We start from the raw sequence: 144,179 nt of genomic DNA, 5'->3' as shown, positions 1-144,179 counted from the left end.
GGGAGAACATTTTTCAAATAAGTTAAAAAGAAATAGGTGCTCGCAAAAAATAATACAACTGGTAGAATTACAAAGTAGGGTGTATAAGATGATAATCAATTGATTTTAGGTGACCAAACAATGTGGCTTATGAAGTACAACATCAAGAAGCTGTTTCGTAAAGATCTAAAATGGTCCTCGGAAATTTCCATCCGTCATATGGTCATATAAATTTTAAAATATGTTGATCGTTGTAATTAACAATTCAAATTATAATGCAACGTGATAAAAAAGAAACCATTCTGGTATTATATACAATAAAAATATTGATTGTATGAAAAAAACATTGTTTTAGCGGGCTTCATAATAGACAACGATATATCGTCGTTGGCACTTCTGGCGCATTCTGCAAACGACGATATATCGTTGAGTGGCACTCAATGGGTTTAAGCCAAGCGCTACCTGCTGGCAGCCTGCACTGTATCAGAGCTCAAAGCTTTGCCCCAAGGTCACCTCACACAGTGACAGCAGGAACCAGAATGACGTCACACGGGGTTTTCCCAGCATTCATATTTAGCCATCGCATTTTCGTGTCCTTGAAAATTTTCACTTTTCGTTAAATCGCGAAAAATAGATATCGCCATTAAAAAATCTAAAAGCGTGAAATACATACTTCAGGAGTAATAATCTTTCGATTTAGGCAATAAAAAATAATAGGAAACAAACCTATTCAGAGCTTCCCTCCATCTACCGCTTATCCTAGCGGGCATAACACACACCTCAGGTCTAGTTGCACCTAAAACCCCTATAGCCTTAATTCCTAGCTGCGCCCCTGGAGAGCACCACGAGACGGACGTGACACGGGGGGCAGCTTCTTGGAGGGCAAATGCAAGGGGAGTCTTGCGCTGTATGTAAGAGGGAGAGAATGTACCTGTGTGCTCTGTGAATTAAAGGTGTGAAACCAGAGGTCCGCCTTGTCACCTCAGTCTGCCTTCTACGAACCTGGCCCTTTCTCTCGAGCTAGTGCTTGCATCGTATTTGATATTCAAATTCGAGAAAAATGCTATTCAACCCATCCCTAGACTTTTATCACGTCCCCATAAATGTACAGCACAATCTTTGCAATCAGCCGTCGCAATAATCCGGCACGCGGGGCTTCCTTCCTTTCCTTGTGCAACTATATTATCATCAGTTTTAAATAAAAGATAATTAGGTAAGTATTTGTTTTATTAGTATGTGCGTAGGAGCTCATAATTTGCATGAAGTTCCTCACAAGTCACAGTGGTGCTCAGGGTTTATTCTGCCTTTTATGACCATAATTGTTATTAGGGTCAATATATGAGTAATTTGGCAGTCTACCTTGACTCTTGCCCAAAGCAGTAAGGGAGAGTCAGTGCCACTAATTTTATCATCAAATCTAGTCATCTATTTAACGGCAAAATCATGCCTCAACAAGCTTTTTGTGCATAAAGGCCGTTTTACATGGTACACGGAATTGCGCAGTCTGACGTACGTGTGAAGGCGCAATCAAAATTGCGTCGTGTAAAGTGGAGAATTGCTAGAACACATGCGAGAATGCGTGGATGCGAGACGGCAAAATAGCCCCTGTTCTAATTTCGTTCATGCATTCGTGCAATTCCACGCCACTTTAGAAATTAATGCAGCTCTAACCTGCGCAATTCCGTGTACCGTGTAAATGCCTTTACACTCGTTACCTGTACGCTTCCAATAATCCGCCTATGCCATGACTGCATGTGTGTTACATTACCGAGATCGCACTGTACTTCAATCAAAGCCAGGCATAAATGTTTTAGTATTCTTGCACAAGTTAATGCCTCGAGCCCTAACATCTTCCATCAAACATCTAAAGAAGAATCTTGCTATTACGAAGTTCGCGAGACCAAAAACTGATGGTTCGTAATAAAAAAATTCGTAAGAGCGTTTAATTAAGAAATTATCGAAAAAAAACTTTGTCAAAATTTCTTGTCTCTTCAATATACGGTAAATATAGGCACACTGCGGAATAGCTTCAGTGATGTGTATAACATACACGATTAAATTACGCGCAAGTTTTAAAAAAAAGAACATCTGTTTGGTTTTATCAATAGAAAAATGCCATAATCGAGGATTAATATCTTCCAGAAAGCAGTAGGTCCTCATTATACGAAGGAGATGCATTCCAATACCTTCTCCGCAAGTTGCAAGGAATTTGCCTCCAGATAATTGGCTAAAAATGGTGAGTTTTATGGCTTCCTGAGGGATATTTTTATTAATCCTTACACTTTTCTATAAATATATTAAGAACTTTGCAAGGAATCGAAACCTGCTGCCATCCTGGAGAATGCAACACAGCACCACCACACAGTTCGTTAACTCAAGATAGTGACGAGCTGATCTAGATGCTCTTGCGATGCAGCTGGGGCCAAAAAAAATCGCTATCCGCGGGAAGGAAGAACGGGCTAAAACGCTGAACGGTGCCTGACTTCACAACTGCTCGAATAATACTTTGTTCGGATCATGCCCAGAGTAGGAGTTCCTTTGCACCATACCGCATCGCATCGGCCAACTCGAAAGAAGCCACATTTGAAATAGGGTGGTTTCCTATTATTTTTTTATTCCCTAAATCGAAAGATTATTACTCCTGGAATACGTATTTCAAGCTTTTAGATTTTTCAAATGACGATATCTATTTTTTGCGATCATTAAATGAAAAGCGAAAAATTTCAAGCGCGTGTAAACACGACGGCTAAGTATGAATGCCAGGAAAAAGTCCGTATGACGTTGTTCTGGTTCCCACTGCCTCAAGTGAAGTGACCTTGGGGCGAGGCTTTGAACGCTGATACAACGCAGTCAGTTTTTGAAATAAATATTTGTTCTTTTCTCAATAAATATAAACTAAGAATTGAATTCTTTGTCTTTTGAGCTGCGTTTACAATTTTTAAACGAAATTCTACAATCAATATTAACTTATATCTCGAGTTCTATATAAACATCTATATATAAAGCAAGAACTTCGTAATAATAATCGTTGTCCTTATTAACGAGAGTCTACTGCACTGCGCTTACTCGCAAATGAAAATTAGGCCTAAAATTTAGCATTACAATTTCCTGAAGGAAAGTAAACAAACCTCGGACAATCACACCGTGCAGGGAGAGAAAATATAAATATTTTGCACAGGTTGTCAACCTGATGATAGTAATAAGCCGCAAACAAATGAATATCCCATTTATAGACTATAATATAAATCCCGAAAATCCATACTAACAATTACGTGGACTTAAACCTGGCAACAAATAAGTTGCAGTAAGTACAGAGCTAAAAAAAATAACCTGAATGTTATACGAGCAGGTTTGAACTCAATATCGAAGGTGTTGGCAGCAAGACATCGAACGAGTATTTATACATTATATACAATATCGTCTCGCTTTGACTTATACGTCCATATGAGATCTAGATGTAACTAACTCAAGTCCTCGTGTCCTGTCGTGCTGTCCCTTCAAGTGGACTTATTTTCTGGTGCGTGCCATACCGAAAAGAGTCTTATAATCTGTAAAACGGCCTTAATAATTACTTTTATAAAAATGGAAAGGAGAGCTAGTAGAAAAAGAAATCCGAGACAGTCGATAAACAACACGCCTCAATTTCAACACAGTGTGGGCTGGAGTTCTCCAGACGAATGACATATGACTAGAGGTTCGTGAATTTCGTGAGATGCGATATCGCGAAATAACACAAAATGACGCAAAATCGGTAAATTAAAAAGAAATTTCTCATTCTTTGCAATGTTAAGTGGATTGGCAAAAAAAATCACATCTAATGAGTCAAAATCTATTTAAGCCTAAGCCTTAATTGTTTAACGCTGCCTACGTTCATTTGCTCTATTTCATAACGATTCCAAGGTCAATTGGCTTATTTAGTCTTGCGCATAACGCATCTGCGTAATATCGTGCACTGTAGTGATTTCTCTGCCAGAATTTGCTGTTAAATTTATCGCAGCCTCTCTCTTCGATTCCCATATATCAATCCTGAAATGTTTAGAAAGAGGCACTTTCTCACCTGAAGAATTAGATATTATGAATTAAAAATGTGTGGAAAGAAATTTAACCCGGCTGCGGAAGAGCGGAAATACAAGCTCATGTGCCCGGTACGCGTCAATGCCGAGCAGTAATTCCTGTGACTCACCGCGACATATTAGACAGCGTTATTGGATAACTTGTTGCAGGTAAACTTTGAGTGTGGATCTAATGTAACAATTTTGTTGACTTAAACATGGCCGCTGGTTAGAACCAGACCGCCGTCAACGGCACATCCCACAGCGTGGCAGAGAGTCGTCTCATCTGAAAGGGGCCTGAATTTCACGGTGTATTACGTGAACGGCGCCCAGCGAAAATTCGTTTCGTCAGAAAGCGGCCTCAATGTAGCACTGCCTGTACTTCACGCCATGGACGGCGCACCGCCGGGCCGGATTGAAATGGGTTTCGTGGTGACCATCAACGGTGCCATGCCATCAACTGCGCGATTCGATTAGTTTAAAGACATCCAAAGACACAAATGGTTATTTGAAAGCACAAAGTGCTAGTAGTGGAGGAAGGGAAGGAAGGAACAGAAAGGATAGAAAGAGAGAGGGTTCTCCTTACTAGCGGACGGATCGTCAAATACTCAGTTCTCCATTGAGCTACAATGCAAAAAAAAATCATTTCGGCATTGGCCAAATCTAATATGTAATTCTTCGGGTGAGATAGCGTCTCATTCTAGATGTTTCAGGATCGATAAATGGGAAGTAATTTTTCAAGTTTCATGGAATCCGATTATGTTTTGTTAAGTGTGCTTCTTTCACTGCCTTACCGGACTGATTGGCAACAGCTGCAATAAAAACTAAGCGATTTTGTAATTACATCGGAACAAAAGACTCACGGAAAAAATCATCATGGTATGGCAGTATTTTGACAATAAGATCATGCATTGTTAAATAGTATGTAGCGTTCTGCGCGTCCACCGTGAACCAATTCCTGTCCCTGAGCGTGTTGTTGAACTAAATTAAAATTCGGCTCCGAAGCGCGTATCACACATACAAAAGCAACACTCACGCAGCAAAAGCAATACCATGACATTCTACTCGTGGTATTAGCTCTTAGAATTTAAGAGCATTTAGAGTCAATCTCCCTAAACATTTGACTTTCTACAAATCACTGATTAGAACAAGTGACTTTGCGAGCAGTGGCGCGAAGAGGTGGAAAGTTATACATGACAAGAATATGATTCATGAAAAAGTCATTTGGCTTAGCCGGGATCCGAACCCGGATCTCCCGATTGCCGGTCAGTTACGCTACCAGTTACACCACCATCCCATTTAAGGTAAACCATCTCCATTCAAGGCGAATCACAGACTAGGCTAAGCGAACAAGGTGCTGACGTCTTAAGTCCACAGTGTGGTGCAGGAGACGGAGGTCGTGATTACTAAGCCACACTCGCAGAATTTATCCCTTTCAGTTGCTATTATTATTGTCATTTTAGGTGGCGTAGGTACTACTCCCTTCAAATTATAGCTGTCTAACTATGGCTAAAAATGATCAAGTCCGTCTCGGAGTAGCCCTCCGACCTTTTCTGGTCACTCTGCCAATTCTTACAATTTTAGTTTAACCTCATGACGCAACAAAGTATCCTCCGGTTATAACCATATGACGCCAAACCGTTACTCCCTCCTTTGTTCCCACAATAATTCACGAAATAGTGAAATTGCACGATTCGGCCAAAATAAAAATAGCTCCAGTCGGCTTGATAATTGGTTTCTCAACGCATTACGTGTCCTAGATTCGAAAAAATATTTTTAAAATAGATTTTTTGCACCCCCAATAAGTAAAGGCATAGAAACAGTTGGCAAAACTAAATAGATAAAAAATTTAGTGTTTCGACAGTATTTCCTAGAGTTTCAGACGATTTCAGAAGGGGTCGATTTTATGAATTTTTTTCGTACCTCGTCTCGTTCACCCCAGACGTTTTTTTATGAATCAGTCAGTCTGTGATCGGAAGTGGATTTTATAAAACAATTTTCATGGTTGACTTTTAGCTTGGTAATCTGTTTGATTTATAAAGACTTTAGTAAAGCTGTTTCGAACGCGTCGGGCAGTGCGGTTAGAACGCATACAGCGGCTTTTATCCGCTGGAAGCCACACCACATACTTACCGCACCCACTCCACGCCCTAAAAGAGACAGCCCTTTTCCCCCAACGGCCTTCGGGACACCAAAGCCACCAGCAGGGCGCGCAGTTGGAGAGGGGTGGTTCGCAGGGAAGGCACTGGCCGTAAAAAGGGGGAGACACTCGGATGCGGAGCGGTAAATGGGGACTCAGCGGCAATTAGGGAGGGGTCCACAGTCTGCCTCCCCCACCCACGCCCTCCCCTTGCGCCAACCCCCTGGGCGTTCTCTACCCTCTTGCTCGCCTGCCTGCCGCTGGGATGGGAGCTACAGAGAGAGCGGAAATCGCTAAGGCCACGGCGAGTTGACTGAGGGTGAGAGGTTGTTGACTGAGGCTGAGAGAAGATGTTGTCCTGGGGACGTCGTTGGATGATGTTAGAGGTATTTTTTGCTGAATCGGAATCTGGGCTTAAATTATTTCCATCACGTCTAGTTTCATTGGGACAGCTGAATGTATGTTTTTTCTTTTGCAAAAGTAGGTATTAATCTATTTCATTTATATATAATAGAGCATGAATTGGTAAAAATAATAATTTAATGGTAATGGTAAAAAAAATAATAATAATAATAACATGTTGTCCTACGATGGCATGCCTTCCCATCCCAACAAAATATGTAATTAAACTTGCTGTAACCTATCTTTTTTTTTCGATGCAATGCATAATCAGGTTCCACTCCAAATAAGTATGTGGCTGTAAGCACGTAAAGACGTGTGTTTTTCATCTGCTGGTGGTTTGAGAATTTTGTTGCTCGCAGGAAATGTCAGCTCATTACATTGTAATCGTTGTGAAGTGTCTTAGCTTCCATCATGGGGGTAAATCCATTTCAAATCACCGAGGTAATGTTGCTCAGTAATTTTAATTATCCAGAATTTTTTATCATTGGTTCCCTACAAGTAGACAATCAGAAAACACCATTTGAAAAAAATTTTAAGACATCCTTTTTTTGGCAGACGTTTTTAAAAGGGCGAATGGGCCTAAACAGAGCGTGAACTACCACGATGACTTCTGTCACGTGTGCGATGAAATTACTTTCAAGGCTAAGAGGAGGAATATTACCTTTTTGAGACAGTGTTTTAGACTTTATTTTGACTGTCCGTTGGGTGACCTGGATATAGGATCGAAGTCTTCTGTGAATGGCTTCTCACTGGTTGGACTGATGGAAAACGTCTTATCAATTTTTCCGTCCTCATGATTTGGCGGGAAGCTAAGGATCATATTTCTGACTACTATTTTTGTAAAACAGGGATTAAAGAAATAACACCGAAGTCAAAACACACAGTAAAAGATCCAAACAGCCTAGAATCAGCCCCACACGTGAAAAATTTACCATTAGTGGAACCACACAAAATGTTAATCTTAGCGAATATTCAGAACGTATCTGGGAATGATGGATTCAAAAACTCGAAAGACCCAATTTTCGGACCAAAAATATCTGATAGACCTCATTTTAGGAGATTTAAGAGGATTAAAGTGATATATTGCGCAATTTAAATTTGTCTAAAAAGCAGAGTGAAGTCTTAGAATCACAGTTGAAGGGTTGGATTTTGCTAAATCGAAATACAAAAAATCACAACTGTACATTTTCATGAAAACATTCTTAATTTTTGCAATGATGTTCTCTCTGTTATGGATACTCTTAGTTTTCAATACATCACAAATGACTAGGTTCATTGATTCCTTTTACGTCAGTTTAAAGGCTGTTTTCTAACATAATGGAATTGAACTCCCCTCGAAAGCATTAACCCATGGAACTGACATGAAAGAATCTTACCAGAATATGCAGTAAATTTTTCTCTACGCAAAATTTGTGGAAAATTAAAAGTAGCTGCATTTATACTAGGCATACAGTTGGTCAACACGAAATATTACTGCTTTTTCTGCGATTGGGATAGGATAGACAGAAAAAATCATTACTTGAAAAAAGATTGGCTATAACGTAAGCACTCGTTCCTGGATACCAAAATGTCCCTTTCAACTTTATTACGATCCGAACTTAAAATACGATACGATCTAAAAATATTATTTTGCCACCTCTAAGTATTAAATTAGGGGTTTTTAAAATTGTGTAAAATATATGTGCAAAAATGGTGCAGATTTTACTTATTTGAAACAAATGTCCTAAAAATCAGTGAAAACAGATAATAGAAGCATTTTTTATTGGATCACAGATTTTTTTAGGAAGCGCTTAAGAATTCGGAATTCTGAGAGCAAGATTTCAACAAAAAAAGCGCAAGGAAGGCATTAAAAAATGCATTTGAATGTTTTCTAGGAAAGAGAATGGATCATCACGATCTGGTGGTTAGTGTAATTAAATTGCACAAAAAATTGGCTGCTCTACGTATTCAAAACAAATAACTTCATCGGCTCACACCTGGACTTTATTCCTACAAACCTTGGCGACGTTAGTGATCAACACGATAGGTGTTTCCACCAGAATATTTTACTAATGCACGAACGGCAGCAAGAAAAGTTCAGCAACATGTTATCAGATTAGTGGTGGTCACAGAAAAGGGATTCGTCAGAAGCTAAATATACGAGAAAATTCCGAGTGAGTACCATTTTTTCCCATTACTTTAACTAACAATTTATTTAGTTGAACTCCCTTGAATCCGATTGTACTAAAAAAACATTAACGTGATAGAAAACATCTGGGCCCAGATTCGGAATCAGCCCGAAAAATACCAGAGGATCACTCAAAAACATGGCTAGAACAGAAATAATTATTTTTTGGTTGATCAGTGTTATCGATTGAGTTGCAAACATTATGATCTACGGCTATCATTTTGATTTCAACAACGAGTGTATCTGGCTATTTATTGAGTATTGTCCATAATATGAGTAGAGATTTTTATCAACGGAAATTTGAAAGCAGCAAGGATAATATACAACCTCTGCCACTTTCCCTGCTTATATCCACTCTTTGAATAAACTTGCTTTGAAATAAATGTGTTAAGGCAGATTGAGTCATTTATGTTAAAAAATTAGTCGCTGAAAAAATTCGGTGTTAACTTTTTTATCAAGTTAACTGTATCTATTCTGTTGATGTTATCAATTGACCTTTAAAAAAAATTCAATTGGACCAGTTTCGAATCCCCCCCATAACTTCAGTGCATCAAATGCGCGTGAATTATACCTACTCAGCTACGGGACCACATACACATTCCGTATTCACGGTGAGTCCAAATATGAATCTGAAGAGAGGAAATCCTCGCCACGGAGCTCGCAAGAAAACACACCGAAAGCCCAACACGAGCGTGGACGTGAGTTTCCTATCTACTAGGGCATTTGAGCCTATATTTTGACTCCTGTCTCGCTAGCCCGGTCGCCCCCGCGTTCGTCCTCGTCGGCTCTTGCGGCGTACTGGTGAGGGATGCAGGCTACCTCATGTGCCAACCTCCCAAGTTTTTACCGACCCTACCACATCAGTTAAGTGGGGCTCGTGGGTGTCTACATACTTTTGAAAACGATAGTTCATCAAATAACGTGATTGCGTTGCCTCAATAACTAAGGAGTTGCGACCACATATTTTTGGACCAAAAAATTCTTAAAATTGTCTCCCCACCACCTCTTGAAGTATTGTCGATTCCTCCTAAAGCAATCTAAATGGTATGTAAAACACCTCGGAACTTTCCGAAGAAAGAAATAGCGAGCATGACATTACCTCCGTGCCGATTCGCCTTATTTTTTCATGCTATTGCGCATTAATAGGCGAATAAAAGTGGTGATGAATTAATGGGTTCATAAAAATTGGATCTAAAATTTTCAGTAAAGCCACAAATTGTCAGCACTCTTCACTGAAACCTAAAATGTGACCACGACATTACCTTCATGATGCATGGCGCGTATATTAACATGGCTATTAATTCACAGCTTTGCCGGTTCCTTTCACGAGAGACAAGGAAGTAACAGAAAAAGGCAAGAGATCTAGCCACTACCAAGAGTTTTTGCGGCTGAGGGCGTCGAGCTTGGAGGGGAGAGTATGAGAACCTTGTCCCGAGGGGTGAATTCATTTGTTTTCGCTCGAGAGCGAAGGTGTAATGGGAGGATATTGTCGTTACCCAAGTAACTTCCCTCCCACCAACCCTCCACCCCTTCCCTTTCCACTTTTTGTTTACCGTACACAGGAGCGTGTTCTCCCCCTGCGACCCCCTATTTTCCCCGAGCAGCACCACTGTCCTCGTGTTTTTCTCAATCGCCGAGCTAATTGCTTCGGACGCTCAAACAAAGACACCGCGGACGTCCCTCACGCTGAAAAATCCTCGCCTTTTCTTCAGGTATTATTTTCTCCGCGTCCATTCTTGCCGCCATTTCCGCTGTTTGTTGACACTTGGGCGTGTTTTTATTTCCAGCCCGCGTCGAAAGCCTCGCGGCCCTCTTGTTTATGAATCGAACACATATCAAATTGATTCGGATTCTCAAAACAACCTCCCGACACTCCCCTCCGCCCCCAAACTCCAAGGCTCATGTCTTAATTAAGAGTCACCATACAGTTTAATTTTCCCTTTTCGTGATTTTTGGGAACCAACCCTAGCTTCCCCACCAATTACACTCGGAGCTGTTTTGTTTCTTCTCGAGTTTCATTTTTTTTGTCACATCGCTCCTTGAATTCCGGCCGATACGTCCGATTGCGAAACTTGGCAGGCAAAACTCAAAAAAAAAGCACCGGACTATTAGACTAGATAGAATGGTCTCTTTTGTAATCATGAGGGACGTTAGGACAAGCAAACACTTGGACAGTGAAAAGGTCTTTTTGGAACTGAATGCTCCCCTTCCGAGTTACCTGTTCTAAATAATTACCATTATTTAAAGCATTAAACGGTTAATTTATTATCGAAGTACTCACAACTAGTCAATCAGCCTATCTCTAAATCCCAACGCTGCCATCATAGTCTGCAATCGATTGCGCAAAAAATGACATTCTAAATCTATCTGTTCTACAGTCTATAACTATTTTATTTTTATGATCTGATCTTCCATAGCATACTTCGTATTGTATTTATTCTAATATCTAAGGTGGATTTAAGGAGCGTTTGGATGGTCACCTCAGCCAGCCCCCTCCCACGTTGAAGTTCCGCCTATAATTGATAGTAAGGCCTATTCCCATTCTTTCTATTTATAAAAAAAACTTTTCTCCTCCGCTCACCCAGCATCTCTCAGTCGTGGTACCCTTCCCACCCCGTATTGGACCCAACCAAACCCTGTATCCTCATCTCCAAGGTAGGTTTACAGACAAACGCACCATTCCCACAATTCCTGATACTCCTCACAGAATTTGAACTATAGCTTTTCACGCGATCACATCCTTCCACTCTGCGAATTCCAAGCCTCCTTCCATCCCATCCAAATATTTCATTCTCTTTGTCTCCTATATGGCCAGAGTCCTTCCTTCTGAAGTTAGAACTAATGCTTTCCCGGCGAATATGGTCAAAAAAGGCCATACGGGCTTCCATTCGGGTTATCTCTTTCACCATGCCGCCACGACGCGACGTTTCGGAACCCGAGTCGCGTTCCATCAGACGAGGTAAGCCCTGATGATGGAACGCGACTCGGGTTCCGAAACGTCGCCGACGAAACCGACGCGTCGGTCGAATGGAGACTGATAACCCGGCTAGAGGCCCGAATAGGCTTTTTTTACCTCCTACTGTTAGTTATTCCCGCATACCCTCCATCCAACCTCCACGCCCTCGACAGTTTGGTATTGTATTTGGAGGAGACGACCGACAGCTTAGGTCATTTGGGCCATGAGGGAAGGGTAGGTAAGGAAGGGTGGAGAGAAACCCGGCGTCGGCATCAGCCTACTCTTAAAGAAAGGCACCAAGGGGACCACGGCTTTACGACCCATCCGACGGACGGAGTGTTGTGCTTTACCCTCTTCATCTTTTTTCCAAATGTTTCCTTTCATTTCCTATCACTTCCGATACCTTTGTAATTGCCTCCTTCCCACTCACGTTTTGTCTCCAAAACTAAACCTATCACCTCCATCTTCCCCAATCGAAAGCGAAACATTTCCAATTAAACGGTAGGACTCGTAAAAATGTTTATTTCGCGTAAATAAAAGTACATACATGTAAACGTAGCAGGAGTGATTCTCCGGAAATCCTTTACCGTGGGAGCGTTTGGAATAATTTCAAAATAGCTTTTTCACAACGATCTGCATTCAGATATTGCAATTTTTATATTCATCAGCCCGCGAACAGCACTATTTGGCCTTCATGTCGGAGAGCTAGAATGAATAACGGCGGACGGCCGAAAATTTCCACGTCCTGGTAAGAGGGAACCTACCAAGGTGGGACACGAGCCAGAACTTATCGTTATTTTGACAGACGAGGACAGTACCCCGCCGCCTATGTAGAAAAAACAACGTTTAAATTATTTTAAAGGCTCCAGCGTCAGAATTTTCACGCTAGTGGTTGGTTTTATACTGCAACTTTTCGTTTATTTTTTAAAATCTCTTATTCGGTAATCTTGTCATTTATGTTTTGTAGCTATACTTTAAACTTCCCTTTTATACCCTTTGTTATCATGAAACAGTTTCACTATAAATTGACATAAATGCTGTGTGTGATCAACTTAGATAAATAAATACCTTTCTAAAGGACAAATGAAAATAATATTGACATAAAATGGCGGAGAAGAGTCTCTTCACGCTTGAATAATTTCTTCATAGAATGAACAACGCAAAAAACATCCAGATGGAGAGGACGCCGCTGTCATATCAATAAAATATAATTCTCCCACATCAAGCTTAAATCCATTAGCGCTTATCGATCGAATGGCAGAGCGCTTGCTCGGTTTAACTCGCCCAACTAAGGCTTCCTTTTTCATTCCGTAAATGGCCGCAAGGTGAAAAGGTGGCACTTAATTAAATTTACATAGAGGCTTATGGCCAGATAGAATTCATACTTTATAGGTATTGTTGGAATGTTTCCATTTTTATTCCAGTTGGCCTAGAATCGCAAAATCTCTATCCTACTAGTAATGAACATTAAGAGACTAAATTAAATGAAACCTCGGGAGTTGTAAAGTAGGGTATCGACAGGGATAGAGAAGAAAATGTCGTTAGTACGTACAGACATGTAAAGCTCTGGCGAACGTTACATATGGTTGATATCCAGTGTGTTCAAGGCAAGTTCCATACAGCACAAATATAATCAATACTTACTAATCGTACAAGGCCAGAAAAACTATATCCTTTACAGAAATGCCAACACTGGAGCTCGACTATTGAAACGCCAGCGATGAAAACTGCACCAATACAAATGTTATAGCCAAAAGGCCATCAGTACATTACCAGATAAACTATTTCATATATACGCAGTTATTTCCATATTAACCGAGGGAACAGATTTGTTATCGAGTTGCAATAAACAAAGCTGTCATCTCACCACAACGGTACTTATCGACTCCCTTGAAATGAGGAGGGGCAAATAATTCATGCATCATTCTAGCCTGAGTAGACTCGTAACGAATAAAATGTAAGTCGTGCGTCACAAGTAATGTTTTGACAGCTTACTACAAAGAAATCACATACATATTTAAAAACAAACAGGGAAACAAGTATCTTATTGAATTCAAGGAATTAAAACGATTCAAACGCAAAAATTACACCTTAAACACGAATTAATCTTTTCTCATCGCCATTCCGCGAATAATACATTCAGATACAAGAAGCAGGATGCGGTAAGCAACGCCAGCGGCGAGGGCGAAAGGATATCCCCGCGGACCCGCCCCGGTGACGTCCGCTGGGATAACAAACGGATGCTTAAAATATACATAGTTCTTTCTAAAGCTTCCACATTCTTCTATCGACAGCCTACTTGGAAACCGCACTTACCGATTAAATAAAAGCAAAGTCTACATTGACATGCTACTAAATAACTCTATACTCACCTGCCACACTTTCCTTCATACACATACTACTTAACTTCCGTATCCAACAATCAAATAAATGAGTAATCTATAACGGCATGTTTCATTATGAAAAAGCCAAATAAATACCCGCCATTTTGATAAGCCTTGCCATTTGGCGTATGATGATTGCCATTAACACGGAAAATGGACAAACTATGATGGAAAAACTAAACGAAACGATCGAAATTAATTTAATTCGTTCAATCCAGAAAAAGGTAATAATAGGAATCGTATTCCATGCTTGCATCACTGATTTATTTGCCTTAAACCAGGGTTTATATTGTAATGGTACTTACTCAGCGCTTTAAATTTTCCTTGCGAACAAATCTTGAAAGCAATATTTTGTTTCAAATAACTTTTCTCAGTACTATACTTTTTGTCGGCCACGGTGGCGGCGGGGTTAAGTACTTGCCTGCCAGATCGAATGTCGCGGGTTCGAGTTCCGCCTTGGTAGATTGCCCCTACCCATGGAATGAACCCAGTGTGTGTAAATCGTCGTTTCATTTTATTTCCTCCGATGGAAAAGGCCTTAAATGAGCTGTTTTCGGGGCGATGAAAATAAATAAATATACCAATATCTCTTTTCCACTCTGAACATAAAATTTAAGAACATTCCGACATTCTTCACACACAAGAAAAATGAAAAAACCTATTTCGTCATTCAATTGCCAAATTGGTCAATAATGATGTCATTAATGTTGGTTCACAGAGCAACAATATCTTTATTCAAATATTTTTTTAACGTTTAACCCTTGAACGGCTAGCGTGCCCATATGGGCACAGCTGCAGTGGTCTAAATAATTTCATATACATTCCGACCCAAACATTATAGAGCATGCTGTTTTCGCCAAAAATGATAACAATGTATCACTTTATTTGGTTCGTGTGCTTAGAAAAATAATTGAAAAGTCCTCAGAGGAAGGCCAAGGGACAAGCACCAAAGCCAGATAAAGAAGGATATCGATGGCTAAGTTCTAACAACATGTATCTCAAAATTTTAGCCGGTTTGACACAGGTATCCTAAACAAAGTGCGATAACATAAAAAATAAAATTCACGCAAAAAACAACTCTTTGTTGGCAAGTATATGCTTCTTTTTTCCGTTTTGTGAATTTTTTGTTTTTAATTTTAGGGTGCAAGTAGAAAAAATTAACCGTTCATTTACTATCCCGAAAAGTTGCAATTTTTTAGATACGTGTTGTAAGAACTTATCCATAGATATAGGAAAGAAAAGCTCCAGGGAGGTAAAAAAAAACTAGCTACAAGAACCAGTGAGGAATGGAGGGCTGCACTATATCAATCTCGGGATTGCAAGCATTACTTTAGGTTTAGGTATGCATGAGGTATATTATTCCAGATATTGTCTCTCGTATGGAGTATGTTGCAATAGATTCCCTGCAACTTCATTCCAACCAGTAAAATCCGAACGATGGCATTGGCTATATGATGGACTGATTGGGGGTACCTGAGGGGGAAGGAGAGGGTGGAGCGATAGTCCTGAGATCAGACACGGGAGGGCGACACCGGTCACCTGGGTTTGTCGAGTCCGTTGGCGCATGAGACACACAGTGGAGACCTCGCGGACGAAAGAAAGAAAGGGTCACCAACACACGCGGAGGGAACAGGGGAGGGGCAAACAAGCAGCACGGGAAATGTTTCCCTCCGCCGCTGGAATCAGTTCCGTTTCCCCAAGCGGGCCCGCGCGTATTTGTTCCGCGACCGACCGCCATCGGGGAGCCGTCCCAGAGGTGTTCGCCGGCCGACGCCGCCGCCGCATCCGATGACGACAAACCCCCAAGCGGGAGCGGCATATCGCGGGAAAATCAGCCGCTGGGCGTCCCCAGACCGCACCACTGTGTGCGTGCGGTGCGGCTCCAGCGTTTGCTTTATTTGCACGCTTTGCGATTGTCTCTTTTTTCTTTCCTTTCCACCACCTCTCTTTCTCTACTCACAATACGCGAGCCTCGTAATGTCTACACACACGCGAGGGCAAAACGTGCGACTACGGTGAGCGCGATAAAAATAAAAAGATATACATTTCACATCAGATCCCAGCCTGCTTCCTCTCGCCCCAGCGACATCATCGGCGTCGATGAAACGGGTGCAATGCACATAACATACGCACGCAAATGAGTTATTCTTTTCTTTTTCGGAGGCCGGGAATAATAAAAAAATAACCGTATCCTTCCTCATAGTAACACAATGGAGCAACACTCAAACAAATGACTTACAGATGCCGGCCCGTGCGTTTCTCCTCATCGCCGTATGCATGGGAGGGGATTGCTGCCTCACCAAGACAATCGACATGCGCCATGCATTATAGAATAGGCCCTGCTTTGGGGAAACAACGGTACATTTTTCCGGCACAAATATGTATGCATATACTGTCGGAGAATGATTTGTTCGGTTCCGCACTTTTTTTCCCCGCATGTGCGTGGCCTGCAGACTCGCGGAGCGATAGCCTATAGCCAGCCTCCGTTTCACTCAGCTCAAAAAATTTCGCCCGAAAAGCGTCCGCCAAATGCGAAAGGGTGAAGTCGGCAGGGTCCGCGAACCCAGGGATCACGTCGGGCTTGAGAAAATGTTTATCGTATGGAATGTATAACGACTCTACAATTGAAATGCCAATTAAGGACTTTGAATTACCACTCCACTTAAACGTTGATTAATGCCAAACAAAAGGACCCAACGGCCTGTGACCAGAGCTCAACGCCTCCCCGATCGCTGCACCCCCCCCCCCTCCTAATCCCCCTAAAACTATTCCACCTCCCCCGTTGCCCGAACACCCCAACAGATTGATTGTATCGGAGCAAAAATGGGGGGGGGTGAAGGGCGGCGGTAATGACGATTCGTCTCATCACGAGTTTACTTCGCTCTCTCGAAATCGGACGCGAGAAAAGAAGAGTTTTAATTAGACGTGGAAATTCGCGTCCTGCCCCGAGGGAGGGGGAGGTAAACGTGTGTAAGCGCTAATCGAGCGGCGACGCAAAAATATGTGACGCGATGGACGGAATCGAAGCTTTATTATGGCGGAAAAACAAAGAAAGGTCCTTTGCTGAGCGAGTGTGGATTTATGCGAAGAAGGAGCTCGCGAAATAATTGGCGTTTCTCACGCGCCGATGAGCTCACAGGGCGAGAGAGAGAGAAATGCAGCGGGTTCGATCCCTACGGCACAGGATGGTTCACGGCCGAAATTTTTGGGCGCCGCGTGCACGTCAAATATCGAGAAGAGGTCATTAGGAGCAAGCAAATAAAGACGAATGCAATGGAAATGATGGAATATATCTCCAAGCTTGACCGCACCTCAACCAATAGAACTATTCTCATCAGGAAACAAAACGAAATACACGCATCCTTCCAAGTGTGCATTCCCACCGCAATAGTTTAGGCGGCAGCGCAGCTGAAGTAAGAGTGAGTAAACGCTACCGAAATGTGGAACAGAAACTAACATGAAGGAGAGCGCATGGGCCACATAACGAAAAATGCAGTATGTAAGCTTCATCACAGTTGAAACAGTTTTAGATCTAATTCTCTGGTTTACTTTTGAAGACTAATAAGGACCAAAAGATTGATACCTACGAAAATTTGATTCTCTCTTCCTGAGGTAAAAAAAATCTCAGAGTTGTAAACCAAACAGTTGTGTATGCCCCGAAAATGTCAACGCAAAAATGTTTAATAGGCATAATTCAGCGAATATTTACAAGAACACGATTTCTCCTTCCCACCATGCAAAGATTTTGACTTATCTATGCTATTACTGGTTAGGATTGCACCCGAAATAAACAGTAAACTTCCTGCAAAGTAACCCTCATCCTGGCATCTTCCTCTTTCACCAGAGCATTTTTCTGATCCGATATATTATATCTCACTGTTAGGTAAAGTCACAGAGTGACTAAGAGGGTACACCGCCCAATACCCCAGTCTCTGTTTAGACACCAACATTATATTTTCCTGTTTTGACTTTATTACTACCATTATTATTATATCAATGGTAGGTGCGTTGCTAATATAGTCAACAATCATGTTCTTGCTCCAAATCGTCCCAACAAATAAGACATGGCAAGGTGAAAGCAATGGTAACGCCACACTGTGACCACACGGTTACACTTCCCATGACTCCGGTCATAGCTTACACCAATTTTTTTCTAACCTTTCCTACATGAATACCATAAATAATAAGGTAGGTGCCATATCGAGTTGCTACCATATTCCACAATCATGCTCCTACCTAAAATGCATCACAACAAATAAATATGGCATAATTACAGCCAATCATCGGATATATATTCGAAGAAAAAAAATATCTATGACATATGGAAAACAAAGCAGTCCGCAGCAGAAAACCATGATAAGCGTTCGCGATCTTCCTTCCACCTCACCCCACCTTCGGTCCCAACAAACCCTCCCATTTTTTTCTGCCTTCCCTACATCGTCAAACATGAAAACTAAAGATGCGCGTTTATGAAACAGCTCGGGCACATGCGAAAGGATGGGATTACGGCGAAAAAAAATTAAGAGAAAGAGAGTACAGAGATTCGAACAGGGAAAATACAAAAAAAGAAGAACGGAAAGTACACACAGATGCCTACCACGTACGTAGGTAACATCCCTCAAACTTTTCCCATCCACCACTGACGACCACATAACCAACTCGCATCGCATCGCATCGCATTTTTGGTTAACTAATCGTTAATTCCTCGATATTCAGCATCACCTGGTAATCGGCGTGTTGGTTGTTATTGTATTCTGGCTTTTTTGTGTTAAGTGGTTAATTATTCAATTTTGTTCAGCGGTTCGGGTGTGTTATGGCTCTTTTGGGTCTGTTGTATTTAAAGTGTGGGTTTTCTTCGTAGTTCCAAATTGGTGTGAGTAGTGAGTTGTTTGTTCTTTGCAAAGAGTGTTCGAAAGATTTGGCTATGTCGTGTAGGCATTGTGTAAGTGTTTTAATTTTGAGATTGTCGTGTAAGTATTGGTTGCGGACGAACCAGGGGGCGCCCGTGATTGTCCTTAGGGCCTTGTTTTGTAGAACTGTCAGTTTGTGTAGGTGTGTGTGTGCTATTGATCCCCAAGCCGGGTAGCCATAGGTTAGATACGGTCGGATCATTGCCGTGAACAGCAATTTCTTGGTGTCCAGCGCCAGGTGCTGGCTTTTTAATAGCGGGTAAATTGCCGCTGTTGCGCCTCTTGCTTTCCGGATGGCTTCGGATGTGTTGGCGCTCCAGGTGAGTTTCTCGTCTAGAGTGATGCCCAGGAATTTGGTGGTGGTACTTCGGACGATTCTTTTGTTCCCGTAATAGATGGGAGTGGACAGGGATTTTTTCCTCTTGCGAGCAAATTGTATGACCTGGCTTTTGGATGGATTCAACTGGAGTTTCCATGTGGTCATCCAGTCCTCCACGTCATCAAGGTGATCTTGGATGTGGTCGGCGGCCGTGTCTGGATCGAAGGACTTGGAGAGAATGGCGAGGTCGTCTGCATATAGGTAGGTATCGGTGTTTGGATGGGATGGCAAATCGTTGATGTACAAGTTGAAAAGGGTAGGAGAGAGTAGGGATCCTTGGGGAACGCCGGAGTTAATAGGGTATAATTTGGATTTTGAACTGGAAAAGGATGAAAAGAAGGTTCGGTCTGATAAGTAGGATAAAATAATTTTGGTGAGGTATGAGGAGACAGGAGAGGTGTGGAGTTTGTGTATAAGTCCCTGATGCCAGACACGGTCAAATGCCTTCGACTGATCGAGGAATACGCCAACGATGTATTTTTTCATGTTATATCCTAGTTGGATGTATTCCACGAGCCTGGTAATCTGGTGGGAAGTGGAGTGACCAGTGCGGAAACCAGCTTGTTCGTCACGGATGATGGCGTTGTCGATGAGCTCAGGTAGCAGGCGATTTAGGATAGTCTTCTCCAGGATTTTGCCAAATGCCGATAGAAGACTAATTGGTCGGAAGTTATTCGGGTCCCGTGGAGACTTTCCCGGCTTTGGGATGTGAATGACCTTGGCGGTCTTCCAAGGTTTGGGGAAGTAGGATAGCTTGAGGCAGGAGTTTAAGAGGTGTCTGAGGAACATGGTATAGTTTGGAGGCAGTTGCTTGATCAGGTGGTTGGAGAAGAGGTCCGGGCCTGGGGCTTTCTTTTTCGGCATCTGCTTGACGATGGATTGGAGCTCTGATGGAGAGACCGGCGGAAAAGGCGTCGTAGGACATTGGAGAACGGTGGAGTAGGAAATTTGGCAATCTTCCGCCATGTCTGAATCTGCTGAGTCCCGGAAAGTTTCTGCAAGCAGTTCCGCAAACTTGTCGGCTTTCTGTTGATCGGTGGCCGCTTGTGAGGTACCGAAATCGACAGGAGGAGAAGGGGTTTTTCTATTTTTTAAGGAACGCGCTAGTTGCCAGACGGAATGGTCCTTATGGCTTAGAGAGGCGATTTTATTATCCCAAGACTTTTGACGGTGGTCCCTGATGAGACTGGTAACTCGGTTGCGTCGCGCTTTGTAGAGATTCCGCATAGCTGTATCATGAGTTCTTCTCCAGCGTAGAAGTGCGTTGTTTCGGCGCTGCATCAGCGGAAGAACTGACGGCGGCAGAGAGTCGTCAATGAGGGGAGAAGGTTTGGGCGTGAAAGAAGCTTCAGCAATGCAGTGGTTTAAACTGTTGTTTAGGAGGGTTACATGGTCTTCAAGATCCTCGGTGGTGCTGCAGGTGCGTGGGTCGGGCAGAATGACCTTCGAGGCACAGAATGTATATTTGTCCCAGTTCACTATAGGGGAAGGAAGAGTCAACGGGTATGAGAGAGGTAATGAAATTGAAATCGGGATATGATCAGATGAAAGTTGCGGAAGAGTTGTAGGCAAGAGGAATGGAGAAAGGTTTTTGGTAAGGAAGAGATCTAGTATGTCAGCTGAACGGTTGGGATCGGCAGAGATGTGGGTGGGGTTTGGTGGTGGGAGAATAGTGAACGGGACTGTTAGCTCTGCATGATGCAGATCTCGTCCTCTTGAGTTTGTGATGCGGCATCCCCAGGCAACGTGTTTACAGTTGAGGTCACCGCCGATGATTGCGGTGTTAGTTAGTACAGATGCAATGGCTTCAAGATCGGTGCGGCTGATGCCATGCTGTCGGGGGGGGAGGTAGGCACTCCAAACATCGATACTGCCGTTGCAAGTGGAGAATTTAGAGCCGACAATTTCCAGTCTATCGGTGGTTGGTGACTGTAGTGGCGTTTCTGATAAGGACTTCTTGTAGCCAAGCATCACACCGCCTCCACTTGTCCCTTCAGCGCGGTCCTGTCTTCTGATGTTGTAGTTTGGGACTGAAAAAGCATCTCTCTGTTTGAGCCACGTTTCTTGCACGAGGAAAATGTCCGGTTGGTTGCTGTGGACTAGGTGTTTGACTTCCTGGGTCTTTGGCCGAAGGCTGCCCGCGTTCCAGGACAGTATTCGGAGATTGTGGACTGTTCTGTTTTTATAATCCATTGAGGAGGATCATGGCGCCTGCGATGACTTCTTCTATTAAGATGTCCATTCTGGATTTGCCCTGTTCCGGGGCAATGATTTTTTTAATGAGCCCGGAGAGCCAACCTTTCAGTTGACTCTTCCAGGAATCATTATGAACATTTGGGGCCGATGGCGGCTGGCTGTTTTGCGGCGGTTGTGGGTTGCGGCGGGGGAGATTGGTAGTAGCGGAAGATGTCGAGGGTGCTGAGGGCATTGTTGTGGTTGAGGGTGCAGTCTGGGTCTGAGGAACTGTGGGCGGAGTTGTGGCTGGACGGTTTGTCGTCCGTCGCTGCGTCCAGGCGTTCGTAGGAGGGGGTGGAGGAAAATTTGTTTCGTTGTTGACCGGAGCTGCGGGGGCTTCTTCGGTTGGAGCGTGTTTCAAGCGCAGCGCGTGAGCGAGCTCTTTATATTTTGGGCAGCCTCTGTATGTCGAGATGTGCGCTCCTTCACAGTTTGCACATTTCCCCGGCTGTTCCTTAGGCTTAGTGCAAGCTGAGTGGTGATGCGGGCCTGCGCACTTGAAGCATTTGATTGCCAGGGCACATGCTTTGTGTGAATGCCCAAACGCTTGGCATCGTCGGCACTGTATGGGACCGGGAGTTGCTTTATAGACTTCGACCTTGGCAGTAAGGCCAAGCATGTGGTTGATTTTGGTAAGATTAACTCGTTGCTCCGGGTTGTCAAGGCGTACCTGAAACATGGGCAGCGGTTTCAATTGGATCGGTGGCAGTTTAGCGTTAGGATCATCACGACGCATTTGAGTGCGTTCGCGATTCTCAGCTGGCGTTAGGCGCGACGTGTGCAATTGATGCACGTGTTCTGTGCGTACTCCTTTAGATTGGAGTTCGTGAGCGATTAGTTCAGGCGGTGAGTCGGCTGGAAGGCCACGTATCACAAAATGTTGCTTTTTATCCTGTTTGAGTTGATAAGAGTAATGCGGAATCTTATGTTCCGCAAGAATTTTTGTTGTGGCTCTAAAATCGTCCACTCGCTGGCATTTCACCATGATGTCGTTTTTCCGGAGGGAAGCGACGGGCAGAAACTGGCAGGCCGATTTAATCAGCCGCCATTTTTGTGACCATTTCGTCGTCTCGGTAATAAAGATTGGAGGGATATTGGAATGGCCTTCCCTAGCGTTTTCGGCTTCTTCATCTTCCTCGGCGTCGCCTTCCTCCATGTCTGTCGGGGCGATGGCTGCAAACTGGTTGGCTGTTTCTATAGATGGCTGCTGCGGCTGGTCTGCTGGCGGAGTGTTTGGGCGAGTCCGTTTGGTGCCCACAACGGGCGTAAAATCAGGTGGAGGCGCGGGTAGAGATTGGGCTGCCTCTGCCTGGCTGGCAAAGAAAGCACGCAAATCGGCACTACGTTCGCTCAGGAGCGCCAGAAAGCGCGGATCTTGGTCGATGGGTAGATTGGCTACCGCGGCGGGAGAGAGTGGAGAGTCGAGGGACTCCATATTGGCGTGTATATGTGGGTTTGACATATGTAACCTATTGCATGTGTATGTAGTCCTAGCGAGGGGACCCGGCGGGTCCCCCAAGACGTGCAGTGAGGTTTCCCTCTGCCTTGGGGTTGCCGACCGAGAACGACCAGGGTGTAGGAACGGTCAAAGCGCCACCTGGGGATTGCACCCGCCTCCCCCCAGATGCCTTTGCCGAGTGAGTGTACCTAACGTGTGAGTATATGTGTGTAAATAGGCCTCGGAAGGCCAATGTTGGTTGTGAACAAGTGGTGAGTAAATCTACGTGTAAATTGTGAAAAGGCCCTTAAGAGGGCCGATGAGCTTAAAAATTGGGTCTTTATACGAACCAGAAGCCACGGAGGGCTTAGTCCTTGAGGGCGCTGTGCCCGTCTAGATGTCAGGGTGCCGATGCGATGCCTTCCAAGAAATTTTCGATTTATGGCGAAAAGGTCCTCTTAATGGCCTCTGCGGCCAAAACCCGTGAGGGCGCTCGACTTCTCTTGGAGTCCGGATGCCGGCGCGATGTTTAGTAGACTCTGACCAAGAGTCACCAAAATGGTCCTCTTCAGGTCCTTGAAGGCCTTTTCAGGCAGGCGGAGTTAGTCGTCGGGTGGTGGCAGGAGACCTTCTCGACTGCCGGGGGGTTGGCCGGAGTACGTTGTTAGACGTCCTCAACGGCCGGGGAGTTGGCGCCGGTTGGCGTCGATGCCGCGCTCACTGCCGCAGCAGAGTTGGCTGACGCGGAGCGTCGATGGCGTGTCTGATGGTGACCAAGATCAATGACCAAGTGAACCAGGTAGCTACCCAAGCTCTTAAGGTTGTAAGCAGTGGAGTCATTCCAGAGCAGATCACATAACCAACTCGGATGGGTTGAAACGGTACGAGGATCGCAATGGACAGGGTTTTTCCGGGGAGGGAGGGTAAAAGATGGGTGGGGGTGTGGGGAGGGAGGGGGTGGAGAAGGAGGGGAAAACCTAATTGTAAGCCGTCTCTGGTAAGGATTAAAGAGTGATTATAATGATAAAAGGATGGGGGAATGGGCCCATCGCAGCGCGGGATGACGGGCGACCGCCTTTCCGGGAGAACAAGGGAAGAACGGGTCTCGAGGGGCGATAGGTCGTAGATCGTAGTCAGCTCGGTAATGAAACATCTAGACGCGCAAAACTTATTAATGGGAAATCAACATGGATTCAGGAAAAGCAGGTCGTGCGAAACTCAGTTAGCGCTTTTCGCCCACGATATTTTAGTCTCCGGGGAAGACAACATTCCAGTAGACGCAATTTTTCTTGATTTCAAAAAGGCATTTGTTAAGTACCCCAAGGAAAGTTAATAATAAAACTGAAATCTTATGGTCTAGACGAAGATGTCATTTCCTGGATAAGTGAATTTTTGAGCGACCGCGTCCAAAGAGTAGTATTAGACGGTGCCGTCTCCAATGAGGTTAGAGTCACTTCTGGCGTTCCTCAGGGTAGTGTCATAGGCCCACTCCTATTCCTTCTTTATATAAACGACATAGGCGAAGTAGTACACAGTAAGTTACGATTATTTGCAGACGACGCTGTAGTTTACAGAGAAATCCGTTCCAGCAAAGATATAGATGAACTAACGAATGACCTTGCTGCTATCCAAGCTTGGTGCGATGCTAGGCAGTTAGAATTAAATTTGGAAAAATTCGTCGTAAAGAATTTCTGGAAGAAGAATAACTCCCGACAACGTAACTATATCATTCGGGGCACCCAGTTAAAGGCAGTTGAATCCGTGAAATATCTAGGGGTTAGACTCAATAATGATCTATCGTGGAATAAACATATTCGAGAAATAACCGGTCAAGCTAATAGTACAATGGGTTTTGTTAAAAGAATATTAGGAAAGTGCGACGACAAAGTGAGAGAAATTAGCTACTTTTCCCTCGTTAGACCACATTTGGAATATGCTGCCAGTGTTTGGGACCCTCATGAAAAAGGCTTAATAACAGAGTTAGAACGCGTGCAAAGAAGAGCTGCCAGGTATGTGAAAGGTCGTTACGATAGTCTTGTTAGTGTAACTGACCTCTTAGATAAACTCGGATGGGAATCTCTGTCGGACCGTAGATTGAAAAATAGACTAAACCTTTAAGATAAATTCAAGAGCAGTGTCTTTTCCGACGAAGTTAACCATATCTTGCGGACGCCAACGTACTACGGAAGATCAGATCATATAAATTAAATAAGAGAGATAGATTGCAGAACGGACAGATTCCGAATGTCATTTTTTCCACGATCGATAAGAGATTATAACGGCAGCAATGGACCTCGTAAATAGATTGCATGACTTGTAGTGTAGCCTACTAACCTATGTAAAACTTAATGCATGTTTCTGAATTTCTATTCTATATTCTATTTCTAACAGCATATAGTAGTATAGTTTGTTATTATACGGGACGTTTTTTGGATGGTGTGGTGTCCATGTGGGAGTCCAAATGCATGCTGCATGCTGGTGATTGATCACCCCCTGCCAAACACCCTAGAGGTGGCTCGCAGGGTATTATGTAGATGTAGATAGGATTTGCTTGGAGGAAGGAAAAGTACAAGGACCCTGGGTAAGGACCATCGCGGAGCGTCGCAGTGAATAAAACTACAATTTCCCGAAGTTTGAAATCATATTATTAAATTACACTCCTAGATTTTGACGAACGCCAGTGTTAAAAAACTTAAATGTCTGACATCAAGTGACATTATATTTTAATTAAAAATTGGTCAAAATAGTACAAGCCCTATAGTAACTTTGCCCTTTCAACTAAGCCACTGGGCATAACACTAATATTAGAAATAGGATTAAGATCTTGATAACTCCTGTAGGCAGCAATATCAATAAAATCTGAGTTGGTACCTATATCTAGCTCTGGAGGAGCAAACACCCTCAGATACATCCTCGATGAATATGATAAAAATATCAGTTCTTCTCCACATCATCCATGTTAGGAAAAGGTATACCTTCAGAGGGCGCGAAAAGCTACCCAGTCAACGCCTCCCTAATCGCATGAGTGTTACCAAATAGACGTAATTTTTATTTTCTTCGAAATATTGGTTCACTGGCGAGCGATATATGTACTACTCTTGAGACACTTTTTTGTGCAGCCAGATCTACCTTTCCGACCACCGTACGTCTACCGGGAGGGAAGGTGCAGCGGGGGAGGGAACCGCGGAAGGTTGGCCGAAGAAGAGCGATGCATGGGAGGAGATGGGTGGGTGGGGCTCCACCAAGAGGAAGAGGAGGCGGAGGAGCACCAAACGGCCTAACTTGGACTCCACTCCGGCGTACAAATAAAGGGAACTACCCAATCCCACAAAGCACGCCGTAATTGCATCTGCATTATCGCACAGTACACGATACAAAGTGCATACACAGGAAGCTTGTGCTCGGTGCAAATGGGTTCATCCGTTCGTGCGTACCAGGGGGTGGGGGGCGGGTGGGAGGGTTTGAGGGCGGAGGGATGAGTGGGGGTTTATGCCTTGTCTACACTACAGACTTAACTTAAGTGACTTCACTTAAATATAATCTTAAATGTGGTGCGGTAGCTACACTTGAGCTTTAAGTCGACTTCAGCACCGTGATTGTCTATATCGGGAAACAGTTATGTTGACAGATGAAGGTCTAGGAGAGCAATTAGTGATTCTTTGATCCAAAGCGAATATTATTTGAAATAAACTTCCAAACTCCGTGAATTAACCATTATGGATTTAGAAGGTTAAAAGGAAAGACCGATTTCAGTTCCCGAGGGAACGCTACACTGCGAGAGGTGATGGAGCCAGAGGAATTTAGAATTACTAAGCGTGACTTCGTGGAATGACATATTCATAACGTAAACAAAAACACTTATTGCTAGTCAAATTCCACTGCTTTATTAAAACCATTGATGTTAAATTTCAACCATTAATTCCTCCCACGTCCAATGAAATCGCCACATCTTATCTCCCTCGGCATCCCTAGGACTAAAATTAAAGCCCTATGCAGTTTCAATAACAGTGTGTGGGAAGTTACTGAGTGCATTCGTTTACGTTATTTTCGATTATGACACTATGGAAAATAAACTGTTTTACCGGATCCTCTGCCGTCGTCTCATTGTCAGTCTCAAAAATCCTTAAAACGTTTCTAAGTTTTATAAATCGAGTTTCACCGTGAGCAACAGGCATAGCAATTAGTTTTCACGAAAATAAAACCAACAATAAGATGAGAAACACCACAAAATAAATTCGTCGAATTAATAACCCCAACACTAGAAATTAACTAACGAAATAGAACGCTCAATAATAGAATACAGCACAACTTAGAACATAATCAACGGGATGATTCAGAAGTGAGATGGGTATTATGTGCCATTTACAACACTAGAAGAGCTTCAACCGTGCGGAAACAGTTGCCAACGCAATTTAAGTTGGGTTCTAAGATGACTTAAGTGGAGGTGTACTTAAATGAAGCTGGTGACACCTACACTACCAACTTAAGTACACAGCCAACTTAAGTAGTCACTTAAGTTACTAGTGTAGACCCGGCAATAGGGAGGCCAACGGTGTGGGAAGGTGGAGTAATGGGGAGGGCCGTGTGTTGCTGGGAAGCCGGACGTTTGGGGGCGTAAGAAACGCGGAGAGAAGGGAGGGTGGGTGGGTGGACAGGGAGTGAAATGGGAGAGAGGCCATATGGAAGGAGGCCAGAGGGTGAAGCGAAGTAATGAAGGCATGTGAGAGGCTCACGTCGGAGCAGCAGCTCAAATCTCCATTGTGAATGATGTTCTGCAGCTCAGGGCATACAGGTCATATGAGGCACACTTCCACCCTCTCGCAATCTCTACCTTGAAGCACCTCTTTCCGACGATGCATTTCAATCTACCGCATAGTACATGCACTCCCTACATACCACACTCAGTCAAACGCAGCAATTCATCCTTATTCTTCTTAGCTCGATTGATAAAATTTATCACTGACGTTATATTTCCTCTAGTATTAATAGGATGTTAATTTTTCCTTGCCTGACAAGTACAAAGTGGAAACCAAAGGGTTTTACAGTTATACGAGCATCCACTTTTTAATTTACACGTAACGCAGTCGAGTTGGAGGAAGATTCAAGCGTCATAAGGATAAAACTTAATTTTGAGGAAGAAAAGATTATTTTATCATTCGGTATTTTATCATTATTTTATCATTCGGTATCAGTTGAAGAGTTCGGGTCATCGATTGAAGCCTGCAATCCCGATATTGTGATTGGTACTGAATCGTGGCTTAGTGATCATGTTGATTCCAATGAGGTTTTCCCACATAATTTTGAACCCAAAGGAGAGATAGGGATGGGAGAAGGGGAGGAATATTTATCTGCGTAATAAACAAACTAGTGAGCACTCTAGAATGGATAAGAGATGATTGTGAGATGATGTCTTTAAGTGTTAAGGGTAAAAATGGTCAGAAAACCCTAAAAATTATTGCTATCTATAGAAGCCCAAACGAAGGGATGCGTGCGGTGGAGGTTTTAGCGGACGCATGCTCGGAAAGTCCGGAGGGTCATACAATAATAGCAGGGGATTTAAACCTTCCGGGAATTCACTGGGCTGGCGACGCTGTCGCGGTAGGGGGCGGTAAGGCCCAGGAATTTGCTAGTCGCCTTGTAAATGAAGAGGGCTTTGTGCAGGTGGTGGAAAAACCCACCCGTGGGGCAAACATACTTGACGTCATGCTGGTGAGACCAGGAGGGTTGGCGGGTGAAGTAATTATCTCTCCGGGAATAAGCGACCATTCGGCGGTGTGCGTACAACTCGACTGGGCCAAGGCTCAGTTTAAAGGACCAGATAAGGAAAAGATAATATGGCAGTTTGGGAGAGGGGATAGAGAAGGATTCCAGCTATTTTTAAGGGAGAGGTTCTCTGAATGGATAAGCAAGGGCCAGAGTGTTGAGGAAATTTGGGAGACATGAATGGGAGGCAGATAATGAATGAAGGCCTAAGTACCTTCGTCCCGAATAAGAGAATCAAAGAAAATACCGACCCAGAACACTACAACCATACAATTAGATCACTGAAGAGAAAAATAAGAGTGATTCACAAAAAACGGGATCGGAGTCCAGAGTTATCTACCATGTATAAAATGTTAATCCGCTTATTAAATAAGGAAAAGAAATTAGCCAAAGAAACGTTTTTGCGGAATGTTATCTCTAAAGACAACGGTAATAAATGTTATAAATATTTGAGAAGGAGGAAGGGGAGCAGGGACAACATCGCAGTTTTATTAAACAAAAAGGGGTCCTTAGTTACAGATGATAAAGAGAAGGCTAATGAGTTCAGCGACTGGTATTCTAATGTTTTTTGCGAGAGCAATGAATAGAATAGATAATTCAGATATTTCACTGGTTTCTTGGGAACGGTCGGGGATGACGAACACACAGAACCCTATAAATATTTCCACTACCAACTCAGAAATATATAACAAAATCAAAAAAATGAGGCCAAATAAATCAATAGGACCAGATGGAATTACAATCGATTGAAACTGGGAGGGAGTGCTGTGACGGGTTATATTCTTCATTTATTCAATGTAACTATGAACAACAATACCCTACCCAAGGACTGGAAGAAGGCTAATATAAAGCCCATATTTAAAGGTGGTGACAAAAAACTTGTTGAGAATTATAGGCCAGTAAGCTTGACTTCAGTGGTTTGTAAATTAGTTGAAAAGATAATTGCTGAGTACCTCTGGGATTTGTGGGAAAGTGAAAATTGGTTATTCGAACGACAACACGGTTTTAGAAAAGGACACTCATGTCAAACCCAACTCTTAGGGCTCTGTCATGAAATGGCCGACTCCATGGATGCGGGTTTGGAAGTGGACGCCGTTGCAGCAGACCTGTCTAAAGCCTTCGATAAAGTCGAACACAATCGACTCATACTAAAGATGAGACAATTACCCCAGCAAACAGACAAACGGGTGATCCTGTGGGTTGAGGACTTTCTGACAGGTCGAACTCAAAGATTACAAGTTGGGGATACGAGTTCCGATGAAACAATGGTTACATCGGGGGTGCCTCAAGGTAGTGTTCTTGGGCCAATCTTGTTTTTAATTTATATAAATGACCACCCAAACAAAATTAACTCGCATTTTAGACTTTTTTCCGACGATTGCATTATTTATAAACAGATAGGAGGAGAGAGCGATCATGAAACTCTGCAAGTGGACATTAATAAAATGGCAGATTGGGTGACTCAGAGCGGGACGGATATAAACGTTAGTAAATGTAAGCTTATATCCTTCGGCAACAAGATAAAGTCTACCAAAAGGGACTATCAGTTCTTAGGTAACCCTATTCCTAGGTGTGACAACTGTAAATACTTAGGTGTCCACCTCTCTAAGGACTTGAATTGGGGGCTGAACGTTCAATATACTGCCAAGAAAGCCTTCAAGAAACTGCACTGGGTAATGAGAAATCTATAGCGAAGCAAGTTTTGCACGAAGGAAATGGCGTATGAAACACTGGTTGGGCCTATCCTAGAGTATGCCTCAATAGTGTGGGATCCCTATGAGGTGGGACATATAAAGGCCTTGGAGAGAGTTCAAAGAAAAGCGGCTCGATACGTTTTGCGTAGGCATCGGAGGATAGAGAGCGTATCAGGCATGTTAAAAATACTGGGGTGGGAATCTTTGGAAAGTAGGAGAAAAAGAAACCGACTCTGCGGTATGAATAAAATATACAAAGGGGATAAAGCATGGAGGGAATTAAGCAATGAAGTGGGAAAACCTAATTTCATTGGTGGGAACGATCATCAGGTCAAAATCAAATGCCGGGCGCAGAGGACCAATGTTAAAAAATTTTCATACCTGAATAAAACAATTGAAGATTGGAACAAATTGCCTGCAGAGTTATTTGAGCCCTTTCCTAGTAATGTAAAAATATTTAAGAAAAAGCTGAAAAAATGTTTATTTTTTTAGAAATTTTAATTAAAATTTGTACAACTGTCTAGTTGATATGTGACTTTGTGGGGATGTTGTGTTTTTCTTATTTGTACATACATGTTAACACCTGGCTAGTTGCCAAATTGTAACTTATGCAATAATAATAAAGTTAGAAGTATCCCTCTTGGATATCAATGTCAAATCGCTTCATAATAGTAGCCACAAATATATTGTAAGAAATGCGAAAATCCGACCAGGATCCGAGGATCAAATACGTTGGAATGAAGATAAAATGTAAAATTACAACAGAAGAAACTAAAATGATGAAGGAAAAGATATTTCAGATAAAAAACAAGAAATTTCTCCTCAGAAAATATACGATTTGAAGTAGTATGAGAAGAAAATAACATCAGAGATTGAACACGCACAACACGAGAGCCTAAGGATATGAGACATTGGGGAAAATTAGGATATAAATGAGCATTTAACACCATTACAAAAATTACAAAAACTATTTAAATTGAATACCTTAAAAGGTACGAGATTTCCAAGTGACACTATCAGCTGTTAGCCACAATAGTGTGATTTAATTTACAGAAAAAGTCACTCTCAAGAACATGACGGATAGAGAACAATAAATGACAGACTAATCAAAAAGAGTATTTTCAATCTTCGGGCTTACATCTAGCATCTTTTAGAACCAGGAAAGCAATTCCAACAGGCCAAACTAAATTAGACGTGTCTAGCGAATGACCATTCTGGTGAGCCCTTACGCGATCAACTGGGCCAATGCATTTCATTAGGTACCCCTGCGGCGCTCACATTAACGGGTAAAACCAAAGCGGAGATGGAAAATGCATCGCATTACGAACATTCGATATCCCGGACTTGATTGGAGGTGCGGGTGGCGTGGCTGCATTGTGTAGGGATATACCTATTCGGCGGCCAAACTATGGCCATCAATAGGAAGCACAAAACCCTGGGCCCACGGATCAATGCACCAAGAGAAGCGGATTCGGAGCAATTCTGATGCCAAGCGCAAACACCACCACGCGGCGAGGCTGATATAATGAAGAGGATTGGAGCGGGGAGCTTCATGGCCGACTATCTTGACCGTGCTTCCAACGAAAAAGAAATCCTGGATATGCACTAAGCTCCTTAACTGGATGCTGCGGATTGACTATCTATACGTTTCTTTCACTTTGAAAACTCCCTCAGTCGCTTCTCAAGGCTAATAATTCCCAAAATAAGGAGAAATAGGCACGAATCTTCACGATTTTACGTTAATATATCCTCGACGCCGAAATATCTTGCCAGCTTCCACATTTCCCCACCTTATAGCACGCTCTTTTTTGCTCAAAGCTTCTCGGCGATCATTTCGCAACTGCATATAATCGAGGATGGAAAGTATAAAGCCCTCAAAAGACACATATACATAAGAACAAGGATGGCCACAAGTGTAGCTTATCTACGCAATTATCACACCATACCATGATTATCGACGCCACATCTAAATGCACCATGCAAGCTACGAGTTTAAAACAAGTCACTGACTTTGCCGATTTAAAGAATGCTTGCAGGAGCCCACTTTCTACGTTAAAATCATAGCGAGGTAATTTACAACCGCGCACTCCTTGACCTCCTGTGGATTTACAAATTCTTATTACCTTGTCTTCAAGAAAAAAACAATAGATCAGTTTTCCATCATCATAAATCTGGAGAAAAAAAGTACATTTAAGATTCATTGCCAGCAATTGACATGGTATAGTCACATCCAGACACCTATTTTGTGCCTCTCAACCAACCATAAGCAGCCACATCCTCAAGCCATCCTATCCTGATAATTGCATCATAAACTTATCTTTGCTCAAGCAGAGCAGACACACGCGAGTTTTACCTCCAGTGAACATTGTGGTGCACAGTCACCCTTGAACACATTCTGAGAGCTCTAGCAGACTCTAGCTTTTATAGCCACCTCCTCAAGGGACGAACGATCAATTTACAACCATTCTATTGTAACTAATGAGACCAATCGCAAATCAGGCATCTTAAGGACATGCATTGTGAAAACAAACCTTTGACTCACAGCCTTACTTTGGGTGTCAGGTGCGAGTTCAAAGGTGAATCGTGGCGTGCATTAAAGCTACGCGCAGTGGGGCAATATCGGAGAAAGGCACGGCCGTGCCAAGGGGTCGTGATGGGCGAACACGGGTGGGAGGGGGGGACAGAAAATGAACAGAAGAACAAACGAGAGAAAGGATCGAATAAGATCATTCGGATAGCACAATGAGAATGAGAATTAATTAATCTAAGGGGTACTGTGCCGTGCCCTCCGCATGAACATCCGCACTCGGCGATGGCGGTCGGTTGAAGAACGACGTAATCGCATCACGATGAGAGGGGTAAAATAATTAATGATTCTTTTATATTTGTCAACAAAGGGCAAATCATCATCTCGACCGAAAAGCTCAATTAAAATCCACAATGAACGCTTGCTTACGTTACTGCAAAGGGGAAAACTAATCCCGCGCGGCGGCAAAAGAGTCGGTGCATGACGTTCACAGAGTCGCACTTTCACTCGAAAGGAGGATGCCTGCGAACGTGACTTGCACGAACGAGATTTAATTAATCTAAGGGGTACTGTGCCGTGCCCTCCGCATGAACATCCACACTCGGCGATGGCTGAAGAACAACGTAATCGCATCACGATGAGAGGCGTAAAATATTAAAGCTATATTATTCTCAGCGTGGTTGCATCACTAAGACGAGACCTTGGGTATTTACTCAACTATAATGTAATACAATGAAGACAGTTTCCTGTCTCTAATTACGCTAGGACGGAAAGGTCAAGGTGACCTATGCAGAGTGAATAGACATTAATTTTGTATAAATTACGAGTGGGAAACTAACATAGCTTGAAAAGATGAGAAATTACTTCGAAGGGGAGAAGGACTTATATCATTGACCCATCATCGTTATAAAGTTGGAATAAACCTAAGAATATTTCAGCAGCAACAAAAGCCGCATTGATTCCGACAATTTTCACGATATTTTTAGGTACAAAATATCGTGAAGTAATCCCATAGCTAACTGGTTGACAAGTGCTAAATTAAAAAAAAATGCTACAAAATTTCATGTTTATTCAAGCCTGTGGATCACTGAAACGGACGAGAACTCTCGTGGTGAATCTATTTCCATTACAAAAATCCCAATTTTGATTTTCCTAGCCGATCGGAAATAATAAATTATTTGAAGTTCAATCTCAGGTAGGTTCAATGCGGAGAAATCAGGTGGATACGGATAATATTTTTGACAAGAAGTAAAAGGAAAAGGCAGCGAAAATGACATGGCTTCACCAATAGCAGATGTTCACAGAAGGTATTTGAAAGTTGAGGGACTAAGCCTTCGACGAAACGGGAGATGAAAGCCCGAAAGAATTCTTAGAGGACAATATCTGACAACAGTACTGTAATGAATTATAGTTGGAATCGATGAGAAGAAACTTGGCAGCTGCTGCTGCAGTATGTAAGTGGTATAAAAAGCCGTTCAAATGACATGCAAATAAATGGATAAAGATAATGAGATAGAAACTCTGAAGATATTGCCAAAGGTCGTGATCTGCTACAGATGAGCGGGATAGGTGCAAGACACATGGGAGATATAAAAATATAAAAACGATGGGAAGAGGAAAACAGCAGAGCAGACGGTAGAAATTTGTAAAAATGGTCACCTTGTGACGGAAATGGAATCCCCATTGATTCATCTCCCCTTTCATTGTCTACTCACCTTTGATCTCATTTATTGACAACTCACGCATTATCAAGGGATAACGAAGCTACAAGAGGGTAAAGAGGAGGAAGACGCCAGGAAGAAAGTGGAATAGAAAAGTGGAAGGAAGATGAAAATGATAGAGATAAATTTTTTGAATAGTTTTGGCAGAATTACAGCCACTATTTATTCCAGCAATGCAAGCAATATTTGGCAGAATAGATTAAGTCCAAATTTATTCATAGTTACGTTCCCTCTTGACATAACGACGCTGTAGTAAGCGAATCCTCGATCGCAGAAGATTTTTATAACAAAGAATACTTCTATTATCATAATTTCTCAAAGAAAAGGGCATTTTGCAAGTAAGAACGGGAATGAAGCCTACGGAGAAGCAGGAGATGTTAAAGCCGAAGGAATTACCAAAGGTAAGGTTAAGAGAATCAGCTCCGGGAGAGACGTGGCAGACGCCTGGGAAAAGCAGGAATAGGAAGGCGATGGGAAGAGGAAAAGGGCAAAGGAGGATGAGAGGAAAGGGAGAAGGGAGCTAAAGGATACGTGAAGAGGCTGGTGGAGAAGAAGGATATGAATGTGTAAGAGAGAGGGGGGCTTAAGGGCCGCACAGTGGATCCCGGGGGTGGTTTCCCATTGAGGCTGGATGCCGCTGCAGGGCTGAAGGCAGATTGGCGATGAATAGGCGCCCACTTCTCCGGAGGGAAGGCCCGCAATGGGAAAGATTGGGGGGGGCGGGGGAGGACTGGGGGTGGAAGGGCAAAGCGGAGTAGGAGGACCCCTATACAGGGGATTGGGGGGGGTACAAGATGGGGGCGCGGGGATTTCCACACGAAGAGGACAGCGCGGTGCACAATTCCGGCGCGGGCAGCCATCCGGGAGGGGGTAGGAGGTCCTCGGGAAAGCCGACTACGAGGGAGGGAAAAGGCGAGAAAGGGAGAGATTGGGCGTGGGGGAAAAAGAAAATGAGGGAGAGAGATGGTCTAGATGGTGGCTGCGAAACGTATAAATCCGATGAGGGAGACGGAGAGAATCCGGGGATAAATGGTTGATGAGGATGGCGGGAGAAAGACACGGAGGCTAACAACAAGGAGGAAATTACGAGACTTGAAAATGCCACGAAGATTATTTTTACGGCGAGAAAAACAATGAGCGATCACTAATGAGCAATGCAGACGGGACTGGCGAGCGGAGTGCAAGTGAAGAATGCGGGAATAAATGAGAGTGCAGATCCAGGAGCCCTTTGCGCTGGGGGACTCGGCGGTGCAAGCAATGGAGGCTGAGGGCCATCAAGATTATTTCTTTTCAAGGAAATAATCATGAATTCAACAAATACTCTCAGATAATTTAAACAGAGGAAGAGTACGATCGGTTGTTTTTCTTCATAAGTGGAGAACTTCAGTTTTTTTGGATTCTCAAAGGCATATTTCACATCACAGGGCAGGTCAATACCTCATATCGTAAATATGCTTCCTTTGGTGGAATTATAATCTAATAGGACAATTAACTTCTTTTATACATTACATTTTAAACGAGAAAATAACATTTTATCCTGGAACCTGGGGAGGTTTCAATGATTTTTGCGGAGCATAGAGTGCTGGAATAAATATAAAGACTAATGATATTACAACTGATAACAGAAATAACACAGAATAAAAATTTATTACGCTACATGTATACATAAATATCGGAAACAACGTTAACATTTGATGCAGACACATAAAGGTACACGTAGAATGAAAACCCAAATTAATAGCGTCAATCAAAAGCTAAAACTGTAGATTGTCTGGCCTACCTTGGGCCATGGACCCTATTTTAAAAACTCGAAAATGGATTCGTACTGAATGCGTGCATTCTTCTCATAAGGTAGGACAAAAAATTGGCCCTGGTTGCTGGTTTAGCAAGAGCTTCACGCAGATTGGCAATGGGAATCTCTCCCGGACGAAGTTTGACTGCACAAGTGCCAGCGAATACCTCTCATGGGGATAGAACCTGCGCGAGACTCAGAAATATTTCGGGTAGAGAGCGAGCTGCAACGAAAAAGCTACGCGCCTACCCGCAATAAAAAAATGAACTTTTTCGAGCTCTCATGCCCAAGTCGGGCCTCGCAGAGAGCGCGAGCTAGAACAAGTTTGTTCCCTTGCGCTGTTGCACCCCCCCTTGGTTTTCTTCGTGCTTATTTTCAGTTGATATCTACTCATTACCCTACCTATATTAACCAGAATATTTTTCAAATCCTTTGAAAACACGAAGTACCAGTGAATTTAAGAATTATAAGTATTATACAACGTATATGACATGTAATAACGCATTATAATTTGCCGGCCTCGGTGGCGTAGGGGTAACATTCTCGCCTGTTCGCGGGTTCGAGTCCCGCCTGGGTAGGTTTCCCCGGTCCAGGGCATGGTCGTTTGTGTACGTTTACTTGTTACATTTGTTGAATACCCCGGTGTAAAATGGCCATTAAGAGCTGTATCCGGTGATTTGAGAATAAAATAAAATAAAAAATAAAAATCAGTTTAAATGGGTCATTTTGCGAAAACCCCTGGTTCGCCCCCCAATTTCGACTTCACTTTTCAATTTACAATAAGATAATCTCTCTTTTGTTCTATCTGTAAACCTATTCACTTCTTCCCTATTCCGCTAACATACGATGAATGAGAACTATTAAAAATCATGCTAATTATTTAGTGCCTGATAACCACATGCATCGAATTTTCGCGAATAAAGATTTTAATTGCGCTTTATCCCTGAAATATTTGTTCCCATATGTGCAATTCGACAGACAAATCGTGCCTTGAGAGTATACATAACATTTTCATGAAGCATTTATTACAATCATGAAAACAAAAATCGTTTCGCTAAATTCCGAGATTTCGCAATTATACGGTTCTTCAAGGGTTACGGTATCAACAGTTCTGAAGAGGATAAAAAATTATTCAACCGGTAATAAAATACAACTTCTCTTAGCAATAATGCAGAACTACACATTTAAATTGACATGCTCGTTGGTCGGTAGAATCACACGCGCGATGCGCTCCATTGTAGGCAACTCTTGAGAGCAACTTCCTCAATCCCATTCGTCGGGACAAAGGATGAATTGTTCGCCGTGAAGAGGAGAGATCGCATCCGAGGTACGTCCGCTCGGACTGCACCGACTGCATGCAGCAACTGGGCGCGCAGAGATACCGCGGTGCCTCCTGGGCCCTAATTTATTGAAGCAACATTTTAGTCTGCACGCGCACACATCAGCGTAGCTCGTGAATTAATAAAATTGGCACGGACGCGGAGGGCGGGTAGGGATGCACCTTTGATGCGCGCCACTTGCATTTCGTATGCACGCACCGCCGAGGATCGGGCGGCCGCGGAGGCAGCGGACATATCCGCAGGTCCGTTCCATCCATCATCACGTTTACAAGGCGAGTTATCAATCAACCTCAACGACCATCGTCTTTATTTGCACCACTCGACATTTATTGAATACACCTAATGCCTCTCGCTCATAAGATCCATCATGGTGTGTGTGCACGGGGCTGGAGAGAGCCACCATCCCGAAGTATTTCTCTCTCCGCACGTCAAGTACACACATAGGCCCGCGCACACAATTCTCTCACGGTGAGGTGGTTAATCTACGCTCATGCATTTCCCAGCGGACATCACGAGTAGTGTGCTTAGGTGAGAGGATAATGGTAGAGGAAAGCGACTGGTTCTCGTTGTGACCACAACACCACGCGCATCCCAGGGAACCTTCCAATACCACGCGGCGTGCAGAGTTCCCGCACGAACACGAGTTACGGACTGGTGACTTTAGATAACTTTTTTCCACGAGGAAACAAATGCACATGAAATTGAGGCTTATTTTCACCAATACAAGCAGTATTGCAATCTCAAGGGGTTGGAAAAATATCCATTGGAAACTCACCATCGTAGTGACTACAATATGGGCAAACACGACCAGCAATAGAATCATTTACGACCAGTATTTTGTTCGTCACACCATCTAAGGTGTATAAACAATATCTGAGGTATAAATAAACTTCATTTCATGAGGAACAAGACCACAGGATTTCCGCTGAAATTATCCTCTCATAATGTCTCTCCACCAATTTTTCACACCCTCACCTTGCTCCAGCAAGTGCCTCATAACCTTCATAATTTTTCTATTTCATCGTAATGACGTTAACCCATCATTCTTCGGATTTAGTTTACCTTTAGTTTACCGTGTTTGCAAATGTGTTTTTGAGTGTGTGACCTACACTTTCGCCCTGAAGATATCACATAATTAATTATTTAGGCGTATAATTATTTTAATTTGTGATTAGTAGTGACAGCATAGATTTTATTGTGTTGGTGTGTACCTTTTAGCGAGGTTTGTTTACATCGAATGCTTTAGTGTTCGCTACGAATCTACGACTTCCGCAGAAGTTTTTATGTTGTAAGAAAACATTTCTGTGGCTTGAAATCACATGTGGAACGATTAAAAGGTCATTCGTAGAGAAAAAATGATCGATTGTGAATTCGTGTGGTACAATTCTCTGCTGATTATAATTTCAGTATTTTTAGAAACGATTATTGAAGTGAAAATGTTTGCCTTTTGATATTATTCGTATGTTACTTCAACCACCTTTGCGAGGATAAGACTATGAATTACTGAATAGACTGGATCAGGGTAAAATTGTGATATATCGCTGCAAGTATGAAGACTTTGCCTTGTTCTAGTGCAATGTACGCAGTTTCAAGATGAGTAATTCATTAAATTTCTTTTTGTCTCGGTCAATCATTCTGTTCATTGCCCCTTTATTCCGTTGGAATGGAAGGTACATATTCGGTGATCTTAAAAAGAAGAAAATCTTTTTTAAAGTCGTTTAAGGTGTTCGGTTAGTACCTTTGGTGAAAGAAATAGTACTGCTTGATACGAAATCCGTGCGCACCGATATCGGCATCAGTGAGGGTGAGAGTGTTGTATTTTCAATGGGCGATGCTGTCTGTCTAGGGGGGGTCTAGGGGGGCTAAAATGGGGGGGTAGGCGTTTCCACCCACCAAAGTACCACCACACCGCCAACACCACGAGGGTACCGCACGGATACCCACCCAAACCCCCTCCCCCCCAACACGGCCGGCCCTGGTCTTTCGCACGCCCCTGAAAACCTCCTCGGCCGCCGTCCGGAAAGAAAAACTGCCGTGCAATGCCCGGCCCGTGGTGTGCTATCCTCCCTCCCACACGCCTTCCCGACACACCACCACGACCTTTGCCCTTTCCCTATTCCTGACGGTGGCCCTCCTCCCGGCTCCCGTGCACCAACGTCAGCATCATGCCGAGAGCCAATTGAATCGGTGCAAGCGCGATGGGTGTTTACCGTGTAAAAAAGAGGAGTAGAGTGGGCCCAAAGAGGGGAAGAGGAGGAGGAAATGGAGGCGGGGAGTGGCGTGGCGGGCGAGGGCGAGTCGGAGGAAGGGCGGGAGGGGGAAGGGGTGGGATAGGACCAAGTGCAGAATGGGTGGGCCGCCGCGCATGCGCCGTGCAGATCCATATATACATTCATGGGAGGAGCTATAGGCCTCTCTAACTGGCAAAAGGGGGAGTTTTGGAAGGGGGGGAGGGAGGGAGTGTGAGAGGGGTGGGAAACGAACTCCTCCACTAACCCCCCTCCCCCACATCCCTCCCACAAGTTAGACCACACTCTAACAGACCCGCATACACATGAACACGACACACGCGGAGTATTCGGTTCAATTATTATTAAAGTATTCTACCGAATAAAGTAGGTCTCCATGGAGTGTTTACGAAGGATTCCGGGAGTATTACCTTACATCTTGCACTTCCGTCTTCAGCGCACAGTAAGACCTAATACCTTTTATTCTATCTAAAAATCCTATTCTTTTCCTTCACCTCCCTCGTTTACCTAACATTCTTCCCTCTAACACTGTTTTCAACATCCCATCCCCGCTAAGTACTCGCTCCATCCATACCTTCTGCCTTCTCCGTATCTCATCTAAAAGCTGCCTATCCTCACCCACCATGTCCAGCACTTCGTCGTTTCTCCTCCTCTCCGTCCACTTCACCCTCTCCATTCTTCGCCACACCCACATCTCGAATGCCTCGAGTCTTCTCTCATCCTCCTTCCTAAGTGTCCACGTTTCTGCACATTCGGTTCAATAAATAGCATTAATGCGAAACCACTCCGGCGCCTACCTTGATCTAAAAAAATCACCCGAGAGAGAGAGAGGCAGGATGGAGAATAGTGGGGGGAGGGGAGGTGGCTGTGGGAGAGAGAGTCGGGGGATGGTGGGTTCGAGGCAAAAAGGGGGATTTTCAGCAACGGCTCCACGACGGTAGGGGGGAAGGGTAGGAGATTAGGTCATTTAGCAATTGAACACGGCCAGATATGAAAAGAAGGCGAGGGGAGGGAGGGGGGGGATCCAAATAGTGTACGAGGCATTATCTATTCACTCAGCCAAGCTTCCTCGGCGATGGAAATGACGCAAATATTCGGATGTCCCAATTTCTCCGCGGGACAAAGAATAAGGCGGGCGAATAGCTAGCGGTAATTTGTGACGATGGCAATGGCATCCCCCCCGCGCTACATAATTAACAAAAAGGGGGCCGATATACATATATGTATACATGCACGTTCGAGTACGCGCACTGTCGGATCAATCACGCTGGAGATTTCTTCCCGCGCGTGCATTCGCAAAACCTCCACCCCTTCGCACAGACCTCTCTCTCTCCTCTCCCTTTGTTGTATCTTATTAATGAGTTTTAATTAATTGGCAAGGACCGGGCGCAATTAGAAATATCCATTTCCATTCAAAAGCGAGGCATGGTTCGTACCGGAACGCGAGGCGGGGAGGGGGTGGGCCGGGTTTAGAAGGCATAATGTGGGTACGGTACCCGAGTAACAATGGCCTGATAAGTTTGTTTTTTCAGAATAAGAAATACTACCCCTCGGGTAATGAACGCGGTTATATGCGGACTGAACACGAAATGGTCCACACTCTTTTCAAATTTAAGAATGTAATATGGAGAATGAAATACGAAGATGTATACGCGATGGAGTGGAATTATTCCTTACTGTAAGAAGAGTTTTTCTAGCAATAAGGAATAATTACAATAGTAAAAAGCAATTTTCCACGATCATGAAAGTTATTACGACCTAAGACCTAGGTTTTAATGCTACTAATCATAGGCGTAGCCAGGAATTTCATTCGGAGGAGGAGGAGTCCAAAATCAGTGGTGAAAATTTTTGAAAAATAGGGTACTAAGTAATGGCATAGAGTAAGTATATTCTAGAGGGCTCACGGCATAGGAAGAAATCGTATCGACAGTTTTAATTCTCAAGAAGCAGGAAGATGGCACGATAGTAGCTAGCCAGAGGCGAGAGGGTCTTTTTCTTCAAGGTCACCTCGCCTATCCCCTTTCCTTCCCGCTCCCCGTCTTCCAAATTCTGTCAGTCCCCCAAGCATCGAAGGAAGGGAAGACGACGATGTTTACATCGGCCTGAGAGAGAAAAAGTTTGACCAAAATCAGATTTTCGTTGGATGTCTTTGAAAATTGCTCTCTACTCGTTTTTTGGCATGCTACTTTCATTTCTGCAGTTATTTTTGCGAAAAAATATTATTTTAGGCGATACGTGGAACTTTAACTTATTATATGGCTAATTGTAACGCTGACTGCATAGACGAACGCAAATCATGATAAAACATGAAAATAAATGATAATTAGTTATGAAGTATGAGTTATGATCTTTGAAATTAGTCAATAAACAAAAAAGGCTAAAAAGAGGGTTGTTGGGTTCATTGACTTACGTTAAAGAGGTGCGATTTCCAGATTTCGTGAGGTTCTTCTGTATGGAATAAAAGTAATTTTTAAATAAATGTCAAAATAGTATTTAAGTGACTCTTCTATTCTCATATAAGCATGGTTAATGATTTATAACTTTACGGATTATGTATTATAATTATTCATCATCAGATTCTTCCCAATCCCACCCATCCCTTTCTTCACATTCGCTCGCAGAATTTTGAGACTCTAGCAAGACCAAGAGATCACGAACCTCCTGCGAAAGATCTTTAAGGCCCCGAAATTTGTTCAGTCAGTTCCTAATGTGCTAATAAAAGGGTTCGATGTCAGGATCAGTCACCGGAAAATATCCTCATTCGTATGAATTCGAGATATTTTTCTCGCGTAATGCTCGCGGTATTTTCTAATATCTTTATTGCGAGATTCCTGGGCCTCCTCCGATAGTTCTTCAATAGGAAGAAGAGCCGACTCGATTAAATCTGCACCATTTATGCACTTTGTGCTCCGTGGGTGGCATGTAAAACCATCCATAATGTCTCACAAAATTTTACGCTGTATCTAAGCAGAACTTCTTAAATTTTACCGGATCAATCAAAAATCCGCAAGACAGAGATCTCAAAATTGTTGAGAATTGAAAGATTAACTCTTCTTCAACTCCTGCAAATTACTTGACTTCAAGCAGATTCGTTTTCCTAATTTTGGAGCGCGTAGTAACGTCAGTGAATTGTTTACTTGGCCTACCCCTTTGTATATCGGATGTACCCTGTTAAAAAATGAGACTACTAGAACAATATCCCAGGGGACCCCATGTCACCATTAAAATACTAGGAAAACACGAACCCGAGGTGCTTGGAAGGTTGCGAAATACATCAGGGAAATCAACAATTTTGTCCAACCAGTTGCCATTCCTCTAAAAAAAAAGAGATTGATCGTGAACTAGCTCGCCATCTTCTCTCGTCGGAATAAAAAAATTTCATGTTCAAAAAATTAATAAGCTCAAGTTTTGCCTTTCATCTCCGTGTAATCTGAAACAACCCCCTAGATATGCATTCAAATTCCTTTTTCGAGCAACTATGGTTTTCTCTTTTTTTCTCCAGCATTTTTCCGTGCAGTTCTCGCCGCGTAAATGTCCATGAAATTTTTGACTGTCAACAATAATTACACAGGTTTGTAAAAAGCTACACAACAGTCCTCTTTCTACAAAGTTTAAATATAAAATAGAAGGGAAAATATGAAAAATAGTGCGTGCCTCGTCTCAGACCAATTTAAAAAAAACGGAAACTAGAAACGGAAATAAATGAAACATTGTATACCTGCTCAATAATCCTTATTTATGTGGTTGTCAGGAACTAATAAATTACTGAATCACATTTTTTTAGTTATCACAGCACTATAACTTCTTTGTGAGATCACTGTTAAACACAAAAACTGTGGCCAAAATAGGACTTCTCAATTAGTAATGGGTATGCGTTCAAATTGACAGAAAAGGAGAAACTGAAGGGTACCAAAATGTTTTTTTGACCGTCTTAACGGGGTATGTCCACGGGAACATCTAATATCTAATAAGAATATTTGCATAAATTTGTACTATTTCAAACTGCTCTAAAACATCAAGCCTTGTGCCGTTACTGAAGGGGTGGAGAAAATTCTGGTTGAAAATGACAAGAATGAAAAGTCTGTACCAAATGTTTGGCGATAAGTGACGTTTCATCCCAGTTTCCTGCACCTTCTATGTTCTTTCATTCTCATAATAAAACTTCTGCCTGTTCGACCAATGAAACTCAAGTGGCATGATTCACAATTAACTTTGTAAATGCCGGATTGATGGATGGGTTCTCTTTTGTCTTTGTTACGACACAGAACTTCACCGAGAGTGCAAGGGTTGTAAAATGAAACATTGAATTTATTTTTGGGGAATTTGTTTGCAAGCCTGTTGGAAAGGTCTCCCACAAAAAATGACCGGCACCAAGTTTTAGAATTCTCTGTGATGGGGGAAGGGAGCAAAGCTGTGAAATAGCTCGCGTTTTCAACTTTCTCTGAAGGATTTTAGTTTAAGTATTAAAGCTGTAGCCATTTGAAATTGCAATTGATTTCATTGTGGAAAGTTCACAGTTGAAGTTGACTGCATTTAAAGGTATATTGACCAATCTATGTAACATAGAATGGAAGGAGGATAACTTTTGGGAGGTCGGATGGCATCAGTAACTCGGAATGATTGTATCACCATAACAAGGGTTTCTGTATAAACCAAATTCATGTTTGTCATCAACTATGGATATGGAGAGATCGAGAAAGTTTAGGTGCTTTTTGGATTCTATTTCTGCTATGAAGGTAATATTAGGATGTCGAGGATTTAAAAGATTCAGAAAATTATCTAATTGTCTGACAATTCCGGTCCAGCGGCAAATGATGTAGTCAACATACTTAGCGGTACCAGAAGATTTTAGATGAGATAGAATGCCCGAATCAAATAATTGGCGTTTTGAATTGTCCGTAAATATTTCGGCTATTACAGGTGAAAGGGAATACCACATCGCAAGGCCGTCTGTTTGGTGATAAATATTCTTATTGTACAAAAAATAATTTTGGCTGGCACTCTGTTCCGTTAGACAATGAAGTTCACAAGACACACTGATTTTAATATTGTGGTCTCTCAATAAGTAACAAAGTTGTTTGTACAGGTACAGAAGTAAATAGATTTTTTAGGTCAAATGAAACTAGCTTGGAGTTGGATGGTGACGTATGAGGTGTTGAAGTTTCTGTGGCAAAATGATGGGGCTATTAATATTATATTTTGGTGAAAAACCAGGCATAGAATTAAAGCATTGCCTAAAGATGATATTTAATTTAAGGGCTAATTTATAAAATTACAGCAGGAAGATAAAGCTTTTTTAACACTTTTTTGGAATCTATCCGTTGGATCACGGGGGAGAATCACGAATGAGGTGTCCTCCAACACATCATCACATTTGGCGATGCATGAGACCTTATAACGGATTATCACACTGTTCCTTTTTTCTGCTTTGGAAATAATAAAATCTTCTTCTTTTACCTTCTAATTGATTGATCAAAATCAACTTGGTTGTGATTAACTTTCATACGGTGAGATGTACTTGGATTAGCAAAGGTAATATAATTATATATATATTGCACAATTTTATTTTCCTACATTCTCGCGCCGGAGGGCTACTTGTACGTCGACTCCGTCGAAATGTTTTTACATCAGATGGAAGTTTTTTAACCTTCTATAAACACATCACTAGTTTTTACTCGTCGGGACATAAGTCCCCAACAATGGAGGAAAATGAGGGTTACACCCCGGGAAAATCATTGATAGATGACATTTCAGCCACTCAGAGGAAGTACCTCCGGAAAGGCTCGTCAACAGTCGGTTGCAGTTCGAAGTTTTGACTTAAAACTTTATGTTGCATGAGATCTGCCTTCTCTTCGGGTTTCCACCGCGTCCGTTGCCTTTTGGCGAGAACAGTTTCGACAAAAGCCAACGGACGCGGTGGAAACCTGAAGAGAATGCAGAGATAATCTGATCAACGCCGCGAAAATCTTCGAACCTACTTTATGTTGCATGATTATAACAAATCCTGTATTAGTGTTGAAAATCTGTATTTAAATGAATAACTTGGTATCAAAGACAAAAAATAGGTTTTGGACTGTTAAAATGTGTACGAAAAGCAATCAATATCTAATATACATAGAATCAAATGTTTTATAACAATTAATGAATGGATAACTCAAGATTCTAACGCGATAACATATTTTAGCCTACGAATTAGGATTCCCCATGAGGCCTACGAAGCAAATTTTGCTTGCAGTTTCGATACGCAAAACTGCATAATAGGAGGTTTAATTCCGAAAAAGGGGAGGGCGGATAGTTTTGAATCGCCTTATTTTTGTAGTGCCGCAGCAACTTACAATTGGAATATGCCAAAAATACTCCATTCGATATTGCTATATAAATGCTCACCGCGTAAAATGTATCTTTGGATATTTAGTTTTTCGGCCCCTGGGAGAAGGGATTCATTCATATAATGAGGCAAGAATTTAAGCAATGAGTGAACCCGGGCCCAATTGCAGCCGCTATTTGTTTTACTTTTAAGAACCTCAACTAAATGCTAACGCTTAAAACAACACTTTCCTCAAACGACAATGCGTCTTGTTATTGACGAGACGACGATTATCACAACTATGATCAGAATAAGGTCTCAAGGAAAGGTCTTGCGGGTGACTCCCGTAAAAGTTATCACCGTGGCCAGTCCCGGTATACTTAAATTCGTCTCAAGGAAAGACAAAAACATGCATTAGATGATCCCCGGCCCCATACGTAAGACCTGAAGTAGAAAACTGGTACAGCCGAAAGAAACCTTTCCATTTTCGACGTGGTATCAGAATGGGCCATTACTCATCCCGCTATCGAGCAAACAAATCAAGGTCACCGACCACCCCTATTCCCAAAAATGCTACTGCTGATCCATACCTCTTTGTGTTCGTTTGAAGCTGCGCGCTTAAGAATTCATTACCAAATACTTTTAAGCTTTAGTTACCAACTGTGGTGAAGAGGCTATGACCGTTAGCGAAAGGCAAACATTGCATTGTTGTTCAGTGTAGAGATCCAATCTCGCATTCCCTTTTTATTGTAATATTCCGGCACTTGGTGTTGTAAATAGCATTTACACTTCACCAAAGTGAGGTATTTCCTATCTGAAGTTCTGAAGCTCACTACGCGAAATGTATTTCATTCGATATGTTGATCGTTCAACGATGCGATGACCATCAATAAGATTTATATTGTCTCTTGAAGCGAAAAGATCTTCCCTCACGGAAAATCTCTTCCTCGTCAAAACAAAACCCTCGCCTCGCCAACCTATCTGATGGCAAAACGAACTACTTAGGAGGCGGGAGCTTTCTGCGTAGACCCAGGCCAGTAAGGAAAGCCTGACGAGGTGCGGCCATTAAAAATGCATAACTCCCTTTGTAATTGAGATAAAGTTACAATTCTTTCACCAAAAATAAATTTATAGTTTTTTCCAAATTTCATACGCAGCATATATGGATCTATATCGTAAGATACGAAAGTTAGCAGGCGATTGATGTTTACCCTGCAAAATTCCAAATTTTTCGTCCGAAAGATATGTAAACACACTTAACAACGTTGAAACTGAGTTATGAACAAATTAAAGTTTACTAGTATGGAAAAAAATGTGCTATGAATATTTCCTGCAAGTTTCAACTTTATACTAAGAACAGTCTGCCGGAAAATGGATTAGGAATATAAACTCGGAAAAGTCAAGTAACTAGGCGAAATTCGAGAAAATATTTTTTATAACAATTGTTATAAACAAAATCGAATAATTAATGTCTCCGCTTAATGTAGCAACCATTTCTGCTTCAGAATATATTTTTAGACTTGAGGAACGAGCAAATTAAAAAAATTGCCAAAATTCTTCTAGTGACATCTGGTTAATCGCTCTAGAACTACACCAAAAACGTATACGATTTTTGTACGTGTGGTGAGCTCTCTATATATACTTACTCTATGGTAATGGGTTTTAAACTAATTTTAACACTTTTCATAATCGATAAACTTCATTTGTTAAATACATAATTCGTAAATTCATGATTTTTCAATATTGTGTTTTTTATGAAAGAAAATAATTCTTTTTTTAAATTTGGGGGGGGGGCTACTGAATCCCCGGACCCCTCCTGCACGCCACTGTTGCTAATTGAAGATGATGTAGTAACGTAGAAATATAAGTCGCAACAAATTTTATAATCGTGGAAATTGGCAATTATTTATTTCAATATTATTATAGAGAATTTATTACCAACGGTCAACACTATTCCCAAGCAACCAACGTCCATGAATCATCCATTCTCAATGCGACAAAATTACTCCATGCATTAATGTAAATAAAATTAAATAATTTCCAAATAAAAAATATTCTTTGATAGAAAACACACGAGCATCGAATTCAACGGTGACGTAAACCACCTTCTGCAACGCACGGAACCCATAACACTGTTTCCACTTCACCTCTGCCGTCAGAATAAGATGTGAAATCATTTTCTTGAAAAGTATACCTAAGCGATAAGATTAAAATAATAAAACGCAGCTTCCATTGTGCAATATACGAGTCACAAACCATATATCACGATAAAAATTAGTTGGAATCTCTCGTAAACCTATAGCAGTACTACCTAGGAGTAAAAAATTAATACAAATTTTATAAACTCAAGTTTCAATTTACAGTAATCGTAGCGCGCAACAAAAAAAATAAGTTGTAATTCAGGCATTGAATCTCCCTCAGAGAATATAAGGGCTGGAGCGGAAAATCGCGGTTTTTCGAATACCAGAAATTGTCATTAGTACAATCCAGCAATTAAGATAACAGGAAAAAATAGAGGCATTTTAAACTTTCCACGTAAGTGTAATATACCTGCCAATAAGTATAATACCCTGCCAATTATTTAAATTTATAGAAAGAAAAATGCAAATCTACTTGAAATGAAGAAGCGCCAAACTTCCTACTCAAACGAACTACGATGTAACGTAAAAAGAATAATTGCAGTAGTGATTTAATTCATAACTCATGTTAATACTGTCACTTTTGATGACGACATTGGCAAGAATTATTCCTTTGTAAAATATGATAGAGCCTTTCTATACCACTACAAAATGAATACTTACAGGAGTAGTATATTTACATAAGCAGTACTGCTTTAAATCATTATATAATTAATGGTAATAATATACTGAATGTTAAAAATGTCACTTTTGAGTACGACATTCACAATAATATAGTTCTTAAAAAATACGGTACCCAATTACGTATTTAAATTGCAGAAAATTGTAAACCGAAAAGGTATTTTACAGCGATTGCCCACAGGACTACATGCAAAAAAACATCGAAAACAGAATAAGCTTCCATAGGAAACAGAAACTATTCATCATGGCATCATACACTGGTCGAGGATTTTTTTAAATAGAGGAAAAAGACAGAGGCTTAGAATTTTTGGATAGCAATTGAAAATGGAGCATTAATATCGCCGAATAATTCTTCTTCATTGATCCCGACTGGATTCATATTGTCCAAAACCTATTTATCATCAACTGAAACGGCTTCCAACCGCGCGCGCTGCATGACGACGTAAATTTTCTAAGCATTAATGATACACAAAAAGGAAGCGTTTTCCATGACAGCGATAAACCAAAAGCGTTAAACCTGAAAAGGAAAAAAATAAACTGAACGCCGAAATAAACACTTCTGCCCCAATGTATGCAGCTGGTCCGAAAACTCATTTCTGCATTACTTGAAATTTATGCGAAAACGTCGAATCCGCTAATCAATTTTTCGCCGCTTGGCCGTGATCGATACTTACGAAAATAATGTTTCAAATGACGGTGTTTAACAGCCGGGCGGAGGGAACTCGAGGGAAAATGGATGGACAACGAGGGACGGTTATTGGCGGCGGGAGAGGCTCGTCCGGTCGCTAAGGACACCGATTTATATGGTGTCCCCCCGTCCTCCGAATCAATTACGACCAAAAACAGAGAGTTCGGCAGCATTTGATTTAATGGATTAACAGATTTAAAAAAAAGCATTAAAACTTCATGCGCGTCACATGCTTCTTCAGTTAACTAGGAAGCCTTCCCAATACTATACACAGTAGATTCAACGTATTGACTCGAAATATTCAGAGAAGGAATGGGTTTTTGAGAAAGGAAGGAGCTAACGTTTTAGGAACCAACCATTACTATTTATAGGAGCTACTTTTTTCCATATCTACGCGCAGAAGATCAAAACGTTAAGGCAAACACAAGGTGTTTTAAGAAGGAAAGGAGCTTAAGTTTTAGGAAACGAGATGAACCAACTATTATTAGTAATAATTAATAGCTGAAATAAATGCTCATGATAAATAAAAATTAAACAGCTGTATCAAGTTTGATTACAATGATTGTACAACACTCATTATTAGTATTATTATTATATTGTATCCTCTGGCAAATCAAATCCTTTTTCCTCATTAATTACTACATTTTTAGACAACTTTGCAAAAGTTTATCGGTTAAGGAATGTCACTTTATTCTCTATGGAAGATAGATTTTCGAAATCGTTATGCATCAGTCAAAACCCAAGTACACACACTAAAATTATACGAAAGAAGGCACTTACAGAGACACGGTACTCAATATCTTCTACTGCGGGAAGTTAAATAATCAGTCAGGTCACTTACCTAAAAGAAGAAAAGAAACATATATTAGCAATTATGAACACATAATTTGGATATACACAAACGTATTTATATATACCATTAAGGCAAGTGTTCAACATGCATATGGTGCAACGCTTTCACAGAGTTTTCAAAAATGATAATGCCCACATCTCTGAATTAGGGAACATGCACACAAAATAATTCAAAAGCGAACCTTAACGATAGCATCGACGCATCTACAAGGAAACATGTACCTATTATCCCAGACGAGTTGAGTCCTAAGATGGCCAAGATATTCTGGTTCGATGGAAAAATCCTGATGACTCGGCGGAAGCGTAAAGCAACATTTGGAAGTGACTCTAATGACTGAGGCGGGAGGGAGGGGGCGGCTCTTCAATTTCTACGCACGGGAAATAATTGCCCTCGCTGATGCTGGGGGGAAAACTGATAGCAGTACAAAATAGAATTTTTGAAAATTACCCCCCTTCGAAATTGAAACGTCACAAGCGATACACGTCAAGATGGAATAAGCTAATCATAACCAGATTGCAATTATAGGAGGAAAATATAAGACTCCTGGTACTTTTCACATATCGGAACTAATAATTAAGCAATTAAAGCACCGCTATTTCACCTTACGAATAATTACAAAAGAAAATGCCAACTAAAATTATGTAGGACGACTAACTATCATTGAAAATTTCAAATTCACCATTATCCATTGACGATCGACCAAGACTAAAGAAAGATCAAGAAACATTACGGCCCAGAATAGTCGTTGAAAATGAAGACTTATTGCAATTGGGTTGCGTTACGTCTGAGGTATCTAACGAAATTCGTGGAAAAATGTTATACCCAACTTAAGAAAGCCTGAGTTTTTAAGTAGGAAAGTGCTATCTGTATCATTATGGAAGGAAGGAATGATTGGATTCCGTTCGGCGACCAATCAAGGATCCTTCAACTAGACTAAAACCAAGAGCTATCTTCTGGTCGGCATAATGCAATGCCAACCAAGCTTAACTATACATATTGTCAGGGGCACGTTGAAAATTATACAATCATTCGAGAACCTTCTTCCAGCAATACAGAGAAGAAACTAACCACGAATAATTTCTTTTCCCGACTTACGGCTTATATTTAGAGGCAAAATCCAATGAATTCATCACAGCTTTGCGATCATGCTCATCGAAAACCAAGCGAGGTCACTTAATTCCAGCATTTTTCGGAACCAAGGGAAATTTAATATCATTCCACATTACCTTCGGCTCCATCAGCATGAAACAAGGAACCTCAATCCACTTCTTCGAAAGGCATAGCGAGTCAAACACGCGAGAGAACGGATGCCAAACACGGCCGAGTAAAAAAAAAATCCGTTGACCCCACGTTTCCGGGTAAACTGGAAGAAAAATCCACACGGGGAACAAAGGGGACCTGAGGGGGTTGGCGGTGGATGTCGCCCTCTAGCGAAGAGGCGGTTGCGGCAAGACGGTGTGCAGGAGGAACAGCGGACGACAGAAGGAAGGGACACATTACAGTCCAGCGGTAGGAATTGTCATACGCAGAGGTAAATACTACGGTGTCCCCAGGAGACGACGCGTCGGGGCGTGCAAACAAGGAGGCCGCCAGAGGCAACTGGATGGTCCGGGCTCGAGGACGGAAAGATAAGCGTCCAAACATCGGCAGCAGCACGATCACGAAAGGTATGACAATAATTACGCCAGCAGCCGAGGGATTTAAATGATCGCCAAGTCTCCACGGGGGATTTATGAGAAAAGTCATATCAAGCCACACAATACACCCAATTCCTTGCGGGGATCATCAGATGACGCAATAAAAATGTACAAGAGATAGAGAGACAGTCATCATAATTCATTGTAAGTCTAGACATTCATTACATATGTATTTGTAAATCCAGTAATAGCAAACAATATTTGGCTATATTCATAAAAAAATAAGCTAAAAAGCCCTGATAAAGCAACTTGAGTCCCATATTGTCCCCCACAGTAAAATAAACTGTTAGTACAATGAAAATATTCTAATCAATTTTGCATTTTCCACTAAATCAGTCCTAAATTATAAGAGTTAACTACCACTAATCCAAGATATATCGAATGAAAATATCTATTGTCATGCACCATAAGAAACCTATTTACATTCTGATGCATATTACTGTAAGATTTACGACCGCTACTGGTTCGTCAGAGGAAGTACAGGGAACAGAATTGAAAGATTTTGTGAGATAAAGACCATTCTTTTATTGATCACCAAGTTGATGTTGCTCTCTCTACATCTCGCGCTTGACTCCCCGCTGCCAAGCTGCTTACTCTCTCAAGTCCACCTTAGGCGTCCCCACGTGATCGGCATTCACCTCTCCGATTCGTTGCCATCTCCGTGGCGTGTGAGGCTCGTAGGTCGCTGATGTTGCAGTACCTATTGGTGGGAAAGGAGCGACCGGAAACCAGAGGGATGTGCAGGTAAGGTGCAAGAAGAGGAAACAAACGGAGAGAGCGTGGGATGCTTAGGTAGGTGCTTTCAATATGAAGAGCCAGCATCCGGTCTCCTACATCGCCCTCCCGCAAAACAAAATTGGACACACAGTGGACAATTTTTTTTTAAAGAAGACATTCAAGATGAAATACCACAATAAACCCAACACTCAATAAAACGTCTGTAAAAATCATACAATCCCGTAATACATAATCATTCCGACCCTTGATCAACAATACAAAGATTAAATACTAATAAACCCAGCATCAACAAAATTTCATTAAACAATGTTCAATCTCACAAGACACAATTTATTTCTTATTATTACGTGGTCGTAAGTTATATGCACCTTCGACTCTCTCCTCGTTCACCACACTTTCTGCTGGCACATTTACACTAACGTCTTCGTTCTCTGAGCGTGGTCCGGCTTGGCCAGCCGCTCGCGACCTCAAAGGGTAGGGAGAGCGCGCGGGGAGGGTTGGTGAGATAAGGGAATTGTCGTCTGCGTCGGTGCTCCCGCAGTCTCCGCGGCCTTCCGCGGAATGTGCTTGCGCACGGAATGGGGAAGCAAGGACGTTGGTATCCTCTTCGCGGTCTGCTCTGGGATGTGCGTACTCTTCCAGATTATCACTCTCGCTGGTCAGGGGACTCACTGGGGGCACTGATGAGGTGGAGGGATAAACAACACTGGGAAGGGGAAAACAGGGGGGGTCTTCCGCACTTGGACAGGGCGCACAGCTGGCTCCTTCGTCCTCCGTCGTCTGGGTTTTCCGTGGGCGCCCTCGACGTCGCTCCTGGAATCTGCTAGTTGAAGTGGGAGGGGAAGTACCATGATATGGTTTAAGCCTATTTTTGTGTACAACAACATTTCGAAAGGGAAGCTTCAGCCGCACATTTGTGTCCGAGAGAACTTCAATCACTTTGTATGGCCCCCTCCATGGGCAATGAAACTTCTTAACTCGGCCTGACTTAATTTGGGCATCACTCAAATATACATACTGCCCACACATGTACTTCACATCCCTGCATTTTTTTATTGTACTGAATCTCTCGTGTTCTCTGCGCACTCCTACAACTATTGCGGCACTTCGACCTCAGATCCATCAGGATTTTCCGAAGACCCGTAACATAATCGCCGACAATCTTTTTACTCTCTCTGTCCAAACACTCGAAAGGGGTTTTCATTGGAAACCCGAATACAACTTCATGTGGCGAACATGTTGTACTACTATGCGTGCTACTATTATATGCTGTAGTTGCATATTGGAGTAATACATCCCAGCTATTGTTTTTAGAGTTTATGTAATGGCTAATCATAACCGCAATTGTTCGATGAACCCTCTCAATTCTCCCATTACATTCCGGATGGAAGGGTGTTGTGCGTAACTTCGTAATCTTCAGTAATTTACACATATTTGTAAACAGTTCAGACATAAAATTAGACCCCTGATCGCTCAAAAGCTTACTTGGTACACCAAATTTCAAAACCCACCTATTCACGAAAGCCTCAGCTACAGCCACTGCCGACTGATCCGCCAAGGGGACCATGACCAAATACCGCGAAAAATGATCTAATATGGAGAGAATGTATCTGTTTCCACTCTCCGTCACGGGTAGGGGTCCTACCACATCGACCGCTACGAAATCAAAAGGGGCTTCGGCTTCAGGTAGCTTCTGCAAAGGCGCTCTCGTTCTACCATACGGGCTACGGCGATTGCATGACACACACTCTTTCACCAACCTTTCAACATGCGCTCGCATTTTAGGCCACCAATAGAGAGATTCTATTCTATTGAATGTTGACTGCGCACCTGCGTGGCCAAACAAAGGGTGCTCATGATACTGTCTGAAAACATCTAATCTCATTATCTCCGGAACCACTAGTTTCAATCCATTACGCGTATCTTTGTATAAAAACCCTCCCTTTTCTTCGAAACCTTGTGATGAACGCCACTGTTTACACTGCATATCCCTTACTTGCATTTTTGCTACGTCATCATCAAATATGGTGTCGACGAGCCTCACTTTACGACTCAAACAATCCGCGTTCAAATGTTTCTTCCCCGGTTTGTGAACAACGGAATAGTTATATTCGCCGAGCTTTAACGTCCATCGCATCAACCTACTAGAGGGGTCCTTCATACTGAAAAGCCATTTCAATGCTGCGTGATCTGTCACAATTTTAAAATTTTTCCCAAATAAATAAGGCCTCCAATGCTGAACACTCCAAATGATCGCCAGCAATTCTTTTTCAGTCGTGGAATAATTGATTTCCGCGGTATTTAGTTGCCGAGATGCATAGGCTATTGGATGCTCCTCTCCCGCGACCTCTTGTGATAAGACGGCCCCAAGCGCAAAATTACTTGCATCCGTGGAGAGAATAAAGGGTTTGTTAAAATCAGGGTATACAAGCACAGGGCTACAAGTCAGTGCATCCTTCAAAACACCCATTGCGTGTTGACAATCCGGTCCCCAGATAAACGCTGTCCCCTTCTTCAAAAGCCTTGTAAGGGGCCTGGCCAGCTCGGCGTATCGATCGACAAAGCGTCGGTAATAGTTGGCTAGACCGAGAAAAGATTGCAACTCTTTCACATTCGTTGGGGTTGGGAAGTTTTTCACCGCATCAATCTTTCCCGGGTCGGGCCGCACACCCTTTTTCGAAATAATATGGCCGAGATAATTTACCTGTTCTAAGGCAAAGTGGCATTTTTCAAATTTTAATGAAAGTTTTGATTCCCTCAATTTTTCGAAAACTCGTCTCAATCTCTCGGAGTGTTCTTTAATTCCGCTACTGAATACAATAACATCATCTAAATATACTAAACACTGTAAGGGTTTTAATCCGCGGAGCACTCCGTCCATCATTCGCTGAAAGGTAGCAGGGGCATTTCGCAAACCAAATGGCATTCTAGTGTATTCGTAGTGCCCACTCTCAACAACGAAACCGGTTTTAGGCTGCGATTCAGGGTGCATGGGTATTTGATGATACCCGCTGGTCATGTCTAAGGTCGTGAAATATTTACACCCCCCCAAATAATCAAGAGTATCGACGATATTTGGAATCGGATAGACATCGGGTGTTGTGATGGAGTTCAATTGCCGAAAATCTACACAAAATCTAAAATTTGGCTTCCCATCTGTGGATTTCTTGGGCACGATAACGACTGGTGATGCCCATGGGCTCTCACTAGGTGTAATTATCCCAGCCTCAAGTTGCTCTTGCACAAATTTCTCTACCAATGGCTTCTGATGGTACGGAGTGCGGTATGGGCGACGATATATGGGCTTTACCTCATTAGTAGGTATGTGGTGGTACGCGATATCTGTCGCAGGTAGATTTTCCTTATGACTAAAAAGGTCACAAAACTCCTCCAGAACAGGCCTCAACACATTCACCTCATCAGGCGATAGGTGACTTAGCTTGTCAGCAAAATTTAATTTATCGGTGACATTTTCTATCGTCCCTAATTGGCCCACTCTTACCCCATCACTTTCGCCCGCCAACCCTGTAACTAGCTCGTCTATCGTAGCCAATAACGTCCCCTTTGGGAAATTTAATTCCTCTGTCCCAAAATTCGCCACTTGAAAGATAACAGAGTTATCTTCGCCTACGCTGCTCAAACTACGAGCCACGGCACACCCCTCAACATCCGGAATTATGGGTTCCACAATAACTTCGCGACCCTGAAAGGAGGTTTCACTTACAATTGTTGTTCTAATTATTTTTTCGCTACGCGGCGGCACAGATATAGGATTTGCTAACCTCAACTCTACATTTTTAATAGTTTTTTCGTGTCTTTTAGAACTACTGTCCTTCTTATTAGGGCTAATCTCGTCCTTCAGGTCCTGTTTCTTCTCTACTAGTTCCCCTGTTAATGGCCAACTATTTTTGCCAACAAAAAGTTTACTCCCACTCACATCAATTGATGCCCCATATTTCTTAAGAAAATCCAAGCCTAAAATCCCGTCAAATTCTGCAACTCGCTCAACCACTTGCATATTTACATCATACTTCACTGCCCCCACAAAAAAGGTCACTTCTTTCTCCCCGTAATTCCACATTTTTCCCCCAGCAATACCCAAAATTCTGACCGCAGGTGCTCTGATTTTTTCTGTTCCACATACAGCGCGCCTGATTAGGGAAATCTGAGCCCCCGTGTCTATAAGCATTTTACATTTTCTTCCTAAAATATTAACTATTGCCACCAAATCGCATGTATCCCCCCTACTGCCCACACGAGGTAGGATTACACTTACCAGGGGCCGGATTCGGCGGCTCTTCCGGCCCCAGCGCCGTTTAAATCTCCCGCCTGTTGGACCCCGCTGCGGCTCCTACAATCACGGGCCAGATGATCTCCCCCTCCGCAGATAAAACAGCGCCTTCCTCGGCTGCACTGCTTGGAAAGGTGACCGGGCTGCCCGCAGTTGAAACAGACGCGCTGGCTAGGGGCATGGAATACTCGGCGGGCGGGTGGTCCATCCCTTGGTCCCTCCGCCGGCCTCCTCTCAGTCTCCTGGATCCGGATGGCGTTAGCGATGGCAGCATCGAAGGTCTCAGGGGCAGTCAGTCGACACTGATGGCCAACCTCCCCAGTTAGCCCACGTAGGAACGTGTCGAGCGCCCGCTGATCCGCCTCGACACGTCGCTCCGCCACTCGTTCTGCTGGGCCCTCAGTGGAGTAGGTTCGCGCATTTATCGCCCGCACTCGGTCAGCGAATGCCTCAATGCCTTCGCCCGGTGACATGCGGAGGTTCGACAACACCTCCCGGAAAAACCGCGCGCTCTTTTTGGAGCGGTACCGCGCCGTAACGAGAGCCTTAAAAACTTCGTACGAGTCTGCCTCGCGGCATTCGTCTTTACTACGAATGAAAATATTAGCGTCTCCGAGCATACGCAGCTTAGCGACTCGCAATCTATCGGCATCGGACCATCCACCGAGATCTGCGATTCCCTCCAACTTTGAAAAGAAGGCGTCGACATCCTCCTCGACTTTTCCCGAAAACTCGCCAACCGCCGTGAAATATGCGAGCTGTGGTCGAGTTTCTGTCGCGGTTGCCGCGCTGCTATTCTTCAGCCTCTTATTTTCCGTTTCGACCACGCGGAGTCGTTCGCACAGTTCGTTCATGGCCTGCTGGAGCTCCACCTCTCGTCCACCTAAACTGATTCGAGAAGACATGGTCTTATCTTCTGATATGTATCCTCCTCTGACTAAAATCCGACACTTCTGACACCAATGTAAGATTTACGACCGCTACTGGTTCGTCAGAGGAAGTACAGGGAACAGAATTGAAAGATTTTGTGAGATAAAGACCATTCTTTTATTGATCACCAAGTTGATGTTGCTCTCTCTACATCTCGCGCTTGACTCCCCGCTGCCAAGCTGCTTACTCTCTCAAGTCCACCTTAGGCGTCCCCACGTGATCGGCATTCACCTCTCCGATTCGTTGCCATCTCCGTGGCGTGTGAGGCTCGTAGGTCGCTGATGTTGCAGTACCTATTGGTGGGAAAGGAGCGACCGGAAACCAGAGGGATGTGCAGGTAAGGTGCAAGAAGAGGAAACAAACGGAGAGAGCGTGGGATGCTTAGGTAGGTGCTTTCAATATGAAGAGCCAGCATCCGGTCTCCTACATCTCAATTTATTTATTTTTTCTTGTGGCCAATTCTAATACAGATCTCTTAAGAAACTTAAGAGAAATAAATACAGACTCTTTAATTATACATTACATACACATTCTACATTACGATAAAATATTGAAAATTTGAATAAATATTGGAAATTATAAATGCTTCGGAAGCACCTCAGTAAGAATATCCAAATTATTTAAATCCGCTGCACGACTGTAGTAAAATACCCTCAAGGAAAACGCTCGCACGACAGACTAAGATTACATTAAACTGAAGGAAGGTTAAATAAATTATGCAAAATTAAGGTGTGTGACTAATGCATTTTGGAAGGGACTGGTCACTTGAATAATTCATCTCCAATGAAATTACTGGTAGTCATCACAGAAGCGGATTATTACATGTAATAGCTTGGCAGATTTTAAGCAGAACGATTGTCCCTCCAGCGAGAGAAACAGCCATAAAAGCAATCGATTAAAAGGTTAGAAGTCATTTTAATTAGTCTTATCCCGTACCTCCGCCAGAAGTAAGCATGATGGATGGTTAGATTCACCGATATAGGTTACCCATACTTATAAGACATCCTCTTTGACAAACAAACTGGCCAGAAAAAGGTTATATTTCATTTGTTTAAATGTTGAGTTTCTTCTTCCATTCAATGAATCTTCACTAACCAGCTCTCAAGCGCTGGTTACGTGTTATGAAAGAAAATCCACTAGTTAAAAAAGGATAACATCGCCAGTTAAAAAAAATTGCGATTAAAATTGTCAAATCCGGGAATAAAATCATTTTTGGCGCCACGAGAATATATGTTAATGCTCCCGCGGAGGACCCGAAGCAGAAAAGCAAACAAATTCGGCAGCTATGGCCATTCAAAATGAAAACAATTTCGATTGTATTTAATACAATGCCCGAAAGTGCCGGGGTCGGGGGAGAAGAAATAAAATGCATAGAAAAGTGGGGGGAGTGAGGAAGAGGAGCGAACACGAAATAAAATTAACAGCATCGAATCAATAAACTAAAAGCTAACAAAATTATACACATTCAACGCGATACATTAGGAATTTTACGGTTGAGGCGCCCCGGCAAATAAATGTAATTGAGGTGCACAATAGTCCGATTCGATCCCGAGCCATAAAAACACGTTTAATGAATTACAATACGAAAAGCTAATATATAACGACAATCAAATAACGACCAACCAACAGCGAGATCATCCGTATGGGATAGAGCTAGGCGACAAGGCGACGAGCCTGTCCGGAGAGGTGATGCGGCCGAAGAAATGCTGCTGCTTTTGCGCAATGCATGACGGGACACGGCCCCTAAGAGAATGGTGGGATAAGAGAAAGATACTAAGAGATAGAGAGAGGTACAGAACCGAATATATACAGGTAAATGACTATTTGGATGTAAAACAGAAGAGTAAATAAAGTCGGGTCCGCAAAAGGGGTAAAGTGACAAACGGCCAAATAGGAATTTGAAATCCCATCCAATATGAATACAGACGATTCAATGCACGCATGAATGACAATATTGTGTGGACTGTTCAAAAATATTAATTAGCCTCAATGCTCCCTTCCTCGGGATCAGCCGAATCCCTCTCACACTCCACGCCAGCGTCAGCATCCCATCCCAACTCATCAACTTCCCATTCCCAACTCACTCACACGCCAACACCCGTGCACCCGATTCCTCCCTCCCACACCCATCGGCCGTTGGTAATGTACCCCAATGTAACCCATCCCACCGAGAGAGAGAGCTTCTCCACACACCAAACTCGCCAAACTGAACAGTTTGTTTTGACGCACGAAGCTTCCTCTCTCTCTCTCTCTGTGATACTGGCGAAGTTTAAAATCTCCATGTGGCTGATAAAATACAGCTAACTGTGATGCCTCCATGCCTCATCGCCAAACCGGCATTGCAAACAGTGACACCGAGGGGGCAGGGGCGGAGGAGGAGACGGCGCGCGTGGAGGCTAAGGGTTGGCGGTGGAGTGAGGGCGGAGGTAAAATATCTGCATCATTACATTTGGGGCGGAGGAGTGGATGATGTGACGTTCAAACGTTTTAAACATGAAATCACGTAAGAGCAAATGCAATTAAAACCAAGAGAGCACGTACCAATGCGCGCGATAGGTAAGTTTTGTTCGGGACGAGAAAAAAAAACTCATTACGTACAGTTGAGCCAAACGACCGGATCAAACTTTTTAGATCGCCAACGACGGGAAGAAAAAAAACGAAGAAAAAGGTAAAGCAAAAAATATATTGTGTGGACGTGCCGAGATTGAAACTGCGTAAAAAAGAGCTCCCGGCTTTATTAATAATAAATGCGGAAGAATATTCTAAAAACTTTCGCTCACCCGGAAGGACGGTACTTTTTTTCGGGGCCGGCATCATTATTTTGTTCGCTCCATATCGAGTTACGCAAAGGAGAATGACAGCGGCACTTATTTTCCAATTACGAAGGCAGCGGACTCCCTCTTCTTTCTGACCTATCGATCAGCGGCGGGGCAATACGGGAGGGGATGCTGACGGCGTATCGCTCCCTCTTAACTAGCTTAGACGAGACGAAGGGATATATGACTGGATTCCCGGTCGCTCGCGGGTGACCCTTCGAATTTCGATGGGCTCCCAAACAAATGGACGATTATTTTCGCGTTGTGCCGGGTGTGTGCACGCACGGCGTTTTCTTCATCAGAAGTTTGGGTTCTGGGATTTTTGATGATGAGTTAGGTAGATGCTAAAATTTCGAAACGATATTAGGACAGAATAAAAAAGAGAAAGATGTGCGTTCGAATGGTTTCCAAATGGAACAATCGGACATTCGATTCCAGAGGAAAATCAGACAATAACGACAAGATAGGCGGTGGATGGCATTGGGAACCAATCCGATAATATCGTAAAACCAGATGAAAATTCCAACATTTCCGCGGGTACCGAGGGAAGAAAATCTTATTATTTTAGGGGACTGGAACGCTGTCGTCGGCGAAGGTCAAGACGGAATAATAACTGGGAAACATGGGTTGGGTAACCGAAATGAAAGAGGAGAAAGGCTACTTGAATTCTGCACGGAGCACAGGCTAGTGGTTGCCAACACTTTATTCAAAAATCCCCTGCGAAGAAGATACACGTGGAAGATGCCAGGAGACCGTAGAAGATTCCAAATCGACTACATTCTAGTGAAACAAAGATTCAGGAATCGGGTGAAGGACTGCAAAAGCTATCCAGGGGCAGATGTCGATAGTGACCATAACCTAGTTATGATGAAATGCCACCTTAAATTTAAAAAGTTGAAGAAAGCCGTGAGAAACATATGGCAGGTCGAAAAAATGAGGGAGGTTCAGCATCAACTGGCTTTTAAAGAGGCTGTAGAAAATAAAATAGGGGAGGCTCCGACCAACAAACCAATGGAAGAGAGTTGGAAAACCATTAGAAGTGGTCTGCAGGCGGCAGCTGATGAAGTTCTTGGTAAAAGAAGAGTCGTTATGAAAAAACCATGGATCACGCAGGATGTATTAGATCTCATTGAAGGAAGAAGAAAAACCAAGGCTGCGAAAACAGAGGAAGGACAGAATCGTTACAAGAGGATAAGGAACGAAATATGTCGTAAAGCGCGGAAGGCTAGAGAAACGTGGATGAAAAGCATTTGCGACGACGTGCAAAACAATCTTAAACATGGAAAAGTAGAGGCCGCTTATAGGATAGTGAGGAACCACTTTAAGGAAAGGGGCGTAAGATGTAATACCCTTAGGGACAAAAACGGAGAACTATTGATTGAAAACGAAGAAAAAGGGAAGAGATGGAAGGAATATCTGGAAGATTTGTACAAAGGAAGTCGCCTCAGAACGAATGCTATCGAAAACGAGAGGGAAGTGGATGCCGATGACATGGGAGCCCCAATTTTAAGATCGGAATTTGATGCGGCTATAAGAGACCTCAGGATAAATAAAGCGTCTGGCATCGATGACATTCCTGCAGAACTAATCAACAATTCAGGAGAGAAGACGTTGAACCAGCTATACAAAATCATTAGTGAAATGTATACAACAGGTGAGATACCAAAGGAAATCGAGAGGAACATTATAATCCCTATTCCTAAGAAGAAACGAGCGGAGAAGTGCGAAGATTTTAGGACCATAAGCCTTACTACACATGCATCAAAGATACTGACAAGGATCATCTATAGAAGAATAGAACGAAAAGCAGAAGAGTACTTGGATGAGGACCAATTTGGATTCAGAAAAAAACAAAGGCACAAGGGAAGCAATATTGGCCCTAAGACTGCTCATAGAAAAGAGAATGGAAAAGAACAAGCCAACATTCGTTGCGTTTGTGGACTTAGAAAAAGCATTTGATAACGTGCATTGGAGCACAATGCTTGGAATCCTAAAGGAAATTGGGGATATTTATTATGACAGAAGAATCATCCACAATTTATACAAAAACCAAGTAGCCGTGATAAAATCAGGGCCTAGCTGTGAAGAAGCAAGAATTAAGAAAGGAGTGCGACAAGGCTGTACATTATCACCCGTAATTTTCAACGTTTACATTGAAAAAGCCATTAAGGAAATCAAAGAAAAGGCATTGGGAGTGAATATCCATGGAGAAAAAATAAGCATGCTAAGATTTGCCGATGACATAGCCATTATAGCAGAAACAGAGAAGGATTTGAAAAATATTCTGGTTAATATGGTTAGGGTAATGAGTAGATATCAACTGAAAATAAGCACGAAGAAAACCAAGATCTTAGTATGCAGCAGAAGAGAAGAAGTCAAGACCAACATTAAAATAGGGAGGCAAAAACTAATAGAAGTGGATGAATTCTGTTATTTGGGAAGCAAGATAACTAGTGACGGGAGAAGCAAGAAAGAAATTATCAGCAGAATAGCCCAGGCGAAGAGAGCATTCCACCAAAAGAGAGACCTGCTTACAGCGGGAAACTTAAATATGGATGTAAAGAAACAATTTATAAGAACCTACATCTGGAGTATGCTCCTATACGGAAGTGAGGCATGGACAATGACCGCAGCGGAGAAAGCAAGGATAAAGGCCTTTGAAATGTGATGCTACAGAAGAATGATGAAAATCAAATGGATCGACCGAGTTAGTAACAAGGAAGTCCTAAGAAGGGTAGGAGAGAAGAGAAGCCTCATGAAAACCTTAATAAGAAGACGGAACAACCTTATAGGCCACATCTTGAGACATGATGGCCTGATGAAGACAATCGTTGAAGGACAGGTGGAAGGCAAGAATGGAAAAGGAGGACCTCGAACAAAATATATGGAACAAGTAAAGAGAGATGTGAAAGAGAAGAAATACGTAGGAGTGAAAAGATTAGCTGATAGGAGAACTGAGTGGAGAGCTGCGTCAAACCAATCCTAGGATTGTTGACCAGTGATGATGATGATGATGATGATGACCGAGGGAAAATAATATCATGGTGGCGTATTGAGAATTGAGTATTACTCAACAAAACGTCTTAACTAACCGCAGAGGCATTCACACAGCCATACAATTAGTAAATAATTATGCCATTGAATAGTAAAAGTTAATATACACTAATTCACATAAAAATGGAACTGTATTCATCCCATCTAAAAGCGAAACTGAACTAAGCACACGATTGGGCCTAGATTAAGCTAGATAAATGCGCCTTAATGTCATTTCAAGCAAAAATGAAACAATGATTATCCCATATAGAAGCGATAGCGATGAGAAATACTCTTTATCCGGCAAAACGGCCAAGCAATTCGGAATAATTAGAAGCATGAATCCGGAAAAATAATTCAGGACCTCCATGGCAGAGCGATCATGAGCGACATGATGCTGCTACCTCCGTTTCGGCGAGTTTCTAAACACCGAAATCTCCCGCCCGTGCATTAGCGAGAACAACGAGGTAACAGCTTCATCTCACCACTCGCGTGAGGGCACGGCCTTATTAATTTCTTTCGGGCAAAAGTAATGATATCGCGCAATAAACAACTGCCCTCGTGCGATGCGATGGCAACATCATCGCATCGGGAGAGCAAAGATTAGATCGTTTCGGGGAACGAACGCGTCCGCCTTTATCGCATCACATTATCACCGACGCGATCGCCTATGATGGAGGCAAGGAGAGGCAAAATAGACGATAGACAGCGGACGTGGGGTGATGGCCCTAGCTCACTACTTATGAAGCGGGAGAGGCTTACATACCCTAGCACCAACGCATTTCAATCGGAAAACTAAGGACCGTCATATTTCGAGCGCACTGTTTCATCCACTACCGAGCAAAAAAAAAATAAGGCATTTAAGGATTACTCGGAGTAAGCGAGTGGAATGATGAGGGAAGAACCCCCGCTCACACACCCCTGACACCCCCCCGAAAATTCCACTCGGCGAAACACACCCCCGGACGTTTTTTTTCCTCTCTCGTGGTCTCGCGGAGCGATGGAATTGCTTTCGTAATATGATTATTGCAGAGGCCATATAAACCGCCGATGCGGAAAAAAAGAAGGGATCAGTAGAGCTCGCAGGACGGTGTCCGGAGGGGGGGGGTGTGGGACGGTCCCCCGAAGGGAAGGGGAGGGTGCAGAACTGGATAAGGACTGTGGAAAGGGGTTGGAGGGGAGGGGGAGGGGAAGGGGGAGGTGGGTCGAACGAAACACGTGACGAAAAATAATAATGGCAAAATGCTCGCGAATTAAAAAAGCTTCCAAAATGTGACGCAATGCTCAAATGGACTAGATATGGCGTTCGGTATATCTATACATATAAAAGAAAGTCGAAAATCGTGTTAGTTAGAACACTTATAACTCGAAAACGGCTGCACCGATTTTAGTGACATTAGGCTCTTTGCATTGCATGTTAAAAATATTAAAGTAATATTAGAATAGTATTAAAATAATTGAATTAGAGGTAAGCTCAGATCGAATTGAGTTGTCAACAAACACATAACTACCGTGTGTGTAAACAAATCTCCAAGCAATTGTTGATTATCAGTAATGTCCGTGTACCCTACATGATTTCAAATCTTTTAACTTTGTAATAAACGAAGACGAAGTCACCAACTATCTATCTGACTATTTAAAGTCCTTGGACGCACCTGGCTTACCGCGGCACGATTTACAGCTAAAGGTAGGCTCTGTATTCATGATCTTTCGAAACCTAAACCAACCAAAACTACCCAACGGAACGTGTTTGGTTATTAAAAAACTGATAATGAAAGTGATTCACGCCACTATACTCAAAGGAAAATTCAAAGGCGATGAAGTTCTCAATCCGAAGATTCCATGATCCCAACTTATATGCCCTTTTGAACTTAAACGTATTCAATTTCGAATTCGTGTTGCATTCGTGATAACGATTAACAAATCGCATGGTCAGTCTTTCAGTTTTTGTGATGTTTGTTCTCATGTGTCAGTGAAAACCCATGATTTTCTCATGGTAAACAATATGTGGTATGTTTACGAGTCGGTAAACCATCCGCTGTATTTCTTCCTTCGCTTCAAGGGCGCGGCTAGGAATTAGGGATAGGCGCAGCTAATACTGGAGGGTCTGTAGGGCGGGTCGCCAAGGTAAGCGAGAGGTGTGGGTGCCCTCCCCAGACATTTTTTAGGATAAAAGGTTCAAAACGGTAGACTTTGCGGCTGTGTGAACAGTTAAATATTTTGTGACTCATCCGTCCCCCTAATATTAATAACCAAATATTTTATAAAAAGATTCTCTGAGGTTTTGGGGGGATTTTAACCCCCAAAAACCCCCTCGCTGCGTCCCTGCTTCGCTTCGCTATTTTTATTTAGCTTCATTCGCTTTATCTTGCACCTGATAACAAAACAAAAACTGTTGTTTATCAGAAGGCGCTTGACGCAAGACATTAAACCCGAATGTGTAGGGCACACCGTGGTGCGTTTACGCATGCAGCACGTTTACGCAGTGCATTTTTTTCCAAACAGAGATACTATAACTGGCGCGCCTTAAGTCATTTGACACGAATGCTGCTTCATAGGGTCTTTTCTTACACTATTTTGAGCATCAGTCAAGCGTCGGTCTAGCGTTGCGTTAACCTGCCCCGTGAACGAGCCATGTTTACGCTACGGACTTAGACCTAAAAACATTTTTTTACGGTTAATAACACAAATAGCCAACAACTGAATGCGTATAATTTTTATTTCATCAATATTTTCTCATTTAATTTATAAAAAATCAAATATGATTAAAACGATACAGCCGCTATTTGTTTATAAATGGTGCAACTAAACTATAAGTTCATTGAATATTAGGCGGTACGAAGTTCGCCGGGTCAGCTAGTAGTATATACTTACTCTATGGTAATACAAACGCATGCGAAACCCATAAACAACCTCATATTCGTGGGGATATGACCCTTCATTTGCGCAGAAGGCACCCATTTGTGTGTGTGGATACGGGGGGGGGTGGGAGGGGGGAGGAGTGGAGAAAAGGGGGAGAGATGGTAGAGGATGGGGGAGGGGGAAACAGCGAAGGAAAAGGGTCAGGCGGGAATCAAAATAGGGATAGAGGACGAAGGGCACGGTGTGAGACGCGAACACGGAGAGAATGAGCAAAGTCACGGATAGAAATTCGACGAGGCCAACACGCCGAAAATACAACGTGTGCCCGAGCTATGATAGAAGATGACAGAAAAGGCCTTGATTAGGTCTAATGCACGATACCGAATTAAATTTAAATCTGAAGGCGTGGATAATTTCAAACTTGTCGCGTAAAAAGTGTACAAATTATCGTTAAAAAGATCTAAGATTAGATCCACGAACTTATGTCTAAATCAACAGAACGGAAGTTTGGTTTGAATCTTGATCCAGGGATATTTTTCTCCACGTAACTTGCATGAATATTCTTTTTAAAAACTTAAGAAAAACTATTTGTGTTCCATGCTTCACCGGGTGTGAGACATGTATCAGTAAGCTCAGTAAATTACCCGATGATCCGGAATAGAATTGGACCATAACCCAAATCGAACAATAGGTCTTATCCGAGGTAAGGGATCTAAATTGACGTCCTGTAAATCACTACGGCTCTAGTTATACTGAAAAAGAATAGAAAAACACGGCACCATTCCAAAATATTTCCTGAGAAGCGGACCTAACTTAGTCACGTTGCCCTTTACATTTCCTCTTCTAGTATGCTGAGTACAATAGAAGACATAATTAACGCATTAGCTTAACAACCTAAGCAACGGTTGTCAAGGTATTTGAAGGGTCTATGAACACAATATGAGACAAAGATTGAAAAATGGTCGACCGAAAAAGCAACTTTTTACTCTCACCTTAGATACATCACGCAGGTGTTAACATTTTTGGAGCAGTTGTGATATTTACTTTGATGAGCCTAATGTCACGCTATTAACAGTTAACATGAGGCATTATGATGTAAAAAAAAGCCTTAACAAATACACAAACTGAACTGAGAACCAAATGGCTCATCGCCATGAGTAGGAATAAAAAAACGACGCTCCAATGACAACTCGAGATTAAGGTTCTTCCAGAGGCGATAAATGATTTCCACATCACTCGCGAGCATAAAACGAACTACCGCGTTAAAATATGATCCCAAAATGGCACCATGCACGTCCCTCGTTTCACGAGGATATCCATGGCGCCATATGACAAAAAGGCATACACGACACGTCTCTGTGGCGCCTGGAATTACGATTATTAAGAATACGACGACAACATTCTTCCTAATAACGTTTCCTCCTCCCATTATAAAAATAACGCGACGACGCAATAATACACCACCGTTAAAAAGAAAGAAAAGGAACGATTTGACATTTGCATGGAACATCCCTCACGGCTTTCATGAAAAATCTCGGGGTGTAATTTACCTATGAATGCGAGGAGAGAAAGAAATTTATTCGTCCGCAACCTTATTAATCCCTTAGGACGAAAATCTAAAATTGTTTCACGGGGGCCGTAAGGATTAACGAGGAGCCAACATATACGAAACTTGGCCCATATTGGCCAGAGAGGCGAAAGGAACACACTCACTCCAAAAAGAACTTCGGAAAGAGCGGTAGGACTCTGGTATCAAATCGAGCGATGTATCAACAAGGATGGCAGAATGAAAAAAAAAACTTATAAAAGAAATCAAGATTGAATAAAAACATTTCAGTTTTTTTAACATGAAAACGGACGGCTGCCAATGAAGAATGAAAAGACCAACTATGGAACCTTTTCGGAGATATTCAGCCCTCTTTTTTATCGCGGATAGAGAAATTACGTCCCAAGGCATTTTGGCGATAAAAAAGTCTTATATAAATCTTATCAAACCGAGCATCATTAAAAATAAATGAGCACCAAGACGCACGTGTCATGGGAAAATGGAGGTTTTAGCGTGTTTGCTAAATGCGAAGGTCTTCCTACGAGAGGGGAATAAGGACGGGCGACAATCTATGGTGGGGGTGGAAGAGAAAAGAGCTGTTGGATGCCTAGAAAGGGAAGAGGATGGTGAGAAAATAAAGCGATTTATGGGGAGACAATACGAGTGCGCAGATACGGAGACGGAGGAATGGTCTCCGGGGAAGCGTCATTGATCATCACAGGAATGAAGTCGTATCCCGGAGGTAAATGTAGATTCACAAATACAATAGGGACTGCGTGTAATGGACTATGAAAGGAGGGGACTAGTCGGGATTTTAAAGGAGTGTTTGGAATAATTCTGAAAAATAGGAGGCAGCAAGTTTACCCTATGCCACAAAATAAACACACGTCTCTTTACACTGGCAAAACCATTAACTATATTAGCCTTAAATGTAGACAACCTCGGTCCATTGAGAAATGCGTGTAAAAATTAACCCCTTCATTCCTGAAAAGGGTAATTACATGACTGTATCAATACCGACTAAAAATTAGAATTTGTGCATCTAACAAAAACGCTTAATTTAGCTTCCTGGCAGGGGATATGAGCGCGAATGGAGAACTCGCACCTAACTTGATTAACGACCACACAGGCGGAAAAAACATTCGAGTTCAATCTCCGGTCCTAGAGGCACTTTAGCCACCGTTTGAAGACGGGTTACAGAGGGATGCAAAAAGGAAAAACTCACCCGTGGGTACTGCGCTAGAACTAGAGGGAAACTCAGAGACACACGTGGAAACGTAGTAAAACTAAGATGAGGACTCTATGATCAATTGAATGGGCCTAAGGGGAATGCGGTCAACCATGCCACGAGTCAGAACAAACATACAAAACTGTAATGGAGGAAAAATACACGAGAAAAGAGCTCGCAGTAGGACAACGTGGCATTTCTTGGCTACACTTCTGGTTAATTCGCAAGAAGCGGTGAAAGGAATGGAAGGAATGAAACGGCATAGAAGATAATGAAAGGCTAAATCAACATAGGTCAAGAATCCTAGGAAATGAAATAATTCAAACATGTTTATAATTTTCATTCAAATCGTATGGTATTATCATTCGCATACCAACATCCTACAAATAAAAATAGGGGTTTAACACTTCTATAAAAATATATATTAAATTATAATGACCGGTAAACTTGACAATTACCCAAGGCAGAGAAAAATTGCATCAGCATATGTAATTATGTTTGTAGTTTTCCCTTCAAACAGTTCTCTGCTTATAATTTACTGAGGAAGGCGAGATATAGTGGAAGGACATCTTTAGTTAATGAAAAAGAGATGGCACTTTTCCACAAATTTATTGAGCAACGTTTGTGAACGACAGAACGGTGGAAATGAGTCGTACGTTACTCAATAAATAGTTAGATAACGTGCCGTCTCTTTACACTGGCAAAACCATTTCTTTTTCATTAACTGTTCTCTGGTTCTTTAATAACACTTTTGCCACAATTCGAGTCTCACTAAGGAATAGCAATACCGGTAGGCAAGAGTGCTTGGGAGATAGAAGAACGATAGAGAAAATAGGGGGAGAGAGAAAGTGGAGAGAAGGATATGGAGCTTTTTGGGGAAAAGCCGAGGGTTTGAGGGAGGGCGGAAGGCTCACTTATCCCATTACACAAATCAGCCGGAGACCGCGGAACGCCGGGGAGAAACGAGTGGGGGGAGGGGTCCGCCTCATCAAATTCGCGCATTTATCCAGCCAGCGAGCCGCCAGCGCCACCCCCGGACATCCAAAACCCCCTCACCCCCCCTCACTGTCACCGCACACACTTTTTCCGCTCCGTCCCATAATAGCGCACCCCATCAAACACACCTCTACCGCTCCACGTTCACACCCCACGAAAATCCTTGCACATTCACGCGCGGGAGACCATCTCCAACTGCATCCTTACCCCCCCATACACGGCGACCCTCAGGAAAATAAAAACCTCACTGCAACCGAACCAGAGAGATGTGCACAGTAGTGATGGGTCGATCATGAACGATTCGATCAAAAAGATTGAATCACTAGGTGAATCAAATGACTCATGATTCATTTCGTTAAACAAGTCGATCATCAATCATCAATCACTCCGAATTCCGGTTTCATATCAATCATCTCGGTTTCCGGTTTGTTTCAAAATTTGGAACGATCGATGCTTGATCTCTTTTCGTCAGGGCAGAAATAGTTGTGAGAAAATTAAATACTATGTTATGAAGATCTGAATACTTGTGCAATCTTTTTCTTAAATGTTTTCCAGCAGTTATCAGTATTAATAACACCAATACACGTAAAAGGAAAATATTAAGATGACTCCTGTAGGAGAACGTTAAGAAGTAGAAGTTAAAGCTGGTCACATTTTATTGTGCCGTTCATGAAATTATCCTGCAGATCAGATTAATGCATAGTGTGTGGTGTATTTTGTGTTATATTTTGATCATCTATAGTTAGAAATTATTTTATTAGTCTTAAGAAACTGTGGCAGTTTTGCATTCCCAAATATTTTCATGACCCTACTTTCTTCATTTTTGCAATCCATTTTACTCATCTAGGAATTCACAATCAAAATAGTATATGAAATGATAATATGGATAGCAATCAGCGTTACCAATGCTCTTCGCAGATGAGGCAGTATTTGTTCGATTATTCAAAGTGATTTATTACATCCATTGATTGAGTCTTTTCGATCTTGATTCCTTTTGAGTCTTTTCGATCTTGATTCATTTGAATCTTTCCGATCATAGTGATTGAATCAATTGATTGAATCACTTATGTGACTCGAGTCAAAATGATTGAATCACTAAAATGTTCGACTTTGCCCATCACTAGTGCACAGACACACACGTTAACTCACACATTCACACACTCAGGAGTGGGATAAAGCGACAACCTCGGCGGCGCGGTGTGCTGCAGCGAATTGGTATTGGTGCGGACGCGGGGACAATGAGTTTCGACAAGTAGTCCAAGGAAGAATTTTTAACTGCCACCTCGCACTCACCCAGCCTCTCTCCCCAAATTGACGTAAGTGAGGTGTCGACTCACCACACGGAGCGTTTGTAATGAATTTTGCCTTCATCGCAGAAAGAAAATCATAAAAAAAAGCCTGAGGACGAGGATGGTCGTTAACGGATTAATTCGTTTCGAAAATAATAACAAGAAAATGAAAAGTATGATTCCGTTGTCACAGGACAAGGCGCGCAAAGAAGTAAGCCGAGGCACAGCATCTACATGTTGCATCATATTTCATTGTGCACGCATTATATATTTTGAGGATCCCCTCTAGTGAGGACAAATACCTTTCTTTCTTTCAGCTGGAGTAATAACACTTTCTATCGCATTCCTATGAAGGCAGCTTGCGGGATGTTACCCAGATGAACGCATCTGCCATGAACCTCAAAAAGGAGTATTTATTACTGTTTTTTATATATACTTTCACTGCCCCGAAAGCATGGCATTTTAGGCAAGTGCAGCGGTTGAATCTAACGAAAAAGAGCGTAGGACGATCACAGACACCCATCTCCTGAATAAGGGTAACGTATCTAGGCGGGACTCAAACCTTCGATTCGGCAATCGAGGACTTTACCTTGACACCACCGAGATCGGCAAAGAGACGACACGCTTAGGACACCGAAGGGCATTGCAGCATCGTCGTCGCGGATCGCATCGTATCAGTGACGACTTGCTGCCTTCCACTCAGGGAGGAAAGGAATGCCTTTGAAGGGCCCCATCTGGAGAGATTGGGGAGTTCACCCTCATAAATAAAAAATTCGCGTGCGCGGCCCTGCCTCAAGTACAGGGTAATTTTTTCCATTTTTTTCCTGTGACAATATTTATTTTTTTAATTTACTATTCTCAGGTTCTCAACCGGATCAATTTATCCATGTCAGAAGTTTCGAATCTCGACTGCGACATTGTTATGAGAGATCTGCCATGGTGACGAGGATCAGCTGGTTATGGATTATTTCACCAGGTGGGGAACCTTAGAAGATCTGTTTCAATAGGTTCGTAGGAAAAGCCTACTGTCTTAATCTCGTTTTCAGGTTATTTATTATTATCTGCCTGCGAGTCACATTATTACTTACTGAAACTAATAGTTTCCTAAACCGTTAGTAAATCACTGAAATTCAAAGTCACTAACATCCCAAGAATCAAGTAGCTCATTAATCATATCCAGAAAATCTGAAAGCATTCATTAGACGATGCGCGAATTTTTAAAGGAAGTCATTCAACGCCAAAGAGTCCTTCAGAGCGCACAGGAGAAAATACATGAGCCCGTCTTATCCTTAACATTTTGCCGTTCGCAAAGAGAAATATGGAATTTCGTACATCTCTCTCGACTAGATTAGAATTACGCACTTTCCATGACATAAGAGGGAGTATTTTCAAGTGGTGAACAGTGGATGACAAATGCATAGACATTATGCTGTTCTCTGGAAGATATATGCTTAACTTGAAAATAATAAAACATCATGTGTGTCCCATCTTGGCTCGTTAAGTACTGAGAGCATTTAAACAGGCACTGAGGCATACATTTCGTCACAAAAAAGATTCGCCACTCTAAAGATGACTCGAATTTACACGCATTACACCGTGACGTGAGGTGCCGGACCTTTGAAAAAAGATCTGATGCTTCCCTAGCAGGTGGTGAAGCTTTCTCGGGTGATACACCGGGTAACTCACTCCATGGCTGCCGACGTTTCGTGATACGAGAAGTATCCCGAAACGTCGGCAGCCATGGAGGCGAGTCACATTATTACTTAAAGTAGAAATTAATAGATAGATTAACAAATAAGATAGCAGATAATAATAAACAACCTGAAAAAGATATTAAGACAGTAGGCTTTTCAAACGAACCTATCGAAAAAATCTCCATCATTAGGGCTGATTATCGTGGCTTGGAAAGTCAAGACCAGTGATGGGAAAAGTATTTTACAATGTTTTAATATACTCTTTTTCATGTTTCCCCTTACGGGAAAAATCTTGAAACTCTTTTCAACCACTTCCTGATTAGCTAGAGCGCTGAAATCTTCATTACCATTTCTTTTATGACTTGCTCTGAAAATTGTACATTACTACGAGGAATTTTCGACTTAGCACCTAACTTCCGCAGCCTCAATGTTCCAATCAACAATTGAATAAACAAACGTTTGCTACAAAACTAATTCAAATTGAAGGAAAAATATAACAAATTGAATTTAGAGATGAAAAGATTAGAGATTGCAATGGGGCATAACAAAGCCAAATTCTTGGGATCGGTAGCTACCACGTAAAATGGCTCTAACAGCGTATAATGCTTTTTTGGCCACAGTGGTCAAAGAAGGAGAATGAGCAAAAGTGAAAATTGTAAGTAATAAATTTTGAAGTAAGGAAGCCTCAATTTCTTGACACATAGTCAGCAATTACTTTGTAATCTTTCCATGGATACAACAAGCAGGTATGACTTTTGTTTGTAAGACGCTCAGTAAAAATATCCACTATTGGAATAGATTTTTAATGAGATATGTTATTAAATTATGAAGTTAATTTTTACGAAACACAATTAAAATTGAGACGAACCACAAAAGAGCCATATAATGCATAATTTTACAATTACTTCCCTTCTGCCACTATATGAACGATGCTGATTATTCGGAAAGTTGGTCGGAAAAGAATAAAGGCCTTTGAGACTAGGTGCAGGAGACTGAAGATGAAAATGACAGATAGGGTTACGAACCAGGAGATGAGCCGAAGAATGGAAGTTGTGGAATAGCACACGCCGAAGAAGGTCCCGGAGGAAAGGCCATTTCATTAGACATAGCAGTAACATGTGGAATACGATTGAGGGAAAATTTGACGAAAAAGTGTTCCGAGGGAAACTACGGGATGAATAGTGAGGACAGGTAAGGAAAGACACTGGGAAGGAGAAAGCCATGGAGTGAATGGCCTGGCTAGGGAAAGGGAGACATTGGGGACTAGTATAATAAACTTTGGATTTTAGTAGTATGAATGAATTGAGGTCAAAAGAAAATTGCTTGTGGGAGAGAAAGATTAGAATAAATAAGGAAGAGGAACATCCGGGGACAGAAGAAACCATATTGGCAAAGGAAAAGTAAAGGACCTAGGAGTATTTTTCTTGTATTGCATTGTATTTTACTGCATTAATATGAATGAATGTGTTCGATGAGATTAGTTATTAAATAAAGAAAGAAGAACTCGAGGAAAAACATAAGTACGCCAAGGACAGGGAGAATTTCAGGAGTGCAGTATATCAATCTTATATTTGCAGTGATATGAATGGGGGCCAAGGCAAACGTACTTCGGGCAGAAATTGAAGGAGGTGAAGAAGAAGAAGAAGAACATGAGGGAGTTGAAGGAAATGGCTTATGAGAGGGAGAAATTCAAGGGTGCAGCGTACTCTTATTAGGGCAGCTTTAATTACGTTGATGGAATATATATTTGTAAAAGATAAAGAAAGTTACAATCAAGAATAACATCAGGATAAAGGAGCTGAAGTAACGACATTAAGAAAAGGAGGGTATCAGAGCATTAATCATAGAGTTGTAGTACAATCAACTAATGAACCTCCTTCCGCTGTGTCAATTCATTATCCCAGAGAAGGCTTGGGTGTATGGGGCATGTCATGATTCTATTTGACAGCATGAGAAATATAATGGAAGAAATACGGAGTGTCCGCCGAGTTAGGCCAACAGATTAGTACCAGTAGCATACGAAGGACACAACGTGAGGAAATACTTTGGTAAAAGTGGATGTTTACAGTCTACAAATTTTAATATAGCAGAAGTACGAATGAATGAAGACTAAGATACGACAAGCTAGGGAGTAAGAGAGATATGGAAAGCTGGGGAGCATCAGCCTTAGGATGGTGTTATTTGAATCTCCATCAAGCAGGTCATTCGTTACTTTCTGCCCCGTTCTCCTCTCAGCGTTCAACGCAGAGATCGCCCCAGAGGACGGACGGCCGAGGCTCACGGCCCCACCCACCCCCTTCCATTATTCCCCCTGGCCATGGGTAGAGTAGCCGCCCCTGTGGTCACGAGTGTATAGCCCAGTCCATCGCTCGCTTTCTCCTCAGCGGCCTCCGTGCTTAGGAAATGGAAACCTTCGCCAACCGTGAGCCAAACATTTAAGGGATTCCGCTCCGACCTCGCAGCACGACACTCATCCACTCTGCCACCTTGGACCTCGTGTTTTGTAAATGTAGTTGACGATATCGTTCGATCGTGTAATATAAGATGTCACACACAAAAATACATCAAACGAATCAATTTTCCAAGCAATACCTTATGGACACTGCAAGTAATGGCAGTGGCATATTTAATTACATTAAGAATTACGACTTCAGTTATGGATGTTTTATGCTGTTAATTATACGAAATAGGCTACTGTGTGATAACTATTTTCTAGCACGATGAATTATCTTGTACCATCACACGAGCTAATATCAGATTTAAATGATGAATCACTAATTGACAACCACATTACCTTGGTGACAGAAAAATCTATACAGAAGAAATGGCGCCGACTACATTCGAGAATTAAAATAATGGAACTGCAAAAAAAATTGAGCGATGTGCCCTCCTAACATGAAAAGATAAGCAGATTCAAGTTTGAACTCATCAGATGTCACAGAAGCGGGATTTTTTGAAAAAGGAGCATTTCTTATTTTTCTGCAAACATATGCCAGATGGGATGGGATGGATGGGATTTCAAGCATATTTTACTAATCTTAAAATTCGATAATTTTTCATCTCCTCTTCCAGAAAATTAGGTCAAATACATATACATATTAATACAATTTCTACTCGTTGTAAAATGTAATTTTGCTCTACATCTCACAGTTACCTATTTTATGCTCCACTATACAATATTACATATTTTATTTTGAAATTTCAAAATAAAATACGAAACATTAAAAAATATCGCATCATAATTCGGTCATTCGCGGAGGTTGGTGAGGCCAAATACATGCTAGGATTCCAGGGGCCACAGGAAAGGCAACTTTGCAGAAGAGGTCAGAAGAACACTGCGTAGAAGTTTACTTTTTTGTTGAGTGCCATTTGGCGGATTTCCATCAGTTTGCTTTTATGTCCGCAGAACGGCGTTGGGTGCAAAGCGATCTTTTTATCGTCAATATTTACTATCGCAAGGAATAACATCGAATAGTTATGAATTTAATATATTTTACCATTCAGTGTAAGTACACCGGGTATTAAGCGCAATTATACCTTATTTCCCCGTGAAATTCTGATCACTCTTTCAGTCAGCGATACGAGTGGCAACAACCGTAAAAGCTCTACAAAGCGCGCTAGATGGCAACACATCTACTTTAGACTCCAGCGCTTTCAATCCTCAATCGTTACATCCGTGGCCACCGGAGCAACCAGAGGGATCGAGTGGTTAAATGGATAGAGTTTTTGCTTTTCACGCCATGTGTTCAAATCCCGGCGGCGAATGTGGAGATTTCTCAATGACTGCCGCATCCAGTTCTTTGTGTAGGGCACTTCAGATACAGCACTCCGTCCGTCGGATGGGACGTTCTGCAGTGGTCCTCTTGGTGCCCTGCGTTAGTAGCAGGCTCATGGAGACGCTAGGTTTCCTCCACCCTTCCTCTCTTTCCAAGGTCATACCCCTCCCATGCTAAACCTTTCCCCCTCTCCCGATCGCAAAGCTGAAGGCAGGCAAGGGCACGCACGGGCGTCTGGGAGCCAAGTATCGTACGCATTGGCTGCACGTGATTATCCTGCTGTGGCCCAAGTGCACAGGTTAAGAGGGAATCGTGTGCACACACACACACACACCTAAGAGAGGTGAGCAGACGTATGACTGATCACATCGATCATCCCCAAGGGTTAAAAAAAAGGTCTCTGGTGAAAGTCATGGAGTTACAGGATGTCTTCAAAAACTTCATTCACCGTGCTTATGAACACATTGTGGCGCACTAACGCAGATGTGCAATCGACGTGATTTTACTTGCGTAATAAAAAACGCCTCATTTTCTATTCAATAATAATAATAGAATAAATGGCAATTTTTCAATAAATAATTTACACACACAACCGATGTAAACTATCCCCATACTATCCAAATATAATTATTTACTTTTGTAAAAGAAAACTATTTCTTCAAATAGGTAATTATTGTAAGGTATAAGTATAAATGTATACGTTTGTACAAAAAGCGGAAAAATTACGAATTATATTGTAACTAAGAATTGAAACCTCGCTGTCAAGAAAATTCATAAAATAGGAAAGGCTAAAGCATTGCCATAAGCATAAAACTCGATTATTGCAGAAAAACTGATCGCAATTAAAATTTGAAAAGAGAGAAAAGTTGTAGGCATCGCACGATATAACCTAAAAAATTGTAATCTTCATTGTAAACAATTTAAAAAGTCAACAAAAAAACAGTAAAAAGAGATATACGGCTTTCTAATGAGAGTAACAGTTTTTAATAATGGGAAAAGGGCAACCCTTAAATTTATTTACAGCAAAAATCGTTGAAGCACAGTGAGCACACAACTTCAACGCTTTAATCTCCATCAGTCTTGGGATCAGTATTTATGAGCCATACGGGTGATTTCTCTGAATCACATAAAATGGTAACATCTAGATCAAGGTGCATACTTTGTAGGCAAGTTCCTAGCCTTCCTCTGTGCTACCTGCTCTTGATTCATAAAAAGGTACATCGAGTGCACCAAATAACAATTGCGTCCTACTTAAATTCAGCTAAATTCCTCTTCTGTCAACCAAGTGGCGATGCGAGTGGCCATTATTTTACATTGATAGCTTAAAACCTCTTACATTGGATATACTTGGTCTGAAGCCTTGAAACAGCTGGCGGGGAAGCTACAAAATAACACGAATGATTTGAAAGAAACGGATGATTTGAAAGTAAAAAATCAACAAAAAGAAGGCTAAGATATTAGTATGCAGCAAGAGAGAGGAAGCTTAGACAAGCATTAGTTAACCTAGGAAATCAAAAGCTTGAAAAGGTGAAAGAGTTTTCATACCTGGGGAGCCAAATTACCAACGACGGACGAAGCAAGAAAGAAATATCCAGCAGAATAGCGCAGACAAAGAGAGCTTTCTATAAGGAGATGAATCTACTTCCCGCTGAGGAAACGAGCACAGAAGTGAGGAAATAATTCATCAGATGCTACATAGGGGGAATGTTTCTCTATGGAAGTGAGGCTTGGACGTTGACAGCAGCAGATTAGTCAAGAGTGGGAGCATTCGAAATGTGGTTCTACCGAAGAGTGATGAAGAGAGAATAGATCGACCGGGTAAGTAACGAGGAAGTGCAAAGAACAGTGGATGAAAACAGAAGCCTTCTAAAAACATTAAGCAGAAGAAGGAACAACTTAGTTGGTCACTCACACTATCTGCCAGTAAGTTACGATTATTTGCAGACGACGCTATAGCATACAGAGAAATCCGTTCCAGCAGAGATATTGATGAACTAACGAATGGCCTTGCTGCTATCCAAGCGTGATGCGATGCTTGGCAGTTAGAATTAAATTTGAAAAAAATACGTCGTAATGAATTTCTTGAAGAAGAATAACTCCCCACACCGTAGCTATGTAATTCGGGATACCCAATTAGAGACTGTTGAATCCGTGAAATATCTAGGGGTTAGACTCAATAATGATCTATCGTGGAATAAACATATTCGAGAAATAACCGGTCAAGCCAATCGTAAAATGGGTTTTGTTAAAAGAATATTAGGAAAGTGCGACGACAAAGTGAGAGAAATTAGCTACTTTTCCCTCGTTAGACCACATTTGGAATACGCTGCCAGTGTTTGGGACCCTCATGAAAAAGGCTTAATAACAGAGTTAGAACGCGTGCAAAGAAGAGCTGCCAGGTATGTGAAAGGTCGTTACGATAGTCTTGTTAGTGTAACTGACCTCTTACATAAACTCGGATGGGAATCTCTGTCGGACCGTAGATTGAAAAATAGACTAAACCTTTTAGATAAATGCAAGAGCAGTGTCTTTTCTGACGAAGTTAACCATATCTTGCGGACGCCAACGTACTACGGAAGATCAGATCATATAAATAAAATAAGAGAGATAGATTGCAGATCAGACAGATTCCGAATGTCATTTTTTCCTCGACCAATAAGAGATTATAACGGCAGCAATAGAACTCGTATATAGATTGCATGACTTGTAGTGTAGCCTACTAACCTATGTAAAACTTAAAGCATTTTTCTGAATTTCTATTCTATATTCTATTTCTAACAGCATATAGTAGTATAGTTTGTTATTATACGGGACGTTTTTTGGACGGTGTGGTGTGCATGTGGGAGTCCAAATGCATGCTGGTGATTGATCACCCCCTGCCAAACACCCTAGAGGTGGCTCGCAGGGTGTTATGTAGATGTAGATGTATATAAAGAACTAGCCTCAGAAATTGCCCCCTACTTGCAGTTAATATTCAGTAAATCCATCAAGCAACACGAAGTACCTAACGACTGGAAAATCGCTAACGTAACGCCAATATTTAAAAGTGGAGACAAGGAACAGCCATCTAATTAAAGGCCGATATCTTTAACGTTCATCTCATGCAAAGTCCTTGAACACATCGTAGTCAGCTCGGTATTGAAAAACCTAGACGCGCAAAACTTATTAATTACTGCAGACGACGCCATAGTTTACAGAGACATCCGTTCCAGCAAAGATATAGATGAACTAACGAATGACTCTGCTGCTATCCATGCTTGGTGTGATGCTTGGCAGTTACAATTAAACTTGAAAAAATGCGTCATAATGAATTTCTAGAAGAAGAACAACTCCCTACAACGTAGCTATATAATTCAGGGTATCCAATTAGAGACTGTTGAATCTGTGAAATACCTAGGAGTTAGACTCAATAATGATCTATCGTGGAATAAACATATTCGAGAAATAACCGGTCAAGCTAATCGTAAAATGGGTTTTGTTTAAAGTATTTTAGGAAAGTGCGACGACAAAGTGATAGAAATTAGCAACTTTTCCCTGGGTAGACCACGATTGGAATACGCTGCCAGTGTTTGGGACCGTCATGAAAAAGGCGTTAGCATGATAACAGAGTTAGAACGCGTGCAAAGAAGAGCTGCCAGGTAAGTGAAAGGTCGTTACGATAGTCTTGTTAGTGTAACGGAACTCTTAGATAAACTCGGATGGAAATCTCTGTTACACCGTAGACTGATAAATACAATAACAGACAGATTCCGAACGTCATTTTTTCCTCGATCAATAAGAGATTATAACGGCAGCAATAGAACTAGTATGTAGATTGCATGAATTGTGGTGTAGCCTCCTAACATATTTAAAAATGAATGCATGTTTCTTAATTCAATTATTATTTCTAACAGCATATAGTAGTATAGGTTGTTAGTATGCGTGATGTTTTTTGGACGGAGTGGTGTGCATGTGGGAGTCCAAATGCATTCTGCATGCTGGTGATTGATCACCCCCTGCCAAACACCCTGGAGGTGGCTCACAGGGTATTATGTAGACGTAGAAAACAGCAAAAGGCCTATTACGAAGGACTGATAATGAAAACAATTACGTCGATTCATTATGTGATTCAAATGATGTTACGGCCAAGTCTTCGTCATTTCCGTTCGCGATAAACACATTCAATTGCCGTTTTAACGCTGTGAATTTTGAAGTGTACGCTAAGATGATTTGGTTGATATTTTGCAAATGGAAAAATTGATAAGGGAATCCAAATAAAATGGAATATTTTTAGTTTCAGTAAACTTCAAGTTAGCTACAGATGTATTTCGGGGTTAATGCACTGTAGGCACAAAAAGTTCGATTTAATTATTATCACTACGGATATTTACTTTTCGCTCTCTACAAATAAGCATTTTGGAGCAACGTGAAAAATCGAAAATCGAAATATAATAGCAATTGTTTTGCTAATTGGTACACTCTCTCACGTGTAAAGCATAGATTTGGCTATGAAAACCGACCAGACCTCAAAAATTAAATTAAATTCTTCACGACTAAAATTTTATTCATACAAATATGAATAGTGAAGAAGGGTAGCCTCACTTACCGATGTTCTCGTAAATCCTGCAATTTTCCATCACGCCAGCTGCGGACACGTCAACTGACATCACATAACCTTGGTGATGAACCACGTCAACAACTGGAAGATTCTCTTGCTTCTTCATTTCAATTGGTGCATTCCACAGATGTATCAATCACTAATTTATGTCACGGTCCGATTCACAAGAGGGAAAGAGGTGGTTATTTGTGTAGAGAATTGGGCTCCTGATCAAAGAGTCACTGGTTTAGTTCCCGAGTAAAACCTTCTTACACACGCTAAACAAAATAGTCTCGGTAAAAGGTGATTCAGGGAAAGAAATTGGCCTCTACGATTCTCCATAAGAGCCCATACTGTCAACTAAATGTGGAACGCTCTATACCCTGAATTTGTGAATTTTACACGCCTTTATGTTGAGTTCAGTTATCAATCCTCGGGTTGATTCACTTTCACCATATCACCTCCCTCCGTGGACCGTGTGGTGTGCATTTAGGAATCCTATAGCATGCTGGTCACCCCCTGCCAAACACCCAATAGGCAGCTCGCAGGGTGTTATGTAGATGTACAATTAGACTTCTACTATGGACGAAATTCACTATTTCACCCAAGTAATGGCACGGAAACGCCTTCGTCTTCTCTGTTCACGAATCACGATACACACTTCCACTGGCTGTTTCGATCATTCACCGACTGACGCGAAAAAGTAAAATCTAAAAATATTTACCCACCCACCCTTAAAAAAATTCAACCATACCCGAACACCTGGCTGTCTTTAGTCTGTTGACCAAGTGATCCAAGGAAATGGGGGTGGGCCCCTTTGGAAAGGGAAAACTCGAATGCCTGGGTAGGGATGACCCTTTTTCAGAGGACTGCGGTTCTACTACGGCCGCCCGTAACGACTCTCCCTCAAGATTTTCGAGGTAATATATCCCCGGAAAGAATTTTTGAAAATCCATTACAAGTGCAGGGTGGCCAAGGAACTGGTCCCTCTGATGTGTGAAATTCGCACGCCTGTGGCCTACTCCGGGGTGAGCTCTACACTCATTAATCGAAACTCACCGATCACATAATCGATGGCAATGCTGAAGGCGATGACATAATTTCCTATATGGCCCACGCATCGAGGATAGTATTTTGATGACAAATTACTTTGCTGTGGTAAGCTGAATCATCGAGCCACAGCGAAAAATGGAGTGGAAAATGTAAAGGAAGATTTTCCTTGGTTTTGAGAAGGCATTTCGATACCGAGGGAAAACGAAAAATAGCGGTAAAGGTAGAATAAAGGCATAATAGTATTGCGTCATTCACATTTATCCGTCAAAGTGGTTGACTCTTAAACCCGTTATCAAACCCAGGATTTATGACGACATCTCCTGATGAAAGGTGATTTTTGTAATTTATCATTCGCAGGTTGAGCGGTGGAGAGAATGAGTAACCCTCAGAGAAAATATTAAACTGAGCGCTCGAGGAGTCCCCAAAAGCTAAAACCAACAAAAAACTCCAAATCTAAATATTTAAATGAGAAGCGGGAAATTTCGGCCAATGAAATGCTTTCAAGTAGTTTTCTTACATTGTAATACTTTCGAATAGTTTGGATTCAAGTATGTTTAGAACTAGAATACCAATGCAACCCATAGAATAATCCTAGTCATCAAAAATTATCGTATTCCATGAAAGAAGTCAATAGTGCATAAAATGCTGATGTCTTCGGAATAGGGTAGTTTCCTTCATCAAAGAAAACGAAAGGTATTGATTGCGATTCTTTACCCACCATTAGTGTATTCACAATATACACAAATCATTATGTTTAGAAATACCGGTTTAGACGAATGGCAATGGTCAAATTAATCCTAATTTGAAAAAGACCAGACTAGCGCCCATGCGATGCCACTACACGTGACGTCACAGAGACCTAGTTTCTATAGGAGTCGATAGGAGTTTTACATCGACTGAGATTACCAATGCATGGATGAGTCACAGAGCTCAGGGAAACATCTCTCTCTAAGAAGCTCGTGACCGCAAATATTGCAATAGAGTATTCTGAATTCGACTACTATAAAGAAATGCTGCCACCCATTGTGCTTTAATGGAAACTTGTGCTTTAATAATGTCCGCACGGACATCGGAGCCTCCTTCGTGGACCTTAGGCCGGCAATCCGATCGTGTCGGATCCCTCTGAACCATTCGGGAGTCCATTACACGGCCGAGTCGGCTAGTCGTGTAGCGAGTAGCATATTTGAGCACTGTAGGTCTTTTTTAGAGTAGAGAGTAGGGCAGAGTGTAGATATATTAGTGGGTTGAAAAATAAAGGGGTAAGTTCAAAACTTTTCACATACAAAATTCTTCCAGAAATGAGAATAAAGAAGTAGAAAGAAAAATCAGCGTTTCAGGTATTACATTTAAGCACGAGAAGCGTCAGTCGAGCAATACGTTCAAAGGCAGTCAAGGCTCAAGTCATTTTGAGAGTGAGACAATAAGACATGCATTTCCATTTATCAGCGGTATAGAGCCTGTGAATGGTCTATTCGACAAAAGCAAATCAGAAATATTTCCGAATCGCAATAATACTACTTCCGAAGTTTTAATCCTGGCTATGGTTAATTGCCGTAGTTTAAGAAATAAGATTCCCGAATTCCACCATTTAATTCATAGTACGAAGTGTAACGTCATTTTTGGAACAGAAAGTTGGCTAACAGATGATGATTCAGACAATGAAATCTTCCCAAAATCGTTCACTGTTTATCGGAAAGATAGATTTAATCGAGTTGGGGGCGGAGTTTTTATAGCTGTAAAGAATTCAATCGTCAGCCAAGCGATAACCGTAACTGAGACCAGCGTTGAATCTGTGTGGTGTTTAATTAAATGTCCAAAATTCAAAACTATTTTATTATGTTCGTATTACAGACCACCTAACTCAGATATAACGTCAATGTTGGATTTTCAAAATCAAATAAACAGCGTAGCATCCAAGTATCCTGAAAGAAACTTGATTGTGGGTGGAGATTTCAACGTACCTTCTATAGATTGGGAGACTTATAGCTTCAATCCTGGTGGGAGGGATAAAGTGATCTGCGAGGCTTTATTACACACTTTTACATCTAATTCATTGTTTCAAATATCATCCGCACCAAACAGAGGAGAAAATATTCTTGATTTATTAGCGACAAATATACCACATCATGTAATAAACGTTGGCACTGTCGAAGGAATAAGTGACCACAGGGTAGTAACTGCAAAGTTTTCTCTAAATACCGCTGTAAACTTTAAAAAAGAGCGTAAAGTTTTCATTTTTAAAAGAGCTGATTTTGATGGGTTTAAGAGTCATCTGAAAAATGCTATCCCCGAGTTTCAAGAATCGGTATTAAAGTTAAATGCAGAGAATACATCTACATCTACATCTACAAATTACCCTGCGAGCCACCTCTAGGGTGTTTGGCAGGGGGTGATCAATCACCAGCATGCAGCATGCATTTGGACTCCCACATGCACACCACACCGTCCAAGAAACGTCCCGTATAATAACAAACTATACTACTATATGCTGTTAGAAATAGAATATAGAATAGAAATTCAGAAACATGCAGTAAGTTTTACATAGGTTAGTAGGCTACACTACAAGTCATGCAATCTATTTACGCGTTCTATTGCTGCCGTTATAATCTCTTATTGATCGTGGAAAAAATGACATTCGGAATCTGTCTGTTCTGCAATCTATCTCTCTTATTTTATTTATATGATCTGATCTTCCGTAGTACGTTGGCGTCCGCAAGATATGGTTAACTTCGTCAGAAAAGACACTGCTCTTGCATTTATCTAAAAGGTTTAGTCTATTTTTCAATCTACGGTCCGACAGAGATTCCCATCCGAGTTTATGTAAGAGGTCAGTTACACTAACAAGACTATCGTAACGACCTTTCACATACCTGGCAGCTCTTCTTTGCACGCGTTCTAACTCTGTTATTAAGCCTTTTTCATGAGGGTCCCAAACACTGGCAGCGTATTCCAAATGTGGTCTAACGAGGGAAAAGTAGCTAATTTCTCTCACTTTGTCGTCGCACTTTCCTAATATTCTTTTAACAAAACCCATTTTACGATTGGCTTGACCGGTTATTTCTCGAATATGTTTATTCCACGATAGATCATTATTGAGTCTAACCCCTAGATATTTCACAGATTCAACTGCCTTTAACTGCGCGCCCCGAATGACATAGTTACGCTGTAGGGAGTTATTCTACTTCCAGAAATTCATTACGACGCATTTTTCCAAATTTAATTCTAACTGCCAAGCATCGCACCAAGCTTGGATAGCAGCAAGGTCATTCGTTAGTTCATCTATATCTTTGCTGGAATGAATTTCTCTGTAAACTACAGCGTCGTCTGCAAATAATCGTAACTTACTCTGCACTACTTCGCCAATGTCGTTTATATAAAGAAGGAATAGGAGTGGGCCAATGACACTACCCTGAGGAACGCCAGAAGTGACTCTAACCTCATTGGAGACTGCACCGTCTAATACTACTCTTTGGACGCGGTCGCTCAAAAATTCTCTAATCCAGGAAATGACATCTTCGTCTAGACCATAAGATTTCAGTTTTAATATTAACTTTCCGTGGGGTACTTTATCAAATGCCTTTTTGAAATCAAGAAAAATCGCGTCTACTGGAATGTTGTCTTCCCCGGAGACTAAAATATCGTGGGCGAAAAGCGCTAACTGAGTTTCGCACGATCTGCTTTTCTGGATACTTGGAAAGCTTTTCTTTCACTCGTAACTTCGGGAATAAATAGCTACATCCCTAGTAAAACAGTAAAAGAAGGCAGCGAACCGAGATGGTACGACGCGGAAGTGAGAAAATCATTGAGGCGACATAGAGCGTGTCATGCTAAAATGAAAAAAGTCAGCACGGATTTATCCGCTAATGAACGCGAGCTAATAATTAAAAAATATAGGATGACTAAAGCCGCCACGAAGGAAGCGTTCAGGAATGCGTTCACGAATTTTAAAAGAAAAACACTAGTAGAGCAGTTACAGGATAACCCAAAAGCATTTTGGTCATATGTTAGGGAAGTTCAAGGTAAACGATCTACCGTATGTTCGCTGAGAAACGACAATGGGGATGTGTTGACAAGCAGTTACGATAAAGCCAATTTATTAAATTCCTACTTTAAAAGCGTGTTCACGGAGCCTTCCGAAAACTCACTCGAAACCGATGACAATCCCTGTATACATAAGATGCCAGCTATTGACATTAGTACGCTCGGAATAGAAAATATGTTGAAATCGCTTAGTCCAAATAAATCACCTGGTCCAGACGAAATCCCTTCTCGCGTATATAAAGAACTAGCCTCAGAAATTGCCCCTTACTTGCAGTTAATTCAGTAAATCCATCAAGCAACACGAAGTACCTAATGACTGGAAAATCGCTAATTTAACGCCAATATTTAAAAGTGGAGACAAGGAACAGCCATCTAATTACAGGCCGATATCTTTAACGTCCATCTCTTGCAAAGTCCTTGAACACATCGTAGTCAGCTCGGTAATGAAACACCTAGACGCGCAAAACTTATTAATGGGAAATCAACATGGATTCAGGAAAAGCAGATCGTGCGAAACTCAGTTAGCGCTTTTCGCCCACGATGTTTTACTCTCCGGGGAAGACAACATTCCAGTAGACACGATTTTTCTTGATTTCAAAAAGGCATTTGATAAAGTACCACACGGAAAGTTAATAATAAAACTGAAATCTTATGGTCTAGACGAAGATGTCATTTCCTGGATTAGAGAATTTTTGAGCGACCGCGTCCAAAGATTAGTATTAGACGGTGCAGTCTCCGATGAGGTTAGAGTCACTTCTGGCGTTCCTCAGGGTAGTGTCATTGGCCCACTCCTATTCCTTCTTTATATAAACGACATTGGCGAAGTAGTGCAGAGTAAGTTACGATTATTTGCAGACGACGCTGTAGTCTACAGAGTATTCCGTTCCAGCAAAGATATAGATGAACTAACTAATGACCTTGCTGCTATCGAAGCTTGATGCGATGCTTGGTAGTAAGAATTAAATTTAGAAAAATGCGTCGTAATGAATTTCTGGAAGAAGAATAACTCCCTACAGCGTAACTATATCATTCGGGGCACCCAACTAAATCAGTCGAATCCGTGAAATCTAGGGGTTAGACCCAATAATGATCTATCGTGGAATAAACATATTCGAGAAATAACCGGCCAAGCTAATCGTAAAATGGGTTTTGTTAAAAGAATATTAGGAATGTGCGACGACAAAGTGAGAGAAATTAGCTACTTTTCCCTCGTTAGACCACACTTGGAATACGCTGCCAGTGTTTGGGACCCTCATGAAAAAGGCTTAATAACAGAGTTTGAACGCGTGCAAAGAAGAGCTGCCAGGTATGTGAAAGGTCGTTACGATAGTCTTGTTAGTGTAACTGACCTCTTAGATAAACTCGGATGGGAATCTCTGGCGGACCGTAGATTGAGGAATAGACTAAACCTTTTAGATAAATTCAAGAGCAGTGTCTTTTCTGACGAGATTAACCATATCTTACGGACGCCAACATACTACGGAAGATCAGATCATATAAATAAAATAAGAGAGATAGATTGTAGAACAGACAGATTCCGAATGTCATTTTTTCCTCGACCAATAAGAGATTATAACGGCAGCAATGGAACTCGTAAATAGATTGTAAGACTTGTAGTGTAGCCTACTAACCTATGTGAAACTTAATGCATGGTTCCTAATTCAATTATTATTTCTAACAGCATATAGTAGTATAGTTTGTTAGTATATGTGACGTTTTTTAGATGGTGTGGTGTGCATGTGGGAGTCCAAATGCATGCTGGTGATTGACACCCCCTGCCAAACACCCTAGAAGTTGCCCGCAGGGTATTATGTAGATGTAGATGAATGGGTCGACGAAAGTCGCAACTCGCGTCGTAATGTTAGAGCGATTTAAATTTCATGATGAAGCTATAATTGGCGCTGTTACCTGGACTTCATATTAGTAATGGTAAATTCTATCGAATTCTTAATTTTTATGGGTAAACTTCGCGAATAAATGTACTGTATTTCAAATATTGAGATTAAAGATATAACCTCGCGCTCACAGCTTCGCTGCATACATTTTTGAAAACCAATTAAAAAGCACGCGAAGTGATTGAATAATACGAACTGAGGCTTCCTAAATGTGGTCAATTGCCCGCGATTTGCATTTCAGTTGAAGAAATCAGCACTGTTTTGAAGTATGCGAAGGTAGAATGAAGGTAACGCATGCAGACTTGCTTCAATTTCGGTGCCCCTAGGATGATGCAACGTGCGTATCACCTTCAGGGAGGGAACCCCCGATCAACGAAACGGCAAATTTCGGTCTCTTGAGTTTCGTTTGAGAAAGGTTTTACTGTAATTTTTAATAAAAATTCCAAAGTCTCAGACATCTGACAATTTTGGTAGGAAAGAAGTTGCCCAGTCACACAAGTGTGTAGCAAGAGGCAATTTTCTGCAGGCAGTAATACTGTAACATGGAGACGTCAAAAACCAGCTGGCTGAGCATGTAGAATAATAGGGTAGTTTCCTTCATCAAAGAAAACGAAAGGCATTGATTGCGATTCGTTACCCTCCATTACTGTATTCATAATATACAAATTATTTCGTTTTAGAAATACCAGTTTAGACGAATGGCTATGGTCCATTTTTAACCTCATTTGAAAAGGGCCACGTCTGAGATCGTCGATATCTACATCGTCTACGTCGATAGATACATCGTCTGAGATTACCAATGCATGCATGAGGCGCTGAGCTCAGGGAAACATGTCTTAATAATCACCTATTAAAACTGGCTAAGGTCGGAAAGTTTTCTTCGTTTGATAAGGTATTATTAAACCTTTTTTAAGCCAAGCGCTACCAGCCAGCAAGGTACTCAGCTACCCGCTAGCATCCTGCGTCCTATCAGTGCTCAGAGCCTCGATCAAGGTCACCTCACAAGGCGGGAGGGGGAACCAGAAATACGTCACACGGAGAGATTTCCTTACCCGTCGCGTTTTCGCGCGCTTGAAAATTTTCACTTTTCATTTAATCCCGAAAAATAGATATCGTCATTAAAAATCTAAAAGCGTGAAATACGTACTCCAGGAGTAATAATCTTTCGATTTAGGCAATAAAAAAATAATAGGAAACCACCCTATTGGTGTTTCTGCATGAGAATTCGAAAGAGCCAAATATTACATATTCATACACGTCACTCAAAAAAAGGATTGGATGTGGCATCCAATTTTTATTGGGTAAGTGAAAGTTGGATGCGGTATCCACTGCAAAAGACACGGCAGCCAACGCGATTGGGTGTACTATCCAACTAAATTGGACGCTCGCAACTTGGTTGTAGGGTCCACGTGTTGGTCCCTACACCAATCTTGAAGAGATCGCTCATCCAACAGTTGGATCCCACAGCCAACTCGGTGGTGAATATTGCTTCTACGCCAGAGCCATCTAGCGATAAAATGCCATACAGTTCTGAAGTGCACATGTTTGGCGTGCTTAAAGGTAAGTAAATGGTTTTTCTGTTTGTTCTAGCATTTGTGAAAATATAGCCATCCATTGGCATAATACTTTTTTTATATTCTTAGAACACTTCTTCTTAGAACAAGAAGACGAGAAGATATGGATAATCAAACTAGGGATTTTCTTGATACTTTGGACCTGACCAGTCTCGCGGGAAAATTTACTGGTAAGCTTGCTAATTGTACTTCCGTTACTATGCGCAACTCTTATTATATTTCGCCGTTAAAGGTTTTATCTTGTTATTTGATGTTATCCTCAGGTTGGATTTTGTGTTTTTAACCCTTGTTTTCTCGAAAATAATTTCGGTCAGTTTTCTACGACTGCCATATAAATTATGGTTTTTGTTACTAAATGAATGAATACATTTTAGCTTGCATTTAGTACATGTGTAGCACTATTACTAAATGATACATTGGAATTCTCAATTAATCCATTAAGGAAAATTTTCAATCAGTTTTCCGCATATTCAATATCCACTAAATGTGTGTCAACTCGAGGATCATCACCAGAAGCCAGACTCTCATGAAAGATGTGATATCATGTGACTCAAAAAAGGCTATAATGAGATAAAAATTTGTGAAAAAGTACTTGATAGTTATCATTTGGATATGGATTTCATTATCAATGATAATTTCATGCAAACTATAGCCTGAGTATCACTACGCAAGGTGAAATGCAGACACTTGTATACTAATCATTCAAGGCCTGTACTCTAAATGCATACAATATCATGCGTATGAGCTGCAATTCAGAACTGTGCATCGCGAAATTTAGAACTAAGGTCAATATAGACCTTTTCTGCCCGTATTCGAAGCTGTGTAACATATCACAGAATTTTATCTATAATTTTTCTCCTGATATACTAACTCTTGATGTTTACACGTGCAAAAAATGGATGCTGATTTATCTAATGCATTAATGGCTTATGCTAAGAGTAGGAAGTTGCTGTCTTTTCATGTATAACCTAGGCAACTAACTGTAAAAGAGGAACCAATAAACGAAACAAGTATTTAATGGTGTAGAGATTTTAAGTATGGTCAATAAGACTATTTAGCAAGAGTATTACCTTTCTTTGATCATCATTCATTCATTCAGCAGCATTCTTTCTTTGATCTCAGAAATAATTAAAAATGGAATCTTAAATAAGCTCTTTTTCCAGCATGAGTATTTTTAATGGCATAGTTATTTCTTTTTGCAGATGAATACATTGACTATACAAACCTAATGATGTTGACGAGAGAGGACGTTGAATGTCAAGTGCCTCCCATTGGGCCTTCAGAAAAAGTAAATGAAAGGTGATAAAATACTTCATGTTCGGAAGCACGAAGGTAGTATCATTTTAAAAGGATATAGACTATCATTTACTATTTGAATTGACCTTAATGTATTTATGAATTTTGTGACCATTGAAAATCTTTCATCTTGAAAATCATTTGATATATGTACGTGACTATATATAATCAAAAATCTATTGTGAGTGTGTAAGGCAACTGATTTTTTCTGCCCCTTGCAAAGATTTGCCACATGTCAAATTTGAATATGCTCGCGATACAGTGATGGCTACAGTAAAAATTATGTTTTCTAAGAAATTTTGAGGGACTACGATGTTTGTTTACACATACGTCTTCATTTATGTTTAGCCTCTAACAAGTGTCCTTAGCAAAATATGCGTTACACGTGCTCATACGTTGCCTCCAGTATTACATTAATTAGATGTATTTAAAATATCTTGGGTAATTTTATGTGATAGACATCGGAAAATTAGTGAAACCTCCAGCTCTAATGTTTATAGCATTCTAATCATTATTCAAAATTTATACCATGGAATTTGGACTACCACTTATTAAATTTGTACTTACATTTTGCAGAATTTTCATCTTCCTGATATCTATTCCCGATATTTGGCTGTTGAACTGTGTATATGTCGAAGCAGGGGTTGGAATGACCGGGTTTTTGGGAAGTTGTTATCTATTATGTTATTCACTTCTCCCTGAAGTTATAGGAGGTAAATATTCCACTTAAGAAAGAAAAGGACTCTTTTGAATTACATTAACTAGAGGTGACATAAAATAGGGAGTCTAAAAATGCAAACAAAAATAACAGGCTACCTGAGAACAGAATCGGCACAACTTTTGCCTATTAAACCACACTTTCAAAGAAAACGAAAAGGAACACACACAACTTCAAACCATTTGATTGTACAAGAAGCACTGAAAAACTTCATCTTCGACACATGAATCCAAAGTACGCACAGTTAATTCCTTGAAAATCGAGTGTGAACTCATTTCACTCCGTTCTTCTCGAAAATCTTACCGTTACTAGAAGGAGGATTCAAGAGAGATAGTCCACTAATGCCATGGTCCACTAAGACTGATTCAGCTGAGGGACGAAATTGAGGTCAAAAAAATGCATTTAAGTAAACAAGAGACGTCACGGTCCATCTCCTTGAGAGCCTAATATTAATGTGTGGTAAACTCACGAGACACTAATGGGTCTCATAGGTCCCATGCGGATATAAATGACCACGCCTGGAGCAATCACGTCTTAAGTAGTCACGCCTTCGTCATAGTTGCCATGGTGAAAAAGAAAATAAATTCCGGATATTAAAAGTAGAAAACATTTAGCCACAGATGGAAGCAGTTAGAATACCCGCTCTCATATGAGCTCTTCGAAGCCACTTAAATCATGCCCAAGTGGAAATGTAAGATAAAAGTCCCTTTGCCGTTAGGGGGAGTGCGTCACAGAAGAACAATGTAGATTTTTTTAAGTTGATGAACATGTAATTAGTAAAAGGACGGCTAGAAGGTGAGGGGCACTTATACTCGCTTATGTCTCGCCACTAAACACCTCATTATTAGGAAATATCTTTTTAGCCCTCCTTTCTCATTGTACAAATAGAAAAAATACAAAAACTCTAAGGTCTTTAACATCCTTGTGGAAGGCATAAATTGTATGCATAGGTATGGAAATGAGGCTGATGCAGAGGTTGGCAAGCAGAGAATTCTTTTTTCTCTCTTTGGAATTCTTGAAGATAATTCGGGGTCAAATGACTTATTGGGCTTTGTTACTACAGTTTAAAGCCAATTATTTCTGTCATTGATGTAAAAGTCATAAGCAAGTCACACATTTTTGCAGGAGAGGAAGGAAGGTGTACGGAATATTGATAGCTATGATAATGAAGATGTCTTGGCAGGATTGATAAATCTGGCATTGTAGAATGTTCTGTTTGGAAAAATGTGGAAAATTTTCTTGAGTACTTTTAGCATATGTATGTTTTTTAATAATTTCTTTATAAAAAGTTTCTTCCATTTTTTAATAAAGGCGTATATTAAAATATCATTGTTATCTTTTATTATATAACCTACATACAATATTTAACTGGAGTCACTAGTAATAATAATTATAATATCCGCTAAAATATTACCCATTCATTAAACGCTACGGCAACAATTTCGCAAAGCTGCGGCATCCAATATAGATGGGCATAAGACGCAACGACGCTGGCTGAGGTATCCAACGATTTGGTTGTCACAGCCATCTCTTACCAAGCCATTTAAAATGGCTGCCTCATCCAACTAATTGGATGGCGCCCCAGCATCCATTTAAATTGGGTGTGGGATCCAACTCTTGGATACCACAACCAATTTTTTCTTTCAGAGCTATAATAAAGATAGTAGGTAATCTTTATTATAGCTCTAAAGATGACTATACTTAGGGCTCCCCCTTGTGGTTCGGATACAGATACATGGTCTACAAATTGCTTGGGGTTCTTTAATTTCAACTGTCCCTGTGGAACTGTTGAAGACACATTCATTTTCATTCATCTCTCCTACTTCTGACAATAACCATCAACGATCCTCATTACATTTTCCTTCTTACATTTGGCTACACATTCACCATAAAAAATTGGAGAAGAATATATTGTAGTATGCATTGCTGTATAGCCTGGTTCAGAAATTATCATACTCGACTCGACTCGATACTCGGGAGTAATTTTCAACTCGACTCGAGATCAAAAAGTGCTACTTGGAAATCCCTATTATATTCCGAAGGAGCAAATGCAGACTAAGGAGATTGCTACAGGTATATGGTTAAGATACAGTGATGCATTTGGAAAAGTCACCATAGCAAACATTGTTGAAGCTGAAGTGGAAGCTTATTTATCAGAGATGAATGCACCACCAAATTCCTTCCCTGAGAAATACTGGAACACTTGTGTCTCCTACCCAAGGCTAAAAGTATTAGCGAAGAGATTTCTTGCTATACCACCATCCGCCGAGTTCAGTGAATAACATTTGGTTCTGCAGGAAAAAAACATGATGGAAAATGCAACAGGCTTTATCCTGTACTATACAGGTGAAGAATTCATGTAACACCACTTTTAAGGTATGCTCTCATTTGAAATTTAGCTATTATACTTAAATTACATAGTGATGATATGAAAGATGCTTTTGTCAACCGACTCTTTCACAGAGTAATATATTTTAAAGTGGCTTTCTCGTAGCCTGGAATTAAGTGATCTTTTTCTTGGTGCTTATGGCATCAGAATCGATGGAATCGGTATCGGTAGAATCGGAATCGGGATCGCAATCGATACAATTTTGGAATAGGCCCATCACTACTACTAACCTAAGTAAAACTTAATGCATTAATTTTATCATTATTTCTAACAGCATATAGTAGTATCCTTTGTTAGCATACGTGACGTTTATTGGACGGTGTGGTGTGCATGTGGGAGTCCAATTGCATGCTGCATACTGGTGATTGATCATCCCCTGCCAAACACCCTAGAGGTGGATCGCAGGGTATTATGCAGCTGCAGATGAAGACCGTTTACCGAGGACAACAATAAGCTCAGGTGTCGTCCTATTGGCAGAAGGTCTTTTGAAATTCTTCATGTTCTCCCCTTATGCTTTTTATACAGCTGATTACGGGTCTCCATGTATTGCTAAGATGAAAGCCGGTGTCCCGATTGAAATTTTTGCGATTGAGGCGGATCCATATTGCTTCCTTAATTACGCGGTCCCAGTAACGTTGTGCGTGGCAAAGGATTTTTGTATCTCCCCATGTAAAAGCATGGTCTTCATTAATGCTGTGTTCCACCACGGCCGACTTTTCGTGTTGAGCTAATCTGAAAAATCGTTGGTGTACTTTCAGCCTCGTCTCAATCGTTGGGCCTTTCTACCCCACATATAATTTACCACATTCACAAGTAATTCCATAAACCCCTGATGTCTTCAGGCCGATCGGATCTTTCGCCCTAAACAAGCGGTGCCTCAACGCTAGAATGCCAGGCTGGGTCAAAAGAGAATATTTAAGTTGTTTATTTTGGAAGGAATTTTAGACTCATATTTCATGGCTTTAATTATTTAGTTTGGTTTACAACTGTGCAAAAGTTAGGCCTGATATTATTTTTTATATTTTTGGAATCTCATGCACAACGCACGGTCAAAGAGATATAACGCATACTAGCAAAATATACATGCTTATTCATAAAAAAATGCTAATGGTTAGTAATTCCTAGATTAAATACATGCAAGATTAGGACTACGAAAAAAAACATGCATTGAGTGATCCTAGCGAGCGTTGCCATTAATCCTTTCAATTGAGACAACGTTGCTATCCTTAATAGTACGAGGGAAGAATGAAATTTTAAATCTCTCAGTTTTGCAGTCTATTTCTTTTATTTTGTTCTCATCATCGCGTCTACTATGGTGCGATGGTAAACGAAGGATATGATTCACGTCGTCTGAGAAAATATCTTCTTCGAATTTCCTTAGTAAGATAAGCCTATACTTCGATCTAAGCTCCTGTAAAGATTCCCATCCAAACTCGTGTAACATACTGGAAACGCTGCACTTTTTGTCGTAACAACCTATCACATATCTGGCCGCACGGGCCGCACTCTACTGTACTCGGTTGACTTCAGCTATTAGTCCTACCTCGCAAGGGTCCCATACGCTAGCAGCAGTGATTTTTTTGAGCTAGGAAGTTGAAACTTTGCATACACATTTTCAAACAAATTGTGCATAACTACCCAGATTACTTTGGTCCTGTGTTTTCACTTTAACAATATATGTGAGGTCAAAGTTGAGCAAATTTAGCGAAAAACGACTACCCTCGATTTTTTCTGAAAATTGCCGACTTTATCCTCGTGCAGTGGTTTTATAAATAGTTTTATCGACAAAACTGTTATATCACCTTAATTGACACTTCTTATTCTTTCCTTTGAAGGGTTTTTAAAGATTTTGTTTCACCAATAACCATAGATACATAAGAAAATGGCGGGGCCTGTTTTCAACCCATTTTTTCACATAAACGTAGAAAAAAAGTAGACATTATCACCGGCTTACACTAAGTAACTTATATCATGTCGTTCTTTGAAGCTTCTTTATTGTGAATCTAAAGTCAAACCTTGCACCAATTTGCAACCCCGAATTTTAAATCGTTTTTTCGAGGTAGGAGGGGAAAATCATGTCATCCCAGAAAAGTTCAAGACACCATTACTTACACAAACTTATGGATTTTTATTCCATGATTCATCGCCTGCATATGCGAATGCATTGAACTGAAGGTTCTATTTTCTGTGCATGATCTAGAAATTTCAGCAACATGTTTGCAGATTACTGATTGACAATGAATCAGTGAATGAAACACTGAACTTACCTGAGCTAAATATACGAGAAAATCCTTTGAAAGTACCTATTTTTTCACATTATTAAAATCACGAAATATCCTTGAACCCTTATTTAGTTCGGTTGTCCTAAAGAAAGTACACGTGATAGAAAATATCTGAGTCTAGATTTGCAATCAGGACGAAAAGCACGTCAAGGATCACCCAACAACATCTCTAGGATAGAAAACGTTTTTTGTTGACCAGTGTATTTAGAGTAGTAATTCCTTATGCTCAAAATCGCTCCTCACTATTGCTGCCTTACACATTACGTCGAGCGAATATTTATCCCGTAAATTTTCAGAGACGAGAAAATGAGGAAGTGGATATGGGCTTTCAGTGAATTGTATTACGAGTGCCGGAGTAGGTGCGAAGAAAGAACGGGAAGGAGGGTTAGAGGGAGATAGCGGGTAAAAGGAAGGCACAATTCCTAAGGATATCGAATGCGCCAACATTCTAGACAGGAGTAAGAAATACGTTCGAGCCTCGGTTCGAGGCAGGCAAATTCACCGTCACGACCTTGGTGGCTGACCAAAGACCTTATTTGAATTTCCCTCGTCTCATTCCAAGGATTATATACCGTTAGAAAGGGAATATATTCTCCTGCGAAACGATGGTGGCGGCACAAACTCTGTTGGGATACTTTTTTCCCCCATAGCACATAATCGAGTGAACTAAAAAAGGGAATAAAAACAAGAGCGAAACAATGGAGGGAGTGATGGACGGACGGGGAAAGAGGAGCCGCTGGACTGCACGGGGGGAGGGATGAAAAAAAGAGACGATCGGAATTGACTGCATTCCTAGCCCGAGTTAAACCACAGGCGTCCGCAAACGCTGGGTACGAGCAAGGTGCGTATAATAGGTACCTTGGGGTACGAGGTACCAGCTTCGCGCACCGCAGCAGTCATATGTTCTCTCCTCGGTCATTTCTTTCTTTTCCCCACTTAACCCTCCCTGTTTTCCATTTCCCTCAACGAGAGCTCACTGCTGCACTGGTACGAACCCATTACCTACGAGGTTACTTCATTTAATTAACTATTCCGAGCATGCTTGCGTTCCTCTGTACGTTACTCAGCATTTATAATCCGTAGTTAATGAAAATAAGCCGTTTTGAGGTTGATTTCAATGACAATTCATCAGTTGTAGTTACGTCATGTGACCGACGGCGTGAAAGTGGTGCAGCACTAGATTCACTCTTACTCCGAAACTTTTTCTAGGGGATACAATTGATCTAATGCAGTCAGCAATATAAAAAGAATAATTACAGCAAAGCAGGATTACCTTCAATTAGATGGGAAGCCTGCCGCAGGGAATTCGAAGAGAAATCTTTATCGCAGTTTTCCCACTCTTCAAGAAGATCAGGAAGGAATAGAAGTAAGACACGTCATGAATTTTCAATAGACATTGTGATCTAAAGAAAATTGTCGTTGAAGGACAAGCATAAGTGAACAACCGCTGAAGAGGGCCTGGAATAAGTTTCATCGAGGAGATGATGAAGCATGCAAAAACAGAAGAATTGTGTTTTATGTTTTAATGTACTAGTTGATTGTATAAAGGAGTGGAGAGCTACGTGGGTAAAACTGGTCTTTCGAATGGAAGAGGCGAATACTTTGCGGAGATACTTCATAAAATATGAAGAGTGACACAAATTGTAAAAGTGCAAAGTAGAATCATACCATATCGTAAACTGGTCTTTTGATTGCTGACTGATGATCTTGGTTATAATAATTTCCAGAGAATTTATTGCATAGATTGAATGGTGCGTCTGCATACTATATCGCAAACCAATTCTACAGGAGTGTGGCAGGAAATATTAGGAAATCCGACGCAGGGTGTTTTATCATATTAGAGAGAACGGTGGTCACATTAAATTGTCGGATTATCGAATTCACAGCTGAAACGCGATATGAATAGAAAAATTTCTGCACCAGTATCCATTGGATTTGACTCGAAATGCAATTTTTCTTGGCTTCTTTTATCTCCATTTGTAAAAGAATTCAAATTTATACAAAAGCAAGAATATAATACAAGCATGTAGCACTTGCTTTTCATATAATTACGTGCATTTCTCGTGGGTTTGGTGAAATAATTAATTAAAGTTTCTTGCCTAGTTTAATTATAATTTATAAAATTGTGTTAATGCTGATCCTACGGCCCGATTACGCTTTAAAAATAAAGGAAAGCATTGGACATTCAGGTTTTCCATTCCCTTGAACAACCCCTAAAAAATTCCCAAGAGGGATGATCTTGCAGGTAATATAAACTAATATAAACTCCTATCCATACAACAGAGTATATACTCTGTGTCCATACTATTTAACATCGATTATTCAGGCTAACATTCTAGTTTATCACCGTTGCGGCAAATAATGAAACCCTCATACTCCTACGAACAGGAGATCTATGAAATCGCAAAATGCCATCGCGGAATATTGAACACTAAAAGAAACGTCGACCCCTCACAGATATTCCACAAAGATCTCTTTTTCTTTGATATTGGAGAGAGGGTGGGTCTTTATAAAAACCACCGAAAAAGAGGATAGCGACCGTTGCGCAAAAAATTGAATCGGGAAATGGTTCGAAAAGGTGGAAGGGGTGTGCGTGGGATGGGTTGAAGTGGGTGGGAAATGGAAGGAGTGAGGGGAGGATGCAGAATAAGTTAAGGGAGGAGAAGGGGAATGATTCGGAGGCAGGGGGGAGTCACTGCGTTCGTTCTCCTCCGGAAGGCCACCAGAGGCAAGGAGGCAGTGCAGCGGCATGAAGACTTCAAAGGGACGGAGGGAGGTTAAAATTGGGGGGGGCGGGGTGTGGCAAAAGGCAGCTACGCCACACCTTGCCCGTTTCCCCTCGTCCTCTTCCCAGGTGTGCGCGGCGATATTAGGATTCCCAAATCCCCGTCGCCATATGAATTTCGATTGGGTTGGAGGCGCACATTGTTCTTCCCCAGTACCTCACCAAGAAGCCGTAACGTTCGGTTAAAATTAAGCCACCACAACTAGAAGCAATGTACACAGCGAAATTTGGAAGGTGAGGATCAGTAAACTGAGTAGGGAGTTACCGAGGCCAACAAATAAGCTAGCTAAATTCACTGACTGACATCAATTAGCTAAATACAATGAATAATCTAATACTTTATGTTCCCGATTAAATAGTTCACCCTCAGAGTAATTATAAATATATGTTATGTTATGTGTACAGAGATCAACGCAAGAATTCAAAAGGCTAAATTTTTCATTATAGCAAAGAACAAGCCGTAACGTTACCCTGCATTACGTTTCAGAAAAAATTTATAATCAATGTTCTCCCATATAGTAATAATTAATGAGTGCAGGGGGTCTTTTCTCTAACTCGAAGCGCGGTAGCTTTCTGGTGGAAAGATGCTTAGTTAAGCCACTTGCTCCCACTTGTATTCTCTAACGCTGAAGCTCCGGCGAAGGAGCTAGCAGAAGCTACCGGTAGCTTATTGGGCTCCTACCCTTATTCTCTATGGGCTGTGAAGCTACTTCCGTAGCTTCAAACTAGCTACCACGGTAGCTTCGCGAAGCGCGCCCTCGAACCCCGCGCTTCAGCTAGCTACCATCAAAATACACGGGGAATTCCTATGAGCCGCCGTGAACCAACAGGCGCATGTCGCTATTCTTTTGTTCTATCCCATCAGTATCTTGCTTGGCACGGCTAGCGATGGAGTGGTAAACAAGAAAAGTGTTGACTATTTTTGTTGTTTTCCGTAATTATATTCTTTAATGAGGTCGGGAATGCTGCGTAAAATATTTGAAGCATTCAATTATTGTATTCTTAACAAAGTAGTGGGCATGAGAGACAAATTTCGTGACTATTTATGTATGTTTCGGAGTGAACTATCGATCGCATTAACTAGTTGATTTCATTATTTGGAGAAGAAAAATGTTGCTTTCAATCATTTTATTTCACGTGAGATCTTATTTTGCATGTAGTCATTACTAGTGAGAAGAAAACCCCCGAAAACAGTGATCATTATTGATGTTGCGAGAGAGTGTGTTGTAGTGACGGTACAAATTAATGCGTTGAAATCATTACCAATGCCAATGTATCCACTGCACAGAGATGGATGTCTTATTTTTGCAAGTGTCTATACATTTATGATTAACTTTACTGTGCATTATCAGCAACGATCTTTGTTGTGAAGTGATTGTGTGAAGAGAGGTTAGTGTTACATAGATGCAGACCGTGGAGATGTGGATATTATTGTGTTATAATGAAATGTAAGGTGTTTCCTGATAGTTATTAATAAATTTTTTGCTCTTCCAATGAATAAATATGTTCATGATATCATTCTGCTTTCATTTGTGTGTCTTTGGCAGTATATACGCAATTAATTTCAGTGCCGGTAGTTAAGTTGGTGTATTTGTTTTGAATTTTGAGAAAGTGTAGACATGGATATTCCGGAAGCCCACGGAGGAAGTCATCACAAAAACAATGGCAATGTTTAGACTGTGACGGTAGAGTTTTGTGTAAATATCGTTTGAAGCATATTGTGAGCCTAAAATGATTGCTTAGGCCAGTCTGAGTGAAATGACGTAACTTTCAAACATAATTTTCTCCACCTTCCCATTAACTTTGTTGAAGATATTCCCGAAATAATATACACTTATCGTATGCACATGTTATTGCGATATTCTCTCGCAGTGCAAGAAGGAACAATCTTTGCACAGAAACAGTTGGTCATCAAAATTTTTGCATCAAACAAGCAAAAGCATAAGGAGCGATGAGTGAAAATTTCTCTGGAATTAGAACGACAATGTCATAGCATTGGTTTAATGTGTTGGTAGTTTACTAACATTTTCTCTTCATTATATTTACATGGCCTACATGATTAGCAATCGTGACAAAAACTGCTGCATCGATCGAAACTATTGAATTGATTTAAGCCGCTTAACCAAATATAATTATTTCTACGTATTTCTATTATTATGAAAGTTAAAGGCACTCAGCATTTCGTAATTTACAAAGCACATTAATTTCAACTTGAAGAAAAAGTCAGCCGAGAACGACAACATTATGATTTTCCCGCAGGTTACGAAATGAAACGAGCGATTTCATTGGTTCTAAAAGTAAAAACTGAGTTCGCACGAAATATTTCTCATGCCCCATATCCGGTCTGAGAAAGCTACCAGAAATTCTCGGTATGAATTAGCTACTCCCAGTTAGAGAATAGGGTCGGTAGCCAATTCTGGTAGCTAGTTCGAAGCTACCACGACGGGAGCTTCGAGTTAGAGAATAGACCCCCAGGTGCTATAGTTTGTCCGCTACCGAGCTTAGGTTTAAAGTTATGTAGACCAGCATATTATGTTCACGGAGCATAATGGATAGCCTCAATTGTTAAAAAAAAAGTTTACGAAAACAAGCAGTCCTTTAAAAAAAATCCATTGAAATGTAAATGCAGTTTGTTCTACCGAAGGAGGTAAACATCACGAACTTCGAAATTTATGTCAAGCGTACCATTATACAAAGTCAGTAATTTCTATAAAACACCTATTTCAAACTGATGTCACCTAAATTTACATGATTATTCTAGTTAGTTAATACGTTGATGATATTAGAATAAATGCTGAATTTCATCGTAGCATTCAAACACTGAAAACTCTTGATGTCACACGGCTTAGGTACTACAAAGTGGTTGGCATGCAAATGAGCATAACATTTACATACTAGGGGATAAAATTCGCTAAAAATATTTTAACACTTGCCACTTACCTAATTACCTCAGTGCCTACCGCTCAAGAAGCATTACAACATGGCATTGAGAAGTTTCTTTAATATTTGGTTTAAATTGCTACATTAATGAGGTAACCGACGGCAAGTTGATTTTTTATGATGCAACAAACACTCAAATAACACCAACATCACAACAAACATTTTGTTATTTGCTGTTAAACAAAGTTACATGCCAAACAGCATGTAGTACGTCATGTGACGTCAAGAACTAAGTACTGGCCTTTGAAAGCTGCTAACGTTTTAATTTCTTAAATTCATCGTTAGTTCTAAAATCATCAACTAGGGAGTAGTAACAACAAACGCGAGGATATTTTTGATTAGGCATGAAGAGAAATTAACATTGGAATGACGCAAATATTTTCATACTTTGAATTTTGTGGACGAAAAAGTGGCGAAAATGCAACGGAAAAGAAAAAAAACTGAGAGAGAAACCCACGCAATCGCTTTAGCTCAGAGTGACTTTCATGAAACAAAATGGATTAATTTCAATCGAATCAAAATTTAACAGTAATGCCACACCGCTTAGTTACGACTACGACACCTCATTAAAATCAGTTCATTGATAAAAAATTCACCTAGAAGGTCATTATTACGGGGGAAAGTTTAATTCATCGCATTAGAATGTTCAGGAAAATAAATTTCAATCCACGATTTATAAAATATTCTAAAATACTTAGCTATAAAATTATTATCTTAATTTGTTTTTATTTGATGCAGCTATAGATTCCCATGGCTTGCAGTAATGTTACTTTGAATAGAATTGAAACTTATCGATAACACTTAGATTGTTTGATACAGCTTCCATTCCTCTCTCCTTTCAGCAAGCTATTTCACAGCAACTTATAACTTACAAAGGGATTTATTAGAAATCTACGTAAGGGAATCGACAAACCAATGACACCACACAGATTTGCTTCGTGCAATACTCGGCGCTTACTGCGATATCTCATTAATATCGGTCTTCAATATTTCACGGACCTGCTACTCAAAAGCTCCTCCCCCGGTTTGGCTCCTCTATCTATCCACTCCACCTCCAAACTGCCATCGCATCCCACCATCCCTGCTCCTTCGTCCGTCGATGCGGAGTGCATTCCTAGCGCGACTCACAACGGGACTCGGCACATAAAATACTCTAATCTCTCCCTTCCACCCCTTTACAGGGCAGCCGCGAAAATCCCTCACCGCTTACCCCAACCCCTTCTCCTCAAAGCACTCACACAAACCCACGCCATAACTCTCTCTCCGCCTCTGAGGAGCTCGCCATCCGAAGTTGTATACCGCCGATCTCGCCCCTATAGAACACTGCTTTCCCTCAGATCCACCGCAGCGTCATGCCTCCGATGCTGTTGAAATTCCCCGGTGCGTCCTCGTGCACCCCCCCCCCCCCAACACAGCCCTCCATCCCTCGATTCCCAAAAGACCACCCTCCCGCGGCTTCACGGCGGAGTGCGGAAAAATGCTGTGCGCCCCGCCGAAAATTTCACTTCTTCCACAAAACGCTCCCAAATATGCCGAAGGAGAAGTTTTCTTTCCAACTTTTTCCTTTGCTTTATTTGGGGCAAACCGCACCGTGCTTTCGGTGAGGATCACATGCTATTCCAGCCCTTAAGATGATTTTTACTGGGTAAGCAAAGTTTCTCTCGCCAAAATAAAGCGAAAATCAAGCTGAATGATTTAAATATTTTCATAAAGTTGACGATATGTACCTTATTTAAAGTTAACTCAGGCGGGATAGGGAGGCTAGTTCCTTTCCCTAGAGCATCTAGCACTAAGAGGAAATTTGTCTAAAAGTTTCATCTAGGATTTGAACCTTTGACCATCGGTAAAATTTCAGAGTCATCACTCAGAGTTTCAACCGGAAGGTTAGATTATCTAGGTTAACGGAGATCCAAATCCAGACTAAGCCAAAGGCGCGTGAACCCCACACATTCAGGATAGTGCCAAATTTTCATACCCTAGGCCGTCTAGCAAAAATAAAATTAGCTTTTCTAGAAGTGCGAAGGCTTTCCGAAAGTGAACTCGAGACCACTTGGTCAGCAGTCAACTGGTACGTGGAATAGTGTCGTTGCAGATAGGCGGGTTGTATGCAAATATCAATGTAGGAGATTTTACGACATTCATCACGTTTCCGTCAAATGAACTTGGAAAGTTAACGCAATGACTGTAGACTTTAAAGAATGGTATCGAAACGGATATGAATTACATCAACCTGGAGCTCTAGTTGTTGTTTTATATTTAAAAAAAAAGCATGATACATTTTTTGCTATTGCCACTATCTAGGATTAATAAAAGAATTAAATGCTCAAGCAAACCTTATACAAACATACACATATTCGCCAAATTCAGACCTACAGAGAAATTTCGCCAAAGTAAGTCGACTTCTTTATCAATCTATAAAATAAATTTGGAATATCAGTGGTGGCAAGGCAATTTTTTATTTATTTTCAAATTAACATTTTTCGAAATTACCCAAATGAACTCATAGTATAATTTGCAATTATTCTTCAGAATAAAACGGAAGATGAAGCAGTTCATTAGTTTTAGACGTCTGCATCCATCACTAGAAGATATTTGGAATATTAGGTGTGACACGAAAACCAAATTTTTAAAATAACCTACCTCGAAAATACCCAAATTAGCTCATAGTAAATGGGAAATTATTCTTCAGAATTTTACGTAATAGGACGTAGGTTCCTTAGCGCTCCAACCTTAGAGCAATCTAACGCTTCTTGATATCAAGTCTCTTTCGCATCTTGGTCCCCGAGCAATTAAATGCCTATCTTTAATCTAGAGCATCTAGAGTTGAAATTTTTTCTCGAGAAGCCGCTCACGAAATCACCGGTCGCCCACTTGGGGCGCGACGATCGCTCTTGGGAAATTAAAGATCCGTTCGTAAGGGACCGCTCTCGTCCACGGCTCCAGTCTCCTCTTCAATCATTTAGCGACGATCTCGAGTGCATGCGATGGCAATGACCTCTGCAAACACACACATATCCACTGGCACGTACATTTTCAAACTCCAAAACAAATATTCCCAGTCTCTTCTTCAATCAAAAGCTTTAATTAATCGTAAGTTGCGATGCCTTCACTCCCCAAGATCACCAGCGTGGCGTACTGACGGAAAGATTCTAGTTCAAGCCGTTTCAGCTACTTAATGAAGAGAAATAAATGTTAGGCTCTTTCCAAAGATTTCTTTTTGCTATTAATTCTAGACGAGATGAGACCAAAATATTTTATGAATCAAATAGAGGGACTGTAATTAGATTTTTGTAATCTAGAGTATAGAATCGAGTCTGTACTTACAATCGAACTCATACTCAGCAGGGTGGGGTGGCATTTGTCTTACAATGGGACTGCAGAGTGTACTAGGACAGCTGATGCACTCTGATAACATGCGAAGTTTTCATGGCAGCTAATTAACCTCCATAGAAAAATTAACGTACCTGTAAGAAAATAAAACAGTATTTTTACTCTCACTATAACTAGTCAATGTTAATAATACTTGATCACACATGAGCACACTTTCTATAAATAACCCAGCAGATTTCAGAAATTGTTATTGTTTTTCGCCATACAACGCTGAACGTATACATTCGTAAAAATTGAATAATACTCTGGGGTGGTGTGTTCTCTCATTGAATCCATAATTGCTCTTACTCAAAATATTGAATGAAAGTAATTCCAAAAATATAAAAAAACACAAAAAGGCAATAACGGGAAAAAAGCGTGCTCACCCGTGGTTTCCAAAGTCAAAACCCTTAGTTAAAGAATGCAATACAAACTATTATCCCCGAAAATTATATTAATCACACGTAATATAGAAACATGAATGGCATAAATTCCAGGACTTCTATCTTCATCATTTGTAGCAACACAGTTATCTAAATATTTAGTACAAAATGTTCAAATGATTTAGAATATAAAAAAGACGCTTTGAACGATGTATTTGTCCTCGCAAGAACCTCATCATTAATGCCACTGTCGACTACGTAGAGGAAACATATGAGCCATAAGAACGCTGCCAGCCAAACACGACGAGTTTTCCTGCTATTTGGAATATTTAAAAACACGCTTCAATTCCACAAGGTTTACGAAACATGCAAACCTTACATGTCAACGTTATTTGACTTCTAATTTCGTACGTCCAATCATGAGATTGCCACGTCTGAAAACATCACTCCCTCCAAATTACTACAATATTTGCGGTACATGTTCTTGGAAACGTTGGCCATTTTAAAATCTTGACGCGGGCTACCCATGAAGGCATTAATAGTAAACATTCCTTTCGTTTTATGTGACGAAAAATTCAGAGAGATGGATCGACATTAGGGAAAATAAAATTTAAAAATAAATAATACCCACAACAAACATTAAAAATTGTGTACGCCAGATGTCGAATAGGAAAAATGTATGCCTATCTTCTAATATTATGTTTCGTGATCACTCATAAACAATATTCATTAAAATGTTGTCTCCCTCAGGTAAATAATTCTTTAGTTTGCACTGAGGAAGTGTTACCTATTTACTTGAGCGAAGTTTGATGCGATGGCGTCAGAAGGCAATATTTGTTATCCCTTTACATTCCAACCCAACCGATCTATGTAAGTAATGTCACAATCAATGATATTGATTCCATGGAAATCTATATACAATATCTTAAATTTGAAGCGTGTCAGACTGCCTGAATTTTGCGCAGCCACACTTTAGGGTGATGCTGCATGCTGGTGATTGATCACCCCCCTGCCAAACACCCTAGAGGTGGCTCGCAGGGTATTATGTAGATGTAGGGTTTGCCCTCACATTAATACATAATTCATAATAAATGCGGAAACTGACCACAATCAAAGATAATTCAATTATGGGATTGCAAAATATGCATGCATAAGCCTTTGTTCTCCCAAAAATGAAAATAAATCTGATAGCTTCTCATTTCTCGCCAACTTTATCGATAAGTAACATTTACTTTGGTCATTCACAATATTTTTTTACATAATAAAGGGCTGAGGACACCGTACCACAATATACCGATAGGAATTCCACAGAAAATAGAAATAAAATTATTGCGTACGAGGTGTGTTAAAAAAATATCGCGACTTTTGTGTTTTTTCAAAAATTATTTATTCATGAATATCTATGAGTTCTTGCCACAGGGTAGAACGGTCAATAAGGAATATTACCTGCAAGTTATGCGCAATTTGCGCGAAGCAATCCGCCAGAAACGCCCGGATTTGTGGAAGAACAAAAATTGGCTTTTGCACCACGATAACGCCCCTGCTCACACATCGCTGCTTGTGCGCGACTTTTTGGCCAAAAACAACACACTAATGATGCCGCAGCCACCGTATTCCCCAGATCTGGCCCCCCGTGACTTTTTCTTGTTCCCTAAACTGGAGAGACCCATGAAAGGACGACGTTACGCTACGATTGACGAGATAAAGACGGCATCGAAGGAGGAGCTGAACAAGATTAAAAAAAAATGATTTTTTGAAGTGCTTCGAAGATTGGAAAAACCGTTGGCACAAGCGTATAATATCTCATGGGGATTACTTTGAAGGGGACAAAATAGATATTCATGAATAAATAAATAATTTTTGAAAAAACACAAAAGTCGCGATATTTTTTGAACACACCTCGTATACTAATATACTGCGAAACTAATTTCGAAAATAATATATTGATGAAAAAACTTTGCAAACACTATCGTCGAGGCGCCTTTCCAATGGAGCGGAGGGAGTTCTAACGATGTAGGAGTATACTGTAGATGGGATAGGCAGCACAATTAAGAAATAAAAAAGTGTTAATAGGATTGAAAAGACGAAAAAAATCAAAATTAGATAATCGAATTCTCTCTAAACATTTAATGGCAACAATGCCTATCGTGCCGTACATCACAAACAAAAAGTTAATAGTTTCTGGGCAGCCAATTCATTCTTCCATCCAAGAATCTTATCGCAAAATAAATTTAGTATATTTTGCCAAAGTAGTTTTGTTGAAGAGCTCGGACTTGTTTTCTTGGAATTTCTGTTTTCTTTTGATATTTTTATAGTATTACAAAGCAAGCGCGACAAGCAAACAAATCATATTCCTTGTTAATTTCTAATAATTACTGTTATCGATAAACTAAAAATTACCAATGATATGCTCAAAATATTGAAAGGAAGGCCAAGGCTGCAATTATCTTCCCTTATTTGATACAATAAAAAAATCTAGCGACAAAAGGCTTGTCTTTCAACTTCCTTGAGATATTTTACGAATGTAGAGGGCCGTAATGAGTCCCAAACAGATGTTTCGTTTTCGTTCCGTGCAATCAGGCGCTGCACTTTAGAGGCAATGAAGGGAGGTATTCTATGGGAGGGTTAAACGTTGGAACGGGTGATTGGAGAGAACGAGGCACTAGGGATAGCAGACAAAAGATTGCGTTTGGTATTCAAAGACGGCGCAAAGATTTCGAGTCGACACTAGTGATGGCATAAACGACTCTTTTTGGTGAGTTGGCTCACCGCTCACAGCACACTTCAGAGTGCCGCTCGCACAGTGCGACTCAAAAAGGTGTTTCTCGGTTTGGGGGAGGGGGAATGAGGGGTCATGAGAAAGGGAGGGGAAGGTGTATAAGGGGGGGGGGGGGGGGGGGTTGAGCGAACATTTAAAATGCAAAATTTCCTTCATCACTATGTGAAATATTTATTTAAAATTAATCACATGTTGGCATTAAGAAACAAAATCTGGGAAACTTTCTTCCCTGAAAGTTTATTTCGTCTCTCAGTAATAATTTGTCCAGCTTTAGAAAATATTCTTTCGCTGGGAACTGAGCTACCAACGACACAAAGCACCTTTTTTGCCATATTACATAATTCGGGGTACTTTGATTTATGTTCACTCCACCATTTCAAAGAGTTAGCAGTCCTATTCAGAAGAGGCTCACTAAGGTAATTATTCACTTCCACAATGCCGCTTGCTCGAGAATTTGGCTTTTGCGCTACTCCTGCCACACATTCGTCAAAACCTTTCCAAATGTCAGATGTTCCCACAATAATTCCTTTATTAGCAGCTGCTTGCGGGCTAGTGGTGGTCAGAACCTCCTTCTCTTTCATTTGACTTACAACCTCAGTTATTACTCTCTCCTTGCACTTTTCAAAATCGTTTGTTTTGGTGAATCCGTAATGTTTAAATCTAGGATCCAAGAATGTCGCCTCGGCTAATAGTGGATTTTCTTCCACAGACTTGAATCTTTTATCCAGTCCCTCTGCTAATCTTTTCGCAAGTGACGTGACTTCTCTGGATATGCCTTCTTTCTTTGTCCACTCACTACACCAGTTCATTAAATAATGGTTGAGTAGAATAACTTTAGAAATTGTAACCTGCTTTTCACAGCTCATTTCCTCTGTAACCTCTTTGAAAGGTTTTAAAATTTGACAGCAATGGGAAATTAAAGTCATTTCACTGCCTGGGATGTTTACAACATCCGGATACTCTATAGCAATCAGAGACATTACCGACTCTTTTATTTTCAGCATCCTCTCTAGCATGTCGTAGGTGGAATTCCATCTTGTTTTCACGCTTTGTTTCACTTTTAAAGTCGGCTGCTGCATCTGCATTTGCATTTTCTTCAATTTTTCTGCAGCTTGGGGGCTTCTTTTGAATAATTCCACTATGGACTTCACCTTGCTAAGTAAATCTTTAATTTCTTCAAGCCCCTGCTGAACAATTAGATTAATGTTGTGGGCAAAGCAGGGGTAGTTTCTCCATCCAGCTGATTTAATGGCAGCAACAATATTTGCAGCATTGTCACTGATTACTGCAACAATATTTTTTTCAATATCCCATTCACGGACAACTCTTTTCAACTCTTCTGCCACATTTTCAGCCGTATGCCTCTCAGAAAAAGGGAAACACTCTAGTAAATTACTTTTCAGTTCAAATTCTTCATCAATAAAATGCACAGTCACGGAGAAGAAATTTTGGTTTGCCTCGGAAGTCCAACCATCTGTGGTGATGCTAAAGTACCGTCCACTCCTTAACTGTTTTTTAACCCTTTCCTTCGTCATATTAAATAGCTGGGGGATTAGATCATTAGAAATTTTCTTCCTGCTTGGTAAGCAATAGGAGCTGTTCAATTTTTTCACAAAGTTTTTAAAATAAACACTCTCCAGTAATTGGAAAGGCAGATAGTTTTTCACCAATGTTTCCACTAGGGTAAAATTTAAGTCCTGATTTTTTTGGGGGGTCAACGGTTTCTTAACAAACTCCGACAATGTGTTTTGTACACTTGGGCGGTGCTCAGCATGCTCGTACTCTGGATCACTCATCTCATCAACCATGTTTCTTTCTTCTAAATTTTGGTGACGGTTGCCCTCTGTTGACCTTGAAGTACTTGCTCCATCTTGATGGGCCACATTGGAATCTGTATTGAATATTCATTAGGGATTGATTAGTATCACTTTTTAAGTTGCTATCAATTATGCTAAGTATCCTTGTAATAAAAAAAATTATGTTACTAACGTCCGTATCAAATACTTACACAGCCGAAGTAAAACTGTGGGGTGCAGCATACGCAAATGTCTTGTTAAATTGAAATTACTTCCACCTTTGAGGGATAAAATCTTTGAACAAAAATTGCACTTCGCTTGCCCAGATCCGGTGTCTTTGAAGTACTCCCAAACTCTGCTAGTTTTCTGTTTCACTCGAGGTGCCATATCTTGAAATGAGGTGTTAACAGTAAATCAAATTACAATCGTCGAGTTGGACCGTAAACGATTATAAAATCAGCTTCTAAAGAATTTTTAATGCGTACAACGCGTTACGACTCACTGAGCCATCGTCTGGTACTAGACACTTCAGAACATGTGAAAATCCCTTTTATACCCTTGAGAAAGGAGGTAGGAGAGGATTTGACATCTTTGAGGATAGGGGATGGGAACTGGCGTACAGAGTAGAGACAGTGGGAAAAGATACAACTACGGGATGTGAAGAACCCACGTTGGAGGGAGGGTTCTTGTCATAACTGTAAAATGACGACACGTGGGGAAGAACCATAGCAAAACGGGTGGAGGGGGTGTTGAGAAGAGTAAAAAAAGGGCGTTTTAGGTTAAAAAGAGGCCGCGTGTCTTTTGAAAGTGAGAGGAGTAAGTAGCGACGCAGGAAAAGAGGCGGGGGTGAGGAGTCACTTTGGGTTAGCTGAGAAGGAGTGAAAGTTAGCGGGGGTACAAGGGAGGAAATTGCCAGCAAAATAAAATAGTCAAACACAATACGTAGAGAGGGTGGGCGGACGGGAAACACCCCGTGGATGTTGGGGTCACTTAAGGCGTGTTCTTCTAAGCTCCTTGGTTCTTCCCCACGTGTCGTCATTTTACAGTTATGACTAGAACCTTCCCTCCAACGTGGGTTCTCCACATCCCGTAGTTGTATCTTTTCCCACTGTCTCTACTCTGTAAGCCCGGTCGGTAAAAGCCTTTTACTGACCTTGCCCGTTCCCATCCCCCATCCTCAGAGACCAATCCTTTCTCAAGGGTATGAAAAGGATTTTCACATGTTCTGAAGTGTCTTGTACCAGATCATGAGCCGAAACGCGTTGTACGCATTAAAAATTCTTGTGGAAAAGTGCTACGATCTTTTATTAATTTAAATATGCCTAACTTCCACTAATCTAAGCCTGAATCTGTTGAACTTAATAAAATTTCAGTTTTCGTCGAAATCAATGGGAAGGTGTCAGGCCGATCTTGCGCATGAGGCTACACTGAGGTCGGAAAAGAAAGCGCCCAAGGCCTAAGACAAGCAAATAGCCTTTGCAAAGGACAAAGTAAGGAGATGGGAGAAAAAGGAATAGGAAGGGATAATTCCGATGGCTCATATCCTTCTGATAACATTGTATCACTTTACTGCTAAGCGAGGGTGCGAGAAGCAGTTGGGGTTCAGCGATTGGGAGCGAAACATTCAGACGACATTCTTCCTCCCCCCTCCAACTGTTTCTTTTGCGCTGTCATTAGGTATCTTTTCGCTATGGCAACTGTATCATACATTTTCATTTTCATAATTGACTCTACGTATTTTAAATTTGTATTGAAGGCACTAGGATTTCAATCTCACTTTACAGTGGCAATTGTGATGGACCAATACTTAGTGTTTTATTTTCCACACATGTCTTGATAGTAAAATTAATTGGTACAATTATACTAACCTTTTGATGTAAATGAACCCAGTGGTGTAGCATCAAAGGAGTAAAAGGTCGGGGTGGGAGGAGTCGGGGTTCGCCATCGGGCCCGCGACCAGCAACACCGCTGAATGAACCCATGGGTATGCAACTTAATTTTAAACGTAGTGTATTCGAAACTTTAAAATTTTTCCCACTGATTTTTGTCTAGTAATGCTGAACAGGAGATATAGCTTACCATTTCTGCAAATACGTAATATCTTTCACGGAATATGGAAAATATAATTTGTCTCCCGAGCTTAGAGATGACAATTTCAAAAAATTCTGTTGCAACAAAATATTCTCTCCAAAACTGCATGATCATAATTACACATTTCATAATTAATTTCCTCGATTAATCTTAGTTGTTGGTGTTAGAACAAATTTTCACTTTTGTCTCGTATTATTTTCATAAATTTGCCGTTTCCGAAAACTTGTACATGAGCATCTTCCACCATTTTTCTTCCACGATGCATGGAATATGCATGAGAGAGAATTACGATAAGATTATTTAGAGTATTACCCAGAAAATGGATCGGGATAATCTTTCAAGCGGCGTGAAAAGGTGAGCAGTGGGCTACCCGCGAATAGTGCCATGTACTCCCTTTGATCCGCCAAACGTGCGATGAGCCTAACACGGAAAATGTTGGTGGAAGGAGTCGCGTGCGCATGGAGTTCGAATATCACCGCAGTCCGCACACGACTCCAACCCGCACATTGTGCGATGAGGGAGTCGTGAGCGCCGGGATTCTGACTTCGCCTCGCACAATTCCAGCGCACAGTGTGCGCGAAAGGAGTCGTGTGCGCTTGGAGTCCGACTCCCGCCGCACACGACTCCAACCAGCACAGTGTCATGACCACCTAGATACTCAGTATCTAGGTGGTCATGACAGTGTGCGCTGAGGGAGTCATGAGCACAGTCGTGACACACAATGTTAAAAAGTGTAGACAGCGTAGCGTAGCGGACGACGCGGCTGGAGCCACTACAGCGCATTCTGCGGGCGTTTTCCGTAAACTAGCACCCTCCCCTACCGTACCCCCTCCCCTCCAGTCCCCATTCCACTTTTATTCTTGCTTTGCGTGTTGCATGCGGTAGGGATACTATGCGGGATATCATTTAAATAAAATCACAACATGTGCAAAGCAAATGCCCATTTATTTCATAAAAGTTCACATAAAAGTCACTCACCTGCCAAATAAAATGAATTGAATTAGTATATAAATAAACACTATACACAGGATGGCGAAAGCCTGACAAGAATCTCTCATTTATGCCTCACTTGTGTACGCATAAGTCCTCGTACCCACAGCGAACTATAATTCCTCAGTGTCATCACAAATTACGGGATAAGAACACCACAAAGAAAAATCCTTTACCAGTGGCCACTTCACTGCACTGAATATGAGATTGTTGAAAAACAAAAATTCGTAAGCAAAATCAAGATCACTATACAAGCGTTAATGGGCTGAATATACGTGACTTTTTCGAAAATATAACGTTGTCAACCACTTCACACACCACACGCAGGCTTGAAAACTTGATGTAGAGATAATTAAGTTAAAATATAATCAACAACTATATACAAACAACGCCTAAAACCGTACATCGCGAGAACACAAGATCTAACCGGTCCACAGTGTAGATGTTTTCCCAACGATCAAAACTTTCGAAATGAGGAGACGAAATTTCATTGGCCGATTCATGATTGGTCAATGGGTGAGACAGAGGAAGCACACATATTTCATATTTCCTATTTATTATTAAAGATACCAACTGAGTGACATTACACAAGTTATGAAATAATTTTTTACGCAATAATATTTATTAATAAAAAATAATCTTACGAAACGATAGCGTTAGTTCAAGAAAACGCCCGTCAGACAGTTGTGTCGCACGCTGTCAACAGTTCGCCCGCCTTGTGCCAAAGCCCTGGTCATGAGCGCCGAAAGTCGACTTCTACCGCTCACGACTCCAACCTGCTCCAACCAGCACAGTGTGCGCGGAGGGAGTCGTGTGCGGTCTGCGGAGGGGAGGGAGCCGTGTGCGGACTGCGGAGGGGAGGGAGTCGCGACTCACCAAATAAGACTCTCTCGCCTCACAGCTCTATCTGCTGAGCCGCACATTTGAGCTGGCTCACTCGCACAGTGCCCATCACTAGTCGACACTTAGGGCACGATACTCTGTGCTTAGAGTTTTGCGTGGAACTTAAAGGAAAGCGGGGCTGGCTTCTTGAGAGATGTTTATGGGGTAGCGGTCGGGTAGGTCTTAGACGGTATCCTGGGTAATCACAAAGTGAAGAACCACGGTCGAATCGTGCACAGCTTCCATAAACCAAAGGCTTCCACTCCTCTTTCCTGCCGAAGAGATCCTAGCCTGCTTGAAAGGAGATAAATGTAGTCCACCAGTCATGTTATAGGAAATTAAAAAATCTTCGCCCACATCTACACATCATCCAGCAACCTTCCTCGACTTGCGTGTGGTAAGCGGTGTAAGCATACCTCTCTCCTTTACACTGCGTATGCAGTAAAAATATTGAGTTGAGTTCTAACGCGGTGATTTCACTACATCATTGTATTTATTTGTGTTCCCCATTGCTCGAGGGGAAAATTGATCCCTTTGCCTATCCATTTATTGCATTGCTCACGTAATGCACTCCTAGCTCGTACACTTGAGTCTCCAGTGGCTCCCAGTCTAAAATAATTCAAACCGAAGAAAACATTTAACTCTAACGGATACCACAGTGAGAATATAGCGAATCTCACAATGTCTCGTTTTAGTTTTGACTACTAGGGATTAAATGATGAAAAGAAATTATTTCAGACAAATATATAAAATATATGAAGAAAGCAGCTAACTCTTTCCACTAGGGGGCTTTGAAAGCATAGCTAGCGAACTTCCTCCACCCTATCTTCCGGAACAGGTCGAGAAATATCCATGCTCAAATTGTTATTCTCTAGCATTCTTTGTGTAAGTATGGACGAGGGGGAACCCCTAAAATGGTTGACCAACTCTATAACAAACTTGCTTCAGATATGGTGTTTATTTCAAAGTAACCACATGCCATGGTACCTCGTCACATCTCCCCTAGTTCATGTTTGGAAAATTTCACAGCATTTTATGGCATATTATAAAGCAAATAGCAAGTGTTTTGGCGATACTCTTCTAGTTTGCCGAAGAAGAAGAAAAACCGTATGGCATTGAAATATAATAGGTCAACATGCACTATTTTAGATAATCCCTTCCATGCCGGAAACCAATGTAACATGGAGTAAAGCTATGGTCCCACACCAAATGCTGCCTTAAACTCTATATTGTTGGGAAGAGATAACAGGATAGTTAGGAGAATTTGTTTGTAACCATTGTTTTAAGTAGAATGTTTTACAGGTTAGGATTACCGAATTTTTAAAATAATTACTACCGAATTATTAATTATTATTATGTAAATAATACCAGTTCCTCAGGATTACCAATGGTTTACGTCTTACCTTTGGTAATCCTGAGGAACAGGTATACTTTACACGGATGCAATCATTCTACATGGAAACAATTCATAAATGACTCCTTTGGTCGAGAGGCTACACCTGCAATCAGTGCTAGCGTGGTCTTGCTTTGTAGAGCAAGAGGTACGAAAAATCAATTTAATGAAGAAGCCTTGTGGAATTCAAAGCGCGGCTGGATTCGGGACTAACGAGAGCCTGTGCTCAAAGGTTATTTAACCCTCCGACTCCACCTGGGGTCTTTTTAGACCCCAAGGTTGTTGAAATGCCTGCAATTTTTGACTAAATTCAGATTATCTTGCCATGTTACAGATATGCCTTCCCGCATGTTTTGTCTTTAAATTCATGCCATTTTTTAATTAAAATTTTGATTTATTCACGAATGGGATTATTTTTCCTGAGTGGGGTCAAATTTGACCCCAGGTGGAGACTGTGTAGGTATTAAATTTTGAAATGTTTATCTGTGGAAACATAATTGATAAATCATGTTGAAAGGTTGGTAATCCTTATGTAGGTTTTCATGGTGGGATGAAGATTCAGATGTAAAGTTTCCAGGTTATACACCATGTGTGTCTTTCTTCATACACAGTAGTTTCGCCGGCATTGCTGCTAGCATCTGTAGGTCTCTGGAGTGCAGAGTGGCGGTAGAGATCGTCTGGGCTCATTCAAGGCTGGGCTCATCTTATTAGTCAATCCTTCCTCGTGTTTTCCTTTTTTTCCCTATAAAACTTTTTCCGGATTTTGTAGGAGCACTCTGTTCAACATCTCAATCTACATGATAAACTCCTAGCCACCTCTAGGGTTTTGGGCAGGGGGTGAGTATTTTTTTACTCCACGTACACTCTTTCCCATGAGTTGGGTAGCTGGTTCCCCTCTTTCCTGCTGAAGATGCTCGTAGAATCCAATATCTTTTCCTCCGTTTATAGCTATATTTTGAATATAATGTATCACAGATATTGTAATTGTGGGCCCAGTGAAGATAGAGTGAAAATAGCCACCACCTGCCTGAGCTCTCTCGGAGGGTATCATGTTGATATATTATCCTCATATTATTTCATGCCAAACACTTAGCATTTTCACTCATGAAATAATAAAAGCATGGAACGCCTATGTCGAAGGCACTATCTGGCCTCTTAGACCATAGTAACCCTATGTCATCAGCAGGTGCATTGAGAGAAGGAAAAGAAAATACTCTAGGGGACAATTTGCCTCAACTGTGATTATGATTCATCACCTTTACTTTGTCACAGGATTTCCCCTTCCTCCTAATTTTCGAACTAGACTAGCTGTCTATGCGCAACTCTCTTGTCAAGGAGGTCAGGCCTTATTTTCGTTTTAGCTCTGCAGGTGCATAGTCCACATCGAAAGCGATTTTGTGGGACCAGTAAAAAATTGTACCTTCAAAACGTTGTAGTAAACAAGGAGTTTCATCGGCTGAGCTGAGGATATAGTGCAGATCAGGTACTAAATGAAATTTTTGAGAACAATGACGAAGACATACAAATGGACAGTTGTGAATTGAGCAGTGATGAAGAGGAATGAATTGAAATAGAAGAGGATGTCACAGATGTGATAGTGGAAGAAGAAAATTCGTCAGAGAGTTTGAGGACGGTGAAGATGAGGGACATTGCACCACCACTCCACTAAGTTCAAATCGCGTAGAAATTCCGAGGGTAATGTTACCCGCCAAGCAACGAGAGGAGCATTCGAGTATTTTTTTCTCATGCAAACAATACGCTAATGGTTTCATATGTCCCAAAGCTAAGAAAGGCAGTTATTCTAATTTTAACTCAACACCGGTCATTTGATGTTAGTCGTGGTGAGCATAAAAAAAGTAATTTTATTTTATTGTCATACAAAATCCGGCGTCGACTCTGCAGATCTAATGGCAAGACATTACTCAGTAAAGCGTAGGACAAGAAGATGACCTCTTATTCTATTTTTATATTATTGATATTGCAGCATTTATTGCTTTTGTTTTAAATTCAAAGAGCTTCAACGGGGAAACAGAAAAGGGAGCAAGGAGAATTTTTTTATTGATTTGGCAAAGAAGTTAGTAGAACCAAAGATAAGAAGACAATTGAAAAATCCTCAGACACGAAGTAATTAGGGAAGCAGTTAACTCCGCAGGATTTGAACATTTATTCCACTGCAGCGTAGAAGGGATTTGCCACTACGTAGAAAAAAACGTAGGTGCTGTTCATTTTGTCCGAGAGAATCCGGTAGGTAATGAATCGGAGGTGTGAAAAATGTGGAGTCTTTGTTTATAATGATCATTCAAATATCATTATATCCTGCAGAAAATGTGAATGATTGTAAGATAGATTAGTTGTTATTTCAATACTTAATTTTATAAAAGTAATTGTTTTTTTTGTCTTGGACTGAAACGGAAAAATTATAAGAGAAATTTTCTGGATGAACAATAATTGTTTTGGTTTTCTAGGGTAAATGTTATTGTATTTCAAAATGTTGATATTACTTGATAAAAAAATAAAAATGCTTATTTATGTCTTCATTATCATTTAAAACGGTATAATTCAAAATCTCCTGAAAAATAACTGTTTGTTTATAAATTTACGGCTTGGGGTCAAAAAAGACCCTCATTGGTTTTCATTGCCTCCTCCCAGTTCGCCGAGAAGCTGCAACTAAATACACGATAGGAAAGCCTTGCACTCCTGCAGCATGGTGAGGGAGGGTGGTTTTCATATCAGCCTGGAGCGTTTTATTTTGCAGTGATAGAGACAGCTTCTACGGTTGGGAGAAGACAGGCGCCGCTTAGCGGAGAACGACGACCTGGCACAAACCTAGAAGAAACGGATTCGTGGCATTCGACTCGTAATTAAGGCATGCCCTTGGAGCACTTGCAAACCGTAGTACTCAGCTGAAATGTCACTCCTTGGACTCAATTTCAGTTCGCTCTGAAGCCAGCAAAAAAGGAAAATTATAATGAATACGTGTCGTAGGCGGCGAACTGCGGTAGATATCACCTTATTAGTTCCCTTAGAGTAAGAAGACATAATGCACTCACAAATCCTCGTCCAAGAAATGCAGGCGATATTTAAAATTCCTTTCTGCTTAATCGAAATACTTTTTGCCATTATGGGGTGTGTGTGGCGTTGTCCCAACTCCCGTGTACAGACCGTCATTTTTAACCCTCATATGGATTCTCTGCGCCTTAGCGGCGCTCGTGGTTTTAAAAGTGGTGTAAAAATTTTCCATTCCAATGGATCATTCTGAAATTTTCAGTAGTCTATTTTTTCTGCCTTCTTCGTCTACGTATAAACTTTTGTTAGCATAGTGTCGATAGTTTACATTTTATTGGCCTCTAATGGAAAAAGTTACGTCGTTGGATTTTCGGCGCCGCTGCGGCGCTCAGTATTTCCTCGTCGCTACGTCATTGACTGCACTCCCAATGTTAATGTCAAATCATTTATGTTTCGTATGAAATGCTATAATATAGTTATTATCATATTATTTATATTTTTAAACATTATAAACAAAATGAAATTGTTAAACAAAAGGAAAATTTTACCATACCTATTTTGCTTTCTATTACAGCTAAAAATCAAAATATTTGCCTCAATATGATGTTCATTGACAAAACTTCATCTTTTTACAAAATTATTCATAAAAACTTATGGCTAGTCAAAGTTTTTTTTCTCATGGGCCGCCGACTTAGTTTTGCTTGGACCGAGAATTTCCTCATCGTTACGTCAGGGTCTGCACTTTCAACGCTAATGTCAAAGCAATAATGTTTCATATGAAATGCTATAATCTATTTTAATCCTATTATTTAATTTTTAACTTATAAACCAAGTGAAATTGTTTAAAAAAAGGAAAATATTACAATACCAATTGTGCTTTCTCTTTTAGCTAAGAATCATTACGTTTGCTTCGTTATATTGTTCATTGACAAAACTTCATCTTTTTGCGAGAATTATTCATAGAAACTCATGGCTATTCAAAGTTGTTTTTCCATGGCTTCCGACTTAGTTTTGCTTGGGCACCTTCTCCGCTCCGCGTTCACGTTACTGCCGTGGTGATAGTCAGCTTTGGGTAAATACTAGAGTGACTCTGTTTAGAATTACTCCAAGCAGCAATTCTAAGAAAAATTTAACACAATGCATTATCCGAATTCGTAGAATAATGCTTCCTCACCGTTGTGTGAATATTTCTCGCTGAATGAGTAACTGTAACTTGCCAGGAGATTCAGAAGTTTCCCCGACTACCGTGAAGAACACATCGCACAGTTATTGTTATATGTCTTGTACCTTTCATTCGAAAAAAATCCCTTTGCGGCTACGATAGTCTATACAAAATTGCTGGCGTTTATATAGCTACTGATGACGTGACAGTTTACCATTGAGGTGAAATCAAGATAACTACCCAACTAATTTCGTGATAGAAAATAATTTCTCTTTCCTGACGATGAGTTTAGACTTTACATGGTAAAAATCGTTTCATTATGAATAGATGAAAAGACAATTTACCATGAGGTGAAAATTTGTAAACATATATCTCGTTTCTATGTGTACTGAAATGTACAGATGTTTTATGCATTGGGGGTGTTACTAACGTAAAGGGATGAGTGAGAAGGAGAAAGGAGAAGGAATGCCAGGAGGTTGTTTTGAGGTGAAGGGGCAGTAGTGTGTAGACTGCCAAGGATCGGGGAATACCCAGATCGTTAGGACAGGTAGGAGTAGAAAATCCTTATCGCAAAAAAGGTTGGGAGTGCAAGGAGGCAATTAGATACAAAAGCCTGCTTTTTCTTCATCCTTCTAACGCTGCATGAAGGACAGGGAACAAAAGCCTTGTCAAAACGCCCCGCGGTGGCCCTCCCTTCATTCCAAGAAGGTCCAGCTCGGTGGGTCATTAGGGTGGTGAGAAGTTCAATCAAGTTTTGTGGGAGGGGGTAAGAAGGTGGTGAATGAAGAATAAGGGAGCTTAGTGGGAAAGTATGGAGAGTCTCAATGTTTGGGTCAGTGAAACGCTAAGAAAGGAAACGGAAAGAAAATGTAAGGGAAGTCCTTCCAAAGTGAGGGTATTTTTGTCACCCCAGAGCATATTATCATCAGTTTCTCACGCAGATTTGGACGAAAAAAAGGCAGCCGCTCATTCCCCTCTACCACCAATAACACATACTTCTAAGAATTTATTTTTGGACTTCCCACCAATCCAGGAGTAAAACCTAATCTTATGCACTCCCACGCAAAACATTTACCCGTCCATATCTAAGGAAACCTTTCGCTTGGGCTACACGTCCCCAGTGGGGGAATGGGGCTCCGTGGTAGGAAAAGAGTACCGACTCTTCTAGCTCCATCTCCAAAGAAGCGTTGAGTTCTTTGACACGCCGCTTATCATCCCATATTATTTATATTTCAAAAGCCATAAGACTTGATTTTTTTAATTTCAGGACATAAGCTCCCAGAATATTAGTAAGATTTGTCTTGATCGCCAGAATCTTGTAAAAATCACGAAAGTTACACTCGTCTCTTCACACTTAACCTACATCTGTTCCATTATTAACGTTTAATAACTTATCCTTCTATATACACTACAAAGATATAACATATGGGTGGACGCATTGAAGCAAAATTATGTCATATGGGCATAAACGAATTTTATTTGGTCATCATTTTTAGCATTTAGATACATAAAATTATAAACAATATAAACATTAAAAAGCGGAGTTTGCCGAGCTCTGCATATCAGAAAAATATTTCAAACAACAATTACTCACGAAATTAAAACTTTCACTCAAAAATAACATACAAAGGGAACTGAAATAAAGAGCATTACGGCAAGAAATGGAAAAGAATGCAGCGTTCAATTTTTTTTGTTATTACTTCAACAATAAGGGTTTAAATCTAGCAAAACACGGTAAGAAATAAAGATAATAGATGTATTTACCATTATCAATCAAAAAACTTGTAAATTCAGGCTAACTTTGAAAGATAATAGCAAAAAATGACGCGGCGCCGCTGCGGCGCCGAGAATCCAACGACGTAACTAATTTTGTAAATCCATATGAGGGTTAAATATCCTATATCATTTTAAATTAATTAGCTCACAATTTATAACGAATATCATTTTCTAAATAATTAATCTAGGACATCGCATCTTCAATAAAATCACCACGGTACTTTATTGCCTTATCAGCAGGGGTGTGCAGTTACACCAAGCATTCCAAACGAGATGGCACTCAATAAAATATAGCAGTGGCAAAGAGGGAGAATAATCCATTTACAGCTTAGAATGCATGCGTAGAAAAAAGGAAAATATTTATCACATGCCACGAGCTCGAACGTATGGAGCACTTTGCTTCATCGGAGCGAGGCTTGCATGTTGACAGGTCAAGAGTGGAAGTATTTGAAATGTGTCGCTGCCGATGGAGACGACATGGATCGACCTAGTAAGTGATGTGGTAGTGCTAGTACCAGTGAAAGAAAAGGTAAGTCATCCTAATCCCTTAAGGAGAATACGAAAGAACTTAGCTGGCAACAATATGAGGCATTATGGCCTCTTGAAAACAATGGTAGAAAGACGAGTGTCAGGAAAGAAGGGCAATGGACGACCCCCAGTGAGTTGCTTGGGACAGGCAATTAATGGTGTAAAAGAGAAGAAATACGTTGCTATAAAGTTGTAAGCTGATAGGATACTGGAATGGAAAGCCACATCAAACCAATATCAGGATTTTTAGCTCATGATGATGATTATGAAATAGCAATACTTCGATCGTTTCAGAATTCTGTACCTATGTCAACCGCGGTTTTCTTATTGATCAAACGCTGCACAGTGGGCTGAAATCGAAAAAAGCTGGCCAAAAATCATATCTTCCATATTTATATAATTAGCTAGACGAAATTTTTCATACTATTCATATTTGGGTTATATAACATGAATATAAAGACATTTTGCCGAAAAATTGATCCTGGGAAATTTTTTAAACAAATTCGCGGAGACGGAAAAAAAACAAAAATCGACTATTTGGACGGCTTCAGTTAAGAGGGAACTTTTAATTGAAATTAATAGTTAGGAATAAAAAAGTAAGTATTTCAACATGAAATTTAATAATTTAAATAAAAATTTCATACAAAATACATAAATTATTTTTTTAAACATTATTAAAGATTTAGTCAACTAATTTTGCGTTAACACTTTGAAAGGATACACATAAGAAATCACCTAGCAAAAAAATTATACCATCAACCAAAATGCCACATAAAATTATTTATGAACCATAATATATTAACATAAATATATAAAACATAAGAAAACGTTAGGGATAAATTTACCAGCCCACTACCAGTTTTCATCGGATTCCCAGCCCTCACTGTCCTCATCAGAAGTTGGCTCCTCTAATACAAGTAAGTTTCGTATATCCTTTGAAACATCTCTTTTAGCATTTGTACATACATAACTATTGGATATTAGATAATTCGAAGTAAGGAGGAGCCTTCGGAAAAGATCTCCCATTTCTTCTTAGCGCAAAGTTTTTCGCGTGTGGTGTGCTCCGAATCTTCTGATACCTTTGTGGAGAGATTCTAAAGCCCTCCTAAGAAAATTGGCCAATTGGAAGCACTGCTGCCTTGGCAAGTGATGCTGCATGAAACTGCGCTTTGTACACCGTGGGAGGCATGTAGAATCGCGGATACATATCCACAAAAAGGGATGCAGTTTCTGAGCAGTACTCGCTGAAATTGGCGTAATCTATCTCAAGTCCAGATGTCAGAGCTTTTAAAATAGAGGCAAACCTTGAGATGAGTTCCTAGCTAATGCCTATTTAAAATGGAAAAACATTCCTAACCAAATTCTTCTTCCAAAAAATTTGAAATATTCATAACAAATTTTGGAATTTATAAATAAAAATCTATATAAAATGACTTTTTGATGGTAAACAAACCGGTAATTTCTGATGTTAGCTTAGGTTCAGAAAAAAACGTCGGGCAGTGTTCCCATCATTAGTCGTGCTTTGACCATGCTTTAACAAGGAGTCTCAAGAAGAGATTCATGCATATCTGTTGGGAGCGGTATATCCTTCTCTAAACAACATCGAAATTTTACTACAAACCTGACACTGGTTCTCTTGCATTTTTTCCATATCTGGATATACCCATTGAAAACGTATTTATCCATGCCATTCTTCAACATTTCCTTTGTCTTCTCGTCTTTCCCCAATTTTGACTTATCTTAAAGATATTGAAGGTCCAATTCACGTTTTGGCGACAGCGAATTTCCACTTTCATTAACAATAACGTCATGTATTTCTTTGCGGATTACTTTCATGCGCTCCATTTTCCCTCATCCAAAATATTAACAATCTAAATCACTGTGTAAGGAAAGCGAAATTAGAACATATTTCCCTAAATAATACACACGATCACAGAGATATTTTACTTGGAAAACGTACCTTTTTATCGTTCCGAGATATCCTTCACTAGTGGTAGTTCGGCCTCAACGCTGAAATTTCACGATATAGGGAAAAAAATCCTAGTTCCTCGCTTCCATAGCACAAGCACCCACATCCTTTCGCACTCATGAAGACAAACTGACTAATTTTCTCGGTAAAATTGTGGAAGAGAATAGTTTTCAACCAATTGGAGAGAAGCATTTGTGGAAAACCCCGTGCGAAGGGAAGCGATCCTCAACAGTGCAATAACCCTTTCATAGATCGAGGCAATAAAGCAATAAGCGGCATTTCTATAAAGGTACAGTTATGAAACGAGTACAGAACTTCTTTAACGCAAGATAATAATCATAACACGGTGGTTAGGTTTTCGGGTACAATAGGGATTAACGTGGTCGGCAGGGTAGTGCCCGCCGCCACTGCGCGGGCGGCGCTCCGCCACACGTGTGCCCTTTCCAGTATTTGAGCTGATGGGAGATATAAAAGGCCTAGAAGAGTACGGATAGCAGAATATGCAAGTGTGTAGTGTTAAGAATTGGGCTTTCCAAGAATTAATATATAATTCTTTGCAGCCGCCCGCTTCCCGGGACAAGAATCTGACTTGTCGGGGCAATCGTTGAGTCCATTATATGACTTATGAAGGAAATCGTAATGTGCCCTTGGAAAAATTGGAACAATAAGACTAATATGGAATGCTAAATGTATACAGAGTGTATAAGTGTAGATAACTGTAATTTCGCCTCACTTTTAGCGAATCATCGTCGACTACAGCTAAGTCTGAACAAAGGTTAGCATCTAACCACCGCGTCGGGCGGTTGGACATTCATGCACGTAACTTGATGGGAGAGGCGGGGTGGCAAATTGGGGCAGGATTTTTCAATTGATAACTAAAGTTGAGACTTCATTTTATAATGTGGTGCTAAACACTTCGTGAAGCAAAGTGAAAAACATCAAGTTTTTCTCTACATTATGTTAAAAATACGTGAAAATAGGACATTTTTATTGTTTAATTAAAACTTATGAATATTATCGCTAGAATTAAAACTTTCACTACAATGGATTCTAAAAATGTTTATTTATATTATGTAATGGTTTAAATTTAGGTATTTTTAAACAAAATGCAACAGTAGAAAAAAACTTGTGTCAATTTTTTCAAAAAAAGGGGAAAAATTTTTGCGATCATTTTTCATTAAATTGACAGATGTCTCCTGCTTTAAAAAAATTAGTTATAAATAAAATTATTTCAGTTATGTGGTCACCGATCATTTTATAATTTGAAAATATAATAGTTTTTTCCAAATTACAAAGTGAAAAAAATCATTTTTGGCCAGCTTTTTTCGATTTCAGCCCACTGTGCGCTGGAGGTTAATAAATGGGCTTTTACTGATACTTTTGTGAATCATGTTATGAGCCGGAAGTTTGGGTAACCAAACCAAATGAGAATAAAAAAATCTGTTGCTGGAGAGAATCTTATTTTACTTCCGATCAACATGTGTCGACGGCGGAGTTAGAGAAGGAGTAATCTCAATTGTTGGGTAATTTCCTAGGGAAAGAACGGCCGAGCGATATAGTGGAGCGCACTTCATTTCAGAGGTCTTTCTGAGCTTCAGTCGCGTGTGCTGATTGAATGGCAGTGATAGACAAAGACTAACTGTCGTAATCTCGGTTGCCGTTCCACTTGCGCAATGTAATTCATGTAACGCTTTATTTAACTCACTGTACTTGTGTAGCAAAAAAAAACTATGGATACTAGTGATGGGTCGATTCCAAAATTTTATCGATTCCGATCCCGATTCCGATTCTGACATTTCGATTCCGATTCTACCGATACCGATTCCATCGATTCTGATGCCATAGGCTCCAAGAAAAATATGACTTGATTCCAGGCAACAAGAAAACCACTTTTAAAAATATCACTCTATAAAAGAGTCAGTTGACAAAAGCATTTTCCATATCATCACTATGTAATTAAAATATAATAGCTAAATTTCAAAACAGAAAATACCTGAAAAGTGGTGTTACATGATAGGGGATCACTTTAGAATATTGGCACTCATAATATGTTGACCATATATATATGTATCCAAACTACAAGGAGAGCCCTGAGTACAGAAATTTTCATAGCTGTAATAAAGATTACATACTACATATATGAATCATGTAATATTTGGCCCTTTCAAATTCTCAAGCAGAAAAACTTATTATTCTACATACTCAGCCAGCAGGTTTTGACGTCTCCACGTTTCAGTATTACTGCCTGCAGAAAATTGCCTTTTGCTACACACTTGTGTGATTGGGCAAGTACTTTCCTGCCAAAATTGCAAGATTATGGAGACTTTGGAATTTTTATTAAAAATTATATCAACGATTTTTTTGGATCTTGAATCTTCTTGGAATTCAAGTGGACGAAGCGAACGAACTAAAGAACTAAACTTCAGTTTTGTAGATCTAAAAAAATTCTATACTTCTCACGTCATTTAATCAACCTTAAAATCTCTTGCTTTTTTTTAAGTTCAACAAAAAAACTAAACGCTACAAATTAATATCACATCGGATGGACGCAGTAATAAAAAAGGCTAAAAGAGCCTTGTGGTGTGAAAACTCCCCCTTCCGCGCGACTCACCTCGGCGAAGTTGGAAAGGGAAAAAGGGTATCGGTTGTTGCCTTTCACGGAAACAGTTCATTTTTCTCTCTCTTAAGCATGCTGAAATAATCTCTTCACTTTACTTCAATACCCAGGGCATATTTCTTATGCGTGGGATAGCTCCGAAAAATATCCAATCTTTAGTATTTTCACTTGAGTAATGCGCTAATTGTTCAAGTCAATCTATACATAATCCTTTTTAACATCCTCAGTTTAGTGTTTTAAGTCAATGAAGACGATTATCCATGCTTTAAATTACGATTTTCAAGACTAATGTTTTAAAAAACTTGAGAAATCGGCCTCAGTTACCGAGCCTAGGAGTTCCGCGGCGTGTAGCTGAGCTTTGACGCGCGATTGAAAAATCGCTCTTGTTTCCTTCGTCGCAGACTTTTTTTCCAAGATTTCTAATTAGTACTCTTTATAAATCGCTACTTTATATTGTGGTTCAAATTTTCCGAGTTATGTTTTTCGTAAACGAAAGATAATGTCTACTTTATGTCAAATTTCATGCGAAAAACGGGTCGGCCATTTTGCGTCGTAAAACCAGAGGGATGAGAGTCAAAATCTTCAAAAGCCATTGAAAGTATAGGCAAAGCACCAGATCAAAGGAATGTTTCGTTTTTTATTCCATAAAACTCATACCAACGCAAAACCACTTGGATAAATTCAAAGATTTTTTTAGGAAAAACGATATCTCGCGTGGCATTGAAAAATTGGTCATGTTTGGGCCGTTGTATCTCACTAAAGGTTCGTAGTTATGTAAAATGGCATATAAATCTATATCTGGTTATGATTTATGATTATTTACGCTACGTTTCAAGCCTCTATCCCCAAAAAGGTCATTTTGGACTTTATTCCAGCTTTTTCCGATTTCGGACCAGTGTGCGCCGGGTAGGAAGACGATCGGCCGCTGCGGCTGGCGTAAAGGTATTCGGCGCCCACGTCGACAACTATATAGTGTATTCGGCAAGCTGAAACTACCAGGCCAAGGCATTAGAATGACTTATCGGCTTTAAAAACTGCATTATTACATGAGTTTCATGATAGCGCTTCCTTTCGGCAGATTGCTGGACCTACTAGCCTCGAAAGCTCTGTAACCTTAATTACTCGACTCGACATTCGTAATGCTACTCGAAACGCTCGAGTCGAGTACCAACTACTCGATCGACTTGAATTTTCGAGTACTCGCACATCCCTGGAAGATATGTATTTTGTCATTACGATTACGTGGCGCGAAAATTCAAATGACTGTTGGAAACGCGGTCGTATATTTTGTTGTTTGAAGTACTAATGGAATCGGAATCGATTTTTCACCTTGGCAAGTACTCGTTTTCGATTCCGGTTCTTGGTCGAGAATCGAGGAATCGAAGAATCGAGGAATCGAACCGACCCATCACTAATGGATACCCTTCTCTCCTCTGCTCGGAAGGCGACTTCAATTTGTGCGAAGATCCGCTAAAATATTAACAAATAGATTTTGTACGACTCGTATTTCTGTTTCATGAACAGAAAGGAGCTTCTGACAGGATCGTTGTGTAAGAGTTTAAAGAAAAGGTTAGTGAAGAGTTTGATCTGGAGTGTAGCTCCCTACGGTGCGGAAACGTGGACACTGAGGAAAGAAGACGAGAGAAGATTGGAGGCATTCGAGATGTGGGTATGGAGAAGAATGGAGAGGGTGAAATGGACGGAGAGGAAAAGGAACGACCAAGTGCTGGATATGGTTGGCGAGGGGAGGCAGCTTTTAGATGAGATACGCAGGAGACAGAAGGTATGGATGGAGTTAGAGCTTAGCGGGGAGGGGATGTTGAGAACGGTGTTAGAGGGTAGAATGTTAGGGAAACGAGGGAGGGTAAGGAAAAGAATAGGATTTTTAGATAGATTGAAAGAGAGTAGGCCTTACAGTGAATTAAAGAAGGTAGTGCTGCAAGGGAAGGGAGGCTCCCAGCTCACTTCTTGAATACTCCATGAAAACCTACCTTAATCGGTAGAATACTAAAATTAATTAATTAATTCGTATTTCTGTGGACCGAAGATGGAGATTTTCTCGCTTCCCTCCTAAAAAAAAAGATTTCCTCGCCCAGTTTTCTTTCAAAAGCCCACCCAATGATTTCCCCAGAGGTAAATGTTGCTGTTTCAATGCCAAGGAAGGTACTTTGTATTGAGAAGAGGGTTTAAGATTCTTGTTATTGGAGTCCTGATCCCATATTTTAATCACGGATTGGGGGAATTAGGAACTGTCGGCATGCATAGTCCGAGATTCACAGCTTTCCGTGCAAAGCCGTCGCACGGGATTAAATCATTCTTCTTCTTATTTAATTTCCGTGGACAGTCCAGTGGAAGCAATCACGTAGCGTCGGGCGCAGATATAAAATATCGAAAAAGAATCTAACGCAGAGAAAGGTGGTTGCGAGAAATAATCTAAAGCGTAGATTTCGTCGAAGAATTGAAAAGGAATTCCTTAAGCCCACCGCCTCATTTGAGAATACACCCAAAATCACTCTCTCTCTCTCTCTCTCTCTCTCTCTCTCTCCTCATCTTGAGTCCGAGTTACGCCGTCGAGGATTTCGGTCTCTTTCAAAAGACCAATCCTTCGTTCTATGCCGCCTAAAAATCATTTTTCACGAGTTTCTGACTCCGGACTGACATTCAGCATGAAGCCAACCCTTTGAATGGTACATGAACGGGGAGATATTATTTTCCCTGAATCTTTGAAGAATTCATACGCAGAGACAGGTATCGGAGTAGTGGAATAGTTTCCTCTGGGGATTTCCTAGGCAATGGAGTACGGAACTAGAACTTATATAATTCACAGTGTCCGGCGATATCTGGTGGAAATGTTTTACATCCGTGAGAAAAAACTAAAATGGTAACCTTCCATACACATTTATTTACTAAAGTACCGACCCGGTTTCGACACGTTTTGTCATAATCAAGGTAACAATTTGCTTTCCAAGTCTTCTCCTTATATATAACATCGCATGTGTAACCACTCACTCACTCATGTATACTAATTCCCGACCACTTCCAGAAAAGCTGGAGAGCTGAAATTTGTTGCACAGGTGGAGAAAAAATATTCATCGGGAGGAAAATTCCTAAAACTCGAAAAAGTCGATTAGTTTTCGAGATATATCGACTTGAATTAACATGGGAGCCTTATGGGACTAAAACTTTTTCCCAATTATTCCGTATTTGTTAATGTTTCAGGAAAATGAGATTCCTGTGACGAAAACTAGATTTTTTGTTCAATTTGTCGATGTGATTGCCATTGCGATATTTTGATAAAAAGTATTTTTTATGATTTTTTGAAAATTTCCTATGCTTTTCTTACGGGCCTATCTTTGGAATTTTTTTTGACCAATTTGCAATAATCGTAGGACAAATTCCTTGAAACGCAAGATACTAGATTTTTTGCTTGATTTTTTGGCTATCTTGGAATATTCACAAGTCGAAAGAATTCCGAGGAATAAACGATTTTCGATTTTCCATTGTCGAGGAGACGAATATTAAATTTCGGATTTCGGCTTTGAGACTTCGGCATATGAAAATTTGGAATCTCCGTGAAAACCCTTAGAGGGTACTCCGTACCCTCACGCCCTACCCTGTTTTTCCGATAACCCTCTTGGTTAATTCATAATAAAATTCCGAAAAATATCCTGCACGTGAGAAAATCATTGTCGCCATTATTTTGTGAAGCACACGATCTTGAATAACTTGGCAACCGTTCAAGTTAGAGGAATGAAATTTTCAGGGTAATACTATTATCAAAAAAGACAACTTTTGAAATGATAACCATTCCACTCGATCGATTCATGTGAGAGTTATATCGATACCAATCTCCTTGGATACGCTTTATTCGCTAATAACTTTCTCGTTATTCGAAGTATGAATACGAAATTCAAATGTAATACTAAAGTTGACGTGTTTAATCTTGCAAAAGTTAAATCAAGCGGATCGAATAATTAGAAGCGAAGTTATAATCGATCCAATGGTGCATTCGATATATGTCTTTTTCAGACTTGTTTACATAGTTACGGGGATAAAATTTTTAATTATTTGCTTGGACAGCAACGTACTATACGTACATGTAAAATATTTTGTTGAGTATAGATTCCTTTGGAAGATATATCGAAATGAAATAATTTCGATAGGTCTAATTTTCTCCTTTGTTATTGACCGTAGACGTCCGAAATTTTTAGGATAGTACGTGATTGGTGATATAAGATTTCTGTGATATTTTGGTCTCCATGGCAACCATAGTTTCAACTTTATACCGAAATATATTTTCAATGTAAAGTAGATGGGGGTATATCAAAATCGTTTTATACAAATATCCTCACAAGCACACGATCTTGAATAACTTGGCAACCGTTCAAGTTAGACAAACGAAACTTTCAGGGTAATACAAATATCAAAAAGGACAACTTTTGCAATGATAACCAATTCTCTCAATAGATTAATGTGTGAGTTATATCGATAACAATCTCCTTGGATACGCTTTCTTCGCTAATAACTATTTTGTTATTCAAGATATGAAATCGTAATTCAAATGCAATACCAAAGTTGACGTGCTTAATCTGCCAAAAGTTAAATCAGGCGGATCAAATAATTAGAAGCGAAGTTATAATCGATCCAAGGGTGCATTCGATACATGTCTTTTTCAGACTTGTTTACATAGTTACGGGGATAACATTTTTAATTATTTGCTTAGACAGCAACGTACTATACGTACATGTAACATATTTTGATGAGTAATGATTCATAATGAAGATATATCGAAATGAAATAATATCGATATGCCTCATTTTCTCCTTTGTTATTGAATGTAGATGTCTGAAATTTTTAGGATAGTACGTGATTGGTGATATAAGATTTCTGTTATCTTTTGGTCTCCATGGCAACCATAGTTTCAACTTTATGCCGAAATATATTTTCAATGTAAAGTAAATGGGGATATATCAAAATCGTTTTATACAAATATCCTCACAAGCACACGATCTTGAATAACTTGGCAACCGTTCAAGTTAGACAAACGAAATTTTCAGGGTAATACTAATATCAAAAAGGACAACTTTTGCAATGATAACCAATTCTCTCGATAGATCAATGTGTGAGTTATATCAATACCAATCTCCTTGGATACGCTTTCTTCGCTAATAACTATTTTGTTATTCAAGATATGAAATCGTTATTCAAATGCAATACCAAAGTTGACGTGCTCAATCTGGCAAAAGTTAAATCAGGCGGATCGAATAATTAGAAGCGAAGTTATAATCGATCCAAGGGTGCATTCGATACATGTCTTTTTCAGACTTGTTTACATAGTTACGGGGATAAAATTTTTAATTATTTGCTTAGACAGCAACTTACTATACGTACATGTAACATATTTTGATGAGTAATGATTCATAATGAAGATATATCGAAATGAAATAATATCGATATGCCTCATTTTCTCCTTTGTTATTGAATGTAGATGTCTGAAATTTTTAGGATAGTACGTGATTGGTGATATAAGATTTCTGTTATCTTTTGGTCTCCGTGGAAAACCATAGTTTTAACTTTATGGCGAAATATATTTTCAATGTTAAGTAAATGGGGATATACCGATATCGTTTTATACAAGTTTCCTCTTTTGCGAGATTAATAAAAATATAAGGACATGATCCTTACCATAGAGATCACATTTAGCAATGATGAACATCCCGCTCTACCCGTTTTCCAACAAGAAAAATCGAATCTAAAATGCTGGAATTCGATTTGTCGCTTACATATTTTTTTATTTAATTATGAAAGGGACTTAAACTCTTACCGGTAGATAAAGAAAGGTACAAAACAAGATAAAAGTTTCAATAAACTAATGCAGTCGTTATAGTTGACGTTATGTTCGATAAAATTGTGTACTGTAGAGATTCCTTTTGCAGACCTTTTACTATAGTTGCTGGGATAAGACTTTTAACGGTATGCTAGAAGGTAACTTACGATTCATACATATAAAATATTTTGCAGAAGTACATCCCCTTTTCAAGATATGTCGATATGAAATTATATCGATAAGTGTCATTTTCTCCTACCATATTAACCGTACCTACCCCATATTTTCGTCTTTTAGTACGGTATTTATATTAAGGCCATCTTCAGCCAACAGAAACAAAACTGGATGGTTTACTCACGCGATAAAAGATGTCACGTAAAATTGTTTCGTTGTAAAAAACACGGTTTTCCCATATTTAAGCCACGAACAGAGATACTTTGGTCTTATTTATTGTCATTGCGATTGCCAATCTAATTAGAAATTGAACCCGTATGTATTCATTTGGCACATCTGTCGGAATAATAGGGATTCGTGGTAGTAATACATCTCCTTGGAACATGCTATTTATATCTTAGTGTGATGGGAAAATATTTCAAACGGCATAAACAATATTGACGGTCGTCAAGGGAAAGGTAAGCGAAACACGCTAAACTTGAACCTTTTTTTGGATGTTTATTTCTAAATTCAGTGTAAATCAGGTATAAAACGAAGTGGATCTGCAGCTTTAAGAAGGTGCAATTCTTTTCCTTTCGAATGATATATGGCTTAACTTAATGTGACCATTTCCACTAATTTTAATGTGCAAATACAAATACGTCTGCAGGCATTAAAAATTTGATTTACATGTATTTCTTATGGAAATGACTCATGGCACATTCCAGGGACTCATGAGCCCAAGAAGCTCAATAAGAAACCAATCAACTCTTCTTAATCATAACTCCCGATCCCCGTTACGTAATATCAGGTGAAGGATAACGAAAATGATATTTCCTCATAACATGTTGTACGAAATGAAGTTAACAGTTTCTTACAGCGTCGTTGATTACTCAGAAAAAATTAAAATATTCCGATACTTAGAAAATTACGATTTACAAAGGATTAAAACAACATTTCGTAAAACTATTCCTGACCAAGCGTTCGATTTTTACCATCGAGCGGGAGTGAAAGTGACTTTGTATCAACGATATAACTCTTCGCGGGGAGTTTAATTAACTTAATTCAAATAAAGTAGTTAAATAACACACTCATTTAAATGAAATGTGCACTCTATTGTCGTTCCGACCAGAATAACAGCCTATTTATGTCACCAAGTTATAGCCAACGTTTCGAATTATTTTAAATAATAATCAGGGCTATGAATAAGATTAATAGATACACAGCAGGTATTTCTCCCTTATATCTGTTTTATTTATTTAGGTTAGGGACTGAAACTCTAGTTGGTAGATAAAAATAAGGTACAAAACGAGATAAAAGTTAAAGAAAAGTAATGCAGCAGTTACAGTTGAAGTTTTAATCGAAAAAATTGTGCGTTTTATACATCGCTTTTGCAGACCTGTTACTGTATTTGCTGCGATAAGGCTTTTAATGGTATGATTGAAGGCAAGGTAGTATTCATACAAATTAAGTATTTAGCAGAACTACATCCTGTTATCAAGATGTATCGATATGAAGTTATATCAGTCGGTGACATTTTCTCCTACCATATAAACCGTACCTGACCGAAATTTTTGTCTATTAGTGCGATGAAATGTACGATATTTATAGTAATTCAATCTCTAGCCAACACAAATAAACTGGATGTTATACCGCACGCGATAAAACATGCCACGTAAAATTGTGTCTGCGTGAAAAACAAAGTTTTCCAATATCTAAGCCACAAACAGACATACTTTGGTCTTATTTATTGTCATTGCGATTGCCAATCTAATTAGAAATTGAACCCGTATGTATTCAATTGGCACATCTGTCGGAATAATAGGGATTCGTGGTAGTAATATATTTCCTTGGAACATGCCATTTATAATTTTGTGTGATAGAAAGATATTTCAAACGGCATAAACAATATTGACGGTCGTCAAGGGGACAGTAAGCGAAACACGCTAAACTTGAACCTTTTTTGGATGTTTATTTCTAAATTCAGTGTAAATCAGGTATAAAACGAAATGGATCTGCAGCATTAAGAAGGTGCAATTCTTTTCCTTTCGAATGATATGTGGCTTAACTTAATATGACCATTTCCACTAATTTTAATGTGCAAACACAAAAACGTCTGCAGGCATTAAAAATTTAATTTACATGTATTTCTTATGAAAATGACTCATGGCACATTCCAGGGACTCATGAGCCCAAGAAGCTCAATAAGAAACCAATCAACTCTTCTTAATCATAACTCCCGATCCCCATTACGTAATATCAGGTGAAGGATAACGAAAATGATATTTCCTCATAACATGTTCTACGAAATGAAGTTAACAGTTTCTTTCAACGTCGTTGATTACTCAGAAAAAATTAAAATATTCCGAAAATCACAGAAAATTACGATTTACAAAGGATTAACACAAGATTTCCTGAACTTATTCCTGGCTATATAGTTAAAACTCTTCAATAATATACAACTATGCATATGATTTTAGGAAAGGCAATCGTTTCAGAAATATTTCAATCGATATATCCGCGAAAAAATAAAAATGGTGGACACTACTCATTTGTTTCCCGGGAATGTCTTACTTTTTACTGTATTACTCTCAAAATATGAATGCCATATGGGCATCCTCTCTTACATATGATAGTAAATAAATGTGACCATATATCTTCGAACCCCGGAAACACCAACAAAAATTAAATCATGCATATATGTCTCCTTTTCGGGTACTTTTCGTTACAATTACCCCAATTTTCCAACCCCTACCATGTCACGGAAATTATGTGGACGATTGGTGACCCCGTTTCCCCAATACACCCCGAAAAAAGTTGAATTTTTCATTTTGAAGTCTACTTTTTGGGTACTTTTCGTCACAATTTCACCGCTGATCCCTACCCCCACGAATCATCCCTACGGAGGTCACGTGAAATACTGGTGACCGAGAGCAGTACACCCATATAAACCCCAGGTATCCCCCTGAAACTCTCAAAAATGTAAAATGTGACATTAACTCTCCTTTTTGGGACTTTCTGGCCGACATTTTGCCGCACTGCCCGTCCCGTCACAGCTCTAGATATGGAATATTTGCCAATAAAGGGCCACCGTAAACCATACGGGGAAAAAACCTGAAAACCCTCGATGACCTCCTGGAACCCCCCAGGAAATTGTAATTTTTTAAGGTCGCCTTTACGGGTAGTTTTCCTCACCATTCATCAGTGTTCCCTAAACCTACGAGTTATTAAAACCCCCGACAACCCCGTTAAACTTCCCAAAAAATAATTTTAGTAAAGGTCGCCTATTTGGGTATTTATCTCCAGAATTCCGCCACTGTTCCGGATCCCTACGACTATCGGCACGGAATTTATGAGATCGATTTATTACCACTGGTTGACCACAAATATGAAACCCCCGGTATTTTGTTGAAACCTCCCCTTAAAAATTAAAATTTCCAAATAGGTTTTTCTTTGATGGGTACTTGTCGCCGCCACTACGCCACATTGCCCTACCCTTTCCAATCATCGCAACAGAATTAATGCGGATTTTTGTTATCCGCACGTATAACACACATTAAAACCCCTACATTCCTCTGGAGCCCCTGTCGGAGGAGGAGACCCGTCTAACCACCGAGTAGGCGAAGCCGCCCCTCAACCATTACTAATAGATTTGACTTGACGAGGTCGGTCGTAGGGGAGAGTCGCTACCCGCGGTTGCGCCGCGGCTTCGCCGAATCTCGTTTCGAAATATGCAAAAGTAAAAACGTCTGCAGGTATTAAAAAGTAGCTTTATCTGCATTTCTTATGGAAACGACTCCAGACCCTTTCCAGGGCCTCATAGGCCCAAGAAGGTCAATGAGAAACCAGTGAACTCTTCTTTACTGGGTTCCATTTTGACGAATCTAGGCAAAAGAAAGATAAGGTCAAAAGCTATACTGTACAGGGAAAGATATGAATGCAAATATGTACTGCTATGAATGCCAGTGGCGCAGCGAGGGGGAGAGGTTATGTGGGATAGGTTCAAGGCTCTAAATAAGTTAAATATATTTTACTTACTTGGGTTAATATAACTTTCGGAATAGTGCTAGAATTAATAAAAATATCCCTCACAAAGCCGTAAAAATCACCATTTTGAGCCTTTTACCTTAATTTTTTTTCCGGCGGAAGGCCTCCGCACCTCCCGCTTACCCTGGTGGTAATGCAATATACCTCCAAACCCCCCAGTATTAGTTGTGCCTGAAACCCCTCCTAGCCTTATTTCGTAGCTGCGCCCCTGCCACCAATCATGCGGTTAATGAATATGGCGAATCTCGGCAGATGAAAGATCAGATCGACAGCTATAGTAAACAAGGAAAGATACGAATGCAAGCATGTACTATTTTCAATACATTCTCAAAATATATACTTGAGGGATCTTAGGGGAGTTTTAATAATTCAATTAAAATAAAAGAGTTGAATAACACACTGAATTCAATGCAATTTGCACTCTATTGTTGTTCCGTCCCGAATAACTGTGTATTTATTTTTATTTATTTATTTATTTATGCAACGCCTTACTTCATAGCAACAATGCAAAATGACCAATCCGGAAAGCGTAAGCGGTGGTGAAAGGTACCCTCCGTGCACTCATGCGTAGGAGTTAGGGAAGAGTGTTTGGGGTACAGGAATCCCGGAGACTGAACCGATTATCAATGGAGCCACAGGAAACGTATGGTGTTCTTTGTTGACGGTACCTGTACGCTCAGGCAAGCGATCGATTTCAACATGGAGTGGAAGTGAAAGCGACTTTGATGTAGCGATGTAACTTTTCGAGGTGAGTTTAAATAACTTAATTCAACTAAAGTAGGTAAATAACACACTGATTTCAATGCAATATGCACTCTTTTGTTTCAACCAGAATAACTGCCTATTTATTTCACGCATTATTACATAACAGAAAGCCTAAGCGACCAATTTCGACCACAATATTTCACGCTGCGGCGATGAAAATGGTTTGAATTAAAATTATAATTGTTAATATTGTAGAAAAATAACCCTCCTGGTTGTCGCACCCATGTACTTTGCTTTACCTTCCTGGCACAATCTCTCGCGTAGCAGTGATGAATGTTGTTTTGAATGTAAATTTATGCGGAAAATGTTTGTGAAAAATCTTTAGTTAGTGGTTATGGGTGTCATCTAACCCTGATTTTCCTTAATGTTGCCCTCTCTCGCGTAACAGTAATGAACATGTTTTGGAATTTAAATTTTTATGGATAATAATAGTGAAAGTACCTTGCGCAACTGGTTGTTACTAAAGTCTAACGCTGATTTGCGTTCGTGAAGCCATGCATCCCGTAAGAAATAAAAACATATTTTAGAATACCTATTTTTATTTATAATGTTAATGAAAATAACTTACATGCCTGGTGATAGTTTTTTTGTCTCGATAAGTCGCGTTCCTATTGCCATGTCTCGCATAACGTAGAAGAAAAAGTTTTAGAATTGCTAATTTTAAAGATGTTAGAAAACATTAAACTTACAGGTCTGGTGATATTTCTGTTTCACTTTATTCCGCGTTCCTATAGCCAAATAGTAGGCTGCATAATCAAATACATCTGTGGAAGTTAATCTGTCATGGAAATGGAATTGAAGTTATTACGGCCTATAAAATTATGCAATTAGACAGAAAATTAATTTACATAGCATCATTCAAACGCAGAATTTGTACTTTTTACAATACTTTGTGCTCCCTTCCTCGTACTTGTGACAGTAAGACGAAGTAAAGTAATACCTTATGCATTCCTAAAATGTTCTCCACTTAACATGAATAACGATTTCTTTCCGTCAACCTTTGTTCCAGTGAAAAGAATTAAACCATCTTTGAATTTTACTATTTTCCGAAAATACGCATGCTATTAATTTCATACTCCCGACCTTGGGATACTATACGGGTGGTTACAGTTTACTAGGAAAGTTAATGAATGTTTTCAGGCTCTCTTCAATTTACTTTACTCGTTTTTTAAGTAAGTCATTTCGAAAAGCTTTCGAATCGTACACATAACGGGAGAAAATGCAGTATTTCTCTATATTGTCATGTTTTGTCGCATTTTTGAGGTAAAAGAACACCAACATTTTCGGAATCACTGTACAGCTTTCATTAAATGAATAACTCTTATCACCTTCTATTTACGTATATATGTATTTGGAATCTTGCGTTAAACCCGCCTTTTAAATACAAACACTTAAGCCATACTTTACGTTCCAAGAACGGCAATTCCGTGTATGTGCACTATGATCATTGTTTGGATAACTTACAATTTAACGTAACGCAGTATAATACTATCCAGACATTATTATAATTCACGAAATATTTCATTTCACGCATTTTGTACCGCGTACTACTATACGTCATTTCGGAGTGTGCTGGCGAAGCTGGCTGCGGCGGGCGCTTTACTTTCCCCTGGCCGGTAAAATTGGTCCCTGGGACTTAGTGGATAGACGTACGAGGAACGACGTTCCGAGGAGTTCACCGTCGATGGCGGTCGTGGCACATCCAAGGGTCCGCTTCCCTCCCCTCTGCACAAGCACTTTTCGGTCACATTACTCGTATGAAAATTCTTCAAACACCCACAAAATTAGACGGCGACGGCCGTTACGAGGACTAACAGAAGTGGGCGCGGGGGGCGTCAGTAACCCCCGGGCGGCGAAGCTACCCTTTACTAGAAACTGCGAAGGCATCCGGAAGAAGAAGTGGCGCACCGGTGGGGGCTTCTACCCCCCCTGGGCGGCGAAGCCGCTTCTTAACGAATAACGGCGAAACAGTTACGATGACTAATCGGGGTACACCCGGGGGGGGGCACGCTCAACCCCCGGGTGTGGCGAAGCCCCCACTAAGTGAGGAACTGCGAACCTGTCCAGGGGAATGAGCGCGGCAGCCCCGGTTAGACTGCTTTAATCTCCGGGCAGCGTGGTGCCCACAATGAGGAATGCCGAAGCCGTCTAGAGGTCTAGGCAGCGCAGCTTTGGGGGATTCCTTACGAAGCGCAGCCGCGGTTAACGACTCTTCCCTCCGACTGACCGTGGCAGGGAACTGTGAAGCCGTTCGGGGAGGCGGCCGACCAAGCTGGCCGCGAAGTGGGTTCTTCAGGTTCGAGCCCTATATCCCCCGAGGACTTTGTGGACAGCGGTAGGAGAATGAGCGATAACGTTCCGAAGACTTTGCCGACGATGCCTGTGGTGAAGCAACCAAGGGTCCGCTTCCCTACCCCCTGGCCGGCGAAGACGGTGTCTCTCAATTTTTGGTCATATTATTCGAATAGAAATTCTTCGGACAACCACCAACTAAGACGGCGAAGCCGAACAAGGGGATTCTATATTAAAAATTGACGCCTATCGTACGACCGATCTCTTACAAAGCTTGCAGTTACATGAAAGTATGCATTACAGTTCGGAATAAGTCAACTTAGCCGCGCCCCTCCCCCTTCCGCTCTGATCAGCGGGGATTTGGGAGCGGAGGATCAGGAAACGGCGAAGCCGTTACTAGGAGTTCGCTGGCCACGACGGACGTGGCGGGTGCTAACCCTACCCAATGGCCGGCGGATCCGGTACCTAGAACTATATGGACAAGATACAAGGAACGGCGATCCGTTCCAAGGAGTGTGCTGGAGAAGGTGGGTCGGTGTGCGCTATCCTTCCTCACTGGACGGCGAATACGGCCCCGAGGACTTTGTGCACAGAGATTCGAGGAATGACAAAGCCGTTCCGAAGAAATTGCCGGTGAAGCAGACCGTAGCGTTGTAGAGGGTGCGTTTTCCTTACCCAGGCCCTTTTCTAACCCGGTAATTTTGGGAACTGAGCTTCCAAGTGGTGTTTCTGCGAAGCCGGCAGATAATCCGTTTGTGAATACCTTTTACGGAAAAAAAGAATACGTTCCATTGCCCTCGACTTATTTTCGTGAGTTGAATAATGAAAATGATTACCATACATGCTGGCAATATCTTCAACCGGATGTTGGCAACAGATTGTTTTAATCTCCCTTTGCTACAGAGATGTAAGTAGAACAATTCCAAAAATCACATAAATTTCGATAAATAAAAGATTCGGAAAACAAATATCGTACTTTCGGCCGACCGAGTCCTTACGAAGGCGGCTCAAGCGGGAGCTAACGTTCCCCCTGGACGGAAAAGGTGTTTTTGAACTAAATGGAAAGAACTTCGACGAATCAAGAGGCCGTTGCGAAGATTGCGACGCCGAAACCGGCAGTGGCGTAGCCGAGGGTTGGCTCTCGTTCTTCATTCGCGGTGAGATTATTCGTAAAAAAAATTCACCAAACACACAAAATTAGACGGCGAAGCCGGATCCGGGGGTTCTAAGGGGGCGGAGCCCCCTAGCGAGCTACAGCGAGTTCTATATATAAAGCGGGCAGCAAGAGAAAGATGGGGTGGAAAGGAAAGCCAAATCGGTAACTTGATCGGTACTACGCGTCGAAACCGGCTCGGTACTTTAGTAAATAAATATGTGTGGAAGGTTACCATATTAGTTTCTTTTCTCATGGATATTCTCATCTTTTGTATAGTACTTGTCAATTCCGCTCTACGAAGTCCTTTTATGTGTTTCTTACACGAAAAACCTGATTAAGAACTTATATAATAATTTTATGATAGTTTGATAATTAAAAAAAAAACGTCCCTTGTCTGAATCCAAGGTAAGACGAAGACAAAAAATCACCAAACCTAGTCACTCAATATTCCAGCAATCAAACCAACAACCACGGGACCGGAAACGTATGGTATTCGACGAAACTTCAGGCCACATTTCACACAGTATTGTTACTGAAACCAATGAAGTTTATAGAAAGACTTAGATCCGTTCTTGAAACGACTCAGACCCTCTTTGGGAAGTGATGCATACAGCACAAAACGCGGGCGGTATCAGTGAGTCATCTGTGGGCAAGCCTGATTTTTAATCAATTTTTGAGGTGAACAACCTTCAAATTGACTCGCAGGAGCAAACGAATGTAACAATGGCATTAATATTCCAAGCGAGGCATCAGCATAGAAAAAAGTTGGGAGCTATCTTTACTACAAGGTTAAATGCTTCACATAACTGGTTTAAAATTTGATTCGAATCCATGATAGAGATTCGTACAACATATACCGTAATGTTTAAAGGTTTGTTCATACAGCCGCTCACCAGGGAGCTTTTCCTAGTTCGTAATTTTAAGAAGTTGAATGAATTTATTTCCTTCCTCAGTAGCATCAAAAAATTGAAACGATTTAATTATTACTTTGTCACAATCAAACGTGCAAGTTACTCCCAACTTTTCCTTTCGCAGTGAACCAATGTAAAATCCTCTCTCTCTCCCTACCTCTTTCAATATCATTTCGACTACTCTGAATTCCTTCTTTTCTTTTTTTATATAATCTTTTTATAGTTTGTATTTGTTAAAATTGCATATTTTATGTTTACCAGTCAATGTAAAGGCCGTTTTGGTTGTTTTTTAATAATTCAACAAATAAATAAATAAATTACATCCCGGTAGCGCAGTGTGAGGTACTAATGAAATTTCGTTGAACGATTTTGAAATAAGAACTAAATAATATAATTTATTACCAATAACTTATAATTTATAAATAAATATTATAATCAAGGCATGTGTAGACTAGGTGCGATATGGAATATTGTAGAGTAGAGGCGCAATGAGTTCCGTTCCTTTAGAGATTTTTCGGTTAGTGGTACTTTTCTGGGGCCAAGAAATGGTCAGGTCTACCGGACGGAAGGGCGACCCTTTTTTGAACCCTTTCTCGGGCTCTCAGAGATAATCCGGGTCCTCCCGAGACGGGCGTCACAGTATGAGGTAACCGCTGCCGATAGGACCTTTCGTAGTACATTTTTTACTTTACTAATGCCAGTACTTGGAGGTAAACAATTACACCTATCATACTCATTGCCGTTGAGCGATTAAATGCGTCTTTTGATCGAGGTTCTACGATGAGAAATAAGGATTTTACGAAAAGTGATCAAATTGACGCCCATTGCCTCCGCTGACTTGGCAACGCCGAAATTTTGTGAGTGGAGGGGGAACGCGAAAAGCTCCTTTTTCTCCCCCCACCCCAATTTTTAGCTTGTCCACGTGTTTCAGGTGACGAGGTTCGTCAAAGGTGTTTGGCAGGGTGTTAGCTTTCGCTGACCTTCACTACTTCATTTAATCTTCTGTATCTACATAACTCCATGCGAGCCAAGGGTGTCTGGCAGGGG

The sequence above is a fragment of the Ischnura elegans genome, chromosome 2 (assembly GCF_921293095.1).
Source record: "Ischnura elegans chromosome 2, ioIscEleg1.1, whole genome shotgun sequence".
NCBI lineage: Eukaryota > Metazoa > Arthropoda > Insecta > Odonata > Coenagrionidae > Ischnura > Ischnura elegans.
The sequence above is the reverse complement of the archived record's forward strand: the minus strand, read 5'-3'. Positions refer to the sequence as shown.